A 144179-nucleotide genomic window follows, 5' to 3' on the forward strand; every position below is an offset into this window, starting at 1 on the left:
TTGTGGTAATGCCCTTTGGTTTGAAGAATGCACCTGCCACTTTCCAAAGGTTGGTGAATACAGTTCTCACAGGCCTGGAAGCCTTTAGTGCAGCATATCTAGATGATATTGCTGTCTTTAGCTCCACCTGGAAGGATCACCTGGTCCACCTAAGGAATGTTTTGGAGGCCCTGCAAAAAGCAGGCCTAACTATCAAGGCTACTAAGTGCCAGATAGGGCAGAGTCAGGTTGTGTACCTGGGTCACCTTGTAGGTGGGGGCCAGGTTCAACCATTGCAGAGCAAGATCCAGACCATAATAGAATGGACTGCTCCAACTACCCACACTCTGGTGAGAGCCTTCTTAGGCCTGACTGGGTACTATTGGAGATTTGTCCAAGGGTATGGATCAATAGTGACACCCTTGAATGACTTAACTTCTAAGAAAATGCCCAAAAAGGTTCAGTGGACAGCTAGCTGTCAAAAGGCATTTGATGACCTAAAGCAGGCCATGTGTACTGCTCCCATTCTGCAAAGCCCTGACTACTCCAAAAAGTTCATTGTTCAAACTGATGCATCTGAATTGGGGGTTGGGGCTGTACTGTCACAATTGAATGAAGAAGGTCAGGATCAGCCAGTAGCTTTCATAAGCAGAAGGCTGACCCCTAGAGAGAAACGTTGGTCAGCCATTGAGAGGGAGGCTTTTGCTGTGCTTTGGGCTCTGAAGCAGTTGAGGCCATTCTTGTTTGGTACTCCCTTCCTTGTTCAGACAGACCATAAGCCCCTCTTATGGCTAAAACAAATGAAGGGTGAAAACCCCAAACTGCTTAGGTGGTCCATTTCCCTACAGGGGGTGGACTTTACAGTGGAACATAGACCTGGGACTAACCATGCCAATGCAGATGGACTCTGTAGGTATTTCCACTTAGAAAATGAAGACTCAACTGGTCAAGGTTAGTTTAATGTCCCTGCGTTTGGGGGGGGGGGGGGGGGTTGTGTAGGAGAGTGGGATCTGCTTCACATGGGTACCCCCACTTTTTGCTGGTGTTTCACTGTTTTTCGACCTTAGTCTGGCTGTGGCCCTGCTAATCAGGACCACAGCCTAGCTGCTTCCTCTCTAAAATGGTTTCCATGTACATTAGGTACATATCTTATTCGAATTCTGGAGTGCCTTATAAGCCCCTAGTATATGGTATATTATGTACCTAGGGCATAGGTACCTTAGAGGCCTACCAGGGGCTGCAGCATGTATTATGCCACCCCTGGGAAGCACTCCAAAATGACACCACAGGTCTGCTACAGCAGCCTGGGTAAGGGTGTGCTTACACCCCTTACTGTGGTATAGGATACCTATATCACTACCTTATACAGACACATATAAACCTATAAGCCACTCCTATGGCAGGCCTTGACAATCCTGAAGGCAGAGTGCTTGGTTTTATGTGAGAGGGTGCCCAAGCATGAGCTGAGCCCCTCTACAGCATTCAGAAATACTTCCTTATGGCTGTTCTGTGATACAAAACCAGTGGACCCTGTTACAGCTCCATATACCGGCAGCACAGCCAATCCTTTGAATTAGTCCAATCAATTAAATCAGGTTATTTTCAATCTTTATGTACTCTGTCAGTTTTCTCTATTACTTTTTTCTGCCATTTGCTCTGCCGTTTACTTCAATTCATTTTACTCATTTTAATCCAAGTGAATCACCCACACACAGGAGGCATGATAGTTTCCAAATGTCACGTGTTTAATTGAATTTGCCCAATGCATTTCGGGACGAATCCCTTCGTCAGGGGCATCTAAAATACACAAATTAAATAGATGTCAACATAATCTTTGCAAATACTATAATGCACTATACATATTAAAAATAATAATTATATCGTGATGCATACTCAATGCTTAGACCCATGCCCTGAAACCATTCCCGTTAAAAAATGACACCATACTGTCTGTAACGATCCTGATTGAAAACCTCCCAACTCTAGGACTTCGCCTATCTTGTGAATAACCCACCTCCGTGCAACTAACACTTAAACCTTTGTTAAAAACACATGTTGTAGAATGCTTAACACAATGCTGTTTTCCTGCGCTTACCGTGACAGTATATAATGAACTTCTCCCAGAGTACCGAAGCTGCAGAGCCACACTTGCTCCCAATTTCTAATTCCTGCGCACATTTTGTATTACGGTAGCATTTTCAAAGTGCTCGCGCGCTCGTCTTTCTCTCTGTTAATGAAAAACCTTTTCGCTCCTCAACTGGTTTTTATACTAATCACTGCGCACCTATTGTTATCAGGTGCTGTCAACTCGTTATCTCAGAACAACCGGCTTCCGGTCAAGGTGAAAAAAAAATTGTCAACATGCTTTTTTTCTTTTGTTCAACCAGTGAGACACTACGTTACCCAGAATCCCATATAACGTGTCTTGATCCTCACCCACTCCCCCGTTACTGATGCCATATGTCCCCTAACTCCAGCAATAATTTATGCTCCAGCACATAATCTTAATCAATAGTACATTGAATAGTAACTGTTTGTAGCCAATTAAAAGTCGCAATGACATATTGACATTTTTCCACAAGTGCATCAATCGTGACAACGACGACTCCTGAGTGTGTGTGTACTCCATTTCAGTTCTTTTCTTTCAATCAGTTAATCTTGCATTTTTCCATAATCATCAAAGTCTATTCATGGGTGCAAACTCGCAGGTAGGACGGTAATCAGTACAATGCAAACATAAGTAGCGGGATGCACACCATAGTCCTCCGAAATTGATCATAAGCTTAACTTGTATTCCTGTGTAGGCGTGCATGCCAGGTAAGCGCTCCGTCCTAGTCTCCTTCGCGAACACTAGCCCGTTGGCTAGCAGGTCCCCACGAATGCAACTCCTTTTCTGATTGGGCGTTCCTGGTTGCTCCAGACGTGCCCTCACTTATCCTTGCTGGGTGAGTCCCTCAGACCTTGCTGGTCTGCACCGCAGTCCTTTCTCTGCATTCCTGTGACTTGCCGTTGCCAAGGCTTGTTGGGTCCATTCTGGTCTCCGACACCGCAGCACTCAACAAACTTCGTGGGACAGCTCGAATCCGGCTCGAGGACTTCGTCGATGCCTCCTGGACCTCGTGGCTGAAGAGTCAAGACACCCATCAACTCACCTGAAGCACCCGACATCTGTGGGCATTGGTTCATCCTGCCCTAGGTCACTGGCAAGTGACCCAGACTCTGTCCCCTCTGCTTTCAGGTTCCTTATATCGCAGATCCAGGCTTGGATCTCTCCGGACACTTCTCCTCTTCACGGCAGCAGCAGTTCTTTGCAGGCTTCCATTGAAATCGACGATGCGACCCGACACCAAAAGACACCTATGCACCTGGCTTCCCTGGGCGAGGTAACTCGAGTACTCTGGTACTCTCATGGGTGCTAGCCCTAGAAATTCTTAAGTCCAAAAGGGTTTGGTCCTGACTCGATTAGAAGTGTCCCTAATCTTTAAAATTCCAACCGCGACATTCCCCATAGCAGATAATAGGAACCCGCGGTTGTGTTTTCACACTGCATTCGGCTCCCGTGGGTCCCCTGTGTCACTACCTTGGGTGGTTCCTTGGGGTCCCAGCGATTCTAGAGGCAATAGGCCTAGTGCCTATTCCAGTCGTGGTTCTTATACCACTTTTTTAGTATATGGTTTTGTACGCCCCTAGGGCTCAAACGTGTATTTGTGCTTTTACTGATGCTTGATCACTTGTAACTTTAGTACTTCGAACTCCAGTCTCATAAAGAGACTAGAGAGGTGTGTTTAACCTTAAATACATATATTTGAATATATACCTGGTGTGGTTGTCTTTTCATTTTATCATTCAAGAGATTATAGACTGGTAAAACAAGCTGCTTTACGTTCCTTCAAGACTTAGCCTGAAGGCTGCTCTCCATAGCTACCACTTGGATAGCTTTCATATAAGGTTGTCTTTAACCATTCACCATAAGGGGTTGTTTGGACTGATACAAGGTGCCCACTAGAACTAGTGGAGAGCATATATCAGGCCACCTTCTCACATTGGTGTGCAGCGTGTGGGATTCCAGCTTGCTATTGTTTTACCAGATAATCTCAGTTGAATTGATCAACTGAAAACTACTAAAGGTACCTGAGGTACATATAATATCAAGTTTAGCTACAATAAGTTCTACTGAACTTAGAGTTGTGTGTTAAGGGATAGCACACCCTTTCTACAACTCAAGAGAGTTTAATAGGCCACACTAGTGTAGGTAGTGCAATAAACCTCACCACATTAGTAATGTCTAACCAGCCAGGAACCACTGAGTCCCTACTGGGAACCAGTGAGCTCCTTCCCTATCAGTATGAGGATCTCACCTTTGATCAGCTTAGGCCCCTATGTACACTTAGGAAGCTGAAGACAGGCAAAAGCCCATCCACCCAGCATCTCATAAAGATACTGAAACTGGATGATATCACAAGTCCTAGTTGGCCTGTAGATTGAGACAGTGTGGGTGGGGCAGCACCTGAGGGTGGGTCCAGGGGTGGAAACTCCCCTGACCCTAACTCTAATGCTGACCAGACTGGTGACAATGACCAGACTCTGGTGGACACAGACCATCAGGATGAGGATGAGGATGAGGATGAGGATGATTACAATAATGCCCCTTCCTTCATTCCTCCTGGTAGGCCTGAACACAGGGCTAGAAGGGATAGATCTCTGTCAAGGGGATCTATTCAGTCTAACTCCTCTGTTTCTTCTCACAGGAGAGGAGAGAGAGACTGCTGAAGTATGAGCAAGACAAGTTCAACCTCAGAAAGCAGCAGATGGCCTTAGATAAGGAAGCCTGGAGCACTAAAGAGCTAGTAAAAAGGAGGGACTAGAGTCCCTTGGTAGCAGCAATTTCCCTAGGGATAGGGAGAGGTCTTATGACCATAGAAACCTAAGTAACATTGTCCCTCCCTACCAGAGTGGGGATGACATCCACAAATGTATAACTGCCTTGAAGAAGGGCCTGTAAAGTACAGAAGGTCCCTCAATGTCAGTGGGCAGCAATCCTTTGGCTCTCCTTTGTAGACAAATGTAGAGACAAGCTCCTCACTGTAAGAGAAGAGGATGCTGATGACTACAAAGTCTTGAAAAGTGCTCTGATAGATGGGTTTGGCTAACCACTGAACAATACAGATTAAAGTTCAGAGATACCCAAAAGGCACAGAATCAGGACTGGGCTGACTTTGTTGACTGTGCTGCTAAGACTCTGGAAGGTTGGTTATTGGGCAGTAAAGTGTGTGACTTCATAGGATTGTACAATCTGATAATGAGGGAGCAGATTCTTAATAACTGTCAAAATCAGCTGTTGCACCAGTACCTGGTAGACTCTGATCTGACCTCTCCCCAAGAATTGGGAAAGAAGGCAGACAAATGGGTCAGAACCAGGGTGAGGCAGAAAGTACAGAACCAAGGTGGTGACGCTAAGAAGCAAGATTCTAAAAACTCTGATAAGGGTGGGGGCAAGGGTAAAGACCAGAAGTCTTCACAAGGGCCCCAAAAATCTTCTTCAGGGGGGGGATTCCCAGTCAGGAAAGGGAAAAGGCCAAAAGAAGCCCTGGTGCAACATCTGTAAGCAGAAAACTCACTGGACTAGTGACTGCACCAAGGCTAAAGAAAATACTCCAACCACCACCAATGCCCCTAAGGCACCTGTTCCCCCTAGTACAGTTACAATTGGTGGTGGAAATACACAGAATAAGGGTATAGGTGGGTTGACCCTGGTTTCTGAGATGGACTCTGGCCTAGTCAGAGTGCCAACTCAGGCTGTGCTTGTCAGTGATGGGGGCAGATTGTGAGCCCCAGTAACCTGGGCAAATACAGACATCAACCTTTAATTAATGGAGTAGAAGCTTGGGCATTCAGGGACACAGGAGCAAGTGTCACTATGGTGACAAAAGATCTTGTGGATCCTGGGCAGATTATACTTGATGAAATGTACCAAGTGACCAATGCTAGCAATGTCAGAACAGACCATTCTCTGGCAGTTGTTAACTTCTCCTGGGGAGGGGTAACTGGCCTTAAGAAGGTTGTGGTAAGTGCGGACCTACCAGTACAATGCTTGCTTGGCAATGATCTGGAAACTTCAGCTTGGGCTGAGGTGGAGCTCAGGACACATGCAGAAATGTTAGGGATCCCTGCATATGTCTTTGCTGTGACTAGGTCACAGGGAAAAATGTCAAAAGCTGGACAGGCCCTGGATTCTGGAATAATGGACCAGGTGCCTCACAAGAGGAGGAGCAGTAGGGTTAAGGCAGAGCCTTCCCACCTGTCTCAGGAAACTGATCAGTCTCCTGAGGGAGATGATCTTGAGCCTGAAGAAGGAACTGTCCCAGAGGAGCTTGAACCTGATCAGGTTGAGTTCTTGGGGCCCTTCCAGGTCTGATCTGAGTCAGGAGCAGAAAACCTGTCCCTCTCTTGAAATGAAATGAAATGTAAAGACCATTTATAGAGCGCGGTAGCTACCCTGAGGCGTCCTAGCGCTACGGACCAAGCATGTGGGTAGTGGGCTTAAGGGATTATACTGATCTGTTGAAAAGCAGGGTTTTTAGTTGCTTGCGGAACCGCAGAAGGTTGGGCTTAGAACGAAGAGAAAGGGGAATTGAGTTCCATAGGATGGCCGCGTTATAGGAGAAGGAGCGGCCTCCACACCTGGTTTTCTTAATCCTGGGTACCGTGGCGAGGAAGGAGGAGGCTGACCTGAGCTGTCTGGTGGGTTTGTAGGGGGTGATAAGTGAGTGGTTGATGGCAGCCCCGGTTTTCCAGAAGGCTCGATGAGCAATACATAGGGCCTTGAAATCGATCCTCTCCCTGACCGGGAGCCAGTGGAGGTTCCTTAGGTCGGGTTTGACGGAGAGTCTACGGGGTATCAGGAGCAGGGTTCGAGCGGCGCAGTTTTGAAGAGTTTGGAGCTTGCGCAGGGTGGCTTGGGGGGCCCCTAGATAGAGGGCGTTCCCGAAATCTAGCCGGGACAGAATGAGATCCTGAACCATTATCTGTCGTGGTTGGGGCAGCAATAGGGGGAGAATCTTCCGCAGGAGCCGGAGTAGACCAAAGCAGGTGGCTGACAGTTTAACTGCTTGGTGATTAAAATTGAGGGACTTGTCCAGCCAGATGCCAAGGCTCTTTATTTTGTCCTTAGGGGTGGGGGCAGGGCAGAGAGAGGTCGGCCATGATAGGGTGATAGGGAGCGGAGAGGGTTTGCCTAAGAGCATCAATTCGGTTTTGTCCCCGTTGAGTTTGAGGCATGATGAGGTCATCCATTTGGTCACCTCCTCGAGGCAGTTCCTCATGCTGTTACGTGGGGTGGAGGATTGATTGAGAACCACCACTAGCTGAGTATCGTCGGCGTAGGTGACGATTTTTATTCCAAAAGGGCGGACTATCTCAGCTAGGGGGCTCATGTATATGTTAAACAGGGTAGGGCTTAAGGAGGAGCCCTGTGGCACTCCGCAACCGAGGGGTTTATCCGGGGAGGTAAAATCTCCCTCGAAGACCTGGAAGTAGCGGTCGGAAAAAAAGGATTTGAGCCAGTTCAATGTAATCCCTGAGACTCCTAAGTTGGTGAGTCGATGTAAGAGGATATTATGGCTAACAGTGTCGAAGGCTGCGCTTAGGTCGAGAAGGATGATTGCCGCGCACCCTCCCTGGTCCAGGATGTTTTTGGCTTCCTCCGTTACTGTGACTAGGGCGGTTTCGGTCCCATGCATGGGCCGGAATCCAGTCTGGGATGGGTCGAGTAAGTGGTTGGTTTCAAGGAATTTTGCCTGAATGATGTTGGCATATTTTTCCAGAATTTTGCTCAGCCATGGCAGCAAAGATATTGGGCGATAATTAGTGGGGTTGTCTGGGTCTAGATTAGGTTTTTTCAGAAGGGCCTTGACCATAGCACGCTTCCAGGGAGGCGGGACGCTGCCAGTAGATAGGGACGCATTAAGTAGGTTGAGTATGGTGGGGAGGATGTTCCCAGTAGCAATCAGCAAGGTGCGTGGAGGTGCTAGGTCATTGGGGGAGCCAGATTTTACCTGGCGCAGAGAGGGTTCTAGCGTGGAGGGGTTAAGAGGGGGAAAGGAATCAAAGGTGGGCCGGGGCTGGGATCCTAGCTCGGAGGGTAAAGGAGGGGTTGGGTCGGTCAAGGTGGGGGGAAAAGAGGTATAGGTGGTTTGAATTTTTTGGTGGAAGAACTCAGCCAAGTCATTAAAACGGGTTTGTGTATTAATAGTGTTAAAAGGTTTGTCCGGGAGTTTGAGGAGGGTTTTTGCAATACAATAGATTTCTTTTGGTCGGGAAACAGCTGCGTTAATTTTGTCTTCAAAGAAAGTGGATTGGGTATTTTTTGTCTCATTTTTGTAGGTTCGGATCGCTTGTCTGTAGGCGGTTTTCCTGGATGAAGAGTAGTCCAGCCGCCACTGCCTTTCTAGTTTTTTGCATTGGCGTTTCAGGTCCCGCAGTTCGGTGGAGTACCAGGGAGCGGTTTTTGTAGAGCGCTTAATTTTGGTGCATTTCATGGGGAGCACAGAGTCAAGTGAGTCCGAAATCCACTGATTGTAGTCCTCGTTTGCTATGGTGGGTTGGGATTGTAGGGAGGTCTGGAGGTTTCGAGGGCTGCCTGCCATTTTTCTAAAGGAAGCTTAGACCAGTCGCGATCTCTACGAGTGTCGGTGTTGATGGGAGGATGGGAGACGGCGGTGGCCCATAATAGGGGAATCAAAAAGTGATCCGACCAAGGAAAAGGAGAGGGGATTCCCACAGAGAGGTCTTCACTGTTACTAAATACAGGGTCAAGTAAATGGCCCTTGATGTGGGTAGGCTTGGAGACTAGTTGTGTCATTTGTAGTTTAGATAGACTTGAGGATAGTTCTGACGCAGTGTGGTCCAGGATGTTATCGAAATGGATGTTGAGGTCGCCTAGAAACCCTCAGACAGCAAGCTGCTGATGAGGCTGCTGGGAATGCTAGTGGCACCCATAAAGTTTATTGGGATGATGGACTCCTTTACTCAGAGAGTAGAGACCCAAAGCCTGGTGCATCCAGTAGGTTGGTTATACCTCTGAAGTTTAGGGGTTTCCTATTAACACTAGGGTCCCGGATGGCTGCGTACATGAAAAAGGCAAACAAAAACCTTGAGGCTAGCCAGGAACTGCAAAAAGCCTGGCATGACCAAAAGGCTGCACTGACTGTTTTCCAGCCAGTACAGAAAGTGTGGGTGTTGGAGCCAGTGGCGCCAGCAGCTCTCCAGGACCAGTGGAGTGGACCCCACACTATTGTTGAACAGAAAGGGGAGGTTACCTACTTGGTAGACCTTGGACCCCCTAGGAGTCCCCATAGGGTTCTCCATGTCAAAAGGCTAAAGCCATATGTGGACAGGGCTGACATGGGCTTGCTCATGGCAACTGATGAGGGACAGGAGGAAGAGAGTGACCCACTCCCTGACCTCCTCTCACAGAACCCTGATGATGGGTCAGTTGATGGTGTAGCCTTGTCAGGCAGCCTCACTGCCCAGCAGCAAACTGATTGCAGACAGGTTCTCAATCAGTACAGACACATGTTCTCACTGACTCCAAGTCAGACTACCTGGTGCACTTATGAAGTGGACACTGGGGACAGTCTGCCTGTTAAAAAAAAGATGTATAGGCAACCTGACCATCTCAGGGACTGTATCAGGACAGAAGTCCAGAAAATGTTGGATGTGGGTGTGATTGAACCCTCAGATTGCCCTTGGGCTAGTCCAGTGGTCATTGTGCCAAAACCTCACACCAGTGGTGGGAAAAGAGAGATGAGGTTGTGTGTGGACTACAGGGGTCTCAATGCAGTCACTAGGACTGATGCCCATCCAATACCAAAGGCAGATGAGCTTATAGATACTTTGGCCTCAGCCAAGTACCTTAGCACATTTGACTTGACAGCTGGCTACTGGCAGATCAGCCTAGCTGATGATGCAAAGCAAAAAACAGCATTTTCTACCCCTAGTGGGCACTATCAATTTGTGGTAATGCCCTTTGGTTTGAAGAATGCACCTGCCACTTTCCAAAGGTTGGTGAATACAGTTCTCACGGGCCTGGAAGCCTTTAGTTCAGCATATCTAGATGATATTGCTGTCTTTAGCTCCACCTGGGAGGATCACCTGGTCCAACCAAAGGAATGTTTTGGAGGCCCTGCAAGAAGCAGGCCTAACTATCAAGGCAACTAAGTGCCAGATAGGGCAGAGTCAGGTTGTGTACCTGGGTCACCTTGTAGGTGGGGGGCAGGTTCAACCATTGCAGAGCAAGATCCAGACCATAATAGAATGGACTGCTCCAACTACCCAGACTCAGGTGAGAGCCTTCTTAGGCCTGACTGGGTACTATTGGAGATTTGTCAAATGGTATGGATCAACAGTGACACCCTTGAATGACTTAACTTCTAAGAAAATACCCAAAAAGGTTCAGTGGACAGCTAGCTGTCAAAAGGCATTTGATGACCTGAAGCAGGCCATGTGTACTGCTCCCATTCTGCAGAGTCCTGACTACTCAAAAAAGTTCATTGTTCAAACTGATGCATCTGAATTGGGGGTTGGGGCTGTACTGTCACAATTGAATGAAGAAGGTCAGGATCAGCCAGTAGCTTTCATAAGCAGAAAGCTGACCCCTAGAGAGAAACGTTGGTCAGTCATTGAGAGGGAGGCCTTTGCTGAGGTTTGGGCTCTGAAGAAGTGGAGGCCATACTTGTTTGGTACTCACTTCCTTGTTCAGACAGACCATAAGCCCCTCTTATGGCTAAAACAAATGAAGGGTAAAAACCCCAAACTGCTTAGGTGGTCCATTTCCCTACAGGGGATGGACTTTACAGTGGAACATAGACCTGGGAGTAACCATGCCAATGCAGATGGACTCTCCAGGTATTTCCACTTTGAACATAAAGACTCAACTGGTCAAGGTTAGTTTAATGTCCCTGCGTTGGGGGGGGGGGGGGGTTGTGTAGCAGAGTAGGATCTGCTTCACATGGGTACCCCCACTTTTTGCTGGTGTTTCACTGTTTTTCAACCTTAGTCTGGCTGTGGCCCTGCTAATCAGGACCACAGCCTAGCTGCTTCCTCTCTAAAATGGTTTCCATGTACATTAGGTACATATCTTATTCGAATTCTGGAGTGCCTTATAAGCCCCTAGTATATGGTATACTATGTACCTAGGGCATAGGTACCTCAGAGGCCTACCAGGGGCTGCAGCATGTATTATGCCACCCCTGGGAAGCACTCCAAAATGACACCACGGGTCTGCTACAGCAGCCTGGGTAAGGGTGTGCTTACACCCCTTACTGTGGTATAGGCTACCTATATCACTACCTTATACAGACACATATAAACCTATAAGCCACTCCTATGGCAGGCCTTGACAATCCTGAAGGCAGAGTGCTTGGTTTTATGTGAGAGGGTGCCCAAGCATGAGCTGAGCCCCTCTGCAGCATTCGGAAATACTTCCTCATGGCTGTTCTGTGATACAGCCATACCATATACTCTTAAGTGCATTATAACCTTGCGGTAAATGCTAACTTTGGGATGGCTGCATCAAAACATGTTGTGTTTGGTTTCAAACGCTTTGGAATACTACCCCCCCACCCCCGTGCCAGTTCTGGCGGCGGGGTAGCATTCCACCCTTCTAGAGGGAGAGACATGTTCACACTGGCTAAACCCGGTAGGACTTTCCTGAGCCCTGGCATCACAAAATGGATGCCTCTGCCACAGATATGGGTCTGGCCTCCTGCTGCTGAGGGAAACTCCGGCAGGGGAGGCCTGGACAATAGGTTTCCTGTCACAGATAGGTGTAACCACCTCCCCAGACAGGCAGATGTGTATTGAGGCAGGGTGGGTGCATTCAGTGAATGCTTTTGAGACACTGCCTGGGGCACACAAGGTGTCCCTGTGCATAGCCCTGTTCAAACCGGTTGCAGGGGCACTCAGCCCCTGCTCTGGCGCAAAACTGGAGAAAGGCGGAAGTGGTGTAACCACCCCCACCCCAGGTCCACCCATAGGTGGGGTCTTAGAGTTAGTCCACCCCCTAAACTTAGTATAAGTATAGGAATCCAGTCCCTAGGACTTTAGATTACCCTGGACGAACCTCTGCAACATTTATCCTGGACCTTTGACTTTCTATCAAGACTAGAAGACTGAAGAAATCTCCCTTTGGGTCAAGGAGTGACTCCCCTGCTTGGCAGGCACCAAAGAAGCAACCGACCAGTCTGCAATTCTGAAGCTCCCGCCGGACGCCAAATTCTCTGCATCCTCAGAGGTAGATTTTCAGACTTCGCCGAGGCTACCCTGAGTCCACAGCAAAGCTGAGGCCCATGGCTATCGTGGGTGACGTGGAACTGTGACCCCTTGGCACCGTGATCTTTTGCAGCAACACTATCTTCCTGGTCCTCCTCGAAGTTGTGCTTTGGGCTCCGAGTAGCCCCAGCCTTGAGCACCTCCTGCACCGAAGATTGTTGGCCTCCACTCCCCGAGTGACCCGTGGGCCAGCTCCAAGTGTGGCCACTTGAGGCTCCTTCGCGATCACTAGCCCGTTGGCTAGCAGGTCCCCACGAAGGCGACTCCTTTTCTGATTGGGCGTTCCTGGTTGCTCCAGACGTGCCCTGACTTACCCTCACTGGGTGAGTCCCTCAGACCTTGCTGGTCTGCACCACAGTCCTTTCTCTGCATTCCTGTGACTTGCCGTTGCCAAGGCTTGTTAGGTCCTTTCTGGTTGCCGACACCGCAGCACTCGACAGACTTTGAGGGACAGCTTGAATCCGGCTCATGAACTTCGTCGACACCTCCTGGACCTCGTGGCTGAAGAGTCAAGACACCCATCAACTCACCTGAAGCACCCAACATCTGTGGGCATTGGTCCATCCTGCCCTAGGTCATTGGCAAGTGACCCAGACTCTGTCCCCTCTGCTTTCAGGTTCCTTACATCCTAGATCCAGGTTTGGATCTGTCCGGACACTTCTCCTCTTCACGGCAGCAGCAGTTCTTTGCAGGCTTCCGTTGAAATCGACGAAGCGACCCGACACTAAAAGACACCTATGCACCCGGCTTCCCTGGGTGAGGTAACTCGAGTACTCTGGTACTCTCGTGGGTGCTACCCCTAAACTACCTAAGTCCAAAAGGGTTTGGTCCTGACTCGATTAGAAGTGTCCCTAATCTTTAAAATTCCAACCGCGACATTCCCCTTAGAAGATAATAGGAACCCGCGGTTGTGTTTTCACACTGCATACGGCTCCCATGGGTCCCCTGTGTCACTACCTTGGGTGGTTCCTTGGGGTCCCAGCGATTCTACAGGCAATAGGCCTAGTGCCTATTCCAGTCGTGGTTCTTATACCACTTTTTTAGTATATGGTTTGGTACGCCCCTTGGGCTGAAACGTGTGTTTGTGCTAGTACTGATGCTTGATCACTTGTAACTTTAGTAATTTGAACTCCAGTCTCATAAAGAGACTAGAGGTGTGTGTTTAACGTTAAATACATATATTTTGAATATATATCTGTGTGGTTGTCTTTTCATTTGATCATTCAAGAGATTATAGACTGGTAAAACAAGCTGCTTTACATTCCTTCAAGACTTAGCCTGAAGGCTGCTCTCCATAGCTACCACTAGGATAGCTTTCATATAAGGTTGTCTTTAACCATTCACCATAAGGGGTTGTTTGGACTGATACAAGGTGCCCACTAGAACTAGTGGACAGCATATATCAGGCCAACCTCTCACACCTATCAGCAGAATCCTCTTCTGCGTGTGAAATCCGCAGGCCCGGGGTCCCATGGCCGGAGAGCTTGGTTCCTCATCAGCGAGGGCCGGCCCTTGGACTCCCATTAGCATCTTGACAGTAATGTCCGACTAACAGGATCACGAGCCATGAGCGGGCCTATAAAGCCCTGCTCAGCCTCACAGATTATGACGATATTGTAAATTTACAGCGCCACACCATTATGTCAAAGCGCTTTGCGTCCTATACCAGTATCAACTCTGGATGCCTACCTTAAGTATGTCCGCACCCTGAGCAGTACAGCTTTGTAATCCCGTGCACGTGGGCAACTAGAGACAAATTTCGGGGGGGGGGAGGGGGCTGAAAAAGATTTGGGAGGGGGTAATTCTTTGAGCTATAGGAAGTGTGGCTCTAAGAAGGGGTGAAAACACAATAAAAGCGTCATTAACAAGTAAATTGTCTTTTAAAGACCTGTGAAGTACTCGGGTGCGGCTGCAATTAGAGGGTCGCCAACCGGGCTGACAACACACGAAGGGGGGGGGGGGGCGGGGGCTGAAGCCCCGTGAGCCCAATGGGTGTTGCGCGCCTGGGAATATGTGTATTTGGTTACAATATGGGAAACGTTCAGAATCAAGAATGAGTACAATTCATCCTTGTAGATAATAGCATAACTTTCAGTGTCCTTTCCATATTCGCAAATAATTTCACTGCACTGTTATGTAAGCACATTTGCACTGTTACCGAGCAAAGATTCCGATTTTGTTTTTTTCCTATTCTGCCTGACCCATTTTTTATTAGGAGGAGGAGTAAACACTCTACTGCATCATTCTAAAAACTCCTAATCTTGCCATAAAGGCAACAGTGGAGTGAGCCAAAAAGTGATTGCTCAAGAGCACCCAATATGATCAACCCCCCCGCTTCCTCACTGTTTGGGCAGCCCTTTATTTCATCAAATGGATCCCTGAAGACGGGAGTGCTTTGGAAGCGGGAGGCCAATGTTTCGCTCTAGAAGACAACGGGTCATTAAACTGGGCGATGACGTTCCCGCTTCACTTAGTAAAGACACAAAGAGGTGGATTAGGCTTCGAGCGGGGTTATTAGTCAACAGGAGGAAGGTCGGAAATAATCGGGCATGTTTGTACCTGCCGAGCAGTGTCCTCTGGGTCGGCGTGAGACAAGAGGGTGCTTGTAAACCCTCTGCGGGCTTGGATTACACATTGTAGCTGGTGGCAGGTGCGCTCCACAGCGGTCAAGGACCCGGGGACACTCAGCGCCAGAACCACTACTTGAGGCAGCGAGGGCGTCGGGACAAACGGTGCCTTATGCCGAGGAAGACTTACATGGATAGAGGAAGAAACACAGATTCGAATTAAGAAACCGGAACGGCACTGAACAAAATGGTAAACCAGTTTCCTAACAGGTACTTTCTGTCAGGAAGTCATTTTGGGGTGAAATGGGGCTGCGTCAGACAGCCCGAGGTTTAGGAGCCTAACAGGAAGATCTCCCGCCAGCCCGGGTATGACGAGGCCATCCACTTTCAGAGTGATGGTGAGGGATTCGGAATCCCGGCCTTGAAGAGTGAAATCCAGAGCTTTAAGTGGGCCGGGTCTCACCGGAGCTAAGCACCGGCAGTTTTTTTAAAGGGTCCTCGAAACGGGTCTCTATGGTCTTTGTTTTGTGCCCTGGCACAGGCGGTCCGTTTTTCCCCGGACAGCAGTGACAGCCGGCACATCGATGTGCACTGCTCACTTCTCACTAGTGGAGAAGTTACGGCATGACGTCATGCCAGGTGAGCATTGCAGGGGAAGGGAAATCCTTTATAGAGTCATTTTCTCTCTGGATTTCCATTCTCTTTTTGAAACTCATGAGCAGCAACATTGTTGTGGTGTCACCAGTAGGGGTGGGCGGAATTTGTGGAATTAACCTTCGCAAATTATCGCGAGAATGTTTAAAATTATCGCAAACAAGCAGAAATATCGCGAAGATGCGGAAGTTTTTTTCCGGCATGTTCGCGAGATTTTCTGCATGGTTGCGGGTCGCCAACTTACCCATGTGGTTGCTTGCGCGCGCGGCCATCTTGTTTTGAGTTGTTCTCGCGGTGCATGATCGCGAGAAGAAAGACGTGATCGCGCGACGCATGACGTCACTGCGGGCGCGAACTGTCGCGAGACAGCGCAAATGGCTAAAAACAATACAACATCTCATGGAGAACGCGACCGGATCAAGAAAACTTGTCGGCGAACGCAGGGATTCAGGTAAGGCGATCGCGCGCGCGCGAGAATGTATCATTTTACAGCGCGAGCAAGAAACAAATTATCGCCAAGCTGCGGAAACCGGAATTTTTGACATTTTCGCGCTCTCCGCGGAACGCAAAAATGTCAAATTATCGCAATTTCCGCGAACGGAACGAAATTTTTGCCCAGGCCTAGTCACCAGGGCTTTAAGTGGAAGCTTTTTCAATATTATATACAAGCCACTGTTGCTGCTTATTTATGTTATGCAACTAAGAACCATTGACAAAGCCAATAGTCCTGACTTGTTGTAAGAATGATGTTACTTGTTGTATCATATATCTGGATAGAATGACAGAAACAGCAACTATGCTTGGGACAGATTTTTAGCTTATATTCCTTTAAACTATGCCCTTAATGACATTGGCCACGCCCCTTGAGAGACCCCAGCGTTTTTTCATCCCACTTAAAGCCCCGAGTAAAGGTGTACACCAGCAGTCAGGTTCCTACCGCTTCTTCTGAAAGGCCGGTAGGATTGAGACTGAGTCAGTCATAGGTCATTCTGCATCTGCTGAACTGGCCTCTTTCTGAAGAGCACAGCTATTATAATTGTTGTTGTGGCAGGGAGTGGCTTACCATCTGTGCTTAGTGTGCGCTGGAATGTGATACTTAGGTTATATATTAACTTTTTCTGTATTTGCGGCTGCTGCTTTTATTTAAAGTACAAAGCCCGAAAGTGCGAGAACGCCCTAACACCAGACGTACAGTGTAACACAGAGCAGTCTACTTTTTGACATGCTGGGACAAGCGCTCTCCTATTAGATTTATCGGTTGAGCAGCAATGATAGCGCTCAATTAGACATTTCAACAGCGGTCGAAGTGCATTAAAAAAAGTAAGGGAACTGTGAAGTTGTGCACAAGGGGGGCAGGACGAGTAAGCATGGGGAAGAAGTCACATGTGTGGCTGAAAAAACACGAAATATTCTTAACTTTTTTCAGTCTTTCACCTTCAGGGATGTGCATATAAAAGAGCACACAACTTAAATGTAAAATGAATGCAAGTTAAGTTAGTCAGTTGGAAACGCACCATTGCACTTTATGAAACTTCTATTAGTTAATAAATGCACTGCAGAGGTCTATGTATGTAACCAGATCGCCACGGAACTGAAACCTGGTTGGAGCAGTGGAGAATAGTTAAAGGCGTAACACAGGTTGGTAACTCCTTTCCAATACCACTCAAAGTGTCAAGTGATTGCATTACTTAAAGCCAATACTGCATTCCGAGCTCCCTTTACATTTGCAGATTGACGCATTGTGCACATTTACATTTCTTTCAGGCAGCAGGAGCCCTGGCAAGAAGGCTTGTTTAGCTGTCTGCCTGCCCTGCCTTCGGTTTCACAGCACCGGGGACTCTATGCCCTACACTGCAGCCGAAGCATTTCAGCTCTTGGAATTACCCGTCCTGGGACAGTTATCTTTGCACAGAAAGTAGGGTAACTGTTTTCCTTAAATTAAAAAAGTATGGGTACGTTGTGCCCTTCCGATCCTGCCCACTTCGACCACTGCATTTCAGCTGTACCAGTGACAGATCTTTACAGTTAGACACACAGTAACAGGGAGCGCTCTGCTGTCTGACGCTCTCCTAGTGAACGTAGTCTCTGTGCAAGAAAGAGAAGGCTCGGTTTTTAGATCTGTTCGCTGTCCGCTCTGTTTTTAGACATGCAGACCGTGTAACAGTGAGAACTCGGTGATACCAGACATGGTCATAGTGAGGGTGCCCTTATATCAGATGTGCAGACAGTATAACAGTGAGAGCCAGGAGCGCAACGCCCATTGGGCTGAAAGGGCTTCAGCGCCCGCCCTCCCCTCTGTGTGCTGCGGCCTGGGCTGCAGTGATGTGGGTACCTGTCCCAGCGAAAGCCTGGGCTAACTACAGCTCAGGAGCTCCAGAAGAAACATTTTCTTGTCTCCACAGGTTCGACTTCTCACAGGAAGCTGTTGGTGTCACAGCAGGTGTTTCACAACATCCCAGGACAAAACCCCCATTATGGGTTACCAACTGTGCAATCCAGTGTATCATTCACTATTGTTAACCAATGTTTGCCGATTAGCACTGGTATGCGAGGGAGCATCTGTACTTGAAAGGTGCTGGGTGCTTCCAAACAAACAGGGCAGAAACCACAACTTGCCTGGATTTCAAAATGCATTTATTTAGTTCTCACTGTCCATGTGAGGGTTAATAAATGCTATGTAAATATAAAAGAGGGAACAAAGTGTCTTTTGTAAATGGTGATTCAGTGACCATCCACCAACCCAGACTTTTCTGTCAAAAGCATCTTGTGTGGTTCTAAAAATTACAAGTACTAACTAAACAAGCACTGCAAAGCAAATAGTACACACCTATGTGAACTAATGCTTTGTCAATGTTTTTAGTTCCGTTGTACAAAAGTACAGCTGCTGTGCAGCATGGCTGAAAAAGAAGTGATGGCCACATCATATCGCTTTTTTATAAAAAAAAAATGCTGGCGGGAGGGCAAGTGACTAGAATGTTCGATGCTCAAGCCAGGCTTTAGCTTGATGCCTGGCTCAGCTCAAGGTCCTGTCGGAACCTGGAGCCCATAGTGAGCTAAGCTTTCATTTGGCTTCTACCTGCCTGCCTCCCTCTCTCTACCCAGGATGTGGTGCTAGGGCCAGTGCTGCTGACTTTGAATCTGGGGCATCAGGTTCCAATCTGGGCAAATCACTTAATCTCCCCATGCCTACAAGCAATGAATGTGACCTTGTGTAATGTAACTGGTGCCTGCATAAAGCACTCTAATTTGGGAATGCATGACTGCAGCATGAAGGAGGGGGCGGAGCGTAGTGAGCAGAGCGGAGCCATGGAGCTACGGAACTAATGTGGGTTCAAACGGCTGAGCAACATGGTGTACTGGGCCTTGGGGATAGTCAGGGAGAAATCGCAGGGAGGATGATGGCTGGGTAAGACGGCTTGAGCCCACATTGAGCCGCACAAACAAAACCTGCTGCATGCCCGCTCCTCCCATCAACTGGACATCCTAATCCTGCCATCTCTCGCCTTCTAGCAGAACTACCATGCCACATTGTTGAACCGAGGAGCGGCTTCAATCTAAGCGGTAGGCGCAGCTGGCGTGGCATGCTTGGCAAACTTTCACCACCGGGCCCCAGGTGACACTGCTCTGCACCTGAGGGCCAGTCACAACCCCATAACTCCTGGCCAACTCATATGAGCTCCTGAGCCCTAGCAAGTGGGGGAGAGCGGGGAAGTGGGGGAGTCTCAGTGAGGTGGCAGTAGGCTAGGCAACATAGCACGCAGGCTTCCTCCTGAGGTGTGAGCCGGGAGAGACGCGGTAGGATACCCTGAACCTGCGACTTTGTTTAATTCTTTTTAAAATCATTCACTGAAATTGTTGTTTTCATACTCTTTTAAAGTGCACTTACTCACTTTTGCCGCCTATTGTCCCAGGATAGCGCATGTTTGTTGATCTAGTGGATGCGCTTCGCACATGCGCATTGTCTCCACTGATCGCCAATCAGTGAAGCGATCAGAGCACCAATCACGCTGCTACAGGGACATTATTTAAAAAGGCTGGCGCGAGCGCGCAGTGAGGCTTCCTCCTGAGGTGTGAGCCAGGAGAGACGTGGTAGGATACCCTGAACCTGCGACTTTGTTTAATTCTTTTTTAAATCATTCACTGAAATTGTTGTTTTCATACTCTTTTAAAGTGCACTTACTCGCTTTTGCCGCACTATTGTCCCAGGATAGCGCATGTTTGTTGGTCTAGTGGATGCGCTTCGCACATGCGCATTGTCTCCACTGATCGCCAATCAGCGAAGCGATCAGAGCACCAAACACGCTGCTACGGGGACATTATTTAATAAGGCTGGCGTGGGCACGCAGTGGGCGCGCCGCGTGCCTAAGGCAAGCCCGTCTGCGCCCGTCCGCGGCCGTCCGGGGATAGGGGCACTACACTCTGCCCAATTCATCTCCTATTCAGCCATGGGACTATGTAGTCATCGAGCGAACTGGCCTCTTGATCCCCGTACAAAATACAACTTAAGTTCTAATGGTATTTTCCTTCCCAATAACGAGTTTCCTGAGCCTCCCTCACTTTCGCTCAGCAAATGCCCATCGGCCAGCTCAGCCAAAATTTATTTTCCTTCCCCGTCTTCCATCAAGACGTGCTTGGAGTTTTTTTATCTTAACACCCGCTCGTTACCCAAACACCAACTAGAAATATTTCACTTTCTCGACTCTAATCGCCCTGATATACTTCTCCTTTCAGAGACCTGGCTTACGGACGACTCTTTACCTGATATCCTGGCCGCAATCCCTACGGGGTACTATATACTTCAGACCAACAGGCCCCCTGGGAAATCGGGCGGAGGTGTGGCTGCCATTATCCATCATCAACTTAGATTTACTGCCTTAACCCTTACTAGCATACCCTCTGTTGAGAGCCTCATCTTAAAATTCGAGTCTTCCCATTTGCCTTTTGTCTGCGCCCTTTTTTACAGACCCCCCCAAGCCATGCCCTCCTTTCCTCAGCTGATTGGTGAGCTCCTTTCCCAATTAGTCATTAATAATGCGAAAATCATTATTATTGGTGATTTTAACTATTGGCCCTCGGACCCCAAAGAAAACACGAGTTCATTGGAATTTACTGACCTCCTCACTGGGCTAAATTGCACCCAGCATGTCCATACTGCTACCCATGTCAGGGGTCACATATTGGATCAAATATGGACTGCCAACCTGACTATTTCTTCCCCTTCTATTTCCCTTTGTCCCTGGTCCGATCACCATATCATTTATTTCTCTCTGGATCACTCCCCCCCCCCCTAAACCCCTGACTATGGGCAAATCTTGGGCCAGAAACTGGAATCGGGCTAATAAGGACAAGTTTCATTCCATACTCTCTGCTTCTATCCCTGCTGAAATGGACTGCCTTGATAAACAGGCGGCCGCTATTAAATGCTGGCTTGATTCTGCCAGCAATATTGTTGCTCCTTTTAAATTATCCACACTTAGGCGCCCTTACGACGCCCAACGCTGGTTCTCCAATGAATTAAAATTAAAGAAACTAGCACTCAGACAGGCGGAGCGCAATTGGAGGCGTAATTACTCCCTGGAAAAGAGAGCCATATACTCCAGGCTTTTAAATGACTACAAAAAGTCCATAATTCAGGCCAAATCCACTTACTTTTCCTTGAAAATTACCAACTCTGCATCCAAAGCCAAAGATATATTTGCCATCGTGGACGAACTATCTTTGCCTGATAGAGTAACAGTCAAACCCCTTCCAACCCAACAGCTATGTGATGCTCTGAATGACTATTTCTTGCAGAAAATCATTACCATTAAAAGTAGCATCCCCCCGTCTGTCGCCCCTGTAACTCCGATGACCTCGCTTCAGAACCTGCAAGTACTCAATCAAATACCTTTGATCTCGAAGGAGGAATTTCTTACACTTGTAAAGAAGATTGGTTCTGGTTCCCCTACTGATCCTTGTCCCTCTCGTCTCCTTCAAGAGGCATTTTCTATATGCCCTGATCCCCCCTTAGCACTTCTCAACAATTCACTGAAACTGGGCTTAGTTCCAGATTCTTTAAAAGCTGCCGTAGTCGTCCCTATTCTGAAAAAACCCAATGCTGATCCCTCCAATCTTACCAACTATCGTCCCATCTCTCTTCTTCCGTATCTCAGCAAGATCTTAGAAGCCCATGTTACCAAATATCTTAGTTCTTTCATTGAACTTTCGTCCTTTCTTGACCCTCAACAGGCTGGCTTCAGACCAGCTCATTCTACCGAGCTGGTCTTACTTGCTGTCATGAATGAACTCAGAAAGGGGGCCGACAATAACCTTTCTCAGGCCCTTATCCTTCTGGATCTTTCAGCCGCATTCGACACGGTCGATCATAATCTTCTGATCGACAGTGTCAGGGATGCTGGTATTCATGGAACAGATTTAAAATGGATTTCCTCCTTTCTTGAAAACCGCTCTCAGGCTGTTCGTCTTGACACCTTTTCTGCCAAGAGGGTCAGCCTGACTTGTGGGGTTCCCCAAGGTTCCTCTCTCTCCCCTCTTCTTTTTAATTTGTATATGTTTCCTTTGATCCGCTCTCTTCATCACTTTGAAGTGGCCACTTTTAATTACGCGGACGATCTCCAACTAGTGTTTAAAATTAACTCTTCTACCACGTCTGCTTCTAGGTTCCCGGCTAGTTTACGTTTTATCAGTAACTGGATGAACGCCGGTCAACTTAAACTCAACCCTGATAAAACCGAGCTGGTTCTGACTGGCGGCACCTCCAATCCCTGGAACAACAATTTCTGGCCTCCTATGTTAGGCATCCCCCCCACCCCTCTGACTCTGTGAAAAGCCTCAGAGTTATAATCAGCAAAGACCTGACTATGAAAGCTCAGATCAATGCTGTGGTTTCATCCTGTTTTTTCCATCTTCGAAGAATCCGCAAGATCTCGAGATTTTTAACTACCGAAGCTCTCACTCTGGCTCTCATGGCTATAGTCATCTCTCGAATTGACTATGCCAATTCGCTGTACGCCGGCATTCCGGCTTATCAGCTTTTTTGTTTACAATTGGTTCAGAATCAAGCAGCCAGACTTATTTTCCAACAACCCAGACATCAACATGTCCGCCCCCTGCTGAAGAACTTTCACTGGCTTCCAGTAGCTAAGTGTTGTATTTTCAAAATCGGCTGCACCATTTTCAAGGCTCTAGCAGGCCTTGGCCCTGTCTTTATTTCATCCTTGGTTCTCCGCTACACACCCTCACGCGCTCTCCGTTCTTCTCACTCCAATTTTCTTGTCATCCCCCCCTTTAAACGGAAAAAACATGGTGGCCTCAGTTTCTCTTTCCTGGCTCCCCAGTTCTGGAACTCTTTAACCCTTCAGCTTCGACTTGAAACCTCTCTCTCTCAGTTTAGAACTTCCCTTAAAACTCTTATATTTACACAGGATTTTCTGTAATTATCTGGTTCATTCTCTCCTGCTGTATCTTTCCCTATAGCGCCATAAAACCGTTTGGTGTACGAGCGCTTTATAAAAACTTTTAACATAACATAACAGGCTGAACCCGCATAAGTGTCCCTACTAGGCTTGGGTGCGGCTTGCGGTCAGGTAGAGCTCCTGCACCTCGCCCACTACCTAGAGGAGTCCCTGCCCCTGATTTACATTCTACCTCCCGGAGGCCTAACATAGGGCAAAGAGACACCAAGGAGGCCCCAAGGAGGTACCAAAGGAGGAGGGGAGGCAGTCCTGAGTCCTGTACAGAGGCGGCAAGTTGGTGAGGGGGGAAGTTACAAGGACACTGCTGTTTGGGAGTCTTTATTCCAGAACTTTCTGCTTAACCCAGATAACAGGCAGGAGGGACCGCTAATTTTAAACCATGCCGCATGCTTAATATGCGCCTCCACCTCCTGCAGCTTGTGCCCGGGCAAAGACCATTATCGGATATTGGAGGCTGGGCCACCCTTTTTGACATTAGAACTTAAGTGACTCTCAGTTTTCTTTTTACCTGTCGCCTGGATTTTGCCTTAAGATATTTCTTCTATTTGGTTTTATGAGTTCAGATGAATTCAGCTAATGGAGGCTCTCGTTCTTAGCTACCGGCAGGGTTTTATAGCAAAAGGGCCCTGATCATTGTTGGCTCTCAGGTTGCATCCTGAGCTGTCTAATGTGAGACCTAAAAATAAGAACATGCACAATGATGGTGAAATAGGGGTGGGACTTGTGGACAACGTCATGACCAATTAGAGGGAACAGGGACTCATAAAAAGTGGTCCAAAAGGTAGCAGCCCCAATCCTGTGTGGAAATTGTTTTTGGCTGCCTATCCTTTGCCTGTCGGAAGGCCAGTTAAAGCCCAAGCAGTGATGTTTGGATCATCAGGATGGTGGCTCCTCAATGATGTCATGTCACGCAGTTATTCTAACAGTCCATACACATGCAGCTGTGCAGTGCTGCACCTCACTGTGCTCATGTGCCTGATGCAGGCTCTCAATTCGGGTTGGGCTGGAAATGCTCACCACAACCGGGACATACGTGTGGTGCAATTTTCTCCTCAGCATACCAAGGGTTGTTGGGTGCTGACCTCTTCCAGTCCACCTCAGAGTAGGCCCTTGTGTGCTTTACCCCCATGGTGTTTGTTGGACAGACATGTAATAGACTGAAGAGAGAGAGAAGAATGACAAAGTTGTTCACCAAACCACTGTCTTTGTGTGGTCAACCCCTTGATCATCCTTTCCATCTTTGTGAGTGTCAGTTGGTGGTTTGAATCCCTGAGTTGAAGGGAGATGGGTGACGGCTCCAGATCCAAGACAGATGTACATTTCAAAGCCTTAAGTCAAATGTATACTGGCTGTGCAGTAGCTCACCCATTACTCTCGAGCTGACCCGCATTTGTTGCAGCCCTCCTTGCCTTCTACTCCCAGTTGCCAATCAATAAGTGTGGTCCTCTGGTTAAACACACCTGCTTCTGAGATGTGGTGCAGGTGTCTCCCCTCATTTCAGTGTATGCCTGAAGAGTACATTTTAAAGGTCAAGCTTGAGGTGGAGACAAGAGTTTACATTTTATATGTTTTTTCTATGCCTCTGCTTTTCTACTCAGGCCCACTCTTTCCTTCCTTACAGTGTATGTTAAATTGCATTTCCCATAACCTGGACCTCAGCACTTTTCATCCTTCCCTCTATCCCTGTAGTCACTCTCTTCACATTCCACTACACCCTCTCCTGCTCCCTGCCATTATCCCTTTTCATTTTTGTCCATCTCTCGTGTCCCACCTCTTAAATTTCACCATTGTCTCCTTTTATATTTAATATTGTCTCCTTATCGCTGCCTGATCTTCTCTTCTCTTTCTAAATTCCCTTACTACAAATGTAGACCAAAATGACAGAAAAGCAATTAGTGTCAAAAAGACGTTCATAACAAAGCATTCTTGTGGAGGAAGAGGCTCTGCTGTTGAGAGAGGATAAGAAAACAAGGTAAAATGAGTCAAGCGGTGCAACTGAGGAGCAAAGCACCATGTGTCCAAACTATTGCAGCTCAAGGTACCTATCAAAGGGCGATGTACCTGTTTTATTAATGAGAGGAAGCCAAAACGGAAATGGGTTGTTCCTCTGGTTATAGAGTGAACACCTAGAAGACATAAACGACTTCTTGCACAGATGGAAATGAGTTCCTGCACACACAGAAACACAAATATAAGATTGATCTGAGGTCCAGCACAGGTGCAGCCAAATCCCTGCAACCATAGTGCTCAACCCTTGTACAGGTACAGCACAGGTTATTGCTTTCACTGAGCCGGAGCTGGGTTCCTACATACAAAGGGATGATGCCCTGTATGGCGAGGGCTGAGCCCTTGCAAGTAGTAAGCTGAGCTCCATTGCAAACAGAGCTGAGCCCGTGAGCAGACACAGATCGAGGGGAGCAAGTTTCTAGGCAGAATTCAACTCAATCAGCAGTCTCTCCTATAAAAGCTGACGTTCTGTGAGGACTGAGAAACTGAGACCAGCTAATATTCTGTGAGAGTGCCACACACCTCTCACCCACGTTAGTCTCGCTCACGACCTGTTTCTGAAAGTGAGCGAGGAGAAGAAGGTGGGAGGGAAAAAAGACAGTGAGAGAGAAGGGATTTAGAGAAGAGTTTGAGGAGAGTAGCAAAAGATAAGTAAGTGTGTGTAAGAGAATAGGGAGAAAAGGTGAGAGAGTGTGAGCTGAGATGGGAAAGAATAGAAAATAGGTGTGAAAGAGGAAATGTTGTTATGAGAGACGTGCAAACAAGTAGCACAACAGTTAAACTAAGGCTCCCTTTACAGCACATTTCACCCTTTTCTTTTGCTCCCTTCCTCACCGAAAGTCTTACAGGTACCTTGTCAGTGGGTGATGTCGGTGCTGGTAATGGATGTTGCAGGTGCCAACCTACAAAGAAATATTGTGTTCATCATCACATATCTATTTTTTATAACAAATTAAGCACTGGGTGGGAATGAGGTATTTCACACGAAAGTCATTTGCCATCTATGTTTTGGAATTGGGCAAGATGGTCTACTGACTAGTCCATTTTGTAATTGTGTTTCCCATGGAACAATCAAACGCAAACGCCTGACATATTGCAGGGGTGTGTTGCTTTATAGATTTACCTCCCTGGGTTTGTTTGGAGCAGGCATACCCCGATGTGAGTGATAGAGGAGTAAAGCCTAAAGTCTGTGAGAGCAAGTCAACTTCAAGGTTACTATAGGAAGGATTTCTTGCAGGAGCCTTAGTGCATGGCTTCGTGGCACCGTATATCATGGTGCCCACAGTAAACAAACACTCTGTGCACTTCCCTATACTGCTAGCTATACTTTCCATCTTCCTGTGAGAGAGCACAAGACATCTGTCCAGATGAAGGAACATCAGCTCCCCATGGTCGAGGGTGCAGGATTGAGTTTGTACATTGTGAGCAGGTATCGAGCTTATTATTCTCTGTGGATACCCCTTCCTGCTGGTGAGCCCCCTCTTTTGTGACAGCCAGATAAAAGCTCTCCATGATTGTTGTATCCTAGTTTATTCTTCCAACCTTAGCGAGGTTCATATAAGTCTATTTCTCAATGTCTTTGGGAGTACTTTCTAGTGCTCATTATGGGACTCCCTCCACACACCCCTGCTTGTTCCCCTGAGCATTTATTTGTTATGCACAAGTGGCGGTTGGTTACATTTGAAAGTGGTAGGGCATAACATTTGTGTGGGAGTGCACCACAGCGAGCGAGCCTGAACAACCTAAGGGGGCAAGAGTTGTAAGAGTTTGCAAGAGTAAGCAAACTGGGACATCTTAAGGATTTTGGGGACCCTGGGCCAAACATATTTAGGGGGTCCCCGGCCCCTGTTAGGAACATCTTTGAGTATATGGTCGGGACGTAATTAATCTAGCATCTTCCCTTGAACTGCTCTGCTCTCTCAAGCAAATTTGATGAAGAAAAACTCCAATCTCTGCCGGTAGGAAGCTGCTACCTTTTTCATGTATTGGCTTACGGCGCCATGGAAATGCATGCCTTTCCAGTAGGTGCTTAAAACCCCGATAAACGTATTTTATCCTTAAAAAAAGTGAAGCTTAAAGATGGGCATCATTGCCACATGAGTGTTGGCAGTGTTTTAAACCCCCCAAGATATGGGTTAGTCCAACAAGGCAAGCCAGACAAGGATTTAAAATAAAATTCTTAAATGCAAGTGTATTCATTTTCATTATAAGAAACTTCCTCTTTTTGCATGATCACCTAATGGATGTCATTGACCTGCTCGGAATAAAATGCCACTTTCTATCCTCCATTGAATGTCCTGGGTTTGTGAAGGGGTCCCTCGCTTCTAGGGTGCCTAGGTTTAGCAAGGATGAAATGCTGAGCTCTCCCAGTCTCACGGTGTCCACACAGAATACATGCGTAGGATGCTCCCGCCATGCTGATTTAAGGAGACATACACCCAGGCTAACAGAGCTACCCTGCTGTAAGCCAGTGCTTTCACAAAGTTACAATACACACACTTTATTTTAACATACGCAATACAACCACCTTGGCACGCTCAAGGGTGGAAAACTCAAGCTCATGCTGTGTTATGCCCTTTATAACGATGCAAATACAACAAAAGTCTGGCGAGTACAACAACTGTTGAATCTACCTTGCCACTCAGCCAGGGAGTACAACATATTCTACTTTACACACACACAAAAAACAGTGAAGTCTGGGCAATTTGACACGTACCCTCTGCCTTTTGTCACCAGAGGCATTTACTTCCCGTGGCCCCCAAGCAGATACGGACATTAATCAAAAACCCACAAAGGACACTTATCAAGCGCAGCCTTGAGAACATGCAGGCTTCCCTCACGAGGACAGCTCGGGCGCGCGCCACCGCGCAAAAGTTGTTCCTGTGCTGCGGACGATAATGACGAGACGAGAATGCATGGCAGGGATCTGAGGACAGGGAAGCAGGCAGGCTGGTGTGTCTCATCAACACAGAAAGGAGCAAAGGGGGAACACAAGTCAGGTCGCCCCCCCACTCAACACATGATCAACAGTCAAGACCTGACTTAATGGACAAATACCCTAAAATCCCAGACACTAGAGGGGTCTATAAAGTTTCCTAATGGCTCCTCCAACTGTGCGGTTTAATACCGCTTCTTCAAGTGTCTATCTGGCACATGCATCAACAATGCCATTTGCGATTCCTTATTAGCGAAAAATAAGGATTCGCTAATAAGGAATAGCAAAAGGCTATGCATGTAGAAATTGCTTACAAAATAGCGATTTCTAAACATTCCTTAATTGCGACTCGCAATTTGCGAGTCGCAATTAAGGAATACCTCCCCATTTATTCCTATGGGCCTAGAGGCCCATGGAATGAATGGGAAGACTTTCTCAATTTGCGATTCTCAATTAGTGAATCGCAAATTGCTCATGCAATTTCAAGGGTGCCAGGGTGTCAAAAGGACACCCTGTTGCACCCCTGAAATCTGCATATGAGTACATCTTGCACATACACATGCCCCAAGGGCATGTGTGTGTGTAAAATGGAACTTTGAAAAATGCACATTAGTGCATTTTTTAAAGTTTTTGCAAATTACCATGAAGTTCAACTTCATGGTAATTTGCTCCCCCTATTAGCGAAATCGCTAATATTTTTACTTTAATGCATTGCATTTAAGGAATCTCAATTTGAGATTCCTTAAATGCAATCGCAATTTAAGTAATCGCAATTTAGAGATTACTTAAATTGCGATTTTTGCATTTGGGATGATGCATCCCAAATGCAACAATACCGGTCGCAAAGGGGCAGAATCTGAGAATCTGCCCGTTTGCGACCGGTTTTTGCTTTGATGCATGTGGGCCTATATGTCCAAATTTTAAACATAATGTCAATATACTGCAGTTGTAGAATTCCCAACAAGATTTGATTAGAAACAATCAGAAAAAATGTGAGAATGGAGAGAAAGCACCACACTGTAGTAACACCAAGGGGGGCTTGCTAGTTGGTACTCGCTAGAACACCCACTTATCATCTTCGGTTGCTTTCTCAGCATGAAAAGGAAAAGTGTTCTAACGTGAATTTTCACAGAAGTGAAGGAAACAAACAGTGAAAGAAAATGGAGTAGGACCTCATTTTCAATGTTGGGAATTTAATTTCACTTCCTTTTTCACAGGGACCAGTTGGGCACTTGTGTGACATTAGCACTAAAAGTGCATACTCCATTTTATTTCACTGTTTAGGGTATTTGTCCATTAAGTCAGGTCTTGACTGTTGATCAGGCTGGCGTGTCTCCCAAAAGGCCAACTTGCCTCATAATTGCCGAGCAGTTGCAAGGGTCGCGGCCGGCATGACGGGCGGGTGGAAGGGGGGGTGTAAATAGGGTTGTCGCAGGGGGGATGGGAGGGGAGGCGGGAGGGGTTTAATTAAAGAAAAATATCAAATAAAACTTACCGTCCCGCTTTATGGATGGGTCCCGCTCCTGCCGTCCACTGTTTTCCAATTACGACCTGCATCCCTCGTCATCAAGGAAAGGCAGCCTCCCTCCCTTCCACCAATCACAATGCTGCAATGGCAGCGTTGTGATCGGTGAGGGGCAACAGATCGCGCCCCACCCGGGCCATTTTACATGGAGAATAAGGGAGAGTGGGTGGTCCTGCTCGAGGGCAGGGGGGGAGTGGCTTGCCCACTGTTGTGGGTATTGACTGTTTGGTCGGACCCACTCCCCCCCTGCCCGCGAGCAGGACAGCCCACCCCCAACCAGGCACTTCTGCTTTCTCACCGTGCGAGAAGGCAGAAACATAAAATGGTAGTTATTACCATTTATGTTTTTGCCTTCTCGCACTGCGAGAAAGCAGTGAGGCGATGCCCACACGCCCCAATGGGGAGCCGCCACTGTTATGCAGCTTACACTACTTTCAGTAAGAAAAGATGCACAATTCCAAATACAGTGAGATCGCTCAGATATTAGATGTGCAGACGGTATAGCAGTGAGAGCACTCTGATATAAGATGTGCAGAGGGAATAGCAGTAAGCGTGCTCTGATATTAGATGTGCAGACGGTATAAAACTGAAAGTGCTCTGATATAAGATATAAAGACTGTATAGCAGTGAGAGCACTTCAATATAAGATGTGCAGTTGGTATAGCAGTGAGAGCGCTCTGATAAAAGCTGTGCAGACGGTATAACAGTGAGAGCGCTCTGATATTAGATGTGCAGACGGTATAGCAGTGAGAGCGCTGTGATATTAGATGTACAGACGGTATAGCAGTGAGAGTGCACTGATATTAGATGTGCAGACTGTATAACAGTGAGAGTGCACTGATATTAGATGTGCAGACGGTATAGCCATGAGAGCGCTCTGATATTAGATGTGCAGATGGTATAACAGTGAGAGCGCTGTGATATTAGATGTGCAGATGGTATAACAGTGAGAGTGCTCTGATATTAGATGTACAGATGGTATAGCAGTGAGAGTGCACTGATATTAGATGTGCAGACGGTATAGCAGTGAGAGTGCACTGATATTAGATGTGCAGACGGTATAGCAGTGAGAGTGCACTGATATTAGATGTGCAGACGGTATAGCAGTGAGAGCACTCTGATATTAGATGTGCAGACGGTATAACAGTGAGAGTGCACTGATATTAGATGTACAGACGGTATAGCAGTGAGAGTGCACTGATATTAGATGTACAGACGGTATAGCAGTGAGAGTGCACTGATATTAGATGTGCAGGCGGTATAACAGTGAGAGCGCTGTGATATTAGATGTGCAGCCGGTATAGCCATGAGAGCGCTCTGATATAAGATGTGCAGACTGGATAGCAGTGAGAGTGCACTGATATTAGATGTGCAGACGGTATAACAGTGAGAGTGCACTGATGTTAGATGTGCAGACGGTATAACAGTGAGAGCGCTGTGATATTAGATGTGCAGACAGTATAACAGTGAGAGCACTGGTATTAGATGTGCAGACGGTATAACAGTGAGAGTGCACTGATGTTAGATGTGCAGACGGTATAACAGTGAGAGCACTGGTATTAGATGTGCAGACGGTATAACAGTGAGAGCGCTGTGATATTAGATGTGCAGACTGTATACTATTGAAAGTGCTCTGATATAAGATGTGCAGGCTTTTTAGCAGGGAGAGCGCATCGATATTAGATGTGCAGACGGTACAGCAGTGACCGCACTCTGATATTAGATGTGCAGACGGTATAGCAGTGAGAGTGCACAGATATTAGATTTGCAGGTGTGTATAGCAGTGAGAGCGCTCTGATATAAGATGTCCAGACGATATAGGAGTGAGCGCGCTCTGATATAAGATGTCCAGACGTTATAGGAGTGAGCGCGCTCTGATATTAGATGTGTAGACGTTATAGCAGTGAGAGCACTCTGATATTAGATGTGCAGACGGTATAGCAGTGAGAACGCTCTGATATTAGATGTGCAGACGTTATAGCAGTGAGCGCACCTGATATTATAAGTGTAAACGGTATAGCAGTGAGAGCACTCTGATATTATATGTTTAGGAGGTATAGCAGTGAGAGCGCTTCGATAGTAGATGTGCAGATGGTATAGCAGTTAGAGCTCCCTGTTATGAGATGTACAGACTGTATGGCAGTGAGAGCGCTCTTATATTAGATGTGCAGATGGTAAAACAGTGAGAGTGCACTGATATTAAATGTGCAGACGGTATAACAGTGAGAGCGCTGTGATATTAGATGTGAAAACGGTATAGCCATGAGAGCGCTCTGATATAAGATGTGCAGACGGTATAGCAGTGAGAGCTCTCTGATATAAGATGTGCAGACGGTATAGCAGTGAGAGCTCTCTGATATAAGATGTGCAGACGGTATAGCAGTGAGAGCTCTCTGATATAAGATGTGCTGACGGTATAGCAGTGAGAGTGCACTGATATTAGATTTGCAGGGGTGTATAGCAGTGAGAGCGCTCTGACATAAGATGTGCAGGCGGTATAGCAGTCCGATATTAATTGTGCAGGTGGTGTAGCCATGAGAGCACTCTGATATAGGATGTGTGAGGGTAGAGCAGTGAGAGCGCTTTGATATTAGATGTGCAGATCTATAACAGTGAGAGCGCTCTGATATTAGTGTTTCAGTATTAGACATGGATATCATGGAACAGTGAAAGTGCTTTTATTTTCGATAAAGAAACCGCGCAACAGTGATAGCACGCTCTGATAGGGAAACAGTCATTGCAAAGAGTTTTTCACCACACAGTACCTGTTGCCTCGAAGATTCCTCGGGAGCGGTTCGATGCCAAAAGGGGTCCCTCTCTCGACAGCCCCAACCCTGATTGCTGTTAAAGCACAGGAGAGCGGGATGGTCAAGCGGGGGAAGGAAAGGATGGGAACAGCTGGGAGGGAGATCTGAAAAGGAAAAGACACTACAACATTAGCCTCCTGGCCCTTAATGGAGGTAACTTCAGCCTGTGAGGGTATTGTATCTAACACACCTGTAAATCAAATAAACTCGTGTTCTCCAGGTGTAATCATCCTGGACTTCACACAATCATTAATAGGTTCTGTATGTCACTATGGTTTCTATGGAGAAAAGGAAACCTGGTAAGTACATGCACCCTTCACCATCCACCATGCACCAACTCCCAGCCGCGCCCGGAACTCATACACACCAGAGTCAATGCCTTGCTTCTCGTCACAGGGGAAGAGCAGACTGCCGCCTCTTAAACCCCCTGTTAAAGCACACAAGGAAAGGTGAGTTAAAATACGTCTTTCAACTCCGTAAGTATCGCTGGTCACAGGTTAATGCCTCAATAGGGGTACTGGTTTCCTAATCACCTAACCCCCTCAAGACTTGCTGTGGCATGACAATGTTACCGGTGCTCAGCTCACCAGAATACAAACAACGCCTGTAGCGTCTGATTTTGCGAAGAGCAACACGTTCTCCGCGTTAATGTCACGAGAGCCGGTCGGCTCACAAGGTTCACGGTGGTGCAGGTGCACCCTTACCCTACACGGGTGGTTCTGTAGATCGGGTAATCGTACTACTGCTTAGAAGTCCTCGGCTGCATCCAGGAATAACCAGCAGCGAAGGAAACGCCAAGCGGCGTTTTAAACAGGAGCCGCTTCCGGGTACGCCCACGGGAGCGGCGTCAGTAACGGCGAGCTGGGACATCTGGGAACTGTAGTCCCGCTGCCTGGCGTATGGTTTGTCCGTCTCTGTTATAGTTTTCGAGTTGCCCCCACCACTCGGTCAGCCATCCCCAAAGGGCCTTTGCTTTGATTTCTTGCCGTATGCCCCCGCCACCTCTCCGCAAGGTCGGAGGTATACATGGTACGCACGATGTTCGGGGGGGGAGGAGCATAACAGCACATCCTTCTTTCGGGGCCCCTTTCCGAGGACCAGGTTTATTCGGATGGTTTCTGTGGAAAAGAGCGACTAGGCGAGGAGCGTGTATATTCGCCGCTGGCTCCCATGAATTTTCTTCGGGTCCGTAGTTTTTCCATGCCAAAAGGTACCACAAGGTCTTGCGTCTCCATTTGGAATCAAGGATTTTTTTCACCTCGTACTCGGGTTCCCCGTCTACTAATACCGGGTTCTGTGGTGGTTGTTGTGGTCTGGTTGAAGGTTTCAGAAGGGAAACATGAAAAACCGGATGGATTTTCATGTGTGAGGGCAAGGCAAGTTTGAACGCCACCGGGTTGACTCTTTTCAGTATGCGGTATGGCCCAATGTACCGCGGATTAAATATACTGTATTTGCGAAATCGTAAATTTCTTGTAGAAAGCCACACAAAATCGCCTTTCTTATAGTCCGGGCCCGCCCTACGATGTTTATCAGCCTGTGCTTTGTATAGGTCCTTAGATTTTTGTAGGTTCTTCCTAGCGTTCTTCAAGTTCTCTTGTATGAGTGTAATTCGTTCGTGTACTTTAGGTATCCTTTCATTGCCGTGAGGTTTTGCCATGGGGAGGAAGCAGGGATGAAATCCATAAGTACAGTAGAATGGTGAGAGATTACTAGAACTGTGTCGGGCATCGTTATAAGCAACCTCTGCCAACCATAATAGATCCACCCATTCCTCTGTTGATTGGTCGACATAGCATCGTAAGTATTGTTTTAACGTTTGATTAAGACGCTCTGTCTGTCCGTCTGTTTGGGGGTGGAACGCCGTGGATGTATTGTTTGAAATGTGCAGGGTTGCGCACCAGGTTTTCCAAAACCTGCTGGTGAATTGAGGGCCCCTATCTGTGATGATAACCTTGGGTAGGCCGTGAAAACGAACGATGTTTGTAAGCAATATCGTTGCCAACTGAGATGACGAAGGGAGGCCTGTACATGCAATAAAGTGACCCAACTTTGTAAGGCTATCCACTACCACCAGGATGACTGTGTAACCGTGGTCCATAGGTAATCCTACAATGAAATCCATAGACACACTTTCCCAAGGTTTTTCAGGAGTGGGTAACGGCTGCAGCAATCCTGAGGGTTTCCTGTGGTCTGCCTTGGCCTGGCTGCACACTGTGCATTGTTGGATTCTTTCAGTAATGTCTTGCCTGAGTTTGGGCCACCAAAAGTTCCGTGATATTTTCTCCATGGTTTTCTCAATCCCTGCGTGTCCTGCACATGGATTCTCATGACACCAATTGAAGACAGTTTTCCTTAAAATAGCGGTTGGGATTAACAACTGATTTTTCCTCATAGGAAGGCCATCTTTTACTTGCCATTCGGTATTTTTTTCCATCCATTTCTTCCATGTTACCTTTTTCATGGCTTGTTTCACTTGGTCCAGGAATTTATCTGTTTGGATTACACCGATAACCTTATCGGAGGAAATGATGGCGTGTAGTTCAGGTTGTTCTACAGCAAGGGAATTGTCACGACGTGATAGGGCATCTGCCTTCCGGTTCTCAGCCCCTGGTCTATACGTCACTATGAAGTCGAACTCAGCGAAGAACAACATCCATCGTAGTTGACGCGGTGTAAGCAAGCGGGCTGACTTCATAAATTGCAGGTTTCTATGGTCCGTATAAACCGTGACCGTATGTTTGGCTCCCATTAGATGATGCCTCCACTCCAGAAAGGCGTCTTTGATGGCTAGGAGTTCTTTCTCCGCTATCGTGTAGTGGGTTTCTGCCGTGTTCAACTTACGGGACATATAAGCCACCGGATGTAGTTGCCCGTTATCCTTATTTCTTTGGGATAAAATGGCCCCCACCGCCACGTCCGATGCATCTGCCTCTACTATATAAGGCACTTCAGTGTCAGGGTGAGCCAAAACAGGGGCGGTGGTGAAGGCGGTTTTCAACCTGTCAAAAGCCTTCTGGGTATCTTCAGTCCATGTATAGGCAACGTTTTTCTTCAGCAGTCCTGTTAAGGGGGCTGATACCTGTGAGAATTGCTGAATAAAACGCCTATAAAAGTTAGCGAATCCCAGAAAACGTTGTAGCTCTTTCACATTCTTGGGAGGTGACCAATCTAGGACGGCTTGTATCTTCCGGACCGCCATCTCTTGTCCCTCAGCTGATAGAATTATTCCCAGGAATTCTACCTTTCTCACCTGAAACTCGCATTTGCTTATCTTGCAATATAGGCGATGTTTTCTAAGAGTAAGCAACACTGCCCGAACATGTTCTATGTGGTCTTCTTCTCTTTCTGAATATACCAAAATATCATCGATGTATACGATGACCGTGATATCAAGGAATTCCCGAAGTACATCTGTCAGAAAATATTGAAATGCGGCTGGGGCATTACATAGTCCATAGGGCATAACGCAATACTCAAATAACCCATATCTGGTACGAAAGGCAGTTTTCCATTCATCGCCTTTGCGCATCCGTACCAAGTGGTATGCGCCTTTTAGGTCCAAGCGGGTATATATTACCGCTTGACGCACTTGATCTAATAGCACGGGAATAAGCGGCAAGGGATATCGGTTCTTTATAGTAATGCTATTCAGCGCCCTGAAGTCCACACAGGCTCTAAGTTCTTTGTTTGCCTTTGGTATAAAAAAGAGTGGTGAAGCTGCGGGTGAATGGGATGGCCTTATGAATCCGTTGTGCAAGTAGGTGTCCAGATACTGGCGCAGATGCTTGTTTTCCGGCTCGGTGAGGGCGTACACTCTACCACATGGCACCACGGCCCCTGGTATCAAATCTATTTGGCAGTCGTAGCTGCGATGCGGTGGCAATACATTGGCTTGGTCCTCGTCGAATACGTCCTTAAGATCCTGATAGTGGGATGGTAAAAGGACTTCCTTTTCTTCAGCTGTGGCTATCACATGTGTTGTGAAAGGTTCTTTCCCTGGTTTGTGGCTATGGAAGCAATGTTCCTTACAATAGGGTGATGTGAAGTCAATTACTTCTTTCTCCCAATCAATGGTTGGATTGTGCTTTCTGAGCCATGGAAGGCCTAAGATGACCCCATACTGGGGTGCATGTATGACGTTGAAACTGAGTGTTTCCCAGTGATGGTCTTCCCAGGAAATTACCAGATCTTTGGTACAATGCCGAATGGGGCCAGAAAGCAGTTGCCGTCCATCCACGGTCATCACTATTTCCGGTTCGGATTTGGGTATCAATGGTATCTGCAACAAGGTAGCTAGTTCTTTATCCATAAATAGGCCTGTGGCTCCTGAATCCACCATGGCTGTAAAAGAACACTCCCGTTCCTCCAGGTGCACTTGCAGCCGCACATGGAAGTGGGATGTCGGTCCTTCAACGGTGTTTTGAACCGAAGGGATTGTTTTCATGCCCAAGGACCTCCCTTCTTGATTTCTTGAGCCCTGGGGTTTTCCGCCTTCGTGCCTTCGCCTCCCGTACGAGTTAACAGCTCTCTGTCCCTTCCTTTAGGTTTTGCTACACAATCCTTCACGTAATGGCCTTTCTTACCGCAGTATAAACACAATCCATTCCTGCGTCTTTGCTCTTTTTCCTCTGTGGTGAGGGGGGCCCGTACCGAACCTATTTCCATGGGTTCTGGTGCTGTAGTATAACTTCCTGGAACTGTTCTAGCTCTGTCATACCTGAGCGTGGGTTTATCTCCTCGTCTTCTATTTTCACGGCGGTCTACTAGGCGATGATCTAACCTCTGGGTTAAACTTATAAGAGCTTGACAGGAGGTGGGTTGCGGGTCGATCGTCGCTAGGGCGTCCTTGAGTTCATCTTTGAGGCCCTGATAAAACAGTGCGCTTTGTTTACTATCTGGCCACTCTGTTTCCGCAACCAACCGTTGGAAGGCGTTTACGTAGGCTACAAGGTCCCTGTTCCCTTGTCGTAATTCTAATAACTCACGGTCAGCTGTAAAGGTGGCTGCCCTGCGATCAAACACACGTTCAAATTCCTCACGGAACGCGTCCCAGTCGTACAACAGGGGATCATCTCGCCTTACTAAGGGAACGGCCCACTGAGCGGCATCGCCGTTTAAGTAAGAAATAGTAAAGGCCACCCGAGACTGGTTAGAAGGGAATGCCTTCGGCTTACAAGAAAAGTGCAGGAGAATTTGTGTAATGAACACCTGGACCTTATGGGCTTCTCCTGAGAACCGTTCTGGTGCAGCAAGCTGAATAGGCGTTGGGAATTCTACACTAAATGGGGTGGCTGAAGCTGAAAAGCTCCCTGAGGGAAACCTTCCTGTACCTGCATCGAAGGGATTTCGTTGCATCCCTTCGAATCTTTGTTTTAAGGCCGCTGTCTCTGCCCGAGAGGCGGCTAGCTCTTGCTGCACTAATGACAGGGCACCCAATACCTCTTCTAATGTTGTCATGTTTGCATTGACCCGCCCAGGAGGAATTCAATTTGTGGGCTGGTTATTCTGTTGCCTCGAAGATTCCTCGGGAGCGGTTCGATGCCAAAAGGGGTCCCTCTCTCGACAGCCCCAACCCTGATTGCTGTTAAAGCACAGGAGAGCGGGATGGTCAAGCGGGGGAAGGAAAGGATGGGAACAGCTGGGAGGGAGATCTGAAAAGGAAAAGACACTACAACATTAGCCTCCTGGCCCTTAATGGAGGTAACTTCAGCCTGTGAGGGTATTGTATCTAACACACCTGTAAATCAAATAAACTCGTGTTCTCCAGGTGTAATCATCCTGGACTTCACACAATCATTAATAGGTTCTGTATGTCACTATGGTTTCTATGGAGAAAAGGAAACCTGGTAAGTACATGCACCCTTCACCATCCACCATGCACCAACTCCCAGCCGCGCCCGGAACTCATACACACCAGAGTCAATGCCTTGCTTCTCGTCACAGGGGAAGAGCAGACTGCCGCCTCTTAAACCCCCTGTTAAAGCACACAAGGAAAGGTGAGTTAAAATACGTCTTTCAACTCCGTAAGTATCGCTGGTCACAGGTTAATGCCTCAATAGGGGTACTGGTTTCCTAATCACCTAACCCCCTCAAGACTTGCTGTGGCATGACAATGTTACCGGTGCTCAGCTCACCAGAATACAAACAACGCCTGTAGCGTCTGATTTTGCGAAGAGCAACACGTTCTCCGCGTTAATGTCACGAGAGCCGGTCGGCTCACAAGGTTCACGGTGGTGCAGGTGCACCCTTACCCTACACGGGTGGTTCTGTAGATCGGGTAATCGTACTACTGCTTAGAAGTCCTCGGCTGCATCCAGGAATAACCAGCAGCGAAGGAAACGCCAAGCGGCGTTTTAAACAGGAGCCGCTTCCGGGTACGCCCACGGGAGCGGCGTCAGTAACGGCGAGCTGGGCTTTGATTTCTTGCCGTATGCCCCCGCCACCTCTCCGCAAGGTCGGAGGTATACATGGTACGCACGATGTTCGGGGGGGGAGGAGCATAACAGTACCATTACCAAGCATTTTTTACCACTTATTTTTTAAAACGTTGATGCCTTTACCACACATGCCTTTACCACCTATAAAAGGTAAGCATCAATGTTTGTGTTTGGGTGTTTATGTGTGTGTGTAAAGGTATTGGGTGATAAGGATGTTTTTGGGTTTAGGGGTGTGCAAGGGTATTGGGTGGCAAGGGTATCTTTAAGGTTTAGGAGTAGGAATTGCTTTTGTGTAGTAAGGGTGTTTTTAGGGTTATGGGGTGGGTAGAGGGTATTGGGGTTGTAAGGGTAAATATATATATATATATATATATATATATATATATATATATATATATTCACTTAAAAAACCATAGGTTTCACACATGTTATAGTTAGCTGGACATTTCACTCGTGAAAAACCATTGAAATTCCCCCGTTATAGTTAGTGCAGGCAACTATAACTCACGCTACCGCAATCCTCTGCTGATGACGTCAGATATTACATCACTGATTACATATGTGTCTTTCTGAAAAATAAATATTTGTAATATATGTATAGCTAAAGATTAATGGAAGAAGACATGGGTAAATAGGTGTCTAAATACAGTGATGTAATATCTGACGTCATCAGCAGAGGATTGCAGTCGCGTGAGTTATAGTTGCCTGCACTAACTATAACGGGGGAATTTCATTGGTTTTTTACGAGGGAAATGTCCAGCTAAGTATAACATGTGTGAAACCTATGGTTTTTTAAGTGAATTTGCAAGGTTTTTTAAATGCTAATTCCTAACTATAACGTGTGTGAAACCTATGGTTTTTTAAGTGAATTTGCAAGGTTTTTTAAATGCTAATTCCTAACTATAACGTGTGTGAAACCTATGTTTTTTTAAGTGAATATATATATATATACACATATGTGTATATATATACTAAAATAGACTATCAATTTCGTGATAAAGGCATGTGTTGTAAAATAATATGTGTGGTACATAACAAATGCTGTGTAAAAAAGGCGTTGTAAAAGCATGCATTGTGTTTTACCACATTGTAATGTCATACAGCCCTCTGATATTACACAAACAGAACAGCTAACTGGGAAAGTGCTTTGATGCTACATATTTAGACTGTGTAACAATGAGCCCACTCTGTTATACCTGCACCGTGTAACAGTGAACGCGTTGTGATGGAAAACATACAGACCGTGTAACAGAGCGAGTGCTGTGATATTAAACATACAGACTGTGTAACAGAGAGAGTGCTGTGATATTAAACATGCAGACCGTGTACCAGAGAGAGTGCTGTGATATTCAACATACAGACCGTGTAACAGAGAGAGTGCTGTGATATTAAACATACAGACCGTGTAACGGAGAGAGTGCTGGGATATTAAACATACAGACCGTGTAACTGAGAGAGTGCTGTGATATTAAACATGCAGACTGTGTAACAGAGAGTGCTGTGATATTAAATATGCAGACCGTGTAACAGAGAGAGTGCTGTGATATTCAACATGCAGACCGTGTAATGGAGAGAGTACTGGGATATTAAACATGCAGACCGTGTAATAGAGAGAGTGCTGGGATATTAAACATGCAGACCGTGTAACAGAGAGAGTGCTGGGATATTAAACATACAGACTGTATAACAGAGAGAGTGCTGGGATATTAAACATACAGACCGTGTGACAGAGAGAGTGCAGGGATATTAAACATGCAGACCGTGTAACAGGGAGAGTGCTGTGATATTCAACATGCAGACCGTGTAACAGAGAGAGTGCTGGGATATTAAACATACAGACCGTGTAACAGAGAGAGTGCTGTGATATTAAACATGCAGACCGTGTAACAGAGAGAGTGCTGGGATATTAAACATACAGACTGTATAACAGAGAGAGTGCTGGGATATTAAACATACAGACCGTGTGACAGAGAGAGTGCAGGGATATTAAACATGCAGACCGTGTTACAGAGAGAGTGCTGGGATATTAAACATGCAGACCGTGTAACAGAGAGAGTGCTGTGATATTAAATATGCAGACCGTGTAACGGAGAGAGTGCTGTGATATTCAACATGCAGACCGTGTAATGGAGAGAGTACTGGGATATTAAACATGCAGACCGTGTAATAGAGAGAGTGCTGTGATATTAAACATGCAGACCGTGTAACAGAGAGAGTGCTGGGATATTAAACATACAGACTGTATAACAGAGAGAGTGCTGGGATATTAAACATACAGACCGTGTGACAGAGAGAGTGCAGGGATATTAAACATGCAGACCGTGTTACAGAGAGAGTGCTGGGATATTAAACATACAGACTGTGTAATAGAGAGAGTGCTGGGATATTAAACATACAGACCATGTGACAGAGAGAGTGCTGGGATATTAAGCATGCAGACCGTGTAACAGAGAGAGTGCTGTGATATTAAACATGCAGACCGTGTAACGGAGAGAGTGCTGGGATATTAAGCATGCAGACCGTGTAACGGAGAGAGTGCTGTGATATTCAACATGCAGACCGTGTAACGGAGAGAGTGCTGGGATATTAAACATGCAGACCGTGTAATAGAGAGAGTGCTGGGATATTAAACATGGAGACCGTGTAACAGAGAGAGTGCTGTGATATTAAACATGCAGACCGTGTAACAGAGAGAGTGCTGTGATATTTAACATGCAGACCGTGTAATAGAGAGAGTGCTGGGATATTAAACATACAGACCATGTAACAGAGAGAGTGCTGTGATATTAAACATGCAGACCGTGTAACAGAGAGAGTGCAGGGATATTTAACATGCAGACCGTGTTACAGAGAGAGTGCTGGGATATTAAACATACAGACTGTGTAATAGAGAGAGTGCTGGGATATTAAACATACAGACCATGTGACAGAGAGAGTGCTGGGATATTAAGCATGCAGACCGTGTAACAGAGAGAGTGCTGTGATATTAAACATGCAGACCGTGTAACGGAGAGAGTGCTGGGATATTAAGCATGCAGACCGTGTAACGGAGAGAGTGCTGTGATATTCAACATGCAGACCGTGTAACGGAGAGAGTGCTGGGATATTAAACATGCAGACCGTGTAATAGAGAGAGTGCTGGGATATTAAACATGGAGACCGTGTAACAGAGAGAGTGCTGTGATATTAAACATGCAGACCGTGTAACAGAGCGAGTGCTGTGATATTTAACATGCAGACCGTGTAATAGAGAGAGTGCTGGGATATTAAACATACAGACCGTGTGACAGAGAGAGTGCTGGGATATTAAACATACAGACCATGTAACAGAGAGGGTGCTGTGACATTAAACATGCAGACCGTGTAACAGAGAGAGTGCTGGGATATTAGACATACAGACAGAGTACTGAGAGAGTGCTGGGATATTAAACATAAAGACCGTGTAACAGAGAGAGTGCAGGGATATCCAACATACAGACCGTGTAAAAGAGAGAGTGCTGTGATATTTAACATGCAGACCGTGTAACAGAGAGAGTGCTGTGATATTAAACATACAGATCTGTAACAGAGAGGGTGCTGCGATATTAAACATGCAGACCGTGTAATAGAGAGAGTGCTGGGACATTCAACATGCAGACCGCGTAACAGAGAGAGTGCTGGGATATTCAACATGCAGACCGTGTAACTGAGAGAGTGCTGGGATATTAAACATGCAGACCGTGTAACAGAGAGAGTGCTGTGATATTAAACATGCAGACCGTGTAACAGAGAGAGTGCTGTGATATTAAACATGTAGACCGTGTAACAGAGAGAGTGCTGGGATATTAAACATGCAGACCGTGTAACTTAGAGAGTGCTGGGATATTAAGCATGCAGACTGTGTGACAGAGAGAGTGCTGTGATATTCAACATACAGACCATGTGACAGAGAGTGTGCTGGGATATTAAACATACAGACCGTGTGACAGAGAGAGTGCTGGGATATTAAACATGCAGACCGTGTAATAGAGAGAGTGTTGTGATATTAAACATACAGATCTTGTAACAGAGAGAGTGTTGGGATATTAGACATACAGACCGAGTACAGAGAGACTGCTGGGATATTAAACATGCAGACCGTGTAACAGAGAGAGTGCTGTGATATTCAACATACAGACCGTGTAACAGAGAGAGTGCTGGGATATTAAACATACAGACCGTGTAACAGAGAGAGTGTTGTGATATTCAACATACAGACCATATAACAGAGAGAGTGCTGTGATATTAAACATACAGACCGTGTAACGGAGTGAGTGCTGGGATATTAAACATACAGACCTTGTAACAGAGTGCTGTGATATTAAACATACAGACCGTGTAACAGAGAGAGTGCTGTGATATTAAACATACAGACCGTGCAACAGAGAGAGTGCTGGGATATTCAACATACAGACTCTGCAACAGTGAGAGCACCGGAGTATTAGACATAAAGATTGTGTAAAAGAGAGACTGCTATGATAATAGACATCTCTGATATTAGACGTACAGACTGTGTAACAGAGAGAGTGCTGTGACATTAAACATACAAAATATGTAACAGTTGCAGCGCCCTGGTATTAGACATATAGACCATGTAAGAGGGCACCTGCATGATATTAGTTATCTCTGATATTAGTCATACAGACCGTGTACCAGTGAGAGCGCTCTAATTTTAGATATACAGACCGTTCAACTCTGAATGCACTCTGCTATTAGACATGAGAGAGAGAGAGAGAGTGCTGTGACATTAGGCATACACACAGTGTAACAGTGAGAGCCATCTTATATATTAGAATGAAGAGCTTGTACTGATATTAGACATCTCTGATATTAGACATATAGACTTTGCAACAGTGAGAGGACAGTGGTATTAGACATACTTGCACATTAGCAATGGGCCTGTTCTGATAGTAGACATGCAGACCGCGTAACAATGAGAGTGCTGTTATATTAGACTGGCAGACCATGCATCAGTGAGCCCACTCTGATATTAGAGAACTCTGATATTTGACACCAGGAAGTAATGGGATGTTGCCCTGGCAACAGGATAAAAGATATACCACCACTAAGAGACTAAATATAGCACCCAACCTGCAAACATCCATCAACAAGGTGGCCCTAACCTCGAGTCACTCGTAAGAGAGAAGCGAGAGACCACAATAGGAAGCCCACTGACAAAAGAGGGTGAGCAGGTAGGGAAGCACTTAGACAACAGAGATTGTGTGGATGAGGATAGGGAAGCACATGGACAACAGGGGGTGAGCGGATGACGATGGCGAAGCACATGGGAAGCACACGGACAATGGAGGGGAGGTGTGGTGTGGATGGGGAAACGCAAGGACAAAGGAGGGTGGGTGGGTGGTGATGGGAAAGCGAACAGGCAGTGGAGTGTGGAGGTTGGATGGGGGAAGGGAAAACAAATTGACAATGCAGTAGGATGGGAAATCTCACGGGCAATGGAGTGGGTGGGGAAGTAAGAACGGCACCTGAAGTTGGGCAGGGGAAGGAAGCAAGAATAGCAACTGAGGGAGGGCGGGCTGGGGAGAAACATACGGGCAAGAAAGAGGAATATGAAGTACATGTGGGAATGAAGATGAGAGTGATGGTGCAGCAAACCAATAAAAATCTGTGGGCGGGCTGTAAATCCACAGTGTGTAAATAACATGCCTTGAAGAGACAGCACATGTGCTGTCTAGCCGAAACCTAAAAAGGGGGGAGGGCGCATTGCCCCACTCTCGGAGCCTTATGAGGCTGCGGTGACCCCATCCTCAAGGCCAAATTAAATTAAAGAAAGAGTTGGGCACGGGGCCCCCTCCCTGAGCCTCATTAGGCACCGGGGACCCCATCTCCCGATGCCAAATATAATAGAAAGGAGAGGGGGCTACAGACCCCCCAAGCCTTATTAAGCCATGGAGCCCCGTCCCCAAGGATTGCATGTTCTTATAAAGGGGAGGGGGAGCCACACGCCCCCATACTGAAAATATTTTAGTCCCGGAGACCCCATCGCGGGGCCATTTCTGCTTTATAGGTGGGTGCTTGGTGTCTACCTGGAGCACCCACCAAGTACAATGTTGAGGGCCGCGGGAGGAGCCCCTGCAGCCACAGAAGGCTCCCCGCATAGTGTGGAAGCCAGCATTGCTCCAGCTTGGAGAGAGCAACTATCGTTGCATGTTCCCTCCAGCCAGGAGCTGCAGGCAGGGGGACAGATTACAAGCCTGCTCCAAGCCGGGAGCAGTCTTGGATGTTTGCTTCCATTTGGCAGAAGGTTTAAAAATGCTCCAGACAGACAGAAGCAAACACGTTTCTCTGCCTGACGTAGTGAGGACTGGGAAGCTACTGTGTCCTGCGACAAAGTACTGAGTCAACCCGAGGGTTGGGGTCCCTGGGCTCTTTAAAGGCCCTGGGAGAGGAGCCACATTGTTAGAACCGAGGTCCCAGGGACCACTGACTGACACGGTAGCTTGGCGCAATGGAGGTAGGCACGCCTGAGGTTATGTGTGAAGTCGTTGTGCAGCACACTCCCACACTGACGCAGTAAAGCACACCCAATAAGGAGACACCACTCCGGTTTCATTTATAAGAACAAATATCTTTTATCTACGTCTTGTCAGGGTTAGAATTGCAAAGTTCGCCCAGTATGCAGGGTAAACGGTTTCTGTAACACCAGGTCAAGGCAGGCACAATTCCCTAGGTAGATATTGTAGGAGAGTAGGGTCTGCAATCCTATGATCACCCAGATTTTTGCTTTTGCTTCATTGGTTTACGACTTTCCCTGGCTGTGGGCCTGCCAATCAGACCCACAGCCTAGCTGTTCTCTCTCGAAATTAACACACATGTACGTTAGGTGCATCCACTAATTGGAACTGGGCCGCCTTGTCAGTCCCTGTCTCAGCATACCACAGGTATCCAGGGCATCGGTGTACCCAGGGCCTACCAAGGGCTGCAGCATGTATTATGCCACCCTTGGATGGCCGTCCAAATCTGACACAACTGGCTGCACGACAGCTGGGGCAAAGTGGTGTAATCACCCGTTGCTGTAGGTGTAGTATTCCTACACCTAACCCTAAAATGGGCACATGGATTCCTATCAGTCACTCCTATGGCAGGCCTTATCGATCCTGAAGGCAGAGTGCTGGGAGTCATGTGGGACGGTGCTCTGGCGCGAGCTGAGCCCGTCGACGGCTTGCGGAACCAAGTCCTAATAGCCGTTCCATGGTGACGCGGGCCAACTACTTTAACATGCATTATAATCCTTGCGGTTATTTGCTAACTTTGGCATCGCATCACCCACACATGTCGAGTAAGGTGTCATACGAATTGGGATACGAACCCCTCGCCAATTCTGGCGACGAGGTTAGCCTTCCCCCCTTTTAGAGGGGCACGACATGGACGTAACCTTGAACCCCGGTTAGAAGTTGACTCAAGCCTCAGCATCACAAAATGGATGCTGCCACCAGACACAAGTCTGACCTCCTGCTGCTGGGAGACCTTCCAGCGGAGGGAGCTTGGACAAAGGGTTTCCTGTCGAGGGCGGTGTTAGCACCATCCCAGACAGGGTTTGTGTATCCCAGGTAGGCAGGGCTGAAAGGAAGGTAATTGCAAGTGCCACCCCGGTGCTCACTGTGCATAGCCCGGCTCAAACCAGTTTCGGGGGCAACCCTGCCCCTGAGCTGGGGCGAAGCCGGACAAAGGATAGGGGTGTAACCACCCCCCTCCTGGCCCCACCCATAGGTAGGACCTAGTCACGGGCCAGCCCCTTTTCTTAGAATAAAGGTAGGAGCTAGTCCCCTTCCCAAATTGGATAATTCTGAATCTTGAACTACTTTCCACGAAAGGAACTCTTGACTATTTCTGAAGACTCTCCCTTGTGGCTAAGGAGTAGCCACCCTGCACCAGCAGGCACCACCTAAGCGCTTGCGGTTTGCTGTACGTCTCTCCTACGGATCAAGACTGCCCAGCTCGACGGGACCCGAGTCCCTGCCATCTCTGACCTCTACCTACATCATCAGCCCAGCTGAGATTCGTAGGTGTGACGAGACCTGCGGGACCGGCCATCTTCAGAACCTGCACGACGCTTATCTAGCACGCCCACCGAGGGACCCTCGAGTGAGTGCACCTAGGGTTTGAGAAGCCCTAACCCTGAGCAGCTCCAGCACCGAAGTCTGTCTCCCCAGCATCCACAGGATCTGCGTGGGGGCCCTTCTGCTCCTTACTGCTCACCGCGTTGTCCGACCACCCGCCGACCGGCTTGTGGCCCTCTTCACGACGCACCACGACAGACTTTCATCACTGGTCTGGTTGCTCCAGACTGGCTCTTGCTCCCCTTCAACAGAGGAGTACCCCGGACCCTCCTGGTCCACTCCAGACGTCATCTTGACTCCCCCACGTGGGCTTGCCACTGCCAAGACCTGCTGCCCCATTCCTGGGCCCAGCATCATCGACAGCAGACACCTTCGTGGGACAGCTCGCCCTCCCTCCTGGTCGCCGCCGCGCCTCCTGGTCCAAGGAACAGCCGAGTCCGACGTCATCCACCCACCTGGTCGAGGTGACTTCAGCCGGTACCTTCCTGGTACCCACACGATCGCTGGCTAGCGGTTGAGAACTGAGTCCCCTCTGCTTTCAGGTTTTCCTTCATCCCCGATCCAGGCTTGGATCTCGCTGAACATCGACACTGGTCGCCTGCCAGCAACTTCTTCTTTCAGGCTCCTGAGACTACAACGAGGACTCCCGACATCTTGCCGCACTTCACGCAGCCGCAGCCTCTGGGCTAGGTAACTCGAGCATTTCGGTGCTCCATCGCAGGTTCGCTCAACAAGTGTCCAGTTCCTTTTTCGTTTAGTCCCACTGATCGGATTCCTCCGGAATCAGTAACTTTAAACTATCCAACCTTTCCCATTCCACTTGCAGTGTAAATGGTTTCGTGCCCTTCGGGCCCTTGTGTAAATTGTGCAACCAGAAGTATTTTCATAAGAGTTTTGTAGTGTGCTTAGCTCCCCGACTCATAAAGAGCCAGGGTAGTCTTGTTATAAATAAATATCCTTTATTTTCATAACAACTTGTGTGGTGTCCTTTCACTTGGTATTCAAGGGGTATATGTGATGGTAAACAGCTGGCTTAACACGCCCTCTAGAGTTTAGCCTAAAGACTGCTCGTATCCACGCTACTAGGATAGCTGGTCTATAAGGTTGACTTACAACCAATCATCAATAAGGGTCGTTTGGAATGATACACAGTGATCACTAGAATAGTGAGCACTACATATCAGGCCAACTTCTCACATTGGTGGCAGCGGTGGGATTTGAGCTTGCTGTTGTTTTACCACACACGTATCCTAAGAATATCGAAGTGAAAGATCACATAAGTACCCAGGTACATATAACTTAACTTAGAATACGCTGAGTTCTACTGAACCAGCTGTTGTAGTGTAAGAGGGCTTAGCACACCCTGACTACAACTCTTAGCAAGGGATCAGTAGGTAAACAACTAGTGTAGGTAGGTGCATCACTTACACCTCACTAGAAGCATGTCGGTCCACGGAGAGTCTGCGGAGACTCCCTTAGTGGTCAGTGACCCTCCACAGGTCGTGTCACGATATGCAGCTCTTAGCTTCAAGGAGATGAGACAACTGTGTGCCTCCAGGAAGCTAAACCAGGGTTCTAACCCTACCATCGCATTTCTGATAGGTCTCTTAGAGACGTACGATGCTAGGAGGTCCTCTAACACAGGTCCCCCCAATGCTGATGGGAACATGCCTCCCTTAGAGGGAACCCTTGGTGACCCAGACCTCGACCTCCATACAGAGGAGGAAGACGAGGAGGAGTTATCAGGAGACGAGGCAAACAAAGGTCCAGTGGTAGTCGGCAGGCTTACGAGGACCAACTTAAGCAGGCATGAGAATGGAACCGGGGGAGCCCCGGCCCCACGCTCAAGCAGGCCTAACATTGGGAACGGACGAGCTAGGTCTCTCTCCAGAGGCTCTAACAGATCTGTTCGTACACATGTCTCTCAGGCATCTTCTCAGAGAGGAATGACGTCCCCTCAGAGAAGGGAGCATGAAGCAAAGATGAGGGAAGTCAATCTAAGGATCGAGCGGGAAGAACTTGCCCTCGCCAAAGAAAGACTTGCCTTAGCCCGAGAGCAGAAATTAAGTGGGTTAGATCCCACTGGTGGCAGCATTCTCATTAGAGAGAAAGACAGGGGTATAGATACTAGACACCTGAGTAAAATAGTGCCCCCCTTTAAACAAGGGGACGACATCCACAAGTGGATAACTGCCTTGGAGAGGGCCTGCACTGTCCAGTGCGTCCCCCCAAGTCAGTGGGCAGCTATACTGTGGCTCTCCTTTGAAGGTAAAGGGCGAGACAAGCTCCTCACTACTAAAGCTGAGGATGCGAACAACTACCAAGTCCTGAAGAACACACTGATTGATGGGTTCGGCTTAACCACAGAACAGTACAGGTTGCTGTTCCGGGACACCCAGAAAATTCAGTCTCAGGATTGGACTGACTTTGTCGATTGTGCCACTAAGGCTTTGGAAGGCTGGTTGCTGGGTAGCAAGGTTACTGATTACACAGGATTGTACAATCTTATCATGAGAGGACAGATTTTAAACAACTGTCAGAACCAATTGTTGCATCAGCACCTTGTCGACTCGGATCTGACCTCTCCCCAAGAATTGGGAAAGAAGGCAGACAGATGGGTCAGAACAAGGGTCAAGCAGAACCAGAATCAGAACCAGGGTGGTCAGAAGAAAGCAGACCAAAAGGGTAGTAACAAGAACGAACAAAATGACCAGAAGTCTTCGACAGGTCCCCAACAAACCAAAGAGGGTGGGGGTCAGGCTTCACAGAAGAAGAAGACTCAAGAAGGCCAGTCAAAAAGGTGGTGCCAATACTGTAAAAGTAAGACTCACTGGTTTAGTGAGTGCACCAAGAAAGGAGGGCAAACTCCTGCCACTGCAGCCCCTAAGGCACCTGCACCCCCTAGTACAGTCAGCAGTGGTAGTGCGCCTCCCAAGGCATTAGTTGGGTTAACCTTGGGAACCGAGGGGAGTGACGACTTAGTCAGCACGCACACTCAGGCCGTCCTTGTCTGTACAGGGGATATGGATATGTCCCCTGATGCCAGTCCCAATACTTTGGGCAAATACAGACAGACACCTTTGATCAATGGAAAAGTGGCTCAGGCCTACAGGGACTCTTGTGCCAGTGTCACCATGGTGACGCCTAACTTTGTGGACCCTGGACAGATCATGCTAGGTACCGATTACCTAGTGACCAATGCCAGCAACGTCACTACCAATCACAGTATGGCAGTTGTTGATTTCTCCTGGGGAGGGGTAAGTGGCCCGAAAAAGGTTGTGGTTAGTTCAGACCTCCCCGTAGAATGTCTGTTGGGCAATGATTTGGAAACGTCACAATGGTCAGAAGTGGAGCAGAGGACTCACATGGAAATGTTAGGCTTGCCAGCACATGTCCTTGCTGTGACTAGGTCACAGGCCAAAAGATGCCCCACTGAACAGGTGCTGGATCCTGGAAGAACGGACCAGACACCTTCCAAGAAAAGGAGCAGTAAGGGTAAGGCTTCGCCTTCCCCCTTGCCCCAGGTCGTGGATCAAGTCTCTGAGGAGGCTGACCTTAATGAACTGAGGGAAACTGAGCCGAAAGAGCTTGAACCTGGTCAGGTTGAGTTTCTGGGCTCAGGGGGACCCTCCAGGGAAGACCTGGGGAAGGCACAGTTAGACTGCCCCTCACTTGAACCCCTCAGACAACAGGCTGCTGCTGAGGCTGCAGGGAACGCCACAGGTACCCACAAAGTGTACTGGGACGATGGACTCCTGTACTCCGAGGCAAGAGACCCCAAACCTGGCGCGACCAGGAGGCTGGTCATCCCCTTGTCTCTGAGAGGTTTCCTTCTTACCTTGGCCCACGAGATTCCCCTTGCAGGTCACTTCGGCCAGAATAAGACTTGGGACAGAATTGTTCCACACTTTCACTGGCCCCACATGTCCGAAGATACGAAGGAGTTTTGCCGCTCCTGTGTCACTTGCCAAGCCAGTGGTAAGTCAGGTGGCACGACAAAGGCCCCCCTCATACCACTACCGGTGGTGGGCGTACCCTTTGAACGAGTGGGGATCGACATTGTCGGACCAATGGAAACCCAGACAGCATCAGGGCACAAGTTTATACTGGTGGTGGTGGACCACGCCACCAGGTATCCTGAAGCTATTCCCCTTAGGACCACTACAGCACCTGTGGTGGCTCGGGCCCTAGTTGGAGTGTTCTCCAGAGTGGGCTTCCCTAAGGAGGTCGTCTCAGACAGAGGTGCAAACTTTATGTCGGGATATCTGACTGCAATGTGGAAGGAGTGTGGTGTCAACTACAAGTTCACCACACCCTATCACCCACAATGCAATGGGCTTGTTGAGAGATTCAACAGGACCCTAAAAGGGATGATTCACGGACTACCTGAAAAGCTCCGGCGGAGATGGGATGTCCTGATACCCTGCCTCTTGTTCGCCTACAGAGAAGTCCCGCAGAAAGGGGTTGGCTACAGCCCTTTTGAGCTTCTGTTCGGACATCCTGTAAGGGGACCCCTTTGTTTGGTAAAGGAAGGATGGGAGAGACCTCTCAGAAAGCCGGTATCAAACATTGTGGACTATGTGCTCGGTCTCCGCTCGCGGATGGCGGAGTACATGGAAAAGGCATCTAAAAACCTTGAGGCGAGCCAAGAATTACAAAAAACTTGGCACGACCAAAAGGCTGTCCTGACTGTGTACCAGCCTGGACAGAAGGTGTGGGTGCTGGAGCCAGTGGCCCCAGCAGCACTCAAAGACAAATGGTCTGGGCCCCACACGATCATTGAGCAAAAGGGAGAGGTCACCTACCTGGTAGACCTGGGAACTCCCCGGAGCCCCCACCGGGTGCTCCATGTAAACAGGCTCAAGGCATATGTCGACAGGGAGGGCATGGGCTTGCTCATGGCCACAGATGAGGGACAGGAGGAGGAGAGTGACCCTCTCCCAGACCTGCTCTCTCAGAACCCTGACGATGGGTCAGTAGATGGTGTTGTCTTTTGTGGCAGCCTCTCTGGACATCAACAAAAGGATTGTAAACAGGTTCTTCAATCCTTTCGACATATGTTCTCTCTGACACCCAGTCAGACCAATTGGTGTACCCATGAGGTCGACACTGGGGACAGTCTGCCCGTAAAGAGTAAAATCTATCGACAGCCTGATCATGTCAGAGACTGCATCAAGACAGAGGTGCAGAAAATGTTGGAGCTGGGAGTCATTGAACCCTCGGACAGCCCCTGGGCTAGTCCCGTAGTTCTCGTGCCGAAACCTCACACCCAGGGCGGTAAGAAAGAGATGAGGTTTTGCGTGGACTAGAGAGGTCTCAATGCAGTCACTAAGACTGACGCCCACCCGATACCAAGAGCAGACGAACTTATCGACCGGTTGGCTTCGGCCAACTACTTAAGTACGTTTGACCTGACAGCTGGGTATTGGCAAATCAGGTTAGCTGAGGAGGCCAAGCCCAAAACAGCATTTTCTACCCCGGGTGGGCATTATCAGTTCGTGGTAATGCCCTTTGGTTTGAAAAATGCACCTGCCACCTTCCAAAGGCTGGTGAATCGAGTTCTCACTGGGTTGGACGACTTCTGTGCGGCGTATCTGGACGATATCGCTGTCTTTAGCGCCACCTGGGAGGATCACCTGGTCCACCTGAGGAAAGTGTTAGAGGCCCTGCAAAAGGCAGGCCTCACTATCAAGGCCACTAAGTGCCAGATAGGGCAGACACAGGTTGTATACCTGGGCCACCTTGTAGGTGGAGGCCAGGTTCAGCCATTGGAGAGCAAAATACAGGCCATCCAGGACTGGGCTCCTCCAACCACCCAGACTCAGGTTCGAGCTTTCTTGAGCCTGACTGGTTATTACCGGAAATTTGTCAGAAATTATGGATCCATTGTGACCCCGCTAAACGACCTGACAAGTAAAAAGATACCAAAAAAAGTTCAGCGGACAGCAAGCTGTCAGAAGGCATTCGATGACCTAAAGCAGGCCATGTGCACAGCACCTATCCTAAAGAGTCCAGACTACTCCAAACCATTCATTGTCCAAACAGACGCTTCGGAGTTGGGTGTGGGAGCTGTTCTATCTCAACTGAATTTTGATGGTCATGACCAGCCCATAGCTTTTATTAGCAGGAGGCTGACCCCCAGAGAGAAGAATTGGCCAGCTATTGAGAGGGAGGCCTTTGCTGTGGTTTGGGCCCTGAAGAAGTTGAGGCCATACTTGTTTGGCACTCACTTCAAGATTCAGACCGACCATAAGCCCCTCTTGTGGCTAAATCAAATGAAGGGTGAAAACCCCAAACTACTTAGGTGGTCCATTTCCCTACAGGGGATGGACTTCACAGTGGAGCATAGACCTGGCACTGATCATGGCAATGCAGATGGGCTCTCCAGGTATTTCCACTTAGAGCAAGAAGACTCACCTGGTCAAGGTTAGCTTATTGTCCCAAAGTTTGGGGGGGGTCATGTAGGAGAGTAGGGTCTGCAATCCTATGATCACCCAGATTTTTGCTTTTGCTTCATTGGTTTACGACTTTCCCTGGCTGTGGGCCTGCCAATCAGACCCACAGCCTAGCTGTTCTCTCTCAAAATTAACACACATGTACGTTAGGTGCATCCACTAATTGGAACTGGGCCGCCTTGTCAGTCCCTGTCTCAGCATACCACAGGTATCCAGGGCATCGGTGTACCCAGGGCCTACCAAGGGCTGCAGCATGTATTATGCCACCCTTGGATGGCCGTCCAAATCTGACACAACTGGCTGCACGACAGCTGGGGCAAAGTGGTGTAATCACCCGTTGCTGTAGGTGTAGTATTCCTACACCTAACCCTAAAATGGGCACATGGATTCCTATCAGTCACTCCTATGGCAGGCCTTATCGATCCTGAAGGCAGAGTGCTGGGAGTCATGTGGGACGGTGCTCTGGCGCGAGCTGAGCCCGTCGACGGCTTGCGGAACCAAGTCCTAATAGCCGTTCCATGGTGACGCGGGCCAACTACTTTAACATGCATTATAATCCTTGCGGTTATTTGCTAACTTTGGCATCGCATCACCCACACATGTCGAGTAAGGTGTCATACGAATTGGGATACGAACCCCTCGCCAATTCTGGCGACGAGGTTAGCCTTCCCCCCTTTTAGAGGGGCACGACATGGACGTAACCTTGAACCCCGGTTAGAAGTTGACTCAAGCCTCAGCATCACAAAATGGATGCTGCCACCAGACACAAGTCTGACCTCCTGCTGCTGGGAGACCTTCCAGCGGAGGGAGCTTGGACAAAGGGTTTCCTGTCGAGGGCGGTGTTAGCACCATCCCAGACAGGGTTTGTGTATCCCAGGTAGGCAGGGCTGAAAGGAAGGTGATTGCAAGTGGCACCCCGGTGCTCACTGTGCATAGCCCGGCTCAAACCAGTTTCGGGGGCAACCCTGCCCCTGAGCTGGGGCGAAGCCGTACAAAGGATAGGGGTGTAACCACCCCCCTCCTGGCCCCACCCATAGGTAGGACCTAGTCACGGGCCAGCCCCTTTTCTTAGAATAAAGGTAGGAGCGAGTCCCCTTCCCAAATTGGATAATTCTGAATCTTGAACTACTTTCCACGAAAGGAACTCTTGACTATTTCTGAAGACTCTCCCTTGTGGCTAAGGAGTAGCCACCCTGCACCAGCAGGCACCACCTAAGCGCTTGCGGTTTGCTGTACGTCTCTCCTACGGATCAAGACTGCCCAGCTCGACGAGACCCGAGTCCCTGCCATCTCTGACCTCTACCTACATCATCAGCCCAGCTGAGATTCGTAGGTGTGACGAGACCTGCGGGACCGGCCATCTTCAGAACCTGCACGACGCTTATCTAGCACGCCCACCGAGGGACCCTCGAGTGAGTGCACCTAGGGTTTGAGAAGCCCTAACCCTGAGCAGCTCCAGCACCGAAGTCTGTCTCCCCAGCATCCACAGGATCTGCGTGGGGGCCCTTCTGCTCCTTACTGCTCACCGCGTTGTCCGACCACCCGCCGACCGGCTTGTGGCCCTCTTCACGACGCACCACGACAGACTTTCATCACTGGTCTGGTTGCTCCAGACTGGCTCTTGCTCCCCTTCAACAGAGGAGTACCCCGGACCCTCCTGGTCCACTCCAGACGTCATCTTGACTCCCCCACGTGGGCTTGCCACTGCCAAGACCTGCTGCCCCATTCCTGGGCCCAGCATCATCGACAGCAGACACCTTCGTGGGACAGCTCGCCCTCCCTCCGGGTCGCCGCCGCGCCTCCTGGTCCAAGGAACAGCCGAGTCCGACGTCATCCACCCACCTGGTCGAGGTGACTTCAGCCGGTACCTTCCTGGTACCCACACGATCGCTGGCTAGCGGTTGAGAACTGAGTCCCCTCTGCTTTCAGGTTTTCCTTCATCCCCGATCCAGGCTTGGATCTCGCTGAACATCGACACTGGTTGCCTGCCAGCAACTTCTTCTTTCAGGCTCCTGAGACTACAACGAGGACTCCCGACATCTTGCCGAACTTCACGCAGCCGCAGCCTCTGGGCTAGGTAACTCGAGCATTTCGGTGCTCCATCGTAGGTTCGCTCAACAAGTGTCTAGTTCCTTTTTCGTTTAGTCCCACTGATCGGATTCCTCCGGAATCAGTAACTTTAAACTATCCAACCTTTCCCATTCCACTTGCAGTGTAAATGGTTTCGTGCCCTTCGGACCCTTGTGTAAATTGTGCAACCAGAAGTATTTTCATAAGAGTTTTGTAGTGTGCTTAGCTCCCCGACTCATAAAGAGCCAGGGTAGTCTTGCTATAAATAAATATCCTTTATTTTCATAACAACTTGTGTGGTGTCCTTTCACTTGGTATTCAAGGGGTATATGTGATGGTAAACAGCTGGCTTAACACGCCCTCTAGAGTTTAGCCTAAAGACTGCTCGTATCCACGCTACTAGGATAGCTGGTCTATAAGGTTGACTTACAACCAATCATCAATAAGGGTCGTTTGGAATGATACACAGTGATCACTAGAATAGTGAGCACTACATATCAGGCCAACTGGGAGAGGAGCCACATTGTTAGAACCGAGGTCCCAGGGACCACTGACTGACACGGTAGCTTGGCGCAATGGAGGTAGGCACGCCTGAGGTTATGTGTGAAGTCGTTGTGCAGCACACTCCCACACTGACGCAGTAAAGCACACACAATAAGGAGACACCACTCCGGTTTCATTTATAAGAACAAATATCTTTTATCTACGTCTTGTCAGGGTTAGAATTGCAAAGTTCGCCCAGTATGCAGGGTAAACGGTTTCTGTAACACCAGGTCAAGGCAGGCACAATTCCCTAGGTAGATATAACTTCAATTCCGGCGACATTTCCTATGCAAATATTTAATTTATGCAACATTTCTTAAGTGGGTATTCAATGCAGGTAATCATTCCTATGCATATATTCCATGCAGGGAAGCTTTCTCAAACACCTATGTAATGCAGGTAAAACAGGTAACAATGCTCATGTAGATATGTCTTCAATATGGGTGACATGCCCTACACAGAGATATTCACTATAGGCAACATGTTTCATGCCGACATATATTCAAGGCAATTAACCCTTTCCAGGCAGAGATTCGCTACCGATTCGAAGAGGACCCGTCAGCAGGGGCAGTTCCCAGACAGTTCTTACACGCGTCTGAGAGTCTGTTGTCAAGTGTTCAGGCCCCAGGATCTCCTTGACTCACCAGACAGTCCTCATGGGGGTAGTCCGTTATCGAGTCAGCGCGTGCTCTGGTATGCTCAGGCCGCCTCCTCCCCAGTCAGCCCATTCCTTCCTACGCTCAGGGCTTGGACCGGGGAGGCGGAATGTCTCCTTGCTCTCGCCGGCCTCTCCGCTTCTGGGAAGTCTGGGGAGGTCAGGGGCTCCCGTCCCCCTCTCCAATGCCTGGGCGGGCTAAGGGCTTCCTGCTTGCCTCCGGGCCCGGGAACAATCAGAACACGGCTTCCCGGGGAAGCGGCTGGCGACCCGGTTGTCAGGCACCGCTCTCCTTTGCGCGCACAGGCCCAGCGCGGCCTTGGTAGTAACCGTGGCGGCCCTCCCCTCAGCTCAGGGGCCGCGGCGGTACATGGGGACACCGCAACGCTTCTTCTAGAGGCGCCTGGGCCACGGCAGTGATCGGGGCAACAGCGTCTTCCTTCCTAGTGGCGCCTGGGCTGTGTCGGTGATTTTGGGCCACGGCGTCTTCCCTCTTAGCGACACCTGGGTTGCCGCGGTGATCTTGGCCCCAGCGCTCCTCCTTAGCGGCGCCTGGGCCGCAGCTGTGAGTCCAGCACAATGGTGACTCTCCTACGTCTCAGCGCTTGCCCCAGCGCGCTAGTACAGCACTTAGAATTATTTGCAGAGTTCAGGCTTCCCAGCGCTACACTGACACAGCGCTTAACCTTAGCTGCGAGTTCTGGCATTCATCGCTTCGCCGAATCAGAGCTGGGTGTCACTGGCAGGTTTTGGGGCCCACAGCGCTTGGGGACAACGGCAAGCTCTGATAGTGTAGCGCTTAGCTGGCACAGCACTTCACAGTACCTCCAGGGGGGGGCCCCAGCAGCAGCACAGCGCTTCCCAGTCTCAGCGCTAGTAGTGGATTGCAGGTTTTAGTTGCAGGGGACGAGATTAGGGTAGTACTGGGCAGGCACACTGGAGCTGATGACCCTGGTTCCCCTCACACAGGGCAAGGTCAGCAGGCAGGCAGGGTAACTCATCTGAGTTGGGGCAGCAGGTCCGAGGATCAGTCAGCCTCAGTAGTGTAGCAATCCCACTAGCTCAGCAGCCTTTACTCCAGCGGAGGGTCCCCAGGTCCAGTGGTGCAACTAACTTGTCAGGTTTCCCTCCTTCACTTTTATACCCCTAGGTCAGGTGACCCTTCAAAAAGGCGGCAAGTTCTGGCGCCAACCTGGGGGGGTTGGAAGGTTCTAGAAGGCTCTGGGGACTCAGTGGTGTCTGTCTATGGTGACAAGAGGCGGGACGGTCAAGGTTACAGTAGCATTAAGTCCCAGCCTTGTCCCAACTACTCGTACGCAGATAGGACAGTGGCCGCACCGCAGTAGCAGGAGCTTGTGGCATCCATGTTGTTAGGAGAGAGCACCTGCACCTCAGCACTGCTCAGCCGCGGTAAGATGCCCAGAGTCCTATGTCCAACAAAAATGGCAGTCAGTAACGAGGCAAAAAGGGAGAAAAAAAATGTAGAGGAAGACCACCCTAGGGCTGACAGGTCTAACACACATGTACCCCCCTTTTAAATTACATGAGTAGCAGGGTTACACGATTAGAACAGGTGTTGTCTAAAGGGGGGGAACAACAATTCAGACTGATTCCCTCGAGGCACACCCTGTGTTAGCTAACCCCCACTAGATACTGCTACTCATGTCACAGGCAGGACAATAGGCGCAAGCCTTATTGCTAACAAGACAGTGTCCGCCTAGTGCTAGTTTGTAAATAAGGACCGGTCATTCCTACTGTTTATGAGCGTTTAATGCATGTTTATTCTCGTTTTGATCTTTTTACACTATGTCTAATCACAAATGGGCTGGTTTAATGTGTTCATGTGTATTATTTATGTAAATGTTTCACACTCACAATGTGCATCCAAATGATGTGTTGCTCATCTCATGACATGAAATGAACGGTACAATTTTGTTCCTGAAAAAGTTACAAGCTTAAGTTAAATAAAGCACGTAGACTTTAGAACTGTGTGTCTAAGGTTCTACTCAACTTGCTAGTAATAGCCTACCTGGTCATTCTGTTAGTTTGATAATAGTTTGAGGTTCAGCCTCAGACAAGGGTCCTTAGGTTTGGAGCGAAGGCCCTCACCCGTGGGTGGCTAGAGGGCCAGAGCAGAAACCCTGCCAAGGCCGAGGAAAAAGAGAGCACCTGAGAGTAGTAAGTAAGCAGACAATGCTCCCAGGAATTGACACCCCGCCTCCTCTGACTAGAGGAGAGGCAGGGGGTGCAAGAGGCTCCAAACTGGAGAGAAAGGACGCGAAACACCAGCAGCCAATAGGAGGCCGGGCGCACATTTTAAATTTATCCCCGAGGAGGGTTTTAAGGTTTAAAAGGGGCTGCAGCGGCCGGGACCCCTACATTCAGTGGGGCGGCCAGGCAATGAGGAGAAAGAAAACTCAACTTTAAGCGAAACGGATAAGAGCGGCAGAGCAGACAGCAAACACCACGGCAGCCCGGGAAGTCATGTGGAGCCAGAGCACATCGTAATTTTTCTTTGTGCCAATCAGAATCGTGTTTTCGTCTGACATGCATTTAAATTAAAATGAGTTTCTGTGATTTCCTAAGTTTACCTGCCTCGTAGGGAGCATCAATACTTTTCTAATGAAAGTATATGTTATCGTTTAATTTATTCACAATTTTTATTGGAAGCACATGACTGCCACGTTTAGGTGGCACAAAATCTCCCCAATAATATCTTAACAGATACGAAAAGGAGTTGGGCAGTCTCCACTGTATATACCAATTTGAAATGGGTTATTGCACATTGATAACTAGCAAAATCTAACGTGGAAGGATGTTTGGGTTCCGATATCAATATTTTGGAGTATTGTTTGTTTTGAACCCCTAATAAAACTATCCTTCTTTGAGTGAAATACAATGAATGAGAAATACACCTGTTTTTTATGGTTTGAGGTCAATAATACAGACAAGTGCGAACTGAATTGATTTCTTGATGTCATGATTGAAATATATTTCTAAATACATCCCTTGTAGGCACCGTTACCTGACAATTATTCCCCCAAGCCCACAAGGGTATACTATAGAAATAGTTTGAGGCTCAGCGTCAGACAGGGGTCCCTGTGGGACTAAAGTGCTATCTTTCTGATCATACATGCATGAGTTGATGAGACCCAGCATGAACAGAGCTGCTGGCTATAGGGCAGGGCCGGCTGGAGGTGGCCTGGGTGACCCTGGCCAGTGGACAGCTTTGGCACAGGTCACAGGTCTGCTCTCTTGTTTATGAAAGTGGACACCCGTCTGACCCCTTTTACTGTACACTGAGATCAACTGATGAACGAGTGTAAGGAGACGCTGACCTGTGGATGCCCCTGGAGACAGGGCCCCTCTCCCGGGGCGTGGCCTTGCCTGGTCTGCCCTTCGCCTGCTCAGACGTAGCCGGCGGCGCCCGGACACCCTTGGCAACCCTTCACAACACCTGCCGGGGACAGTGCCGAGCCGCCCCCCCCTGCCGTAGCACAGCAACCGCACAGCCTCCAGGCAGGAATACGGTGTCCGAGGCCGGATCATCTTTGAGGCTAGATGCACTGCTTCATAACATAAAGCGCTTCATCCTGTGGTAAGGGCTATATCCGTATCTAGGGTATTAACTGCCCTTCCTTGCGGGCGAAGAGAATTGTAGGTAGAGATGCCTTTTAGTGAAGAGCCTTCCTCATCAGGACTTTGTAAGGTAGCTAGATGCCTCAAAGTCATTAAAGAACACGAGCGCCAGCCCTGGAGCTCCGTTTAGTAACGTGATGTATTGTGGGAGCTGTAGTCCTGGTTCACTTCAGTCCAACAATGATTTGTACAAATAAATTCCGGGACAGGACTTTTGCGTCATTGGTGACATGGCTTCAGACGATTATCTTGTAGTTTAACTCCCCGTATTCAAGCAATGGTAAATATTAAAATGTCAAAGTGTTTTCCTTTGCCACAAAACGTGAATAAACTTTTACGTTCACTTTCGAAGACTACGGGTGTTTACAGAGTTACCAGAGAGGAATACACACATTGGTGTTGCAGAACTGAACTCACCAAGGGGCATATTAACAAGCCAGGCGATAAAATTATCGCCGCTTTAGCGGCAGAAAACTGCCGCTAAAACGGCGATAATGGGCTTGATAATATGCTCTATGGAACTCCAATTGAAACCCATTTTAAATGTGAAGGACGTCTAACATGGGCTTCAATTGGAATTCCATAGAGCATATTATCAAGCCCATTATCGCCGCTTTAGCGGCAGTTTTCTGCCGCTAAAGCGGCGATAATTTTATCGCCTGGCTTGTTAATATGCCTCTAAGTCTGTAACCGTTTTACAGTTACACAATACCGCACTCTAGACAGCGGTAGCTAATAATATTCATTTATATGACATAAAGCAATCCAGAAGACTGATATATACAAAATATAGCATTTACCATTTAATAATAAAAAAAAGGTTAAATTACAGCCATTAGATAATATGTAGTGCTTCGAACCGTTTTAATATTTACATTTTCAGTAGAATGACAGCCTATAAATATGAGAATACATTGTCTATGGCTGCAGCTTGCATGTGTTACGCAGACGCCGTCTTCTGCTTCTTTAAAGCTGACAATATTAAAGACGAGAGCCAAGCCCAATTTTTCGGTCTGATGTTAGCAAAACCTTCTGATTTTACTGAAAATATACATATAACATATTTTTAGGTATGGTATTAGCCAAAACCTTTTGATTTTTGTAAAATTCTATAAATAAAATACTTAGGAAACATTCAGGCAGCCTTCTTCATCCATTCGCTTTTTGTTGCGTCACTCACATTCTTCTTCCTCCCACTGCAGCATTCATCATGGGCTAATGGGCCACCCCATTTCAGTTATTGGCTAACTTCCCTGCGAGTGATGTAATTCTTCCCTTTCACAAGGACCACATACACACACAAAGTAGTTCCCTTCAGTGCACGGAACTACTTTGTCAGGGTGTGAGTTTTTGAGACCATAAAATGTTTTGATTTAACCATTTTTTAAATACATTGGCTGATGACTGACAGCTCATTCAACAATAACAGCCTGTCTTTGGCTGCCTGTCTTTTGGCTTTGTCATGGGTTTTGCAAAGCTTTGTTATTGGGCAAACTGCTGGGGTCATCAATGTAAAAACGAGCTAAAAACAAAAATGTGCTTTAGTCTCAAAAAGCATACATTGTCATAGTAGTCCCTGCCCCTCAAGGGAACGTCTTTGTGTGCAGGGCCGGACTGGCCGTAGCGGGCACTGGGCGTTTCCCCAGTGGGCAGGAGAGGTGGGGCCAGTTTTGCAGCCGTGGAGGCCGGTTTTGTCACCGGGGACCAGTTTTGCAGCAGTGCTGCTATATCGGCCCCCTGTAACAAAACAAAAGCAGCAGCGGTGTTTGCATCTAGAGCTTCTCAGTGCCTCAACACACCCCCCACCTCCCAGGGCCGGTCGAGTGGAATTGCCATGGCTGGTTTCTCTTCCCAGTCGAGCCATGTTTGTGTGAGGTTGTGCTCTATGTGAACGGGAAGAATGCTGTCACTCACAGTGAAGGAAGCTGCCCCACTGCTGTATGTTGCAGTGGGTAGAAACAAATGTGAATGACTCAGCTGAAGACCAATGGATAAAGAGAGCTGGCCGAAAACCCCTATAAGTAAGGTTATTATCCATATATTTTAGCAAACTCAAAATATCTTGGCTAATACCAGACCTTAAAAGCATTTAAAAGGCTAAAAGGCTGGCAGCCACCACCAGACCTATCTACATTGCCCGTGCTTGTTAATCAAGAGATTCCCAATATTTGATACATTTTTATGCTATAGATCCCATTCAACGGTTATTTTATGGGATACAGCAAGGACATCCTCTGCTATCAATTGAATGTCACCTTGGTATTTCAGAACCTGCTGAGCCCTATATGTGTTACTGGAATATTTCACGTTAACATGAGAAGCAGCTGCAAACCGTGCAATTACTGATCTATTTCTGCACGCACACGTGGCATTCCTGAATTTTTGAAAGATAATTGCTAGAAATTGATGCCCTTTCTAAATATTAATGCGAGTGCAATAGACAATGTAGTGTCGTTTTCAATTGGCTTGTCATTCTTCTGAAGGTTGAAATGTGTAATAAGCACTGCATAACATATGATTAGTGTAATTTGAAGAGTGAGATAATTAAATTGTATAAACTATATTACTAACAAAAAACGAACATTTAATTTGCGGCTTATAATAAGTTCTCATTTCATACCCACTGCCTTGAGGATCTTGTGGTATAGGGCAATTATACTTTATGGTGCTGGCTGAGGATTGTGCGTCCAAGTGATTTAAACTCCAGACTGTGAGGATATTTTCAACCTTGCCCACCGTTCCTGGGATGAAAGACTGCTCAGCAAGTAACGCAATTACTGCTATCTGCAACCTGAAAATGAATGCGGCAGGTGCAGAAGGCCTGGGGCCCAAAGACCTGAAGTGCCCACTGGACCATGATTATTGCTGCATTTTATCATTCAAAGAGCAGTCAGGGTGGCCATTTCCTTCCTTGCACTATGGCCCATGAAACACTGGCTGTGCTACAGACCTTAACTTGGCGCCCCTCCTAGGACCCAACTCTAGGGCTGTCTCCAAGTGCAAAGCCACCAATGGCAGGGAATCTTGGCAGTCTTAGAGGTGGGCACTGGAAGGCAGAAGTCTCCTTCTGGAACGAAGTAAATATTAACAAGCAGGCCAGAGAATGCCAAGTTATTTTCTTTTCCCAGATGGCACAAGAGCCCATACATGGGCAGTGCCACAATCAGAATGTATTCACATCGTGGTTAAGTATACACATTTTGGCCATCTCACTGCCCCTGTATAATTACGGACGTCAGCAGTTCAAAGCATCAGAAATTGAGCTGGTAAACCACTATTTACACTGGTTTTAAGCTAGTTTTCCCTGCTACCATGGAATATCAGCTGCTCACTGGGAGACTGTGTAATGGGAGCCGATATCGACTATCACACGGTGGCCCCACCCCTAAAGAAAACAATAACAGACAACTGATTTCAGGCTCATATTATGGATGGCATGTGAAAATACCCAGTGGGTCAGTGGAGGCTGGTATTTAATGCTATGCTAGTGGAGGGGTGGGTTGCGGGTGAGAAGGGGGTAGGGAATAAAAATAAATTAAACACTTACCTGTGCATCGCCGCCTCTGCCGCCTGCTCAGTCCTCTTTGCCTGCTTCCAGGACTCCAGGGTAGGAAGCAGGAAACTCCCGGCTCCCTGTAGCCAATCACAATGCTGCAATGCAGCATTGTGATTTGGTCTGAGTGCTGTGGTTCGCCGCTCAGCCAGGGAATGGGAGCCTGGGCATGTTTTCCACCCAAGCTGTAATGCAGCCTGTGTGGAGAACATGCAAAGTGAGCATGACGGTTTCGCCAGTCCGAGATGACCGGCCAAAGCATCATGCACACTTGGAGAGGACAAACCACTCCTCCCCTACCCTGCTCTGTGAGCAGAGCAGCCCTGCCCCTAGCCCCCTGAGCAAGGACAGAAAAGTAAAATGGTAATAACAATGAGTTAGCATTTTATTTTGTCCTTTTTGACCTGCTCAGTGGGGCGCTGCTCCTCCGCCTTAGCGGTGGAGCCGCCCCTGCAATAGGTGGCCACCTTGTTTCCAGCTGTGCAGTTATAAGAGATAAGCTACTGCAGTCTGGGTGTTTTAGTCATGTTTTGCTTTCATTGATCTAATTGGACCAACATTCCTGAAATCAATAATTTGTAGGTGACAAGTTAGGGACTGAAGACAGTGCCCTTAATGACCTCCTTTGCAGTGCTAACCGTAAAAGTGGAGTCAAAAGCAAGTTTAGGCCATAGTCTTCTGCAGCTCACCATACACAGACCATGGCTAGAGTTGCGCAGACGGGAATTTTCCAGGGGACTGGGTGGCTACACTGTAAAGGGGTGCTTTCTTGCCAGCTCTGCAGAGCTCAACAGCAATACATGCATACGTGGTACAAACTTCACTCCTGGAAGGTTGCAGGTGGTATGCCGAAGGAGCTGCTCGCCATGGACAGGAAAAGAGAAGGGGCAGGTGATCTACTGGATATGTTATATGGCTTTCCGTTTTCACCAGCCACAGTAGACGCTCAGCTGTATCATCAAGCACCCCCAAAAGACCAGCACAACGACCAAACCATTAAATTGCATCATTTATCAAGGGGTGTTTTGTGTATGCAATTGTACTGCTCAGATAGAGGTGAGAAGGGTCAGAGATGGAACAACTTAAACCCAACACACCGCTTCCCTGATATACTCCACCTCAATTCAGATACGGACCGAGAGAGGAACACAGATGTAAACACAATATACTTACTCAAGCTCATTTAAAAGATTAGGCATTTTAAATACAAATGAAGAAATAGATTAATCACAATAGTAAGAGATGGCAGCAATTGCTGAAACAAGTGTGGCATCTGGTCTTCAGCAAAGAAAAACAAGGTTATGGATGAAATGCTTGAATTTATTCTCAGCCAATGACTATCAATCGCGGCCACATTCCACTCCATTGTCTTTCACCGACCATGCCATTGTGGCCCTAAATCCAACTGGTATCCTTAGACATGGGGCTGTTGCTGACTGTGCCACACAACATAAGATGCGCCCTACAAACAATGCCCTTATAGGCCGAAACCTGTCTGTGTTTGCTTATGTTTCCTGCTGGAGTGGGCCTTGCTTGGCCTGTGGGTGCATTGTTCAGATGATGAGCAGGGTCTCCACTGGTTTGCATAAGGCAGGCCTCTGTCTAGATAGGCATGGTGCACAAAAACGATGGACTTGAAAGCAGCCAGGGGGTTGGCAGTGGCTGAGATTAATTCAAGCTTTCCATCCATCACCTTGTTGTTGGTTGCAGTAGACACCCTAAGTGTGATGGGTATGCCCATACATGTATCTTGTGATCACTGTGACAGGAATCAAGCTGCACCCTACTGACAGGCCCCAAAATAGGTTGAAACCAGCCTCGGGTTGCTTATGGTTCCTTCAGGAGGGGGTCTTTTCCAGGCCCTTCGGGATGGACTGTTCCCATAAGGAGCAGAGTTAGTGCTGGTTTGCATAATGTAGGCCTCTGTCCAAAGTGGCATGGTGACTGAAAAATGATGGTGTGGCATGTGGCCCCTAGCAATCATCACCCATCACCATATTGTTTGTTGCAGCTGACGTCCTTAGTGCGACGGATATGCCAAAGGTATGACCTGTTGACGACATCCAACTAGGTTGAATCTGTGCTGAGATTGCTTGTGTTTCCTTCCAGAGGGATTGCTCACCTGGCAGTTCGAAATAGTCTCATACCCGGAGGAGCAGAACCAGTACTGATTTGCAGAGGGCAGAAATCTGTCAAGAGAGACAGGGTGGGTGTAAAACGAAGGACTTGAATGCGGTCACGAGCAATCACCAGTAGCTGAGATTATTAATTGAAGCATTGCATCCATCAACTTGTTTGTTGAAACTGATATTTAGGTCATACAGAAAGAACAAAAGGTGTGAGTAAGGCTTTTATCCAATTATCCGTAAGACGATGTCAATGCTTTTATCAATATTGATCATTTATTTAGCCCACCGCCCACAGGTATTTTTCGATCTAAAGGTTCAATTAGGCCTGGGCGAAATGTAAAATACACCAGCGTAATTTGTGTAATGTCAGAAATATCGTGTTACACTTGATATGTGAAATTCTCAAAATTACCCCAATATGCCACATTGCATAATTGTGCACAATATGCGGTAAAAGAATTACAGCGAATCGCACAGTTCATGGTAAAAATTAACTCCGCAGGCATTGAAACAACACAATGCGAGAAGCTGTTTGTGGTGCTTTTGGTTCAGGGGTCTCCAACCTTTTCTGTATAGAGAGCTACATTTGCTCAAGGAAAGTCCAGTGAGCAACTAGACAATGTTATCATCTTAAAATAGTGACAACATATGTTAACATTACACTATGATCACCCTAAGCAGAATTATTAGTAGTGACCACCCAAGCTTTCCAGACAAGGTTACCAAAAGAAATACGAGGAAAATGTTTCTTAGTATCAAATGCTTCCACCTTAATAATGAAGTAACATTCAAATTGTCACATGCTATGCGGCACAAAAGACATAACCACAGCAGTAAGTCCCCCAACTCAGCTTGAATTATCATTCAGCTATTAACATTAAATGTGTTCTGGAATTGCAATATTGTGTCTTTGACAACATATTACTTTTTGAAAATACAAATTTTTCTAAAATACCTCTTTCCATTTTGGGCAAACAAACTAAATTTTCCAGAAGTAAAACCTGTTCTGAAAACACAATGTTTACCATTAAAATATCCGTTTTCATTGTTAGAAAAAAAGTCTATCAGCTTGTCATTTTCATCGAGTATTACCATGTAAAAAGGCCTCACATGAACAGATTCTGCTTTGAATAGAAGGTATTACAAACATAGGTCATGGATGCTCACCATAACACCAAAGATGCCCATGTTATGCCAATAATGGCCGCCATTAAAACAGGGCCACCATTCTACCAAGGCTGAATGCCATAACATCCAGGATGCTCACCGTATAGCAGTCATCTTTCTGTCAGGGGTGGCAAAAAGTAGGCCAGTCATGCTATTAATATGTCAATGATGGCAGCCTGTAGAACACAACTAGACCAACAAAATGGGCATTATAGTCAAGGATTACTATTGTGCCATTGCCACTATTATTCCATGAACGGAAACTATTGTGCCAGAGATGAAAGAAAACCTTATGATGTGGGCCATCATACAAATTTGATGGACTTTGACACTAGGAGTCGCTTCCAGAAATTAACACTGTTTCTTAGGGAGAGACACTATGTCAGACAGAAACACACATAAATAAACGCTGATGAGGCTCTTAATTTTTCCCTCCTCTGGGTCCATACCCCGCGCTTCTCATCTCTTGGGCTGATCATGCTACCAACTAGCACATTTTCACTCTGGCTCCTGCAGTCCCACATTTTGGTGGGTCAGCACTGATTACTGCTACTATTTTTCTTTGATGGTGCATTGTTCACATCTGTGGTGCGGCTGATAGCGTGGGGCATAGCATGGGCAATCACCTTGTGACTTATATTAAGAACGGATACAGAGGGTCAGGGAGCAGACCCCATAAGCCAACACAGTTTGTGTTTGAGTGCAATTATAAGGCAATGCCATTGGTTTGGCAAGCTTTCACTCTGAGGGTTTTGAAATGAATGGTGCTGCCTTCTTTAATATGTCTTGACTCTCGGAGATTGGCTTGGCTTGTCTTTACCTCTGAGAGCTACTTTGAGGGTGCTGGCGAGCTACCAGTTGCTCCCGAGCTACTCGTTGGAGACCCTTGTTCCAGATAATGCAGCTGGTGCAGTCAGAATGCAGGGCCTCATTTTGCAAATCAAGTTTCCAGCTTGGCAATCCTCCTTCTTCTCTCAGTTTCAAGCAGCAGAGCTGAGAAGCACTGCCCTCTCAGATACGTATTCAGTGTTCTCTGGGTCGCACAGGCGGGCTCTCCTGTCCAATGAGGTGCAGGGCAACACACCAGAGCATGAGCATTTCCTCTACGTCCCTCGTCCTCGACCCAGTCATCACTAATGAGGTATTCCACAAGACAGGAAACAAAACAGGAAACGCTTTTTAGGCTCCACCCACCCTCCCTTCAGGGGCTATAAGAACCTAGCCAACCAAAAGCACATCCTGTTTTGTTTCCTGTCGGTGGACCTGACGGGGACGCTGGGGTAGGTGCCGGGCACTTACCTGCTTCAAGTTGCTGTTGTCCTGTGGTGTCCTCCTCTGCTGGGTTTTGGGGGCGCTGCTGGACCTCCGTGGGACTTCATTGAGTCGGCCTTCTGGGCTTCCTGGACTCTTCGGGTTCCTGGTTGCTGGTCCTGCTGGGCTGTGCTGGCTTCCTGTGGTTCCTGCTCCTGCTGCTCCTTCACGACTCTCCTTGGAAGGTTTGGTTGTTTTTCCAGCTTTTCCTGCGAGGTTGGAGCGCCCGTATTGGGGTCCGGGCGCTCCCTGTTGTCTTTTTGGTTCAGGCGGTATTTTCGCTGGAGGAGCGCCCGGTTTGGGGTCCGGGCGCTCCATGGGCTCCATTCCCGGTTCTCGTGTCTGCTGCCCCGGGCAGGACCTTTCTTGCTGAGCGCCCGGCGGTCCGGGCGCTCGGGTGTTTCATTATCCCGCCTTCCGTTGGAGCGCCCGGGTTGGGGTCCGGGCGCTCTGTAAATTGCTTGGCCCGCCTTCCGTTGGAGCGCCCGGGATGGGGTCCGGGCGCTCTGTGAATTTCTTGGCCCACCTTCCATTGGAGCGCCCGGGATGGGGTCCGGGCGCTCGATGATTTACTTGGCCCGCCTTCCGTTGGAGCGTCCGGGATGGGGTCCGGGCGCTCGGTTGTTTAGTTGGCCCGCCTTCCGTTGGAGCGCCCGGGTTGGGGTCCGGGCGCTCCGTGTTCTAATTTCTTTGGGTCACTCGGGTTGGGGGCCGAGTGCCCCTTCTTTCTGACGACGGTGGTCACGGCGCCCGGGTGGGCTCCGGTTGCGCTGCAGGGTGCTGTTCTGCCTTCGGCGGCCGCGCGTTGCCTTATTTTCAGTTATCCAGTCCGGCCACGTCCCCTTTTGCCTCACTTTCGAGTTCTGCTGGGTGCTGGGGGGGGGGGGGGCGTGGTTTGTCTTGGTTCTTTTTCTTCATAAGGAGGAGGTTGGTCATTACTCTGCTTCTCTGCTGCCGTGTTGGTCTTGCTGATTACTTGCTGTTCCTTTGCTCGCTGCTGCTTCTTTATGGGGAAACATCATAGGAAGCGGAAGCATGTGTCTCCTGTGTCCTCTTCCTCTTCTCCTCCAGACAGTGGGGATCCTGCCCCTGCGGGGAAGCGTCCCAGGTTGGATGAGGACCGGTTGAAGCGTCTGATTTTGGAGACTTTATCTGACCTGAAGTCCTCCAAGAAATCTGCTGGCAGTCGTTCTGGTGGGGGTGCGGCCCTTTATTCTGACATTTCCTCTTCTGAGTCCTCTGATGACGCTTCTTTGAGTGCGGTGGATCTGAAGGGGAAGTATATCTCCAGGGAACTGTTGCCGGACTTACTTTCTCATGTGCTTGAGAACATGGGGTTTCCGGATGACGCTGTGGCCAGTACTTCGTCGGATGCTGTTCTGCAGCAGTTTCGGAAGCCTGTTGCAACTTCACTTCCTATTCATCCGTTTGTGATGGATGTGCTCTTGAATGAGTGGAAGGACCCAGATCATATTATGTTGCCGCGCTTCATGCCGAAGCTTTACCCTTTGCAGGACATGGAGGAGTCTTTTCCTGAGTCTGCATGTGGACTCCATTGTCGCTAGTTTGGTTGGTCGTCCTTCCATGGCTGATGATAACATTCTTCGCGATGGAGTGGATAAGAAGATTGACTCTGCTTTACGCAAATCCTATGCTGGTTCTCACCTGGCCATCCGTTCTGGTGTCTATGGTGCTTATGTCGCTCAATCACTCTTGACTGACTTTAAGACTTTGTTTTCAACTATGCAGGAGGGTGGCTGCTGTCCGGATTTGCTGGAATCGATGGAGCGTCAGGCTGAATTCCTTTCGGATACTGCTTTCGATTCTGTGCGTGCTTCTGCGCTGTCTTGTGGTTCCTCTATCGCTGCTCGTAGGAATCTGTTGTTGAAGGGTTGGAATACTGATGCTGCCCAGCGGTCCATGGCTTTGCGTTTGCCCTTTACCGGCCCTCGTCTCTTTGGGGACGCTCTTGAAGATAGGCTGCATAAGGTGTTCAAGGAGCGCAAACATTCTTTTTCCTTCCGGAGGCAGCCTTCCCGTAAGGATTTTTCCTTTTCACAGGCCAAGACCTTTCGCTAGCCTTCCAGGTTTCAGCAGTCCTCCTTTAAAGGTCCTCGAGGTGCTGGTCGTGGTTTCCCTCGGAAGTTCCAGAAGAAGCCTCCTCATGATGCTGGTCCTGGGCCGCAGCGTTCCTGACTATGCCTCTCCGGTCGTGGGTCCCGCTGGAGTGGCGCCCGCGGTTGTTGGGAGATTGAGGTTGTTCCTTACAGCTTGGCGTCTGTCGACCTCCGATCAGTGGGTGCTGGATGTCCTGGACCGGGGGTATCGGATCGAGTTCCTGTCCCCTCCTCCTCCCTTGGGTGTGGTGCGGACTCTGACTCCCTTGTGCCGCTCCCGTCGCCACTCCTTGAGGAACGGTGTTCAGGCTCTGTTTTTGAAGGACGCGATTGTTCCCGTTCCCCGGTTGGAGTGGGGTCTAGGAACCTATTCGGTTGTTTTCCTGGTTCCGAAAGTCACAGGAGGGTTTCGGATTGTCATCAATCTCCGGAGTCTGAACCTGTTTGTGAGGAAGATCCCGTTCAAGATGGAGACTTTGCAGCGAGTGGTTCCCCGGATGGGTGTTTGCTACTCTGGATCTCCAGGACGCCTACCTTCATGTGCCGGTGGCTCGGGAGGATCAGATTTTCCTGCGTTTCTGCCTGGAGGGTTGTCATTGGCAGTTCTGTGTCCTTCCATTTGGTCTCCGGTCCGCTCCCCGTGTGTTCACCAAGGTGGTTGCTCCTTTGGTGGCCCTTCTTCACCTCCGGGGGGTGTCGGTGTTCCCCTACCTGGACGATTGGCTGCTCCAGGCTCCTTTCCCGGCGGTCATGTCTCAGCACCTGTCCTTGACCATACTTACGCTAGAAAGTCATGGGTTTCTGGTGAACTTTCCGAAGTGCCAGCTCCTTCCTGCTACTCGACGAACGTTCATAGGGGCCGTCTTCGACTCGATCCTGGGCAAGGTGTTCCTGCCGGATTCACGGATTCGTGTCTTCAGTGCCTGTTGCGGAACTTGTTGTCCCAGGCTGCGGCCCCCCTTCTTCAGAGGCTCGAGGTTCAGGGTCATATGGCCGCTACTGTCTTCACGGTGCCCTGGGCCAGGGTTCATCTTCGGCCTCTGCTGTGGCATATTCAGCGTTAGGTGCCATTTCCGGTTCGGCACTATGCTCAGTCTGTGCCAGTGTATTTGGGGGTGGTGTCGGCTCTCCAGTGGTGGCTGAATTCCGCAAATCTCTCGAAGGGGATGTGGATTCACCTGCCGCCTCCTTTGGTGTTGACAACGGATGCAAGTGCGTCCGGTTGGGGGGCCACGCTGGGGCCGTGGTCTGTTCAGGCTCGTTGGCTACGGGTGGAGTCCCGCCGCTTGTCCAATTGGAGGGAACTGTCTGCTGTGGCCAGGGCTCTTCGTTTCTTCCACTCCCGTCTGCTGGGGTGCAATGTCCTGGTGAGGTCGGACAACTCCGTGACTGTGGCTTACATCAACCACCAGGGCAGTACTCGCAGCCCTTCCTTGAATTTGGTGGCCTGTGCAATTGCGGGTTGGGCGGAGTGTCATCTTCTGGCTCTCTCTGCTCAGCATATCCGGGGGGTGGACAATGTGGTGGCGGACGCCTTGAGTCGCAGGTTTCCATCTTCCCTCTCCCTGTGTCTCTCCCCCAGGGTGTTCCGGTTGATCTGTCGGAGGTTCGGGACTCCCCAGCTGGACTTGTTTGCCTCCCGGGCGGATGCCCAACTCCCCCTGTTTTGTTCTCGGACCCTGGAGTTGGGTGCTTGGGGGGTGGAGGCGTTGTCTCTTCGTTGGCCCCCTTGGTTGCTGTACGCCTTCCCCCCCCTTCCCCCTGATTCCTGCCTTCTTGCTGAAGGTCCAGAGGGTGGGTGCCCGGGTGGTGGCGGTCTTGCCTCACTGGCCACGGAGGTCCTGGTTCCTGTTATTGTTGAGCCTGGCGGTGGGCCCTCCTTGGATTCTTTCACGTCATCCGTCTCCCCTGAGGTCCCCCTCCCCTTCCCTCCTGGTCCCTCTCACCTTGGCGGTCTGGAGGTTGAACGGTTGTCGCTTGGGGTCCGGGGTTTGCCTGATCACCTCATCACTGTGATGCAGGGGTCCCGTAGGGGTTCCACTTTGTCTTCCTACTCTAAGCATTGGGCTTCTTTCTCCTCCTGGTGTTCGGGGCTTGGTCTCTCTCCTGTCTCTTGTCCTATCGCTGCCATTCTGCAGTTTTTCTTGGATGGCTTTCAGAAGAAGTACGCTTTATCTACTCTGAGGGGGCAGTGGGCTGCTCTTCGGGCTTTCCGGGATCCTGATTCTCTTCCTTCTTCGGATGGTTCGTTGGTTTCCCGTTTGTTCCGGAGTTCCTCTCTGTCCTCTCCTTCTTTGCACTCTCCGGTTCCTCCTTGGGATCTCTCTTTGGTCTTGGGTGCTCTGCAGTCTGCTCCTTTTGAGCCCTTGGAGTCGGTGGACCTTAAGTTCCTCTCTTTTAAGGTGGCGTTTTTGGTTGCTGTGACTTCTGCCCGGCAGTTGGGTGAACTCACTGCCTTGCGTTGTTCTCCTCCCTTTTTGCGTTTCTTGGATGACGTGGTGGTCCTTTCTTTAGATCCTGGTTTTGTTCCCAAGATTCGTTCTCGTTTTCATTGCTCTCAGGAGTTGATTCTTCCTTCTTTCTGTCCTTCTCCTTCTTCGCCTACTGAGGTGTTGCTTCACTCTTTGGATGTGCGGTGTGCTTTGTCCCTTTATGTTGCCCGGTCTGCGGGGTTTCGTTCTTCGGACTCCTTTTTTGTGACTTTTGGTTTGGCTGGTCGGGGTAAGGCTGCGTCTCGGCTTACTCTGGGTCGCTGGATCAAGTCTGTTATTTCTTTGGCTTATCAGGGCTCTGGTTTGCCTTGCCCCTCTGGTGTTCAGGCCCGTTCCACTAGGGGTGTTTCTGCTTCCTGGGCTGCTTTTCATGGGGTTTCCCTTGATGAAATCTGTCGGGCTGGGACGTGGGCCTCTGATTCTACTTTTGTGAAGCACTATAGCCTGAATTGTGCTCTGACTGACTGGACAAATTTTGGTAGTGGTGTGTTGCGTGCTGTGGAGGTTGTTCCTCCTTCCTGATTCTTTGTTTTTCATTAAACTTTTCTTTTGCTGCACGCCTCTTTGAGTTCGGTCTCTGTTTTCTGTGTGGTTTGCCAAAGGCCTGTTGCTGGGGGTGCTTTGGTATGCCTCATTAGTGATGACAGGGTCGAGGACGAGGGACGTAGAGGTAATGCTATCATTACTTACCAGTAATCCCCATTACTCTTAGTCCTACTCGTCCTCGACCCAGTCATACTTCCCGCCCGCCCTCCCTTTGCAGGCCTTTGTTGCTTGGTATGTCAGGATGTGCTTTTGGTTGGCTAGGTTCTTATAGCCCTGGCGGGTGGGTGGGTGGAGCCTAAAAAGCGTTTCCTGTCTTGTGGAATACCTCATTAGTGATGACTGGGTCGAGGACGAGTAGGACTAAGAGTAATGGGGATTACCGGTAAGTAATCATAGTATTACCTCCAAAAGTGTGGCACAATGGTCTCCCAGAAAGCATTATTTCTCCAAAATTCAATTTGGCTGAAGTCTCAGCAGAGAGGCAAAGGCTGGCTAAACCACCCTCCAGGACGGCTCATCTCCATATTCTCCTTCCCCTGGCATCTGCACATTCCTTCCTTAATCCTGCCATGTGGCTGTGTTCAGAGGGTAGGGGTGTAAACGAAACTTGAGTCCCTCACCTCTGGTAAGGGATGCGGCTGACTTTGGCAGCCTTCCTGAATGAGCAGCACAAGTCCAGCTAAACAAAAGTGATTTCTGTCACAGGTGAAGAGTAGATGAGCAAACAAACAGGCACCTCAGATTTGCGTGACCAATGACGACAGTAGGCCCACAGCCTCCGGCCTCTATATGGTTAGGGACCTCCTCGGCAACTTGCAATATCCTTATAATGTAAAGAAGGGAATGAATACTTTATCCAGTATATAATAAAAACAAGTATGCCTCAGCATCCACCATGCACCTTCCCATTTGTGATGCTCCGGTATCTTAGTGGGTGAAGAACCACCATGCCCATCTTGCCTCTTTTGCAGCCTAAATATAACTTGTCCATAGGGCTGTATCATGAGGCAAGGGCGCACTCTGTATTCCAATAAAACTCACACAAGACACTACAGCCAAATGGCCCCTTTAAGAAATGGGCAGAATTGCAGTGGCCTCTGGGATAAGATATATCCAAACATGGCAGGGGCTCAGAAAGGCTGGTTAGGTTTGGGGAAGACATGCCCAGCTTTGCCTGCCATTTGTCCTAGACTCTCAGACACAACAAACGGTTGGGAAATGACCTTACTTCACGGTATGAAAGTCCCTTGGAGAAAAAGTGGGTGCTTATGAAATGCAGAAAAGAACTTTTATAATCATAAATTCTTTACGTCGTTTTATCTCTATGTTTCATATCCCATGTCAATAATAGATTTATTTTCAGTACTTGGTCATTCCTGAAGGCTGGCGCACTTGGATGGACTGAGACTGATGGTATTATAATGCTTGAGTCTGTCTGCTTTGACCGAGTTCTTTCTGCCCTTATTCAACAGGTGACAGGTGTGGGACGTGAAGATGAGCTCATGAGAAGGTGGATGGCGCTCATAGATGAGTCACCAAAGCTCCTCAAAGAAGAACCCAAAGCTAGTACCTCCAAGTTGTCCATCGACTCTCCAGGATCCTGGGGCCATATTCACAAGGCCGCCTTGGCTGGACAAGTCCATGTGCTGAAACAGCTGCTGCAACAGGGTGTGGTCGTAGACAACAGGTAAAACAGCTGCTTTCATAAACTTCATGGAACATCTGCAGAAATGAAGATGTACAATTAGCATGTAATCTAAAAACAAAATGGTGGTCATTTGATGTTTGTTGAGTGGCCTGCGAGTCCACCATGTTGGCGGAAGCCATCTCCTTCATTGCTCCGAAGGGGGACTGCCTGCCAAATCTAGAGATCCGTGACTTCCTGGTAGGGATCTGTTTGTTAAAAGTTGTTGGGACGGAACAGCTCATCTCTATAACTCATTTTGCATGCACTGCTACCCAGACCTCAACCATTCCATGATCAAGCAATTTGTTGGTTTTTAGGTTTTAGTGCAAATGGCTATCAGGCGAGTTGGGTGAGAGCCTCATGTAAAAAGGATTGTAACCCAGAGCTGGGCCCTGTGATACGGAGTGGCACACCACATGCACCCTGCCTTTACAAGTGTGACTACAGTGAGCTTACTGGGCTACGAAGGAGTGACAGCGGAGGGAGCAGAAAGCTTATAATGGAAAGTTCTTCCTTTCCCTTGTCAAGGCTTCAAGAAGTCTGGGGTGATAAAGGACTAGTGTCAGGTTTCTTTGCAGGTGCCAGAGGCAAAGCCCTTTGAAATGTAAGTGGGGCTGAGTACAACTATCTAACCATCCTGACAGGATAGCCCATGTTGTCCACCACTTATCCCCCTTTGTGTCACTGTTATGTGATCCAATACTGGCAGAAGGCCCAAATGCTTACTTTCTAATAGCGGCATTTTCAGAATTGTGACTTAAATCCGACTATACCATTATAGAGGATTTTAAATTAAAATTTCTTTTCGTGTAAACACCATATTTCTATCTGCTTCCAATCAAAATTATCCCTTATTAAATGTAATAAGGTAACCCCATGTTAGTCAATGGTAGTGATAGACCACACACTAGGGTAGCAGTTGTGGTAGTAGTTTATTGATATTGCTTGGTCAGCTAAAACCTTTGCAACATTTAAAACATTATAAAACATATTAAAAGTTCAGTTCAATAGCAATGACACCATAAAATGATTTTGACAAATGTGATTAAAGGAGAAGGAAAATTGTGTTTAAAATGCCTACAAGAATTTAATGTGCATTTCAAATCCATTTACAGCTTAAAATTTAACAAATGATTGTGGAAGATACAATCAGTGACAGTAGCACTGTGAGCCTATTACGTAGTTTCCGACTTCAGTATTAAAAGTGGAGTGAGTGTATGAATGAGGTGCATATCAAGTCTTAAAGTGCATGCTAAGTGGTCCACCGTACTGGTCTGTCATAAAAAGTACCGTCCAAGAGTTCAGATGCTTATAAAGTCTTATGGTGCAGTTTAGGCTGTCTGCTGATCTTAACTTACAATTTGTGGCAACTTCGGTATGGTTGTGTTATGCCTCTTTATTAAGAAACCAAGGCCTGCTTTGTCAGATTTGAAGACAGCCACCCCGATGTTCTGACAGACCCACCAAGGCTTTAAAGGTGGTAGTTTTCGAGAGGGTACCATGAAGATCTTCATGATAGTCTCAGGTAAGAAAGGATGATTAATAGAATAAAAGTTTCCAGCTTTTTTGCCCCAAGCTTTAAGAATTTTATAAACAGCAGTTCAGAATGTGGTCCATTGCTTTAAAACATGATATCATGGCCTACCTGCAGGAGTCGATGCCTCATTGATTACAAAGTGCTCTTTGCAGTGCCCTCCTTTTTCTCAGTGGAGCAGGGCACAGGCATGTTATGGGAATAATGTTTTCTGCCCTGGATTTACACAATCTGCAGCAAGCCTTTGTGATGCCCCGGTTCCAGGGCACACTGTGGACCTGGCCTCGGAGAAGGCCAAAGCGGTATCTCATAAAATAGACACCTAAGTGCCTGGACCACCCGGCCTCCAGATAGGCTGGGGTTTAAGAATTTTATACTCATTTAAGATCATCCAGGTGTGAGATCTGCAAGGTGTGAGATCTGGAGGATAAGGACTCTTTGGCTTTGAGCGCCGAGATTTTTTTGTCACACCATTAGTCATTTTTTTAAAAGAAATTTGGCGGTAGGGATCTTTCCCATAATGGCTGGAAACCCAGATCGTCAGTGGCCATGTCTAGGTACCGACGAGAAGAGGGATCTTCACTTGATTGCACTTCTTGCCAGAGTGCTTGGCACAGTTTTTTTGTACTTTTTTTTTAGTTTTCTATTGCGCGAACTAGACCAGAAATATCGGGTATTCGAGTGCTTTACATGAGCACCAGTTTTGATACAAATGGACGCATTCATTTTTGTTAGGCACGGGGAGATTAAGTGATTTGCCCAGAATCACAGGATGTTGAGCGTTGTTGCCGAGACTGGAACCTGGTACCCCAGGTTCAAGATTGACCGCTCTAGTCTTAAGGCTACATGCTCACCCGCACAGTTGCTTTGCTGGGAAGTACTTTGGGGCATATTAGCAAGGGCAATATCGCCGCTTTAGCGGCACTTTTTGCCGCTAAAGCGGCGATATTTCTATCGCCCTATTATCAAGCTGTCGCTAACAGCAGTTAGCGACAGCTTCTAGGCGATAGCGACCGGTTGGGGGCCCGCTTTGCATGTCAGCGATATTTATCGCTAATGACATGCAAACTGGGCATACCCAAACTGTTAGCTGTGTTAGCGATTGCTTTCAGTCGCTATCTCCTATTAGCAAGGCAGGTGTAGCGATAAAAGAAATCGCGCTAAGCGCGATTATCGCTATAACCTAACGCCTGCTAAAAACATGACTTACCTGTTTATCCAATGGGAGGTGGATCTTCAGGTTAAGTCCCCATTGGCGTTAATATCGCTGGATTTCCAGCGATATTCACGCATTTCGCCGCTATCGCTGGATATTTTCGCACAATGGAGAAAAACGTTGATAATTGCATGTTTTCACCGCTAAAATATCCAGCGATAGGCAGCGATAACAATGAACGCGCTAAGCGCGTTTTGCGATAAATATCGCAACTTCTTGCTAATAGGCCCCTTTGTTTCCATACTTTAATGTAAGCGCCTTTTCGTGCTAGTAGTTGATGTGTTAAACCAGGGGCGTAACACAGGCCCCCGCAGCCCCCGCAGTGCGGGGGCCCCCAGGAACCTTTACTCTGGTGGGGGCCCCCATCCACTTCCGATGCCTTCTCGCAAAGGCTTAAGGGAAAAACACAGCAGCTGCTGCCTGGCTAAAGCCTGCTGTACGGGATGGGATATCCCAGGACTGTGAAACACATAACAAACGTGCAAAATGAATCAATGTTGGCAGATGGGGCCCCCAGGTAAACGCGCCACCATGTCTCTGTATGTCAGTGAGAGAGCGGAAAGACAACACAGGGAAGGAGAATGGCAAACGAGTAAAAGCAAGCACTTAAAAGGCACAGGAGAGTGTAGTGCAAAAAATAGTGTGAGGTAATAAAGAACAGGTTACAGAGAGAGGTGGAAAGGTGGGAGAGGTGAGAAAAAGGCAGATGAGAGAAGAGACAGGTGTGAGACAGAAATAGACGCGAGACAGCTGCCAGAGAATTAGAGTGGAGGGGTGATAAAGAAGCAGGCAGGTGTGAAAGAAATAGGGTAGAGAGAAAGAGAAGAGACAGGTGTGTGAGCGATGGGCAAGTGAAACACCATAACGAGCGATAGAGGGGAGGCCAGTTAAAAGAGTACAAAAGAGACTGCACGAAGAAAAGTAATAACTGAGAAAGAGAGACAGAGTGAGTGGGATGGGAGTTGGTAAAGAGACAGCCATGTTATAAAGGACAACTGAGGATAAATGTGTGGAGGAGGCAGATGTGAGAGAGATAGCAGACAAGCGAGAGACAGTTATTGAGAGAAGTGATAGAGCTAGAACAGTAAGAAAGAAAGACAGTTGAGAAAGAGACAGTCAGTTGTTGGGAGGGAGATAAGTTAAACACAGATAAGAGGTATGGAAGGAGAGATTTGTGTGAGAAGTGATACAGACAGAGGCATATGAGAAAGAGACAGCTTAAAGGACACACAGACGGGGGCATGGGAGAGGGAGAAGGGCTGGGAGGGGAAGACAGTTGAGCGAGATAGAGTGAGTGATTAAGAGACAGAAGTGAAAAAAGGACTGAAGAGTATAAGAGACAGACAGAGATAGGGAGGAGACAGGCATTGGATCGAGATGAAGTGAGGTGAAAGTCAACTGAGAGAGGTAAAAAGGGTGGCAGATGAGAGAGGCTATAAAGAGACAGCCAAAGAAGCAATAGTCTCCAGAGAGCATTAGTAGTCACAAAAGAGAGGGATGAGAAGGAGACGTACAGGTTAGAGAGAGAGAGAGGTGAGAAAAGGACAAGCTAAAAGAGGAAATTAAGCGACAGGTGAGAATGGGGCAGCAGAGCGATAAGGAGGGGCAAAGTGATGGTGGGCATGATCAAGAGACAGGTCACAAAGAGACAGTGGGGAGAGAGATTAGGGTAAATTAAGAGACAGATACAGATGAGAAAGAACTGAGCGAGGGTGGGGAGATAAGAGAGAGCATGGTGATACAGAGACAGCTTAGAAAGAGAGCAGAGGGGGAAGAGATAGCAAGTTGATAAAGGGACAGGCATGATATCAAGAGACAGGTATAGAGAAGAGGTAGAAAAGAAGTAATTCAATGATAATTATGTGAGTGAGAGATAGCTGAGCAACAGTGAAAGAGGTTATAGAAAGACATATATGTATATATATAATCAAGAAATAACTGATAGGAAAAGGTAGCGAGCGGTGATGATAAAAATACATGAGAATCAGTTCATGCTTGGTGGTCATGGGTTATCTTTACAAGAAGAGGTGCTCAGTTATCTTTGTCTGGGGTTAATCATAATTCTATTTCCTATCACTCTTTTTGGATTCCTGTTGATATTTATTATGCATCTTAAAGGTATATTTATGTCTTGTACCCCTTTTTACGGTTCTTATATTAATCGATATGTCATAGTAGCTCTATTTATAGCTTAAACAATAATTTGTTATTAGATGTTTTCCTCCCCCCTCTTTTTAGTTTTATAAGAATATTACTATTTTCTTTTCTATTGAAATGAATATGAAAATATGATATTGTACGTATTGTATTAGATATTTTAGCTTATTAATATTCTTTTTTGTATGTCTATGTTTTTTTTGTTCATTATAAAATTTCAATAAAATATTTTGAACTTAAAAAGACATGAGAAAGAGAGGGAGAGGTGAGAGAGGAAAACAGGTGACACAGAGATGAGTAATATGGAAGGGAGAAAAGACAAACAACCCAGTGGAGGAGAGATGACAAAAAAAGCATGGAAGAGAGGGCAGAGGAGAGGGATGAGATAAAAGACAGAGAAAGGGATTGGAGAACCATTGGACAGGAAAGATGTGAAGGAGAGAGTTAAAAGAGAAGGCCACATGAGGTAGAATATTAGTAGGAGAAGATACAGATGGGTAGAATAGCTACAGGAAGGGGAAAAGTGCAGAGGAGTACAACACAAAGGAGAAAAGTGAGCATGTCCTATTACAAATATAGATTAACATTCTGGTGTTCTATTATGGAGAATGTGTATGTATGTAGAGTGTTGGCCACTGTACAAAGAACAGCATTACCCGGTGGAGCAGTAACTCATCCTTAGATATACATTTTCTAGAAATGGCTGGTTTTAAACAGTTTCTCAGTTGCCTAGTTTTCCGAAGGCAATATGTAACATAGGGAAACCACAAAGATGGAAAAGAAGGCTCCACTGGAATGACTTTCACAGCATCGCAGCGAGATAGGTCTCATTGGAGCTGAATATCGCAAATGTCTTCTGGGGCAGCATCTTCTAATTACTTTTTAAGGCACAAATCGCCTTTGCAATAAGTACCTCTATGGGCTAGACATAGTACTTTTTAATTCTATGGAGCACAACATAATGTGGTTTCTTCACGCCGTAAATCTATTACATAGCTTGGTCTTGAGCCATCTGGAACATGTTAAATCTGTCCAGCAGTTATCTTGTCATGAAGGACATTATCATAGGCCATACAAAATAAAATGTTAACCCTCATAAATGCAGCCCTTTTCCTTGAACCCAAGAACGGAACAAGATTTCGGGCCAGTGTGGACTAAACTTTTCACTTCTGCTCAAATTTTGGGAACTAAAGAGAGTTGATTGTCGGTATAGACTTTTAGGATCTTAACGGTAGAGATGCTTCATGATGCTGCCATAAGGAACTCTGGCCAAGAAAACAGAGATTAAGATAAAATAGCCACTCCATTTTGTGATATTTCCTTTTTTCCGCCACTAAAAGTTGTTTTACTTACTCTCATCCCCACAAGAAGCTGTTACTTGCTCTCTCTCTATTGTCAGACATGAGTGGATGGAATACAACAAACCTCACTCTAAAATGGTGCATGCCTCCTTGTTTACAAGAGGCAGCACTAAGCCTCACGATGATGGCAGTCTAATTTCTGCCTTTCATGATTGGTCTTCGAACTTGCCTCTACAAATGGTTCTTGAGTGAAATGGTAATCAGCAGTAGAGTTGACCAGCTGTAGACTAGGCAGTGATAGCAAAGAAACCAGAAGCCTGGAGTGACGCACTGCTAGTTGAAATTCTGAAAATTCCTGGTAATAAAGGTATCTGTCTGACGCGAGCTAAATATAGTAGGCAAGTAGAAAAATAGCATAATGGCACTGAAAAGGCAGAGGACCATTTAGAACTAAAAGACTAGGAAATCTAGAAGAGTGGAAGAGTACACGCTAAGGGATAGGCAAGCAGAAAAATGTGGAGCAGTGGTGAGCAGAAGGACAATTGAGGATGCTTATTAGAGCTAGAGAGGTTCTGTACTGCAACGAAACGCTGCGGAACACTGACAGTTGGAGCTAAACTCCTTTTTAAGTGTACTGATACTCAAGCATGCTCAAGTGATCAGAGTTTTCTGAAAGGCATTTGCTGTATTCCGTTTACTGACAAGAAGGCATGTGCAAGATAACAGCTAATTGTGTGCTTGGTGTGGTTGCTGATGAAGGCTCTTGGATGAAGGAAATGATTCCATGATTAAATGTTGCCACCGAGAGACCACAATCTCTGTGAGCCCGTAAGAATGTGGGAACAGAGCCTGGCAAATACCTTCCTCCAGATGAGCCCTTTTTTGGGTGTCATCTATTTAGTGTTGAAAGTCCAGTTGAAAATCAGCCATATACCCTTTAAAAAGCAATTGATAAACTGCAGAATCGTGTGGCAGTGCAAAAACAAGGCTCCCTCACCATGGGATAATTATCTTAATCACTAAACCAAGTCTAAAGCTGATTACAGCCAAGCTTTGTACCTTAAATCCGTAGGGAAAAGTTCTCCCTTTCCAGAGGAACAGAGTGATCTATTGTATCATAGGACAAGGACACGTTCAACCAAAAAAATGACTGTCTCTGTACCATGCACCAGTTGAAATACTAATTAACATTCACTGTATAAGTAAAACTTACAAACATGCTTCTGGATCATTTCATGTACCACTCCCTCCGACACTTGGTCGATACCGGCAAATATTTGGTCAAAAATTGGCTGTCATCCATGGGAAGACCTTCTTTTTTTAATGTGGGGAGTCACAACAGCTGTTTTAATCTATTTTCAGACCACACCTTGCCATATCAGGGACAGATACCACAACATGCTGCACAACAGTGCCTCACCCAGTGAAATAAGGAGAAAATATTTGAGTTCCTGACTAGAGATTATTCATATTTTGTTCTAGATTATAATGATCTTGTGTTGAAAGGCAAGAGTCCCTGTTGGTTACCAAAATTCTGCGAAGGCAATGCCATCAGGAAGAAGCCTGATGGATGAGTAAGCTAACTGAACCCCCTAGCAGCACAATGTTATGGCTTCCATTATAGTAGTAGTATAATACAGCTTTTGCCTTTTCCTGTTCCTAATGGAGCTGCAGATTTTTCCTAGAGCAAGCCCTGTTTTCCTCAAATTCTCTCTCCCTCCATCTTCTTTCTGCTGTTCTACACACCTGTCTTTGGTGATAAATGGACAAACTAAACTAGGGTTTAGACTTATGCCTATTAGATAAACTGGCTGCCTCAGACAGAGGCACCAACATCTTCCAACACATGATTATGGTTTAATAAAAAGCCTTAAGGTTTCTGGCTACCATGTCCCCAAATCCTGAAACAAAGTATTGAGCTTGTCAGTGGTACTCAGTGCTTAGTGCTTTTTGTGTGTGCACTACATAAGCTTCCTGATTAAATGATTTTCATTCTTGTATAAAGTTGTTTGCTTTCCGGCTCTGCCCTTTCCTCACATAAATAAAAGATCTTTTTAGATATTCTGATTTCCTTTCTGCCAGCATTGCATACACTAAGAACAATAGTAATTTGTCTAAGATGCCTCTCTGTCTTGTATCAGTAACATATCTACTCCCCAGTTTACCACCCATCTGATAGATGCCATTTAGTGTGTGCAACCTATAGGCCTTTTTTAAGTCTCGCCTGAGCCGTCTCATTCGCTGGTCTGGCGAGACATTTGGTGAGTGGGCTTTAGAAATCCAACCACAAGCTTTTGCTTGTGGCCTAAAGCTTGCGGTTACATGTGCGGGTACTTGCAGAGCCGCCATCTGGCTTTCCTTGCGGCACCCTTACAGCGCGCGATCAAGCGCCATCTGGCTTTCCTGCTCTCCCAAGCGCCTCGCTCTGCCCCCACTCCACCACAGAGCCCGTCTGGCGGCCGCGCGTATTGTTTCCTTCCCTTTCCTGCACATGCATGCCTGTTTTCCCCGTTTAAATTGCTCCATCGTGGTTTAGTTATTACGAATGTGGCATGAGTTCCCCTTGATGTAATCATGTTAGACATCTGGCCCTGTAACAGCCATTAGTAATGTAGCGCTCACTTTTACTTTTTCTTTCACGGCCGCGTCACGCACACGTCTTCCAGGCTTGTTTCACCATGTTTTCAGTGGCTACGTGTGTGTTTGCTGTCGGCTTCACATTACTTTTGTAGGTAGGCAATCCGTGGAAATTCGCATTTATTGTTTCAACAGGATGCATCGGGGGAAATCCGCATTTATTGTTTCAACGGGATGCATACTTTTTTATTTGCATATATTTTGCTGCTGTTAGTGACTGTGCCAACAAAAACTGGAGGTGTACGAATGTGGCATGAGTTCCATTTGATGTAATCATGTAAGACATCTGGCCCTGTAGCAGCCATTAGTAATGTAGCGCTGCAAAATACTCAGTGACACTAGCATATTTTGTGGTGGGGAAGATGGTCCAAAATATTACACTCCCATTTCCTTCGTCGTCACAAGATTGCTTACTCTTCCCAATGACGAACTTCACGTATATCCGATATAGAATTTTAAAGCAAATGTCTTTTCCAAGACTGTCATTCACACCTGAGGTTCTTCTCTCCTGAGCAAACACTGCATGAGGGCATTTCCCTTCTTATGCAAAGATGCCCTTGCCCCGTTTTGGACTCCCCTTACTCAAAATCTATCCAATTGTCCTTTCCCAACATTAAAAAACACACTTACACAAACATACAATCCTGAATCCTCTCACCTCAGCCCTCCTTCTCCCTCCTATATTATTGTTGCCGTCCTGTGGGGGAATTGGCCAGACGGACACTTCCGAATCGCTTTCACTTCCTGTAACGCCACAAGGCAACCTCAGGACGGAAGCGGTCTAACCTATCGCCATTTTACAGGTGGCAAGCATAGAAAGAGAAGACAAACCACTGCCGATCTTGCCTAATAAACAAGCGATTAGAAAGGGTGCACTCTACAAAGGTAAGTGTATCTCTCTGCTAGAAACACATCAATAAATTGCACAGAGAAAATCGAGCTCAAAGTTTTTTTAACTGAAACCTTTTGAAATTATAAAACAATGTGCATGTAGGTTCGAGCCTGAAAGCATTCTTTTTTTTCTTTTCTTTTTTTTACTGAATATCCCTATAAGTAAATACTAATTGTATTTATATAGAGTAGGTGAAACGTTCTTTTCCCCAATAATTTCTAATATTTTTCTTGATATTTAAAGGGTGATTCTGCTTAAACTCTGACTTTATATGTGTCTATATATGCAACGCATGAAATCCGTGTCAGTTTTGAGGTGGAAACAGTCGCACTGACTTGGAGTTGTCAAATGGCCTAATGTCATTTGTAAGTGGGTGAAAGTTCAGCCAGTCCAGGTTTTTCAGGCCAAAGGAAGCCCTCGGCATTGTTTTGAGTCTCTATTTGCAAAGGTTAGAACAAGCATTGGCATAGCCAATAGGTCCCGCCTTTGGGGTCTTTTTTTTTTTTTTTTTTTTTTTTTTGAAAAAGTTTTATTAAGCAATAATTCGGTTACAAGTGCGGGCCTACAACCACCCGGGCCGGCCGCTAGGTACAGAAGGAAATCTACACATATCAAGGCTACAATCAGTTCCCAGGGCACTGCCCTGCAGTGGCTCCAGATAGTTCTCGAGGAACAGGAAGCGTAAGTCCAACAATCACAAAAACAAAAAAACAAACAATACACAACATAAGGCGAGTTATGAGGGAAACCAGTGCGGGTCAGGCTCCCCCCGGGAAACTCCGGTCAGGACAATTGAGCAAACCGCTAAAGAGAGGAGTACCGGGAGGCCGGGGACGGAGGGGGGGGGGGGAGGGGGTCAAGGAAGATGAACGTCCATATGTAGTTGTTCCAAAAGGCGCCAGGAGCCATCAAGGGTCAGGGGGACATGGCGATATCAGTATCTACCAGGGGGGGCGTACAGATGCCTCCGCGATACGCGTTCCATTGCCCCCAAATTCTACCCCATGCCCCCGGCTTGCCACGGGCCACATACACAGTCTTCTCCCTAAACATACACCAGTCCATATTCTCCTTCCATACTGACACGGTGGGCGGCCGTTGAGCGCCCCAAAGTTGCGCTATGTCCCTCTTGGCAATCATGTTCCCTAGGGCCGCCCACCGAGTCTGAGCCGCGCTGTAGTCATTGGGCTCCCACACATTCAGGACACAGCGACGCACCTCCGGCAGCAGCACGACCCCGGTGACCTGTCCCATAACCGTGTGGACCCGGCGCCAGTAGTCCGCCACCTCGCGGCACTCCCAAAGGATATGAAGAAAGGTGGCGCTGAGCCCACAGCCTCGCTTACAGAGCCCGTCGCCGGAGAATCCCATCGAGACCAAGCGCGGACCCGTCACATACACCCGGTGGAGAATCTTGAGCTGTACCAACCGAAGACGAGCCGGAATGGCAACCTCCTTGGGGGACGACAGTGCAGACTGCCAATCTTCGTCGTCCAATTCCACCCCGTCCCCAGTCCAAGCCTCCCGAAGGCGAACAAGAAGGTCCGCCCGGTGATTAATTAATTTTTTATAAATTAAAGAAATAGTACTATCAGGGACATGTCCATCAAGTATGCGGTCCTCGAGGGGCGAGGAAACAGGGATCTTGGTCCCCTCCCCGAAGACCGAGAGCAGGGCGTGTCGAACCTGGGCGTAGCGGAAGAACTCCCTGTCGGTCAGCTCGTATTCGGCCTGGAGCACCGCGAAAGTCTTTACCGCGCCCTTGTGCCACAGGTCTCCCACTTTGCTGATACCAATCGTGTCCCACTGGTCAAACCCCTTCGTGGTCCACAAGCTACCCAGGCGGTCGGAAGCAAACAAGGGAGTAGCACATGTTAATCGCTCATTCCAGCCCATGGCCGCAGTGGCAGCCCTCCAGGTCCGCACCGCAATCTTAGTAGGACCCGTAAGGGTCCGGCCAGCCAGGCGGGAATAAAGTGCCCTGTTGTAGTTCCCGCCGGGAAGCAGGAACTTGTCCATCTCATACGCCGGATTCAAGCCGGGCGCATACGTGGCGTGGTTAATGGCAGATAGCTGCGAGGCCCAATAGTACCTGCGAATGTCAAGAAGCGCGATGCCCCCGTCATACCAGGGGAGAGTGAGCTTGGCGAGAGCAATACGCGCCCGCCCGTCCCACACCAGTCTCCTCTGCAGGCTCTCCACCTCCCGAAAGTAGGCCACTGGGATAACATCGAAGGAGTTCTGGAGTGCATAGAGGAACCTGGGAAGGGACATCATTTTAAACAGCGCGGCCCGACCCAGCGGGGACAGGGGGAGCCTGCACCACCGGGCCGTGTCCTCCCGCAGCCGCCGAAGTGGACGCAGGAGATTCTGCTCATAGCGAGCCACCGGGTCCAGCGAAACGTATATCCCCAGGTACTTAAAGCCGCTCAGAGATATCTGAATCGGGAGCCGAGGCGGCAGGAGAGGAGGACCACCAGAGATGGGATAAACGCAGGATTTAGACCAATTGATCGTGAGACCCGAATTGTTCCCAAAGGAGGTCAGAACGTCAAAGAGGACGTTGAGTGACTGCCGCGGTGAGGTGAGATACAGGAGAATGTCGTCCGCATACAGCGAGACCCGATCTTCGAAGCCCGGGCCCCACCGGATCCCTCTAAGCGAGGGCTCCCAACGGAGCCAGGCAGCGAGTGGCTCCAGGGCGAGAGCAAAAAGCAACGGGGACAACGGGCACCCCTGCCTCGTGCCCCTGCCGAGGGCAAAGGGCCGAGAGACCCGCCCATTCACCACCACTTGAGCCATGGGTCCCGTGTAAAGGAGCCTCACCCAGCCAATAAATCCCTCTCCAAAGCCGAATTTATCCAAGACGGCCCAGAGGAATGGCCACTCAATAGTGTCAAAGGCCATCGTGGCATCCAAAGAAACCAGCACGGCCGGTTCGGAGAGGAACTCCGCCCTGGCAAGGGCACCGTGAAGACGCCGCAAGTTAAGAGCGGTGTTGCGGTGCGGGATAAAGCCGCATTGGTCCGGATGAATAAGGTCGCACACGACACTCAACAATCGATTGGCCAGGACTTTCGCCAGGATTTTGGGCTCCGCATTGAGCAGTGAAATGGGCCGGTAGGAAGTACAGCGGTCTCGCGGCTTGCCCTCCTTGGGGATAACGACTATAGTGGCCAAGCGCTGGTCGGCCGGAAGGGAACCCGCCGCGAGAGAGTCGCGGAACATGCGGCTGAGGAAGGGCGCAAGCCTATCAGGACGCAATTTGTATAGTTCAATGGGCAGACCGTTAGGACCCATAGCCTTGCCCGAGCGAAGGGAACGGATCGCGGTCGCTATTTCATCCAACGACAAGGGAGCGTCCAGCCGCTCCCGGTCCTCAACGGACAGGCCGGGCAGAGCAATATCTCTCAGTAGGAGGCGAGAGTCATCCCCATCCCTGTCAGTCACCGGGGAGTACACCGCCCGGAGGTGGTCAGCGAAACATTCCACAATCTCATCCGGCTCAGTCACACACACACCGTCAGCAGCACGCAACTCGGGGACCACACGATTCACTCTCTCCTTTTTGTCCAGCCACGCGATCAACTTTCCCGCCTTGTCCCCCGCGTCATACAATCGGCCCTGCTGCTCCCTATACATAGTTTTGGCCGCGTCAGTGACCAGGGACCTATATTCGAACTGTTTCAGGCTAAGGGCATGTAGCCCGTCCGGAGTAACATTCGCCTCCAGGGCCGACTCCAACCCCGAGATGTCAGTCTCCAGCTTCACCACCGCCTCACTCCTAACCTTCTTGGCCACCACTATCTGGGCGAGGGCGTGTCCGCGTATCACAGTTTTAAAGGCTTCCCAAAGGGACAACGCAGACGACACCGACCCCTCGTTTGCACTGAAGTATTGGTCCATGGCCCTAACCAGGCTGTCACGAGTCGCAGGGTCCCGCAGGTACCAAGGGTTAATAGGAGCTATCCGCCCTGCAGACCGCGACCCGGTGTCAAAGAGAAGCCACAGCGGAGAATGGTCGGAGATACCACGCGCCAAGTGTCTGACCTCTCGAATCCGACCAGTCTGCGCCGCGGGCATAAGGAAGTAGTCCAGCCTAGAGAGACTCCCATGCGCCCCCGAATGAAAGGTGAACTGACACTGGGTCGGATGCATTAGTCTCCAACTATCCACCAAGCCGAAGGTCTCCAACATCCCACCCAGCCATGACTGGGCAGCAGGGAGGGTCCTCGGTGGGTGACGATCCAGTTCACCCGAAACCACAGAGTTAAAGTCCCCGCCCATGAGCAGGAGGCCGTCCGGAAGGTCAAGCAGCATTCGACCCAAGTCAGTAAAGGTGGAGTTCTGGAGACCCGGGGGGACGTAGACTGAAACCAGGGTTAGGGGCTGCCCCTCCCACCTCCCAAGCAGACACACATAGCGCCCTCTGTCATCCGAGACTATCCTCGTGATCTCCATCGGAAGGGAGGTTCGCAGGAGAATGCCCACCCCCCTGGAGCCCGTTGTGAAACCAGAATGGGCTACGAGGCGGTATCCCCCCCTGTTCATCGCATGGCAGACATTGCCGACCAAGTGCGTCTCCTGGAGAAACACCACATCAGGAGTCACACGACGCAAATATTGCAGTACAACACCCCGCTTAATACGATCCCCCAACCCATTGACGTTCCATGACATAAGCCTCAACCCGTCTCCCCCCATCCCCTCCAATAGATCAAAAGGCCCCCAGCCCGCAGCACGGTTTCCAAATATGGACAAAAATCAATACCTCGCCCTGTAAACAAAAAACACACAACAAAACATCCCCCCTTCCCCCCCAACCCCACCCCAAGTCCAACTCCCCCCACCCTGCACCCCTGCGGGCCAATGACCCCCCCCAACTTGCAGTGTGCCTGTCGCCCCCCTAACCCCATTCTACAAAAAGACCCCGGAGGAGGAAAGGGACCCGAACCCGCCCGCGCCCCTCACGGGTCCTGGTAAAACACAGTATGCAAAAGAAGTAAGACCCAACTGTACAGTGCAAAACCGCAAAAGCAAGGACCAAATGTCAGTCTAAGGGGACCCGTCACCTGCGGTGCCCCCAGAGGGCCCGGGCCGGCCACCCCCGTCCGGCAGCGAGTCCAGCCAGTCACTTGCGGCCACAGGAGAGTCAAAAAAGGCTGTCCGCTCTCCATGCTCCACACGGAGTTTCGCCGGGTAGATCATCGAATACTTCAGGCCCAGCTCGCGGAGACGGCGCATCACCCCTTGGAATCCCATCCGCTGTTTCTGGACCAGTTGCGTGAAGTCCGGATAAAAATTGATAGTCGAGTTCTCGTAGCGGACCGGGCCACGGGTCCGTGAAGCCTGCAGAATAGCGTCGCGGTCCCTGTAGTGGAACAGTTTAGCCACAATAGGCCTCGGGGGGGCCCCCGGCCGCGGCCGGCCGCCCGGAACTCGATGGGCCCGCTCCACGGCGAAGAATTTACTTAGGCCAGCCGGGGACAGCTGTTGCAGGATAAGTTCCTCGACCACGAGGTCCACCGGGCGGCCGTCTGAGGACTCCGGTACACCAATGATGCGGATGTTGTTGCGTCGGGCCCGTCCCTCGAAGTCCTCAAGCCGCCGGGCCATATGGTCGTTGACCACTCTAATGTCCCCAAGCGCGGCCCGCAGATCCGACACCTCCGCACCCAGGGTGGAGGTCCGTGTATCAAGGGCCTGGACCTTCTCGTTGGTTTTGGAGAGGTCGGCCCGAATCAGGGTGACATCGATTGCGACAGTGTCGATCTTACGGGCCAGGGCCTCATATTGCGTCGCGATGGTTTCCCTGATGCCCTCGATGGCGCCCATAATGTCCTGCAGGGAAAGTTCCGCAGAGACGGTCGTGCCTCCCCCCGCAGCATCCGGGGAGAGGCCAGTAGCGCCAGGGGGCCCCCTGCCCTGGGTGTAGCGGTCCATGTTGTTGCTCTGGACCGCTCCCCCGCGCAGAGAAGCCTTGGTCTTGCGCCCCTCCGGACCCCCTTTGCCCGCCATGCGAGCGCAGTCTCTCAATGGGACCTCCGATCAAAAGGTGTGCGGGCGCCAGCAAAAGGACCACAAACTGCCGATGTGGGGGTCGGAGGCGTCAGGCCCACCAGTAGCAGATGGAAGCAAGCCTCGGGCAGAGGCCCAGGAGGCACCTCGCCACCTTGAGCACGCACGCCAGCCGATCTCCTGAAGGCCAAAATCGAAACCGAAAGCGCTGACTCGGCAACTGGCACCGCGCTGAGGCCGCTGTTGTTCAATTGCAGCCCGGCCCCACGGGTCACCTTCACCCCGGCCACCTCCGCCGGGTGGGTCCCAAAAGTTCCGACGACGACAACTCAGGATTCCCAGGTCCAATTAGAGTTTTAAAAAGAGATATATGATCAGCTGGTCTTCATCTCCCAGATTCCATAAACCAAATCAGGATAATCTCAGGATATATTCCGAGGAGCAGAAAGGGTCCGGGGAGCCCTGTGCTCACGCGACCATCTTAGATGCGCGCTAGGCTCCTCCCTCCCGCCTTTGGGGTCTTATAAATGTTTAGCCATGCAACAGTTAATGTTGTTGCACCAAGGATATTGTGCTGCATAACTAAATACTTATAAGGTCCCAAAAGCGAGACCTATTGGCTATGCCAATGCTTGTTTCACTTGAGGTACATCACAGTCTCAATCCACAGCCTGAAGATTTGTGTAATCTCGGAATAGTTCTGCTGAAAGTGTCTATAGGTTGTGAGGTTCTGAAAGTCCTTGCAAAGGTGATAGGTGAGGGACATAGATTGCATGTAGTTGAGCAGGGCCCCTTCATCGCACCTTGCAGGGGGGCCCCCTAAGCTTTTGTTACGCCACTGTGTTAAACCCACCTCAAGCCTTTTCCGATCCGGTGAAGTGGTAGGAGGGAGACAAAAAAGCGATCAGAATATTTTCATGGAGATCGAATTTAGGTTTGACGCATCTCTATCTCGGCGGACTTCGCTTTTATAAGAGATGCTCAGTGTAAGTTTTTCTGCTATTATATTCAGCAGTGATATATGATTTTAATATTTTCCGTTGGGACCAACTGTGTTCTCTACCAATTATCTCTTCAGCAGTGGCAGGTAGGTTGAGCCGTCCAGTGTTCTCTGTAAGGTTTCGAAGGCAAGAAGCAAAGTGTTACCTTTCCTCAGAAAGTTCGGCCTCTGCTGGTAGAAGGAGCCCCAGTCATCAAATACAACTCCTAAGTATCTGTACGTTATCACTGGAGCCAGTTGTTGGCCTTGCAAATGCCATTTCTGTCTTTTCTGAATCGTATAACTCACTTCCATGACCTTGGTTTTCTTCTGGTTATTGACATGCCTTTGACTATAGGGTATTGATATAGTTTATAGTTGCAAACCAATATTTGTCTGACTGAGGAGAATCACATCATCAATGTGAAGATTTAAGGCAACCATTCATAGTATAATAATAAACAATAATATATAAACAATGAGAAATGGAATGAACCAAGGCAACTGAAACACAGTGGCACAAAGACTCTGCGCTACAATCCTTTTTATAAATCTTATTCAATTCTTTCCTATATAAAATACACCTTGCTATAAAGTGCCTCAGTAATCACTTTGAGTATTTCTTTCTTTCATTTCAATGCAAATGGAATTGGTTGATCGTTTAAATTATGATGTTTGTGTATTTTGGAACGCACCCCCTAAACCAAGGCAATTATTATTTTCTATTTAAAGCATTCTCATATGTTCCAACTGTGGCCTCTCTCCTGACGAAGGCACCCGTGTGTGCCGAAACGCACGTAGAATACCGCCAGTCATTTATTTTTGGGCCACTGTGTTTCAATTAAATTCACTTTTATTACATTGTACCCATTTTGTGGAAAATGTTACTATCCCGATTATGTTTTTAAAGTGATTTGAGTATGCAAGGAAGTATGATTGATGGACATGAAAGTGAGTGTATGTATATTATAGACTGTCCAACTGTTAAAAATGAAAATAAATGACGTTTGTACTTTTGATAAACAGCTATAGTTGCCGTGGTTCATTCCGTTTCTCATTGTTTATTATTATACTATGAATGGTTTCCTTAAATCTTCACATTGATTTGTTTTTCCCTACTTTAAGGAACCGCACCTAACAAGTAGGGGGCCTCTTCTTTTACGCTTGAGAATCACATCATCTGCATACAGAAGTTTCGAAATGTGCATGTCCCCTATTTTAGGTGTGTGAGCATTTACAGCATCCAAGACAGGGGTCAGACTCTCCGTTTTACAATGATCATCATTTTTTTTTAAAACACTCCCCTGTAGACATGAAGTTCACCTATGAAAAAAGCAAAGGAAAAACTCTGTCAGTGAGGTATACCCAGATCACATGTATATTTAATCAATAACACAGTGAAGACAGTAAAGTTTTTTTTACATTGCGACCAGAGGTGTATCACATTAGATAATTAACCAATTAGTACAGCCTTGTTTGCCATATTATGGTCTTTGTCATGGACTAAATGCCTCCCATGCCTGACAGGACAGCACTAGAGGAAATAAAATGATGTAGGAGTAAAGGTGTGGGTCTTGAATATTGAATAGGGAACATTGTTACGCTTCAACGTCATGGTCATAATATCAAGAGCAAAACGATTCACAAGTATGTATAGATTTTCTATACCTCACTCCACATCTACATATGTGACAATATATTTATTGTCAAGGTCCGTGGTTGTGGAGCTAGGATTGGTAACTCTATACTTCCCTATATGCACTCACCTTTCAATATTTTTGTACTTGATATTTTGGATATGATATTGAGGCATATTGATATTCCGTACGCGATATTCCAGATTATAACCCGAGTATGGAGGATCCTTAGAGAAATAACAGGGGAAATGTGGAGCTATGACAGACATTGAGGTGAGAGAGAGTTAGGGGATGGTTAGTGTAAGTATGGGGGGAAGGAAAAGGTGAGGAAACCTAGGTGGTCACTTGGGGGGGAAATAAATCAAAATATTGTGATTGGTAAACTGGTGCTGGAGAGAGACGTAGGATGTTCAGAGGGTCTCTCTGTGCTTCAAGATCCAAATACGAGCAGAGATATGAATGCTTCATGAACCAAACCCCCTGGTCTAGATGAACCCGCCCATTGAGGAAAACCCTGGTTTATCTAGCATGTTCAGAATCACTAATACATTTTTACTTTTGATGCTATATTACTTTACTGATATTTGTAAATTATTTATATTCAGCACTTAATTTGTGGGGAAAAATGAAATAATGTAAGGGGCCAGAGTTTTCTTAGGAACCCGGTGGCATTGCCATATGCCAGGGTTGCATAATACCAAGGCTGCCTAGTCTTGATTCCACCTCTTGCCTCTTTGTTCCATCACCAGACACTGCCTGCCTGTTTATCTCTCTCTTACGTTTTTTTTTAGCCATGCTTTTTTCTTCTCACTTTCTTTCTACCATTCTCTTCCTTCTTTCCTTTTCTGCCTCGCTCACTTGCTCTGAGACATAGTCTAATGATAAAAAATAAGTCTCAGTCTCCAAAAATGCGTGCCAATGTCCATTACCTGCAATTAACGGAACAGTTAGGAACTGCTTCTATTGCATACCTATAGACTGAATTCCCTCAAGGCGAAGCGCAATAAGCATGGAGGGGCAGGAATCCAACATGGAAGGCATAAAAGGAAGAACCTGTGGCACTTTCTTTTTTCAACAAAAGATAGGCAGGCCTGCTATATAGAAGGAAAGATACCTAGACGACAGGAAGTAATATTTACCTTCCTTTTATGGTACAAAATGAGTGCTTAATTTGAGCTGGGGTTTTCCGGTGCACCGGCACTTAATCATCAACACCCACGCTTTTCATGAGCACCAGTTAAGAACACATTCATTTATTTTAGCCACTGGGAGTTTAAGTGATTTGCCCAGAATCACTGGCTGTTGAGCCTACTGTTGTATAATGAAGAGCGCTCCAAGCCAGGTGGATTTTCCATTTAGGTTTATTGAGTAACAGGATACATGGTAGAATGAGTAATCCTTAAATCAGATAGTAATCAAGAAGGTAAGTAAAATCCCAAGTAAGAGGGAGAGCATGAGCCCCACCAGGAGCAGCTTCTCTGCTGCTCAGCCCATCCACCAACTGATTCACGCATGCAAACATTCCAAACACCATCATTCTATCAAGCAGTCATTCTGGCTGAACAGCAGGATACCACATATCTCCCTCCTTTACAACAGAAAGGAAGGAAGTTTCAAAAGGCAGCAAGAAAATGAAAGGATAGAAAACTGTAAGATGGCATGGAAATTAAAGATGGAAAAAGCAAGCAGAAGAAGTAAAATGGACAGGAAGAGACAGGAAAGACAAGTACAAACTCATGAACCATCTCCCTTTCCACCAGAAACACAACACACACACACCCATAATGCAGACAAAAAGAAACCAAGTACTAGGATATAGTAAGCTGGCTAGGCAAACACGAGGAAAGTACAGGGTGCTAGCAAGAAGTTGAAGAAGTGAAACAACCAAAGAAGTCAAGAGAAAAGAGAAAAGGTGGAAGACAGCCGTAGACGGAACGAGGAAAGAATGGCTGCGCTACACAGAAGTAGGAGCATGGGAAAAAGTCCCCAGAAACACAGCAAATAACGAAGTGCAGAGGTCACAGAAATAGGAAAGGAACAGGGGAGGCAAGCTACACCAGGAAACTTCCCCCAAGACAGGTTGGGGTAGAAAGTGTGGGAGAATACCACACGGTACAATGCAATACTAATACAGTAACTGCAGAACTACCCCAAACAAGAGCTGGGGTGGAAGGTGTAGGAGGGGCCTACACGGCACAACGTACACATGTAAAATGCAGGAAAAGTTGGATTACCCCAAAAACAGGTTCGAGTGAAATGTGTTGAGGAAGACCACACGGCAAACATAAACTCAAGAAATGCAGTACTTCCCCCAGCACTAGCTGGGGTGGAACGTGTGAAATAAAGCACAAGGCACAATGTAAAACACAGAAATTTCGGCACTTCCCCAGGACTAGCTGGGTGGAACGTGTGGAGCAAAGCACACGGCACAAAGCAAGGGGTAGAAAAGGAAAATTAATTTGGCAAGAAGGTCAAGGAATTGCCCAAAAAGGTACTCTGCTAAGGTGCAGGAAAAAGGAGGAGTAATCGTGAGTGCTAGAGCAATAAAATGGAATGTGCAGAAATACAAATCATGTAAACAAAGGTTCCCAAGTAAAGGAACAACAGGACATAAGAGAAACAGCACATATGATGAAAACAGAAATAAGGCATCACAGCATAAAAACACAGCATAAATAATGAAACGATAGGGTGTCATTTAAGTGACCTCTCACATAAAGTATGACAGTGTTCCAAAAATAATAAAATAAAATAAAGAAAGTAGTCACCGTGGTCTGCAGTGAAGGAAAAGCGTGCTGAAGCGTGAAGAACATGTAGAAAAAGAAAACAGTACCTTGGTTGAAGATTCACCCTCTCAAAACTGAAAATGTCCAGCGTCTCACCAAAGTTTTAGCAGGCAGTGGATAAATAACTATAAGCTCCATAAATTATCCATTAAAGCGTGGGTAGATAAGAAAGGGCGAAGTTGTTGCTGACGAAGAAGTCTTGAAATAACTTTAAAAACAAGCGCAAAACGTGGTTAGCAGAAAACACTCCAAAAACGAATGAAGTGTAAGGAGCCACAGCGACGTTAATCTTCGTGATGAAATCTTCAGCGAACTTCACTTAAAAATGTGGTTGGTAGAATATGCATAAGGCATGCTGGAAACTGCAAATGACGTAGAGAGTACAATCCCAAGATGGCGGGACGCACCGGTGACGCCGCGCTGGATGGCTCCCGGCATCACCGTGCACCAAGGCGTGCATGTCAACAGGAAACCAGGAGCAAGGTTGCCAGATTGGGCTATTTCCCGCACAATTGGGCGACTTTTTCCCCAGTTGTGCGGGAAAAACCCATGCCTGGCGGGGGGCTACTTTTTGGGCTGGATTTATGTAGTTGTGTGGGAATTACTGGCCTGGGGCGGGCGCCCACCATTAAATTGGCAATTGCACAATTCATTCAGAGCGCAGGCGCAAGCAGGCTCAGCCTGGCTCAGTCAGCAGCACGCGTGACGCGTCCTAACTAAGTTGGGGGCCTGCCTCTGCCTAAACTGCGCGCCGCGGTGGCGGACTGGCGGTCAATCAAAGTTGTTAAATCCTCCCCCTGCCTCCCGGCCCCAGCGGCCCAGCAATCATCCCGCCCAGCCCCCCACCCACCCCCTACCCAGAGAGAGCAGCCAGCAGCACGTCTTCAGGCCAGCAGCCAGCAGCAGGTATCAACGAACCAAGCCACCAGGCAACGGCAACGCAAGTCATTGGTCAATGATCTTATTCTTGACTTGCAGTTGCAGTTGCCATTAGCTTAAGCAAAAGTAATCTAAGTTGACTTGTTACATTGTTGCTGCCTGCACCGGGCCCGGCTGCGGCACCTGCCTGCCACCAAGTCTGCACAGCAGCACAGTGCACACACACTCTAATGTGAGTCACGTCACGTGACGTCACACCGACAAGAAGAGCCAGACACCACCTAACTTTACCGTTTACCTCGTTTACTGAAGGCAAATAATTAGCCAATGTGGGGGGTCTCCCAGGGCCGTCATGTTGTAGCGCGCGAAAACGCTACCAATGACGGCCCTGGGAATTATTTTTAGGTCAGCCCCCGCGGTTCCCATATAATGCGGGGGCTGACGTGAGCAGCACGGTCTTTTCGGCGCGGCGGCGATTTGTGATCTGATCAGTGATCACTGATGGTGCTGCCAGTGCTGCTGTCTGCTGACTGTCTGCTGATGACGAGTGCAGTCAGTGCAGTGCCAGTGCAGCAGGCAGTGTTGAACTGTTACTGAAGAGAAGACGTCTGTGCTGTGATGGAGTGAGGAGACGACGACGACGAGTTCTCCGACTCCGACGACTACTAGTGTGTGCACTCATCATCACCAGGCCCAGCCGCCCAGGCCCAGCCCCAGCCGCCCAGGCCCAACCCCAGCCGCCCAGGCCCAGGCCCACTTTGCTCCAGCCCCAGGCCCAGTCACTCCAGCGCTGCCGCCCAGGCCCGCCAGCGCCCAGCCCCAGGCCCGCCAGCGCCCAGGCCCGCCAGCACCTAGTCCCAGCCACTGCCAGTGCCACCGTGCCTGCTGCCAGGCAGCTTTAGTTTTCCAGTCCACTGCCAGCCACCCACCACCGGTGACCGCGTGACTCACCACCGACCACCGACCAGGACCAGGTAAGTGAGACATCATGACACAATCAGGCCCGGCTCCAGAGTGCATTTGGGTGGGCCACTGCGGGCCCAATTTCTCACTTCTTGTGGTAGCCTACAAGCCCTAGATTACATTATATTTTCCTGCAGTCACCATGATCCAAAGGATCAATTCTGTGTGTATGTCGAGAGTTATTTGAAAGTAAAAGGGATGTCTAATACATTGAATATAGCAATAAATATAATTAGCACGAACTTTAAAATATGTTGCACAGTTGCCCTAATGACCTGACTGCTAGTTAAATGAAAACAGAAAGGCAATGACAGGGCCGTGTTTAGCGCTAGCGCGAAAGTCTTTTTTGGCGCCGCACCAATGACCTCTTTCTCCACAGATACCATTGCTACCAACCTCCAACAGTGCCCTTCATGTCTCTGTAGCCCCCTATCATATGCATTTCATTTGTTGTATAGCGCTATTCATATGACAGTGTAGGGTCGTGTCACAGTACTTATGCAGCTCAGGAAAGGAGACTGACGTAGTGTGCGAGAGACGGATCACACGCTCCTCAACTGTGCAAATCTGAGGTGTGCATGATTTTATCCACATCAATTTGGCAACGATTGCTTGTGCCTCATCACAGTGAGTGAGTGAGGTGGAAACTAATCATTTATCTACGTTTGAAGACTTCAAATGAACCAACACATACACATATAGTTCCTTCAATTACTGCTACGTCCCGGTGTACGTTTCGCTACATTATATTGAGAAGCTGTGGCATAAAGGTACTGTTTTGTTTTATTTTCACTTACTCGTAATCACAATATACAGAGACAATGAATCATACAAGTATGTCATTCAGTCTATAGGGAATGTCACATAAGTCAATGAGGATTACAAGGTGTAGGAATTAAATGTCATCCATACTGTTGGGCAGTATATTTTAAGAGGGTTTGAGCTGGGAAAGCACAAACTCAGGATTTAAAGCATACCCAGTGGTTGGGGGTTGGCTTTACTAATAAAAATGTATATCGGCCCAAACTCATTTGAGCAACATTAAAATAATGAAAGACTGGGGAATTTCTAACTATATAGTAACACAAAAAAAAGTGAAGTTCTAACTATACCATCCATGTTTGTATGCAGCTCTTTGATGACAGTTCATAGGTCACTGTCCTTTGTTAGGATTGTAATTTCTGAACTGCAAGTAACACAAGAATCTCTGTGACAAAGGCAGTAACCCACTGAGCTATCCAAAAAAAATACAGCGTATCTGCATTTCAAAACTACAAACAGGCAAAGGACTGCTCTCCAGCAGGATCATTAATCACCAGTTCGCTGGACATTTTTTTATTGTTGCCTTGCATCCATGGCCATGTTAATGATAAAAACAATTTAAATGAAGCATATGCAAAGTATGTGCCTTGCTGCTAACACCCTCCCACCATCTGTATATTGAATAGAATGTATATTTGTCGTTAAAATTGGTTCTGATGTCGATTTGCGCTTAATTGGACACTTGCTAATTTAGGCTGATTTTTGGGCTGGAACTGGTCTGATTGGGCTTATTTTGGGCTTATATTTGAGCTGCATTGGGTTTGGGACGGGTCTAAAAATCTGGCAACACTGACCAGGAGGAGACGTCACAAAAGATCCAAATAAACATCGCTGAAAACAGGTAAATTTGCGCACGCTGGATATGTGCGCGCTGGAAGCAGCTCGTGCCATATTTTGAAAGTGGCGAAGCAGTTAAACTGCCAACATGGATACAGACAAACTCGACAGCATTTGGCATCAAAAACAGCAGTAAAACCAAGCAGTCACAGTCAATGATTGGCAGTATATGCGAGATGCAAGCTAGCAGAGTGGACAGCAGACCTTCACAGACACAATTGACAGGCATAAGCAGACTGCACACTTCCAGACAAGTCTCGGGGAGCATCAGTGGTAAAAACATTACTCTTGCCACGAAGCTTGCAGCATGACAGTAAGCAGCACGAAATACCACAGCACTGTGCGATGGATAATTATTCATGACCCAAAAACGGCTTCTGAAGACTGGCACAAAAGGAACAGGGACTCTGTATCATTTGAAACAGGCACGGCGAGGAATAGAAACACGGGTTGGGTCACAGCAAGTAGAATCCAACAGTGAGGGATGTAGAAACAGTAGCAGAAACTGACAGGTTAAAGTTGGGGCGACCGGTGGAGGGTCACTGGTGGGGCTCGGGGTGCCAGTGTAATTTTAAAAGTGTAGTTTTAGTTTAAAGGAAATTCCTTTACCTTGAGCGTGGGGCACCAGCTTCTTCGGGTTGATGAAGTTCAGCACTCCTGGTACCAAAATGTAGTATAATGAAGAGCGCTCCAAGCCAGGTGGATTTTCCATGTAGGTTTATTGAGTGACAGGATACATGGTAGAATGAGTAATCCTTAAGTCAGATAGTAATCAAGAAGGTAAGTAATATCCCAAGTAAGAGGGAAAGCGTGAGCCCCACCAGGAGCAGCCCCTCTGCTGCTCAGCCCATCCACCAACTGATTCACGCACGCAAACATTCCAAACACCAACATCCTATCAAGCAGTCATTCTGGCTGAGCAGCAGGATACCACACCTACGCAGAGACTCTAGCCTGGCTCCCCAGCTTCGAAGTCAGCAGCTCTGGTCATTACGCCACATCCTCTCCCCACGTTCATGGCTAGTATCTGGTTCTGTTTTAGGTGGTGCTAACAGGAGAAATGGGCTGGTGCAAGCTGCCTCCTGAGGAGAGCCCCAGCGCTTATGTTTTTTAACAAATTTGCCACTGTACAAAATTGACAAAGTTTGCAATGTTTTCCTCCTTAAGGATCAACTATAGATAATTGTGACAGTGTTGTAATCAGATAAAAGTAAATACCAGTGAGTCATGTGTGTTCCATTCTATGCTAATATGAATCATGTTTGCTCACTTGTCAATTGTAATCTAAAGCTCATAACTCTCATTTCACGAAAATTCAGTCTCATTGTCTCCTCCTTATCTCTATGTCTCCAGGGATGAACATGAGCGGACCCCTCTACATTATGCTGCGTTTGGTGGTCGCATTGCTTCAGTTAAGCTGTTAGTTCAGAGAGGAGCACTAGTCAACGCAGTGGATGCATCTGGTCGCACCTCTCTTCATCAGGCGGCCTGGGGTGGCCACACCCAGGTGATCCACTTCCTCCTGAAGCGTGGAGCCTCAGCCACAGCAGTCACTAATGGAGGCCTCAGCCCTCTCCACTGTGCGGCTGCCAACGGGCACACCCTCATCGTGCAGAACCTGCTTGAGCAAGGCCTCGACCCAACTCAAGGTGACCATCACAGATGGTCTCCTCTGCACTGGGCCACTGTGAGCAACCACATACACATCATTGACCAGCTTGTTGGACATGGGGTTTCCCTGGAGCTCCGATGTGGTGGAGAGATGACCCCAGTACACCTGGCAGTAGAAGCAGAGAGCATGGAGGCAATGCGGTTCCTGCTGGCCAAAGGGGCAGAAGTCAATGGGAAAGATCAACTCGGCAGGACAGCTCTTGCAATAGCCGCGCGTAATGGAAATGAAAAGGTATGGATGGTTCTGGGCCTTCTGGGCTCATGATACACCGTGCTTCACTCATGAGCAGGATGAGGGTACCCCTCTTCAATAGGGCTATCCAATGCAGGTCCACGGGCTCAGATTCCCCTGGGAGATGCACAGTACCATGTTTCTCTAGCAGTTTGTCAACAACTCGATTTAGAGCTGGATTGACCTGCAGAGGAAATTGTGAGATTTCCTGTCAACCAGGTGCCAGAGTTGTTTGCTTGTTGGACATGCAGCTGTATCTGATTTAGCCGTATCCATTCTTCAGAGGTGCCATGATGCCAGGAACTCTCACTATTGCCATGCAGACCAGTCCCAGTGCTGTTCTGGCCAGATGGACAAGAATACCTCTGGTTGGTTGTAGAGACGTGGGCTGCTTCCAGGGCATGATGGGCTAAAGAGTCCTCAGCCCGTGAGAAGTGGCTCTTTATCAGGCCATCCAGTCACAGTCTTTTGGCCTGGGTACTGTGCTAGACTCTAAGTACTGTCATATTTTTCTAGGAATTAATTCACTAATTCAGGATTTCATATTCTAAAGTGTCGCTAAAAACCTGCGTATAAACCCAGTTGAACTAACGTGAGCTAACTTTTTTAGAGAATTAGAAAAAACTTTTTGGGGTGAATTTTCTTTTGCTATATTCAAACGATGCATTACAGGGCTGGGTTTTAAACTTCATGCACTGCTATTAACCAACAATCCAGCCTTGACCAGTGTGCCTCTACCTTACTGTTAAACAGAGCTGTCCATTTATAATATTACAGAAAGTCTAAAATGGAGAGATTAAAACGGGGAGAGAGATGGTGCCCCAAAGCTCCCAAATCGAGTATCTAAATAAATGTTTCAATTTAAGACAACACAGGTTAGCCATGTTGTCTTAGAAGCATATGACGTTCAGTTCAGTGCCTGCTTAGCTCAGGCTGACCGGCTGTTTGAAGTGGCTAGTCTGCATTTCACTGTGAAGACTGTAAACCAACTTGCATTTGATAGGGGCAGAGATCCCCCTGGAGGTGGGGGCAGTGATTGACTGCACCCGCCTGTGGCGGGATGCCCGAGTGGCACTGGGACTCACTTACCACCCTTCTGAGGGCATCCATTGGGAGGCACATTGCCTGTACAACACCTGTTTGTGTTGCACAGTCAAAATGCCTCCCTACAGCTCCTTTGTACCCACATCTGTAATACGGCATGGACGCAAAGACAAAGAATTTCCACATTAGCATGGACTACTTCCCATGCAAATGAGGAAACACCTTCTTGAGCTGGCACGAAATGCATGTCAGTGTGATACGTACGATAAGTGAGGTCTCACAACCTTCGACGGCCCCTTCTACAATACCAGAGTGCTCCTGGGGTGCATGAAGCAGGTGCACACACATGTTGTGCCCCTGAGGCACCTACTGTATTCCGAGCCCAAGATGGAATGGCCATAGTGCCATTTCTGCACTTTGGGACCTATGTTTTTAAACCTAACCGAACTATGATGGACTTTTCAAGGACCCTGTACCCTTTATTATGGATACAGCATGGGCAAGTGGGAGGGCAGAGTTTTGAGTTGTTATGCTTGCAATCTGTCCCTGCTCAGGTTGAACTGCTCTTCGGTCACATTTTTCTTAATGTAATATTCATGCCTAGGAAATGTCAGTAGCGTAAATGTGGATCTGAAGTTGTTCGATTCACTAATATCCGAAAGAAACATTCAAATAATGTGATAGGAGGCTCGACTTGAACAGGAACTGCTTACAAGAGTAATTTAAGTCTGTAATAACGGTGGGTGAGCTAATCCTGTTTTTGAGTGCTGTAAAGTTAGAGACATCTGATGCACATGGAAAAGAACATTGCACTGCAGGCCAAGTTCTTACTGACAGAATCTGAGAATGAATGCATTTAATATCTTTTGAAAACCCTACCACATTTCCACAGATGTTAGTGTCTAATGTGAATGATTAGTCTGTCTAACTCCTGAAAAACCTTAGAGGTTCCCCCCCTAAAATCCTCCACATTTGTTTTCACTAATGTTACTCAAAGGGCTCCGAAAAGCGCCACTGGCTACAAAATTCTTCCCAAAATCCTTTCAGGAGAGCGCTCCTCCTTATAAAAACGATCTTTAAACTAGACATGTCAGAAGATTTTGAGGGGTCCAGGCAAAAACTTCGATAGGCCCACATAGCAAAAGCAACTGTTTCTATTTTTTTTAAAGTTCTCCCAGGAAACAGAAACCATGGTAACTCGAACATCTGGCATCGTCCAATGGTATTAGATGTGTTACCTGTGTCCTGGACTCCATCCAATCATTGCTCTGTAAACTGTGCCAAGTACACCTTATCCACATTGGCTCTTGGGTAGAGACCTCAAACAGTTACAGGCCTCTCGGGGAGGTAGTTGGGGCAAGTACTCAGAACTTAACAGCCTCGTCATTAACAAACAGGGCAGGCTTGCTTCTAAATCTATAAATGCATTTTGGAGCAAGAATATGGGGCCATGAACAAGTGCTTGGGGAATAATGCTGCCTGTGCCCCATTCTTTGGGGGGCTCTGCTTTAATTCGACAAAGTTTAACCAAATGCTCCTAGAGTAATGTGCTTGCATATTCACCATTTCCTATTAACGGTGGCTCCTGTCCCTTCCTGCTCACACCTGTCGAGTGTCCGGCCCACTCCTGCTCCAAACATCACCAGGAATACTTACATCCTGGCCCCCCTGCCCGTGTCGCTGAGTATACCCAACCTTGGTTTCATTTTTGGGGGCTGGAGTCTTTACCCATGGTCAAAGTGCCCCTCGTTGAGCTTGGGTTCTTTTCTGTCTTGCAGATTGTGAGTCTGCTGCTACAGGCAAAAGCCAGCATCGAGACTGAGGACAACAGTGGCTGCACGGCACTCCACATGGCGGCGGCAGGTGGCCACATGGCCATCGTGGAGGCACTGGTCAGGGAAGGAGCCAACGTAAACAGCAAGGACGGGGCACAGCTCACACCGCTGCACCGGGCGTCCGAGAATGGGCACAGAGAGGTTGCCTCTTACCTGCTAGACCAAGGGGCCAGCACGGAGACAGCCAGCTGGCTGAATAAAACCGCTCTGCATCTGGCCGCCGAGAAGGGCCAAGCTGCTGTGGTGGAACTGCTGCTGGAGAGGGGCGCAGACCACCTCGCGCGCACCCTGTGGAACGAAACAGCAAAGGACCTGGCACCTGAGAGCATGATCAAAGAAGCAGTACATTTAATGGGTGGAAATAAAAATGGCAAAGTACCCAATCCAATCACATTAGAGGCAATAGCGCTCAGTGTGTCAGCAACAGCGTGACTGGGCCGTGTCCACAAGGCACTGTCGGAAATATGGCCAATCAAGAGACATCCTTACACACTATCCAGTATTTCCAAGAGGCTGCAGCGAACACTATTTTGATTGGTTGAATCAAAAGTAGTTTTTTCTACATTTTAGATTTAATTCATTTAGATGATGGATAACTTACTTCGTAGAAATCGAGGCAGCTGTGCCAGTACCATTAACTGCGGGGCAGCACATTTAGGATGGGTAGAAAATGGGGTGGCTGAGGTAATGAGCATCGACTGTGATTGGGTAATTAATTATTGTACAAAATGGCAATGAAACACAACTGTTTTATCGAAACATTAACCTCACCAGGCGGGTGTATTTTAGGGGTTATGATGACTTAGCCAGAGAACAAAATACAAATAGTTTCCTTTAATAAGCATTGAGATCTTATAGGCTCCCTAATAAACAGGTGCAATGCAGTAGATTATGAAAATGTATGTGAAAACAGAGAGCTGACACTCTTTCCAGAAAACCAAATGCACAAGAAAACATAATTACATAGCAGAAAATCGAAATTCAAAGTTGATGCGCAGGGTCCAAACTTTCCTCTGCCTCTGGAATCCGTGAATAACACCAAGCCCAGGGCACCGAGCTGTAGGAGCAGGACACCGGCAAATCTACATTTGATAAAAACAACCATAACATTACTCAACACGTCTTTTCATTCCTTATCTTTCTGATGCAAAAGTGTTTTCACTTTTTTTATTTTGTAAAGAATAGTTGCCTGTTTATTAAAAAATATTATATTATGTTCCACATTTGCTCACATCTATGGAGTACTGGCTAACTTTTTTGAGGCTGCCGTTAGATATGTGAAGTGTTTAGAAAACCTGAATATGACTCTGAAAATTGTGCCTTGGTTTACGGATAGTTCAAGTAAAAAATGTGAGATTATCCATTCTCGCATTTTTCCTCTCCTCTCGAGACACCCAAACCATGCATGATCTTACATCTTGTTACCTCCCTTAGAGGTAGCTGAGTGCCTCGGGGTGAAGAGAGCTCTTTCTAACCTGCCCACCACGGGACCTAACCCGGATTATCCTTCCAGTTCCAATACAGAAGAGTGCCTTTCAGTTGGGTTGGTCTACCATCTCATGTTGAAGCCTTTGGATAGTCCAACGTGTCTTTATTTCGGTGTGTTATGGGGTTAACTGTGTCTCCTGATGGCCAGTTAAAAGCCAATCAGACAAGAGGATGGTGAGCCCTTTCAAGAGATGCAGATAATGACATCACCGTAGGATGGGCCTACATGGAATCAGTTGACGTGACTGGTCTACGTAAAGGATGAGAATAGGGCGGCAACTTCGTCGCCCAACCCACTGGTGACAGTAGAGACCCTTGTGAGTGGAGGAAAGAAGTTATGGTAGGTAAAATGCGAACGAAACAAAGACGTGTGAGATCATAAAGAGTCCACCTTGCTCTTTGAGTTTGACCTCTGTCCAAAGTGCGCCTGCGTTGCCAGACTTTGATTGAATGGTTTCAGGCATCTTCTAAAGAGTATATGATGCATTGGTATTTATAAGGCTGAAATCAGTGCTTAATTTGAGCCGGTGTTTGCCGATGGTGTCTATCGACACTCATTTTTGGGCACCTCCTCTTATTTTTCCCCGTCAGATACTTACGAGGGAAAAACACACACAACGGAGAGATGGAGGAAAAGAAGGCCGGAGAAACCGTCACCAAGGGAGTGGGCAGGAACCCACAAGAGTGAAAACTGGCAGAGAGTGTCTGGTAGTGAATTAAAGAGACGCAAGGTGGATTTAAGACTCCCAGGCTTGATATCTGTCACGCCAACGTTCAATTACACCGGTCGGGGACTTCTGAGCAGAGCCCTGGCCCCCAGCACTCATTACAAGTTAAGCACTGGCTGAAATCATAGCCAGACAGTAACAGAGTCCTACTAATGATTGTTTACAAAGTACCATATTCAGGGGTTACTGGCTCCTATCATGTAGGGGTGGTGTTCTTTGAAGGGGAGTGTCTTCATGTTCTTTCTGAATTGCAGGTTGCCAGGGGCAGTTCTGACCATGGTGTCTGTTCCAGTGCTGGTCACACTTGAAGGGCAGCTGGGGATATTTAACCCAATTCCAGCACCTCCCAGTGCCTGGTTTCCAAAGTTCCTCTCAAAGTAAAAAGAGGAGCCATGACAGGTCCAGCATCTTCATTGAATTTGAGGATTTAGTCCACACAAACCATGAGCGGCTCTGCACACTGTTGCCTCTATGCAGGACAGGTAGGCACGTCTATAGATTGTTACGAGTGCCGCTCAGCACACCGGAACCCTCAACCAGGGCTGTAAGCGGGCCAGCTCCTGACGGTGTAGTTCTAAAACGCAGGCGCTGAGACGGGTCGCTATCGGGCTCTCAATTTTTGCCTTCTCTATCAGGATGGAAACAAAATATTACCTCTGCAGCAGTGCCACCCTTCACTGCCCCTGATGTAACTTCAAAGAGACTCGTTATACTTCTTTCACAGTCTCAGCATTTCAGAATGGAAACATTTTCAATACTCTATACAACAAAGCCATAGTTATTGCTTATTTATCTTATGTAACTAACAACCAATGGCAAAGCCCATAGTTCTGGCTTGCTGTAGGTGTAATGTTACTTGTTGTATTATATATCTGGATGCAATGACAGAAGCAGCAAAATACCAGTCGGGAGGCACACTATGCTAAGCCCAGATTTTGTGCTTAGGTGTTTTAAGCCACACCCTTTATTACATTGACCACGCCTCTTTGAGAGACCCTGTAGTTTTTCACTCCCACTTAAAGTCTGCCCTCAACTAACCAGGTCTTGATGAACTATGCGGAGTTCCTTGTTGGAGAATAACAGGACACTGACTATCAGTCATAAATCACTGCCACCCGCTCGCAGGCGGGCCAAAACCTATATTTAGTATTTCATTTTCGTCAAAACGTACATTAACGAATGGTGCGTTGTCATCAAAATCCTTGATGGCAAACTAGCCTTGGAGTGAACCTTAGCAGAATCGAGGCTTACCATACCTTGATAGCCATCTGTCTGTCCTTACTGGCCGGCTCCACAATGCAAATGCAGATGCAGAGGTTGCTCTTCGGAGACCCCCTCCTTCATTTGTTTCACTCCAGTGGCCGGTATATATGGCATCCCAAAGCTTACTGGGTCAAAGACCACTAGGGTGACCAACTGGCATGGGTGCAAATTCAGGACTGTGAGTGTAAAAATTCAGGACAAAGGGTCAAAATTCAGGACAAAAATTCAGGACAGGAGGTCAAAATTCAGGACAAAACTTCGGGACTAAAGGTACGTTTTACAGACACATCAAAGGAGGTCACGTAATAGTATATAAGTAATTCCATTTATATCCAAACATATTCTTCCATTTGAAAACTAATGTATCTTTCCATCCATCATTTCACTCATCCATCCCTCCAGCCACACTTTCACTCATCCATCCATCCACCCTTTCACCCTATCCATCCGTACACTCATCCATTCACTCTTCCACCCAACCATCTACTCATCCATCCAGCCATTTATCCACTCACCCATCCAGCCATCCTTTCACTTACTCATCCACCCACCCAGTCACTTATCCTTCCACCCATTCCCCTTTTCAGTCATCCATCTATCCTCCCTTTCTCTTTTCATTGACTCTTTCACTTAGCCATCCTTCCTTCCATCCATCCACCCATCCTTCAACTCATCCACTCATGAATCCATCCATTGACCCTATCACTCATCCATCCTTTCACTCATCCATCCACTTATTCACTCACCGATCAGCCACCTTTCACTCATCCATCCATCCTTTCGCTCATTATCCATCTATTCACCCTTTCATTCATCTATTCACCCTTTCACTAATCCACCCAGCCATCCACCCATCCCTTCACTTACTCACTCGCCCACCTTTTCATCTTAATTATGAGGTGAGCCTTTGACTGCAGAGTTGCAGACAGAAGAGGCCCATCAAGAATTTCGCCCTTGCTGTAGTTCCTAAAGCAAGGGGTGGGATGGGTGAGGGTTCACTATGCACCTGCACATAGGCAATCTGAAAAAGTGGAAGTCATGAGTCATGCATGATGCATAGTGCCAGGCCATGAGGTGATTGTGACATGGTGTTGTTTCAAGGGCTTTAAACGGGATGAAAAAACTGGGGGTCTCCAAGGGGCGTGTCTGATGTAATTAAGGGTGTTGCTTAAAACAACTAAGCTAAAAATCTGTGCTTAGCATTGTGTGTCGCCGGACTGGTATTTTGCCACTTGTGTCACTGCATCCAGATATATATCACAACAAGTAACGTTACACCTACAACTGCTGCAGATTGGGGTGTACAAAATCTCCCTACTTCCACGGATAGAGTAATTTCACAGTTACACGCACATACACTCACCATACACTAGGGCCCATTTCACTAACATACACTCAAATACTCCACCAGCATTGAACCTGTGGAAAGAAAACTCCTAAACCCCACATCTACACCGAGGTCAATAAGACCTAGCTATTGCAATTGTCATAATCTAAACAATCTATACATCAATAATCGAATAGAGTACTCAATAGTTGACAAGAAATAATCACCAACACCGTATTTAAAATTATGATTCTTTATCTAAAATTAGTCAAAAGAAATTAATCAGAATAAATCATTTTCTCATAATTACCTATTCTAGCTAAATGACAGAATGGGTCATCAGGACAAGTCTCTCAGTAGAAATCTCCCAAGTCACCGTCCTCTCAGCATCGATTCTCACCAACGCAGGTTTGGGCCTCAAAATCCCGAATGCAATGACACGGACCCTCTCTAGTCTAGTATATTTATAATGAAACTTGCAATATTAAAGAAACATTAAATGTTTTACACGTCCGCCGAACCGCTGAGCAGAGCGAGCAGGAAAGGATGTAGCATCGCTACATTTGGAAAATCTCCGCTCAGGAAATCACAAAAATAAAAAGACAGAACAGGAACCAAAAATAAAAAAGTATCTTTTAGCGACCACATTTCCTCAGCGATGACACAATGCTCAGAGTTCTTTCTTAACAGCTCCTTTGTCCTCCAAGGCTGTCCAATACATCTGGAAACCTGCCCAGAACTGCTGCTGTCCTCACGGAAAGTTTTAACCAGGCAAGGACTGTGATCAAATGTCTCGTGATCATATTCAGCAAGGCCCTCTCATCACAATTTCTCACTCAAGGCCAGGCTGCAAACGGCGGACATTTTTGGTTAGGCCAAAATGGACCATCTTAATTAAAAGAGACAAAACAACGTTACCACAGCATAGTGATTAAACAGTGTTAACCCCACTAATACCCTTATGTGTATGTAATTATCTAGCTTTAGCAACACAGAAAAGCATTAATTCAAAAGCGTTTCGTGCTTAAAATAAACAGCACTCAGCAACGTTTATTTAATAAGACATGCACATTGTCAATAGGCAACACATACGCGTTCCCACGTGTAGTTCTCTCTTGTTAATACATACATGTTGATAAGTAAAAACACTTACACAAAACAAATAATTAGTAATTAATAATTAATAATGTTAACTTATGACAAATAGACAAACCAGAGCTTAAAAACCCTATAGATTTTTTATTAGAAAATCCTGCTCCAGCAATCCCCCCTTTGGTGATTTTATCACCAAATAACCCAAAAAAAAAAAAATTTAGTGAAATTTAGTCCCATTTTAGGAGAAATTGGAAATGTCTTTTTCCTCCTTACACAACACTACACACCAGACACTCTTTCATCATCCCTCTTTGTTTCTAAGTAGACACTCTCCCTTAATTCTTCTAATTCAATTTCTTGTGGTTCTCTTTTCAACCTTTTATTTCTCTTTTCATTATTTCTTTTAATTAATTTCTTTTTCCCTCCCCTGTTTTTACAACACAAACACACCAATCTCAATATCGATAAAGCAACAATTATACAAGTTAAAGGAAACAATATCTTACCTATAATAGTACTACCTATTTTTGCAATAAAACTCTTAACAGCTATCACCTTATTAGCTAATCTAGTCCAGATACTTTCAGCTTCAAGTGGTACTAATTCTTCATGCAAATCAGTAATATTTTTGATATAGACCTTCAGGTCTTTGCTTTCATCTGGAATGTAAGTGCAACAATGTTGAACTTTCAGCATTCCACAAACTCCACCCTCCTTAGCCAATAGAATATCAAGAGCAAGTCTATTTTGCATAGACATAGCACGTACGGCAATTAGTTCCGTATTCACCAAAAGAAACCCTCCAGCGGTATTTGTCGATAAGCGATCCACCACTGTTGACAGTTTCCGAATCCCATAAGCATTTAAAGAAATTCCCACTGCTGGAATTAAAGCTCCAAAAATGTCACCCACAATTTCAGACCAAGTTTCCCTCTTGAAGCGCATTAGTAAATTAATATGTTCTACATCTTCTATTTTATCTATATGAAAAATCTTTGGAAAAACCAGGCCCACATAACACGTGCCATACCAATGGTCAGGCAACTTGTAATAAGCCTTGTTCCCACAAACATAATACACTCCTGGAAAAATTGTATCTTCTCCACCTCTGAAACCCCATCCTGTTGCAATGAAGTATGTATCATGACATTCACTAGTCCCAACAAAATATGTATCATATTGGGATTTCCCTCTTGTAATGCACAGCTTACCCTTCTGTGGTGCATCTAAAGCTAAAGTTGGACTAGCTCCATTTCTCAATTCTTTTCCCATCTCAATGTCCCAAATTGTCTCACTCACTTTATATTTCCCTGCCTTTTCATGCATACTCAATCTCCTTTCCTCCACCATGTTCAGGAAAGCTTTCTCCTCTTCTTCCAAACTACAAGTTAAATTATTCTTAAAAATGTAATCTAATGTTAATTCTTCTTTCTCAATAAAAATCTCACCAAAAATGTTAGCTTCTTTAGCTGGATTCAACTCTTTGTTCATTGGCAAGTGCCCAAAAATACTATCTTTGTTAGACATCTTATAATCTATTTTCCCTAACAGATAAAAAACACTACTTAATACACTACAAGAAATTCCATACGTAGCTGGTAAATGGTGATAAGTAACACCCTCTGAAACGGATGCAGGTAATTGCATACAAACGTAGCAATCCCTTACTTCCATTGTTTTCACATATTCGTATAACAACTTTGAAAAAACATTACTAGAAAAATCATTAATTGACCTATCTTTATGCATGTAAGTATTACTAATTCTAGTTGGAACTACTTTTTGCAAATTCCTTTCTACATTTGTCTCATTTTCAGTATGTATCTCAAATGTACCTATTGAAACTCTAAATGTAACTAATAAAGCTAAAATACCCCATAGTAGCATTAATAATCCAGTACAGCAGCAGCACATTCTACACCATCTTCTTAGGAAGGCACATCTACTTTGATTATTCTCTATGTTAGCCATTTTATTACTTTGACCTTGTCTTTTGACTTAGCCTCTACTACTCCACTACTGTAATTTCTCAAACTTTGGATTACTTCAGACAGCTGAATTTCAGACTTTCTCCTTTTCACTTTCTCCAAGTGATTTCTTCAGTTCACTCAATTTGGATATTCATCACTTTTCACTCCTCCTTCTTCAGCAACATCAAATTGTATCAGATCATCAACAACATCCTGTGCATCTGACTTCTCCAATGTCAGTCAGGATAACTTTTAAGATTCCAACAGATTCTTCCTTTTCCTCAACCACTTTTCTCAAGATCCCCTCCGGATTATCTCGAGTCACTGTTTCTTCTTCTCCTTCTTCAGACAGTGCCACATAAGACCATTCCGGTGATCTGTACTTTTGGTTGGGTCTTCTAATTCTTTTTATTTCCTCAGGTTCTCTTGACTCCTTTTGCTCCTTTCTTTTTACTTCGTTTTGACTCGACACTTCATTCACTTGTTCAGCTTTCGATGTATTTCCTCTTATCAATCTGTATCTCAGCCTCTTTACTCTGTTGTTAGGCCAAAAATCTCCTCTTACGACCTTTTTCGGTCTTGTTTCTGTATTATTTCTTTCTCCAATCCAAGTTCTCTTTCTCAGAACTCGACCCTCTGATTTTCCATTCTCACTTTCATCCGATTCTGTTTCAAATGCCTCTTGTTCTTCAGCAGTTTTCTTTCGTTCTTGTTCTTCAGCAGTTTTCTTTCGCTCCACAGTCTTTTTCACCACTATTTGAGACTTCCCTACTTCTTTCCCTCCTCGGGTCTCCGACACGCAATCTTCTTGCTGTCTACTTGTCCCTTCACCTAGCTTATTAGAAGTGTTCCCTACACCTCCTCGGGGGTCTTCCGCAATCTGTCCCTCTCTATCTTCTTCTGACCCTACTTCTTCAGATATAATCTCAAGTGGTTCTTCAATCTCCTCCTCTTCTGATTCAGGAGTAATTTCTGTGGAACTGCTCTTTTCTTTTCTTTTTCCTCCACTGCTTTTTGGAACTTCAGGCTCTCTTTCAGAATCTGATCTCCTTTCTGAGATTCTCAATGGTTCTCTTGAACTTGAAGCCTTTTCTGCTTCTTTTCCTGAACTTTGATTTTTTCTCACTGGTTCTGGGTCTTCATCATCACTGGAATCTGACTCTTCAAAATACTCTCTACCAGTCCCATCCTTTGGGTTTGGAACTCTCAGAGTATGACTCGCATGCACCCAGTTTTTCACACCAGCACACTTCACTGCAGTCGTCGTAGTTAGAATGACCTGTCTTGGTCTTCCCCACCTCGGAACCAAGCAATTTCTTCTTCTGTGAACTTTAATCCTCACCCAGTCTCCTGGACTCAGATCATGAGCTTGCTTCTTTTCAAGTGTAGTAGCTTCTTCTCCAATCTGGTGAAACACAGAATGAACTGCGTCAGCCAGGCCTTTACAGTAATCCAAAATCATGTCATCAGTTATTGTCATCAACTTATTGACAGGTACATATGCATGTCGCATTGCACGTCCCATTATGATTTCGTGCTGACTTAAACCAGTAGTTCTATCTGGAGTAGATCTAATAGTCATTAGCACTAGAGGCAAGACATCCGGCCATTTCATGCCAGTGGCTAAACACATCTTACCAATCCTGTTCTTGATTGTGCCGTTTATCTGCTCAACAACACCAGAAGCCTCTGGTCTGTATGCACAGTGTAGCTTCTGCTGTATGCTTAATGCTTCACAAATCAAACTCATGAGTTCATTATAGAAGTGTCCACCTCTATCAGACTCAATCGTTACCGGAAATCCGTACCTAGGAATCAACTCTCTTAAAAGTAACTTCGCCACTGTTACTCCATCATTTCTCCTAGTCGGATAGGCCTCAACCCATCTTGAAAACAAACAGACTACCACTAGTACATATCTCAGTCTGTTCACTTGGGGCATTTCAATGAAATCAATCTGCATTCTTGTAAAAGGACCTCCTTCTCTGCCTATTGTTCCCAGACTCACCACTGTCTTTTTCCCAGTGTTAAATTGCTGGCAAATCAAACATCTTTGACAGATACTTTCTGCAATTGTCCTGAACTTTGCATTGTACCAGGTTTGCTTAAAAGACCTAATCATTGAATCCCTTCCCAAATGTCCCTGGCCATGATACATCCTTGCCATTGCTGACAACATGGAATTCGGCATTACTGGTCTGCCATCTCTATAGACCCAAACATGGTCTGTCTCTCTTGGGGCACAACCTGCCTTAATCCAATCTTTCTTTTCTTCCTCCTCTGCCTCATCCTGCAACTGTTTCACTTCATCCCATGTCTCTAAGACATTAGTAAACATCACAGAACAAAAAGACATTTCTCCTTCTCGTTCCCGATTAATAGACTGGTTATTCTTGGTGCAATATTGAGCAATGTCATTTGCATAACGGTTGCCCACTGTCACAAAATCATCTCCTTGTCCATGAGCAGCACATGTTACAACTGCTAATTCTTTAGGCAGCTGTATCGCCTCAAGTAATTTCCCAATCACTTCAGCATTCTTTATTGGAGTCCCACTCGACGTCAAGAAACCTCTTTGTAGCCAAAGTTGGCCAAAGTCATGCACAACTCCAAATCCATACTGACTATCAGTCATCACAGTCGTTCTCAAATCTTTCCCAATTTCACAAGCTTTTGTCAATGCCACTAATTCAGCAACTTGCGCAGATTTCACTCCTTTCAATGATGATGCTTCCATTACTTCTGAAACCTTACACACTGCATATGCTGCACATAGCACACCCTCATCATTCCTCAGGCATGATCCATCCACAAACAACACATGATCACTCTCATGCAAGGGAAGATCCCTTATGTCTGGTCTCGGTTTTGTACAGTAATCAAGCACATCCAAACAATTGTGATCATCTTCTGTTTTCACACCCACATTTTCAATATCCGGCAACAATGTCGCTGGATTCACATTCACACATCTCTCAAGAGTCACATTTGATGCTCCCAGAATGACTTTCTCATATTTAGTCAACCGACTATGTGACATGTACTGAGTTCTGCTTCTCGTCAAAAGAATTGCCACATTATGAGGTACGAATACCCTTACAGGATATCCCATTATGATTCCCTCACTCTGTTCTAGGCTTCTGCATGTTGCAGCCACAGATTTCAGACAACCTGGTAAACCCACAGCTACAGGGTCAAGTGTCGATGAGAAGTACGCAATAGGCCTTCTCAGTAATCCATGCTTCTGAATTAACACTGAAAGTGCACATCCATTTCTCTCACTACAGTACAATTCAAATTCTTTTTCATAATCTGGCATACCCAAAGCAGGGGCTTCACACATTCTACTTTTTAACTCTTCAAATGCTGCCATTTGTTCTCCATCTAGTTCCAATGGGTCTGTCATCTCACTTTTTGTCAGCTTAATCAGTGGCTTTGCTATCAGCGAAAAATTAATTATCCACTGACGACAATAACCCACCATTCCCAGGAACATTCTCACTTCCCTCTGGGTCTTTGGGGCCTTCATTTCCCTGATAATTTTGATCCTGTCATCAGTCACTTTTCTCAGACCTTTCTCAATATTGTGTCCAAGATAATGCACCTCTTTCTTACAGAATTGTAATTTGGCTGGAGATACTTTCAACCCTCCATCTGCCAGATGATTCAGTAAAGCTATAGTATCTACTTCACAAGCTTCACGTGTCTTTGATGCCACAAGTAGGTCATCAATATACTGCACTAATACTGAGTTTTCAGGCATGATCAAACTCTCCAATGACTTTTTCAACAACTGATTGAATATTGAAGGACTCTCCGTATACCCCTGTGGGATACTGTTAAATGGTAGCGGCAGTTTCAGTCGGTATCCTTTCAAGTATTTGCCCGGCGGTAATCGCCTCTCATACCACTCGATAATTTACCAATAAAAGAGGCAGGCGCTGGAGACTGGAAGGCAGGAAACAAGGTTTTATTCCGTCGGAGCAGAACACATCAGATCAGACAGCAAGGTATCGTCACGAGGTGCTCTAACTGCATCTCTGAGACCTGGTCTCTTATACACTGGTTTATTGCTTTATTATACATAGTACATTCTTGAGATTCCCTTGATGTGCGGGGAAATATCCCCTGAAGCCCCGGCTCAGATCCGATCCCACACATGGTTACAGTAGAGGTTCCCACCCTACCCGCAGTGGGAGATGGCTATCGCGCAGCAGGGAATTCTGCTAATTCCCGGGGGTGTGTGCAACCGGCCGGGTCTCAGGGGGTAGGGGCTTTGATTCTACTGTAATCCCTTTGATGTGGGGTGTTTCCCTTACAGTAGGGGCAATAAACTGCATCCGCAGGGCTAGGTGATGGCCTGGGACCAGTTCAGACAATGGGGCGCAGGGGAAGGGGGGTTATCAAAGGAGAGGCATGACCATGTATGGGTTGTCGGTCGGAAGTGGTTCTGTAGCAGGGTCGCGCAGAAGGAGAGGGTTTATGGCCTGTATGAGAGAGCGGGGGTGGCCGGCGCGCGGGGGATGCTCGCAGCGCCGGGGGGAAGCGCTGGCGATCGAGAGTGAGCGGGGAGAGAGAGTGGGGTGCCTAAAATGGCGGCCGTGCATTTGCTATGCGTGGCGCTGGGGAGAGGCAAGATGGCGCAGATAATGTTCAGTTTGCACGCTAAATTTCCACAGTCCTCCCTTTTAACATGTCTCGCCAGCTTGCCTAGTTTGGATCTATCCCCATAATACCCCGTACCTCCACCTCATTCAGAGCCTTCATCCGCTCAGTTTCAAAGTCCAAAGTCTTAGGGCAGATGCAGTTCATAAAAAACGAACATAAAGGTGGCAGACACTGAATCCCCAAGCAACATCCACATAGTATCATGATTGGTATGAGGATAAATGAAAACAGCCTCCATCCCCAACCTTTAATAGCGTCCCAAAACCAACTCCCCAGCGACCATTCTTCTTGTTCTTGATGGACCTCTGTGGACAGTCTGTGGAGGTGTTCAATTGCTTTGTAGACTGAGGGTGAGTTATCCGGTATGTAGGTACAACAGCTGGACCCAATGATGCGGCATGCTCCTCCGCGGTCAGCCAGAACCACATCTAGAACAAGGCGGTTCTGGAGAGCCACCAGGCGGACGGCCTGAAGCTCAGCGGTGTTGTTGGCGAGGGCGCCAGCTGTAATGTTCATTGCTGTTTCGACCGCCTGGGTTAAGTGGCGGATGGCACGGCTGTTTGCCATCGGACCCCAGAGCGGAACAAGACCCTTTACTGCGTCCATGAACTGTGCTCTGGTGGAGTCGGTTTGTACAATGTCTTTGGCACGTTTCTGTCGGTGATGGTTTGCTGGAGCCACATACGTCGGAGGAAGGACAAAGGCGATGTAGCAGGTGCCTCCCCAACCTTTCGGGAGCCAGGTGTAGGCCTTAGTACCACACACGAAGTACATATTCGGGGAGGCAACAAAGGAAGGTGGGTCAACTGAGTCCAATGTTCGGGTGATGAGGCAGGAGTTGTGGCCCACCAGCTGTGCCCCCAGGCCTTCGAGGCATACAGATCCAGTGATGTTGATGACGGACAGGGCCACTGTTAGGGTGGCGGCTGTCCGTTTTCGGAGGTAAGAGAAGGTGGGTCTGGCTGGATTGTTGAACACTTGCATTTCAATTCGTTCTTTGGCGGGGATGTCCATGTGAAAGGAAGTGTTCGATCTCAGAGGGCAGAAGAGGGCGGAGGTTCTACCAGTTTTGTTCAGCCAGAACCCATGGTAGAAGTGTGACATGGTTCTGCCGGAAGTGGCATTGTCCTTGTAGCTCTCCTGCAGGAGGATCAGCCAGGCGAGGCAGGAACCATGGACGGAAAAAGGTGAAGGGATGAAGGGGATTGAGTGCCCAGTGGCATGGGGCAGCAATCCACAGATCCAGCAGTTAGTGGCGTTGGTGGCAAGATTGTGTTGGTGGAGTAACTGCACAAAAGAGTTATTCCAGAACTCCTTACGCCTTTCTCGGAGTTGGGGTGAAAGTGAGATCAGATGGTGTTCTTTCGTGGTGGTAGTTTGAACGGTAGTCAGCAATGTCTTATGAGCGGGTGTGCTCTCCTCCATGATCCAGAAGGTGACCACGAGGAGAAGGCAAAAGAGAAGGGAAATGAAAAGTGCTATTGTCTTAAAGCTGTGCATTCGGTCAGTCTTTGAGTTTTTGAAGTGGATCTTCGGACGTCCGGTTGCTTCCATCATCTTCATGTCGGGCGCTTCCATCACCTTCAAGAGACTCGGTAGCGGGCAGAACCACAGACTTTGTTTTAGTTTCTCTCCTGGTGGCCTTTGAGGTGCCTAGGCTACCGTTCTGAGATTTCCACTTAGCCTGTGGTCTGCTTAGCCGAAGTTCTCTCCTTTCGTCGCAAGTTATACCCTTCTTTGGATGGCACAGTGGGATCGGGATATTCAATCAACTCAAGTGTCTCTGTATCCGGGCAGCGGCTCAGGGATGGTCGGTCTTTGTCCAGAAGTTCCTCTTGGGCGGTGATGTTGTCCGTGGTTGTCAGGGTCGGTGATACCTTCTTGCAGTGGTGTGCGTGCAGCCAATTGCGTTTCCCCTCCACTCGAAGAGCTGTTCGGGTGGTGATCAGGACTTGCAGGGGGCCCGTCCACCGGGGCTCCAAACTCTTGGTGCGCTGGAAGTTACGCACTAAGACGAAGTCACCGGGTTGGATGTCGTGTCCCGGGCCCCTGGAAACATCGGGAATGGCGTGCAGCACCTGCTGATGGATAACAGACAACGTTTTAGTTAGATTGTACAGATAATCAGACATGAGGACGTCCGGGACGTCGTGGATGGATGTCGGTTTTGGTGCAGTCCAAAGGTTCATGGGCCGCCCGAAGACGACCTCGTAGGGGGTTAAGTGGTGTTTGGTGGGGGTGGAACGCATTGATAGCAATGCTAGTGGGAGAGCGTCTGGCCATCTTAGTCCTGTGGTGGCGACTATTTTTGCTATCTTAAGCTTCAATGTGGCATTGTGTCGCTCAACCAGGCCTGCAGATTGGGGATGGAAGACCGCATGGAACTTCTGTTTTACACCCAACCCTTTTAAGATGAGTTGGATAACTTCGGCTACGAAGTGGGGGCCATTGTCGCTCCACAAAATTCGACAAAGGCCGTATCGGGGGAAGAATTCCTTCAGCAGTACTTTTGCAGTAGTCATAGCGGTGTTGTCATGGGTCGGGTAGGCTTCCACCCACTTGCTGAAGGCACACACAACGACAAGCACATACTTTAAACCTTGGCACCTTTCTAGCTGGACATAGTCCATTTGTAGGACTTCAAAGGGGTGATTGGGGACCCCAAACCCTCCCCGGGGTACAGCGGTTCCTTTCCCAGGGTTGTGTTGGAGGCATACTAGGCATTGTTGGACCAGACGTTTGGCTGAGTCTGATATTCTGTCGTTGTGCCAGACTTTGGAGATGAGTTCGATCATGGGGGCAGACCCTATGTGTGCGGGGGAGTGTGCCATGGTCAGCATGGGGATCAAGTATGAGTCGGGTAGTAACCATTTGTTCGAGTCTTTAGTTCGCCAACAACCGTCATCGTCCTTCAATCCCACCCGGGCCCATTCAGTTAATTCGTGTGGTGTGCTGGCTAGTTGGATATCCCTAATCGTTTCCCTAGCATCCTTCCATTTCTCAGTTTGTGACCTGGTCACGTACATGTGGGTCGTGGACCTATTCTCGGCTGTGGTTCGGGCAGTAATGTCAGCTAGTGCATTTCCCTGACCTATAATGTCTGTCACCTTCTTGTGTGCCTGGCATTTGATCACAGCTATCCGTGTGGGGAGGAGGACTGCTTCGGTCAGGGCAGAGACTAGATCTCCATGCAGGATGGGTGTGCCATGAGAAGTCAAGAATCCCCTCTCTTTCCATAAGAGCCCGAAGTGGTGAACTACCCCAAAGGCATACTGACTGTCTGTGTAAATGTTTGCGGTTGTCCCTGCTGCCAGGATGCAGGCTCGTGTGAGGGCAATTAGTTCAGCCGCCTGTGCGGATCGCTGTGTGATGCGGGCTGTCTCAACAACTGTTCGAGCTGTGGTGACTGCATAGGCAGCTGAGGTGGTGCCATCAGGGAGCTTGATGCATGAGCCATCCACCCACAGTTCTCCGTCAGGGTCCGGGAAGGCAGTATCCCGGAGGTCAACCCTACTCTTAGTTTGTTCGTCGGTGAGGGTCACGCAATCATGTATAGGGGATGCATTGGGGTCAGCGTCAGGGAGAGGTAGTAGAGTAGCTGGATTCAGAGTGGTGCATCGTTTCAATGTGATATGGGGCGCAAGCAGAGTCAGTTCATACCCAGTCAGTCGTGCGCTAGTCAGGTGTTGAGTCTTGGTTTGGTTCAGGAGGGTATCAACAGCATGGGGTACCAATACTGTGAGGGGGTTCGAGAGCACGATCCCCTCACTTTGCCGGATAGAGACAGCAGCGGCGGCTACTGCTCGAAGGCAGGCGGGCAAAGCTCTGGCTACGGGGTCAAGAGTGGCAGAGAAGTAGGCACAAGGGCGTTGCTTAGGGCCTATGGACTGGGTTAGGACAGACAATGCACATCCCTCCCTTTCGTGGGTGTAGAGGGAGAAAGGTTTAGTGTAGTCTGGGGTTCCTAGGACTGGGGCCGAGCAGAGGGCGTCTCGTAATTCTTTGAAGGAGGATTGACATTCAGGTGTCCAGGGGAGGGGGAAGGGGACATCCTTAGCCAGCAGGGAAAGCAGAGGCTTTATGGTAAGACTGAAGTTTGGCAACCACTGTCGACAAAAGGAGGTGAGGCCCACTAGGGATCGTACTTGCTTCTGAGTTTTGGGAACAGGGGTTTCTAGGATGGTTTGAATTCGGTCAGGGGTAAGTTTCCTCCCGTCTTTGGATAGTAGGTGGCCTAGATAAGTTACCTGGGGCTGGCAGAATTGCAATTTCTTTCTGGAGACCTTGTGACCGTTCTCCGCAAGGAAGCGGAGGAGGTGAATGGTGGCTGTGACGGCGAGAGGAGTGGTGTCGGCCGCCAAAAGAATGTCATCAACGTACTGTATCAACACCACTCCATCGGGTAGTTGGACTGCATCCAGTTGCCTCTTGAGGGCTTGGCTGTAAATACTGGGACTCTCAGTGTAGCCTTGGGGTGCCCTGCAGAATCTGTACGAACGGGCTTTTAAAGTGAAGCCGAACAGGTAGCGGCTGTCTGGGTGGATGGGGATGGAAAAGAATGCGTTCTTGAGGTCAATAACAGTAAAGATGGTGGCAGTGGATGGAATCAGGGTGAGGATGGTGGTGATGTCTGAGACTACGGGGTACTGGGGTATGACTACTTTGTTAACCTCTCGCAAGTCAACAATGAAACGGTAGGCTTTCTCATCCCCCTCGCCTTGCTTCTTTACAATGGGTAGGATAGGGCTGTTGCAAACATTACTGACTACTTCTTCTACCACTCCTGCCTCGACCAGGGACTCGATGATTTCCACCAATGCCTTCTCGCCTTCGGGTGATATCCGATACTGTGGAAGCTTTGGGAGCACTGCGTCCGGTCGGACGGTTATGTGTACCGGGTCGATCACCATGCGCCCTACATCTGAGTCGGTTTTAGCCCATAGATGTGAAGGTAATGTGTCGAGTAGGGACATATCAGCATCGGTTATAGAGAGCATACGCCGTGTGTGACAGGGTCTGGACAGATCTGGGTTATCGTGTAGGATGACTCGAACTCCGTCTGGGGAGCATCTGATGGTGGCTCGAAAATGCTTTAGCAAATCAAGTCCCATAATAGCATCGGGGGTGTTGGAGGAGAGCAGAAAGGTCGTGTCAGTGGTGTTGTCTTCTAAGTCAAAGGAGATTGGTGTTGATAAGGGGTTAGTGGAGGGCGTTCCGTCAAAGCCTATTGAGGTTACGTGTGAGCCAGACAAGGGTGCCCTAGGAATCAGTCGTTTAGATAACGCACTACGTGTCGCCCCAGTATCTACCAGGAATGGAGATTTTGTGCCCAAGACCTTAGCGGTGACGTAAGGAACTTGCTGGTCAACACGGAGTTCGACTGGATCCCTCCCTTGCCCCTGGCGGTCCTATGCGAAGTCATGAGTGCTCTCATAGTCGGACTGCTGACACTGGTTTTGGCGGGGGCGATCAAAGGTGTTTGGTCTGCCTGGCCTGTCGTTGATGGTGTTGTTCGTGTGCCCTCGTCCCTGTCCTCTATTTCTGGGGTCATATGCTGTGTCTCTGGGGTCCCTATTCTTGTTCATTTCCAGAAGGACCGGGCACTGGGATTTCCAGTGTCCGAACCCTCTACAGAACGCACATTGATTTCCATCTAAGTCTCTCCGTCCGTTGTAGGGTGCAGGTGTATGGTCTCTAGGGGGTAGCTTTCTAGGGGCGGTTGGTTGGTAATTCTCTTTTGGGGGTTCCCTTCCTATGGTCACCCCTTGCAACTGTGCTATCATTATTCTCTCCTTCAGTTCCTTTTTCTTCTTCTCTGATGCCCTATCGTTCTCGTTTTTCTGATTTTCGTAGTATTGGGCCATCTGGAGAATCGCTGCGGGTTTGGAGGCTGCCCAACTACTCTCGCTGGTCTGTAGCTTCTGGGAAACTTCCTGTGACAGACCCTTTACATAATTCTGGACAAAGAGGTGGTGTCCGGTTGCGGTGGTCATGTCTTGGCCACTGTAATCGGAAAACACAGTCTCGAATCGGGAGAAGTATTCAGACACATCTTCCTGGGGTTTCTGGCGGCAAGCCGTCACTATCGACCAGTCTACCTTTCTTTCCGGGATTAGAGTCTTCAGCTTTTGTACAATCTTGTCTGGGAGCTCTAAGATGGCTTTCGGGGGTTTCTGTCCTGGTTCTCGCTGTTTATCTATGGTATCGAGTTGTATCCAGGTATATCCGAACGGCTCAGCGTGGTCAACTTTCCGGATTTGTTTCCACACATCAGCCGGCAGGCATAGCCCAAAGAACAAGTCGATATCTGCTAACGTCATTATCGTTGAGCCTAAGGCTGTACCCAATTCAGTGTAGAAGGCAGTCGGGTTCTTTCTCAAGTCGGGTAGAGTCTTTCTAAAGGTCAAAATATCTTGCCGGTCCCACGGCTGGTAGACCCAGTTATATACAACCCTTCCCTTCGCATCTTGGTGGTTGATGTCGTCGTGTGTTCCCTGACCCCGTGGGGGGACCCAGTAGGGGGCAGCTTCTTTAATGGGCATCATGGCATCGGCCCTTCCTCCCTGGGGCTTAGTTGCTATGGGGGTTTCTGTTGTGGTGGTCTGTCCATGTTCTTTAAGGTGTCGGTAGACCTCGAGTGTACGAGTGAAGAGGTTCGTTACATCGCCCTCTCTTTCTTCCCCAATGTCTACCTTCCTATATAGGGCCGCTAAGCCTTCGGGACCTTTATCGTGGTACCTATCCTCATATGCATTCAGGGCGTGATAACAGAGCCGTACGACGAAGTGTCGTTTGCGGCTGTCGGCATACGAGTTATACACGTCTGTTATATACTCCTCACTTTCTTTTCGTTCCACCAGCGTCCCTACTATCTTGTCGATTCCTGCTCGTTCATCCTTAGTTAGTCGATTCATTCTGGTGGACTCTCTCTTTCCTATCTCATGGTCGACTGGCGTTGTGGTTGACGTTGGGTTCGGCACAAGAGGCTCAGCCGGCGCGGAGGCCGTGAGGGCCGAGGCCCTTGTACTGCTTTCGCTCGTGTTCGGGGGTTGTGGGTGTTGTACTATTGATTGGGAGGGTGCATACGGAGGGGGCATGTAAATGATCGGAGGACCTAACAGTAACTCGTCATTCGTTCGCTGCTTGGAGGACAACTCAGGGTAGAGCAAAGAAGGGGTTCTAACAGCGTACTGGCCTGAGGTTTCGGGTTCCTGTCTTAGTTTAGTTTCCCTTCTCTCTTTTATGTCTTCTTCTAACTTTCTAGCGGCAAGGTGAGCTGCCTTTCGTAATTCCTTTTCTGCTTTTACTTCTTCCCTCTTTTTCCGTTGCGTTGCTTCTTTGCGCCACATGCCGATACTGTCAAGCATAGTAGGCGTCGTCTTATTGCTACGCAGAGCTATTTCTAGCGCTTCTATCTTATGGTCGTCGAAGGATCCCATCAGTGGCCACTGACTTTCGGGGTCCTTCTTGGTATATTTATGCCACAGCTTGCTATAGGCTACGGCGACTAGTCCATATTTAGTGAACATGTCCTTATTAGGGGTGCCTTCCAGTGGAGCCGGATGGTTCACCTCTAATAAGCGGTCCGGGCAGAACCAACTACCAATCAGTGGGGAGAAGATAGGCATGACGGGTTTCAACGGGGACAAAAGTCAGCACTACCTATCTTTTCACTGCTTGCAAAGACTAGACAGAATATCTCTATTCTTCGTTATTTGTAAGCAGAGAATACCTCCAAAGAACCAATATCGAACAACTAGTGTTCGGACAATCAATCAATCAATCAATGGGGAGATAAAGATAGGCACGATGGGTTTCAACGGGGACAAAAGTCTGCGTTACCTACCCTTCACTATTTGCAAAGACTAGACAGAATATTCCTATTCTACGTTATTTGCAAACAGAGAATATCTCAAAAAGCACTATTCTTCAAAACAATCAATGTTCGGACAATCAATCAATGGGGAGATAAAGATAGGCACGACGGGTTTCAACGGGGACAAAAGTCTGCGTTACCTACCCTTCACTATCTGCAAAGGGAGAGAGAGAGAGTATTTCTACTCCTCCCCGTTTGTAGACAGCGAATATCTCAAAGAGAACCATCAATGAGCACAATCAATGAGCAATACTAGTATTTCCAGAGCATTAAACAATCAATCAATTATTTCTCAATTTGTCGTGTATCACGACCTTACCCGGACCGCGTGGACAGTTTCTCGTCTTCCGCCTCCAGCGCCCGATCGTCCTCTACTCTCCGTATTTGCCGCGGCACTCCTGATGGTTCCCAGTCAGGACCGTAGATCACTCGAGAGAGGTCTGCTTGGAACCAGTGAAGTTCGGATGATCGGCTGCCAGACGAGGGTCTATTGGGCAGGAGCTCTCCCGATCGTTGCAGTCGTTCACTCTGTCGTCGGGACCTCTCCCACTGGATCCACGTGTCGCTGATGGGCCCCACGTTTGGGACGCCAATTGTTAAATGGTAGTGGCAGTTTCAGTCGGTATCCTTTCAAGTATTTGCCCGGCGGTAATCGCCTCTCATACCACTCGATAATTTACCAATAAAAGAGGCAGGCGCTGGAGACTGGAAGGCAGGAAACAAGGTTTTATTCCGTCGGAGCAGAACACATCAGATCAGACAGCAAGGTATCGTCACGAGGTGCTCTAACTGCATATCTGAGACCTGGTCTCTTATACACTGGTTTATTGCTTTATTATACATAGTACATTCTTGAGATTCCCTTGATGTGCGGGGAAATATCCCCTGAAGCCCCGGCTCAGATCCGATCCCACACATGGTTACAGTAGAGGTTCCCACCCTACCCGCAGTGGGAGATGGCTATCGCGCAGCAGGGAATTCCGCTAATTCCCGGGGGTGTGTGCAACCGGCCGGGTCTCATGGGGTAGGGGCTTTGATTCTACTGTAATCCCTTTGATGTGGGGTGTTTCCCTTACAGTAGGGGCAATAAACTGCATCCGCAGGGCTAGGTGATGGCCTGGGACCAGTTCAGACAATGGGGCGCAGGGGAAGGGGGGTTATCAAAGGAGAGGCATGACCATGTATGGGTTGTCGGTCGGAAGTGGTTCTGTAGCAGGGTCGCGCAGAAGGAGAGGGTTTATGGCCTGTATGAGAGAGCGGGGGTGGCCGGCGCGCGGGGGATGCTCGCAGCGCCGGGGGGAAGCGCTGGCGATCGAGAGTGAGCGGGGAGAGAGAGTGGGGTGCCTAAAATGGCGGCCGTGCATTTGCTATGCGTGGCGCTGGGGAGAGGCAAGATGGCGCAGATAATGTTCAGTTTGCACGCTAAATTTCCACAGATACGACACCATGCTAAAATACGCTGGCCAAATCTAAATGCAAAAATCGGCTGGCTGTCATGATGCAATGGAATTGAAAAGAAAGCATGACACAAATCAATCACTGTATACCACTCAGCATCATGTGGAATCTGATACAAAATCACTGATGGATTTGGCACAATGGGACAACATGCCACCACAATTTGATTAACTTTTCTCAAATCCTGTACAATCCTGAATTTCCCATTAGGCTTCTTTAGCCCCATTATCGGTGAATTACACGGACTACTCAGTAGTTCTCTCAGAACTCCCTGCTGAATCATTTTCTCAATTATAGGAGTTATTCCCTCAATTATTTCTGGTGTCATTTTGTACTGAGGAATGTTAGGATAAGTAATTCCCTCTTTCACTGAAATTTTCACAGGATCTACATTATTCATCAATCCCACATCCTCTCCAGTAAAATCCCAAACTGTCCTTTTCACTGTGTCTCTCAACTCTTGAGGCAAATCCTCTGGATCAAACACAGCATATGCACCAATTAACTCACTCTCTCTATTTTCTAGAGTCATTCGGTACAAAACATCCTCATCTGGTGTTTCAAAAGCTATTCCATCTGGTGTACAAAAAATTGTACAATTCATTTTACAGCGTAGATCCCTACCTAACAGGTTCACTGGACTTGTGTCACAGACGATAAATCTGTGCATGTCTGAAAATTTCCCTATTTGTACTCTTACTGGTTCAGTAAGACGTGTTCTGATTTGTGTATTGGCTACACCAACTACTTGGATTGCTTCATCCGAGAGAGGAAGATTTCTAATATCTGTTGACCTGACAGTTGATCTTGTCGCACCTGTGTCTACTAAAAAAGTATTTTTCCATCCACAAATGGTCCTGCCTGGTCTATTTCTAGAGTTGCACCAAGTATGCACTCTTCCTCCTCTCTTCGGCACCGTCAATAATCACCCTCAGATTCACTCCCTTCATTCTTTAACAAGTACTGTTGTACCTGGTTAGAACGCCTTGGTTTGTTTACCTGCTCATCATTGTAGAATCCCGAATCCGGATTATACTTTTGTGCTCCTCTATTCTGCGGCAAGGGCGGTTTTGGCTCTTGACTCTGCTGTCTCACAACTTTCTGCTGTTGCTGCTGTTGATTATTCCCCTCGTTCTGCACCTGTTGATTTAAGGATTTTCCCTCATTATTCACTAATGGTGGATTGGTACACTCAGATCTCCAATGTCCCAGTTGGCCACAGTTGTGACATGGGAACTTTTTTTTAGCTTCCTCAAGATTCCCCTTTCCTTTCCCTGCATACCTAGGTCTATTCCCTGCATTATTTCCTGCATTATTCGCCTGTTCCACCAACTGTGCTTCCTGTCTTTCCGCAACTTTCACTTGTGCCCACATTGCTTTCTCTTTCAGCTTTCTCTGTTTTGCTTCAATCTCATCACTGAAGTATTTTGCATGTCTCAGAATTTCATCTATTTTCTTACTCTGCCAATCCACAGTATGCTCACGAATTCTTTCACTAATCTCAGGTCTCAGGCCATATACAAATCTGTATACAAAATGACTCAAATCCTTGTCACCCAGGTGTTCATCTCCACTGAATTGTTTAAATGCCAGTATCAGCCTCTCGTAAAAAGCATGAACTGATTCTTTTGCTTCCTGATGTGTTCGATCTATTTTAACCCAGTCTGTTTCTTTTGGAGGTACTTTATTTTTCAGGTATACAATCACCTGCTCATATTTTCTCATTACTTCTGGATCTGGTGCTCCTGTTCTCTGATCTCTTGGATATTCCTCAGTAGGCCAACTCACAACTATTTTACACTCAGCCCACAAGTCTGCTGGAACAATTATATCAAACAGACTATTCAGGTCAATCCACAGCACTTTTGACAATTTCACAAACCTGTCTACCTGCCTATACCACTCGACGGGCTTTTCTCTCAATCGAGGGAAATCATTCGTAAATGATAAAATATCCTGTCTGGTCCATGGAACATGTACATATCCTCCTCCAGGTATTTCTCTCATAGGATAAGTATCCACTGGTTTTTCCTTTTCTCTCACAGGAAATGCTGAATAAGTCCTATCCCCTGATTCTTCTCTCTTTTTGTACCATCTATCCTTCCACTTCTCAACATCACCCCATTTTCGCAATAAAGCGATCATCTCTTTAATCTGTCCTGTTCTACCAGTACCATTCAAATTCTCAATATCTTTGTCTGTGAAATCCATCCTGTAAGACTTCTGCAAAACTTTCACTTTATCAATGTCAACTCCATAGTCATTTGCTATTGCTCTTAATCTGTCATGTGTATTTCTCGCTCTCCAGGTGATGTTCTTACACATAAACAATAATTCACCATCATGATGATTTTTTAGAATTTCTGTTGGAACTGTCCCTGCAACAAGCTCTTCTAATTCTACACGTAACCTAGCAACATCAATTGCTTGTGAATCTTTATCCCTCTTTTGAAGAACTTTCATCCATTCATTCAAATCTTCAGCTGTTATTTCAGTAGATTTTCTCACTGGAACCACTTTCTTCTGCGGTTCTAAAATTGGCATCCCTGAACAACTAGCTTCACCAGCATCCAGTCCTGAATTAAACTCCTCTAATCCTTCACTACATGTGTCATGTCTGAATTTTCCTGCCCTTTTTCCTGAATCTCCTGAAGGACCAGCCAAACTTGTCAATCTATTCCCAACATATGGAATAACCAAACCATTCTCACCCGTCCTCTGCTTATCAAAAACAGGCATAACCGGACCTATGGTTACGGGTACCGTAACAGCGTCTAGATTCTTTGTCAGCTCTTTGATCTTTTCAGTCAACTCCGATGTAGTTCTGGCTAATTCTCTCGTATTTTCGCCACTGCTTCTATTCTCTCTTTCCCTGAAAGGATTACCACTTCTTAACTCAGGTGTCACATTTTCTGTCTCAATGATACGCACTGTATCTCTTATCGGAGAAACAACTGGTGTACTCTCTTCTGGTTCCGGTCTATATGGAGGTGGTCTTTTGTAAATCATGTCATTCAAAACCTCATCCTCATATTCATTAACTCCATATCTTCTCACTTCTGCCTCAGGAACCCTTTCTGCTCCCTCTTCAACTGTTCTCACAGGATGTAGTCCCTCTGACATACTAGCATCTCGCCATCTCGTCATTCAATCATGATGAGTTTCACGACCATGTCTCCTCCCGAACATATACCTATAGTTGCCTCCAGATCTCTGTTTCTCGCTCATGTACTTACTCTTCCCATTCCACTAAAGCCTCGAACTGTGTCGGCCTTGGTCTTGGGTCAAGACATAACATCTTTTCCCGTAAATTTTTCAACACGGCCAGATTAAATGAACCATGTTCTGGAAATGCCAAAACTCCATCTTCCTTGGTATACCTAACCCAATTTTCCAACCATATACAGGTATGATACCCATATCTCGCAGCCATGAAGGATGCAGGGGTTTTCGATGGAGGTAACAATTCACCCTCTCTCGTTTTAACATCTTTATCCTTGTCGAACCAATTTTTAATCTTTCTGAACAAAGATTTTTTCTTTTTCTCTTCTTGGTAATACATTTTAACGCTTACCAAAACTTTCTAATCCCTTCCGTAATACAACTGCACAATATGATTTTTTAACCAATAACAGCGCGACTCACACTAACGCACCAATCCTGGAACGTTACGTCACTAGAATAGCTCCACCAATCCTTGCGCGGCTCACACCAACGCACCAATCTCAGCGCGAGCACTATTCTGATCTAATATCCAATCAGAGCGCGGTCTGTTTGACGTCAGCAGTCGCTGCAGTCGCTTCTGTCTCCTGTCTCTTGTCACTCGTCTACCCCTCCTTTACAAAATTTCTCAGTAGACTCCGTGTCAAATTTCTACAAAATCTATTAGTTACAACATATAAACATCTCCATTGTCTGCTTCGCTAACCACAGAATAGTAAAGAAAATCTATTTCACAAGAATCAACGGGATTCTTTCATACATTCCTTAATTGTCTCCTCTAGGACTTGTCCAAAGAGTCTTACAATCAACTAAATATACGAACATTCACGCACATTCATACAAGAAAATATAGTACATACACACAGAATCCTGCTTTTCCCGAGAACAGCGAACAATCTGTTCCACTACAGAATTATAACACACATTAACCAAGCAGCTTACTTCTACCCAGTTTCTCAAACAAGCTCAGAGAATACCTATTACTTCTCCCGCGATAAGCTTTAACGGCGAACCTTACGGATCCCTGGGACTTAAAACCAGAGTTTCACAGATAACCTTCACTACCATACGCACTCCTTATATACCAGAAATATTTCTAATAGTAACATACAACAATGTCACTGATTCCGAATCCAGACAATGTGAAGCGCAACTTCGATTGTCACACGTTTTCTTTTTCCTGCATACATACAGGACCAACAATCCCGTCTTTCCCGAGAGCAGCATATACTTCCCTCTGCCCTACTACGGAACTGCTACTAGCTCCCAAGTTCCAGAAGCACTACATATAACTCAACATGATGACTCCAACATATAGTATTAGTACATATACCAAAATCAATCAATAATCAATAATCAATAAGCTAATGTACAAGCAATCTAATCAGATCAAGACAATCATCAATAACCATCATCACTCTGCTACCAGGAACTTGCTGCAGATTGGGGTGTACAAAATCTCCCTACTTCCACGGATAGAGTAATTTCACAGTTACACGCACATACACTCACCATACACTAGGGCCCATTTCACTAACATACACTCAAATACTCCACCAGCATTGAACCTGTGGAAAGAAAACTCCTAAACCCCACATCTACACCGAGGTCAATAAGACCTAGCTATTGCAATTGTCATAATCTAAACAATCTATACATCAATAATCAAATAGAGTACTCAATAATTGACAAGAAATAATCACCAACACCGTATTTAAAATTATGATTCTTTATCTAAAATTAGTCAAAAGAAATTAATCAGAATAAATCATTTTCTCATAATTACCTATTCTAGCTAAATGACAGAATGGGTCATCAGGACAAGTCTCTCAGTAGAAATCTCCCAAGTCACCGTCCTCTCAGCATCGATTCTCACCAACGCAGGTTTGGGCCTCAAAATCCCGAATGCAATGACACGGACCCTCTCTAGTCTAGTATATTTATAATGAAACTTGCAATATTAAAGAAACATTAAATGTTTTACACGTCCGCCGAACCGCTGAGCAGAGCGAGCAGGAAAGGATGTAGCATCGCTACATTTGGAAAATCTCCGCTCAGGAAATCACAAAAATAAAAAGACAGAACAGGAACCAAAAATAAAAAGTATCTTTTAGCGACCACATTTCCTCAGCGATGACACAATGCTCAGAGTTCTTTCTTAACAGCTCCTTTGTCCTCCAAGGCTGTCCAATACATCTGGAAACCTGCCCAGAACTGCTGCTGTCCTCACGGAAAGTTTTAACCAGGCAAGGACTGTGATCAAATGTCTTGTGATCATATTCAGCAAGGCCCTCTCATCACAATTTCTCACTCGAGGCCAGGCTGCAAACGGCGGACATTTTTGGTTAGGCCAAAATGGACCATCTTAATTAAAAGAGACAAAACAACGTTACCACAGCATAGTGATTAAACAGTGTTAACCCCACTAATACCCTTATGTGTATGTAATTATCTAGCTTTAGCAACACAGAAAAGCATTAATTCAAAAGCGTTTCGTGCTTAAAATAAACAGCACTCAGCAACGTTTATTTAATAAGACATGCATATTGTCAATAGGCAACACATACGTGTTCCCACGTGTAGTTCTCTCTTGTTAATACATACATGTTGATAAGTAAAAACACTTACACAAAACAAATAATTAGTAATTAATAATTAATAATGTTAACTTATGACAAATAGACAAACCAGAGCTTAAAAACCCTATAGATTTTTTATTAGAAAATCCTGCTCCAGCACAACAAGCCAGAACTATTTGCTTTGTCAATGGTTGTTAGTTGCATAAAATAAAAACGCAGCAACCATGGCTTACTTGAATATAATATTGAAAATGCACTTTTCTAAAATGATGAGACTGAAAGAACTCTAGCCTCTTCTTTTCAACTTGTTTCACCAGCTTCTTTGAATTAACTGGACTCTGTAGCAGCATTGTCGTGTTTGCACATTCCTTCCATCTGCCCTAGCCTGTGGCAGGAGGAGGCCACCACATGCAGTAACACTCCAAACTGGCCCATTGTCATTCTGTAAGTGACAATCAGCCCCATACAGAATGACAATGGGCGGGTGTGGCTGCTCTTGTGCTCCTAGGAGGAGAGCGAGGCGGCCCCATCAGGGGGCTGAGGCTTCATGCACGGAACAGTGCTGTTCCCTGCAATACCCAAAATTCCGGACAAAAGGCGTCCGTAAAAAGGATCCTCACGAAAAACGGACATGAGGTCCAAATTACGGACGGTCCGTGAAATTTACGGACGGTTGGTCACCCTAAAGACCACCCCCACTCTATCCGCCTCTCTTGCGCTCATTGGGCCAGATGCATCAAAACATTTTTTGCGATTCCCTAATTGCAAATCTTTGCACTTCGCAATTAGGGAATCGCAAAACAGCATGCATGAAAGTGTGCAGTACACTTTCTGCTATTCCTAAGGGGTCGCAAATGACCTACCTCATGAATAATAATTAGGTAGGTCGCAATTCGCGACCCCCTAGGAATCGCAAGAATCACAGGGATGGTGGCCTGCTGAGATCAGCAGACCACCCTGTCTGCAATTGCTTTTAAATAAAGCAATCATTTTTTTTGTAAAGCAGTCCGTTTTCCTTAAAGGAAAACGAGATGCTTTACAAAAAGAAAAATGAAAAGTTTTCTTTTTTCTTTTTTAAGAGCAGGCAGTGGTCCTGCTCTTAAAAATGCTTTTACAAACATTCGCAAAGGGGAAGAGGTCCCTTGGGGACCCCTTCCAATTTGCAAATGTCTTACCACCTACTTGAAGTAGGTGGTAATATGCAAATTTTGCGACCGCATTCACGGTCACAAAACATTCATGCATACTGTTAGGATTTGCTTTTTGGCAAGGACGCCCTAAACATGCCCCTTCGAAATAGCGAATCACAAACCTATTTTGCGATTTGGTAACAGGTTTCCAAATCGCAAAATTGGGTTTGATGCATCGCAAAAGCCTTTTTGGCGATCACAAACGGGCCGATTCTGCGAATCAGCCTGTTTGTAAAGTTACCAGAAAGTTAACCCTTCTGCCTCCACCACACCTCTAAGGTGTTGCTGCCCCTTCACAGCTCGCACTTGGCCATCGTCCCCGATTGTAGGTTTATTCACTAGAATTTAGTCTGCCCAGGAGTAGCGCCTGCCAGTACCCATTCTTAGCACCATGATCTCCTCCAAAACCTCACTCTGACTCCTAGCAACCCTTCTGTGACCCTAACCATCTGCACCAATACTTCTCAGTAAATAACATGATTAAATGGGATTTTTTCCATTGGGGCCAGGGCAGGTAGGGATTACTGGGTTCAGATTCTGATAACTAGTGCCTTTATTATCATTTGTGTTGTGTCCTAGGGCTTACCTGTACTGTTGAGACCAAAACGGAGTACCAAGTACACCCCTTTAGTTCTTAACCCACAGGGTCACCCTGATATTCCCTGATTATACTCGCCAAGTCCAGACGCAGCGCAAATCCTACAACCAAGTGAGGCAGAATTTGTGTAACATGAACCTCTCTTATATGCTGCTTTACCTCACTTGGCTTCCAGTGTTTCATGACTTCAAGTCCTTCTTCTTTAATACCCCGGAGTAGGCCTGGACCTGGCTTACTGAACAATGACCCCTGATCACACAACAGCCCCCAGGCCTCGCTTCTGAAAACTGGGGGGCGAGGGCTAGGGGGGACAATGGAGACACGGCGGTGGATGCCTACGCCCCAATGGAGTCGGAGGGGGAATTTCGAGCCGGGATGAGGGTGAGGGGCTCCCGGGCCAAAAGGGAGCCCAGAGGGAGGCCGCAGAGGAGCAGGGGCCATTGCCCGAGCTGAGGTCCTAGGGAGGGTTAGAGGCTCACTGCTGTTCTTCTGTGAAACTCCTTGTTTGCACCTCAGCACCACTGTAGCCTAATACATTGTTCATTGAAATCGTTCCTCGGATGGAGCTGTGGGTGGGCTAGCCATCTATACCATCTGAGTACATCAATCCCAGGTAGTTCTGTGTTAATGTTGGGTTCGGGCGGCTGATGCTTCTTCAGGGTGGGAAGTATAGGGAGGGGGTAGTCAGGGGGACAGGGAGACTGTTCTTGCTTTGTTTTTCTGGTTCTATGGTTTGTTTCTGTTGCTTTTCCTCTTTGGGTACGGCGCTCACCTCACACACCTCTGCGACGGTCCAGTGCTTAATTTGAGCCGGTGCTTTCTGGTGCTGAGCACCGGCACTTAATTGGTTTCCGGTGCTCAGACACCAGCACCTAATTGTCAACACCACACTTAGGGCAGTCTGCCACAAGGTGACGCTGCTCATGTAATTTAAAGATGAGCAGTGTAACAGTTGTTTAGGAAAACAATATACATGAAAAAATTGCTAATACCTGTTTTCCCAGCCATGCCTTTAGCTTCAGGGACCTTGAATAATCTGAACTGTCGCATTTACATGTGAGAGAGATGGTTAGTAGTTGTTTGGGGAGCGATGACAAGGGCGATGGGTGGTGCAAGCTGCAGTGGCCTCCTGGTCAGAGCCCTGGCACTTAATATTTTACAAATTAAGCACTGCTGCAACCCGCTGCACGGGCCTCCCATTCAAGCTTTTATTACTGTCTCCACACTAGGGGGCACCCTACACTAAGGAACGACAGTCCATGTCTTTACCAGTACCATGGGGGCCTCTTTGGTAATGACATGGAATGTTAACAGGCTTGTAGCCTTGACTAAGAGAGGGGCAGTAATGCAATTTGAACACTAGCACAACCCGGCAATCCAGATGTTCCAGAGAGCTAATTTACAAGGAATTAGCTGCTCGTATTTGGCCCGTAGGTGATATGATAGAGTGTTTCATGGGGATGAACCCGGGGATCGAGGGGGCCGACCATACTACTGGACAAAACCCTGCTGCTGTTGGTCTTTAAGGTAACAAGGGATGTCTCTGGAAGATATGTGATCCTCAAGGCATCCATGGAGGTTACACCTACAATGTGGTCAGTATGTACGTTTCCCCGCCATGCATTCTCGTCTTTTCCTATACAATGACCCCATCAGGACCCGCTTTTACTTGTTTACTGTATTACCCTCCTTGGTACTTCCACTGTACCTTCTTTTGTTACTACTCCTCTATTCCTTTTACATTGACCCCATCTGGGCTCGCTTTTATTTGCCTAATGTGCAACTGTCCCTGAATCAGTGATCATTCCAGTTTGTTTTTCATGACTACTTGTTAGCGATTTTGCATGTATGTCATCCTCCCATACTAATGTAAAGCGCGCTGATATCCCTTGGGATCTTGTTGGCCCTATATAAAACTTTATAAATAAATAAATACATCAATCTACTCTGATGACTCTCAGGGACTCTGGAAGAGGCAGGCTGGAGGGATGCCTGCATGGCCCCCAAAAGTTGACAATCTCAGCAAGGCTCATACAGTTAGCCTCCATTAGGCCTACCTCACACCCTTTTGTCTTTGGAAGGCCCAGGTCCGCACCTCCTCCACTTGCCAGGATCCTACAGGGGACTGCTATCACATGGCATGGTTCTGTCCCTTTATTCAGACCTATTGGACATCTATTACCTCTACCCTAGCCCGGATGGTGGGACCTCACATCGAGGCAAACCCTAGGCTTACATTACTGGGTATCCTGAATGACATGGGGGTCCTGAGGAGATAGGACACTGGTAGGGCTGGGTACGATGATGGCTAAAAGAGAGAAGCAAAGCAGTGGAACTCCTCTGATGCTTCCTCCATCACGTCCTAGACGAATGCCATGGACTGGCGTGCCAAGATGGAAGAAACAATATACAGTGCAAGGGGATATCCACATAAATTTGAGAAGGTTTGGAACAAATGGTCGTCCCATCATGGCCTAGATGGATGAGGCTGATGAGTTTACTCATTGTATTTTACATATTATTAGTGGGGGAGGGTGGAGGGGTATAAACGGTAATGTCTATATGTTGTTTATTCTGGAACAGCATCTGGTTCTAATATTTTTTAAAATTAGAAATTTTAAAAAGATTTTAAAAAAGAATGGGTACTAGCATAGATCACAGGCTGTGCCCTAAATTAAGGCTATGAAGTTGAAATCCTTTTCAGATATGTGAACTCATCCTTTCGTGTTAATTGTTTTAAGTAAATATTCATTCTGCTTCCTTCTTCCCTGAGCCTAAATATCGAATCCATTTGTGCCATGTTTTCCGATGGGTTGGGCGCAGCCTCAATCTTCGTATATGGTAAGCTCATGCTGGCGAGAGACCACAAACTCCACCTCCCATTGAGCAATACTGGGGGCACAGCATCCCTCCAATTCCATGCTTGAAAATCAACTACTACCTTTAACAAATATTCCTAAAGTCATTTGAGGACTAGCCTAAGCCCACCAACACCCTGTTGTCTTTACAATCTTATCCTATTTTGACCTATAATTATTGGCCCAGCGTGCTTTTAGAATTCTCATTTGTCAAACATTTTTTAAAATAAACCATGGCATCAGCAGTACCCCACACCCACCCAGTAAACCAGCCAGTCGGTAAATCCATTATATTTGTACATGGTACGGTACCTGTGTGCGCAGAAAGACACTATTCCAAAATTACAATGAGGGATACACCCTGTTGCTTAATTTTAGCTGGTGGTTTCAGGTACTCAGTGTCAGCACTTAATTGGTTTCCGGTGCTCGGCACCGGCACTTAATTGTCAACATGGTGGCGCTGCTCATCTAATTTAGAGATTAGCAGAACAGCGGTTATTTATAAATAAAATGGGGCAGATTTACAACAAAGTAACGCAGCACGGTGCAGCAAATCATTTTGCTGCACCGTGCTGCGTTAGTTTGGAAAGCACAGAGATGCGACATATTTACAAGAATATATCGCATCTCTGTGCTTCCCCTGCGCTGGCGCACAAACTGCAGCAATGCGCCGGCGCAGACACCCTTGCACCATGGTGCAAGGATGCCTGCATCGTGGGGAGATTGTTTTTGTGCAGGAAAACAATCACTAGAGGCTTTTTCCTCTTTCAATGCGTGCTGTAGAATGCAGCACGCATTGAAAGAGGAGAAAACGAGGAGAAATGAAAACATTTCTCCTCGTTGCGCCTCGCTACGCCACCTCTAGGGTGGCGTAGCATTCACACGCATCTCCAGATTTTCGATTTCTCGTAAATGTGGAGATGTGTCTTGTTCCATGGGTGTTGCTTGGGAACATCCATGCTGCAGCGTGGAACATCAAATTTCCCTTCGTCTCAGACCAACTACTTCAACATCAAATTCACTCATATACATTCAGTGGGGGGCCCATAACACCAATACTTACACTCAGTTGATCTGTTTTCCTAGGGAAATAAGCTTCCAAACGCTGACATGAAAGGAATACCTTTACCTTACCCTAAACACATTGACTTCAAACCTAATATATCCCTCTCATAAGGAGATGGATCATTTAGTTGTTTGTAGGTTTAGTTTCACAATCATTTATCTAGTCTTTAAATCCCACTAAATTCTCTTCTTAAATAATCGACACAACACATTTGTCAATTAATCAAATATTCTTTATCTAAGAAATATTGAAAGAAACTTTAGAAATCATCATCAGCATTTCAGAGCATGGGCCCGCCGCCCCCCCCCCCCAGGGATCCCCGGGGCACACCACATACACCTACCACCAGTCCATACATAATCTACCACGGGAATTTCTCGTCTGCCGACCCCGCACTCTCTCCCCCCCCATACTTCCCACACTACCTCCTTCCCTCCCCTACTCTACCCAGTTTCGAGGCCCCTCCCCTACTCTAGGGCCCTCCCCAAGCCGCCCCGTAGGCAGCAAGAGCCCCAGTTAGCGGTTTACACACCGTTGTTTTAGTTACATGACATGATAGGGAATCCGGGTAGGAAAGACCGCAGTTCAGACCACGGTGGGGAGGTGCAGCTGACCCCCGACCGAGACGGAAAGTGTAGGCACGACCAGGACGATATACATGGGGGCCAGATAGAGCCGACCACTGGGAAGACAAGTCTCACAGGACACCACAGGAGATCTCAGCCACTAACGGACTACAGCACACGCACACGCTAACTTTCTTAAAGGTCCACGATGTTATGATATGTTATGGTACAATAATTTACGCTCATAATGATGATTGTTACTTGTACTGCAATACATGAAAAACCCTAATAAAAACATGTCAATTAAAAAAAATCAGCATTTCAGAGCATCATATTTACCTATTCTGGCTAAAGTCGTCCGCTAAGTCAGTCAGTCAAGGAAGAATTTTATTCAGCAAAGTTAGGCCGCAATTCAGTCTCTCAAAGATTCAGGATAACAGCTGTCCAGCAGTGTCAACGTCCTCTCCATCAGCATAACGGGGTCAGGTCCAGGCCACTGCTGCTGGTGGTGACGCCTGCGCACTTCACCCAGAACCTCGTGTTGTCAGGGCAGTCACGTTTAACGTCTCGTTCAGCCATCTTGTTTAGGCCGAAATGGCCAACTTAAGCAAAAGAAACACAAAAACGTAATTAAAACATAGAAATGACGAATAAAATGTTATCCCCTTGCTAATACCCATATGTGTGTGTATTTATCTAGCAGAAGCAACACTCAGAGCGGTTTATACTTACGAAATAAAGCACAAATCACAAATACATCACCAAAGCAACATATAACATGCAATATTCAAATTTTCTACTATTAATATGCATACTCAAGTTAGTTTACAATTAATATAGCCATGCAAGGTGCAATTCCCACGTGTAATTCTTTTGTTAATATGATTGGTAAATGTTCACTGCAAACCAATTAATATGATTACTATTAGTTAATTATTCAAATTATTATAAACATGCAAAATGGGGGGGTATACAAAATGTTGTACTACCCGCTCCAGCAATCCCCCCTTTGGTGATTATATCACCACACTAATCAAAAATTTTGTATCCCTTTTACGGAAATTTAAATTGATTTCTTGTCTCGTTCATATTTCAGTTTCCCCTATTTCTTCTCTTTTTGCTGTTTTATACATGCTATCCTTTAACTCTTCTAGTTCTATTTCTTCAAATTCTCTTTCTTGTTTCTTATCCCTTCTCCTTAAGTTTTCTCTTTTTATTCTTTTCTGATTTTTATTCTTTCTACAACAAATACAACCTAGTCTAATTATTAATATCAAGGAAATCACACATGTTAATGGAAATAATATTTTACCTATAAATGTACTACCTAATTTTACTACAAAATCTTTAATAGCTGATATTTTCTTAACAATCTTCTCCCAGACACCTTCAACCTCCAGTGGTACAATTTCGTCATGCAATTCTGTAATATTCTTAATATAAATTTTCAAATCTCTACTTTCGTCAGGAATGTAAGTACAACAATGTTGAACTTTCAGCATTCCACAGACTCCACCCTCTTTTGTCAATAAAAAATCAAGGGCAAGTCGATTTTGCATTACCATAGCACGCATGGCAACCATTTCTGTATTCACCAATAAGAATCCTCCAGCGGTGCTTGTTGACAAGCGATCCACTACTGTTGAAAGTTTTCTAATTTTTTTGCATTCAGAGATATTCCCACTGCGGGTATCAGTGCTCCAAAAATGTCACTAACAATTTCAGTCCAAGATTCTCTCTTGCTACGTGCTAAATAACTACCTAGATTATGTACACCATCTTCTCCTCTATCCATGTCGAAAATCTTTGGAAAAACCAGGCCAACATAGCATGTGCCATACCAATGGTCTGGCAAACGATAATATGCCCTGTTCCCACAAATGAAATACATTCCTGGAAAGACTGGATCTCTTCCACCTTTAAATCCCCATCCTCCCATGATCCGGTATGTATCATGGCACTCACTATTCCCTAGAAAATAATTGTCATACGCTGTCTGATTCCTTCTTATACACAATTTCCCTTTCTGAGGCCAATCTAAAGCCATAGTTGGACTTCTTAAGTGTTTCTCCGTTTCCACATCCCAAACTGTTTTCTCCACTTTCCCTTCTGAAGAGAGACATTAGAAACACCTTGAATCTCAACTAAATGGAAGCCTCACAAACAGCAGAGGAGAGCCAGCAGGCAGGAAGCGGAAAATAAAGTTTTCTGAAAAAGAAATTGACACCCTCATTGAAGGAGTAGTCCACAGCCATGATAAGCGGTTTGGAAAATTATCCTTAAAAGTGGCAGAGCAGGAGAAAAGAAAAATCTGGCTCCGGATCCAAAACAGGGTCAATGCCGTTGGGGTGACACACCGCACCATCGAAGAACTGAAAAAACGATGGTACGACTTGCGCAGTTGGGCTAAGGTGCGCATTGCGCATTGCTGATCGGCTCAAGGAGGCAAAGAAGACAGGAGGGGGATCACCAACAGACACTGGGAACACTCCCATGGCGGACTTGGTTGAATCCAACATCCAGCCAGAAGCTGTTGTTGGTGTGACCCAGCTTGACACGTCAGGAGCAGCAAACACATCTGAAGGTAAGATGAATGCATGTTACCATTGTCCTAAAATTTAAAGGTGGAACATGACCTCAGTACAGCCCAAGTGCACACTTTGAACATCCACTACACAAGGTATTCATAAAGGGAGGTGCATTATGGGAGATGTAGTCAGTTGAAGCAGTTACGATGACAAACACACAAATCTGAGATAAACAACTCTAAATAGTGTAATATATTATCAATTTAATGACAAAGCAAAAAATATATTACTGTGACATGACATCACAGACATTAATTCATGCAATTTTGCACTGTTTCACCTCACAGATGCACAACGTGTGGAAGCTGAGGATAGTGATTCCCAGGACATGCAGGACACCAGCGCAGGACACACCCGTGTTGCCAAAAAATCCGTCACGTGCCCCAAACTCACGCAGGGCAACTGTCCCATCACTGGTCACCATGGATTCTGATGATGAGGCTGATACAACACCAGGTGCCAGCCATGGCCAGGCCACTTCCATCCCAAAACCACAAACACAGGTCCACAGAAGCAATGTCAGAGTCCGGCGTAGAAGAGGAAGAGCACTGAGAACACAGCAGGAGGAGCAACCAAATGATGTCTGGGGTGGTCTTGAGGGACAGATGCTGCGTATGCAGCGCCTGCAGACAAAAAACACACGTGCAGTGCAATTACAAATTGGCAAGATGGCAAGCAACATTGCAATACTGTCCGATAGTGTGCAGCAACTGACCAAGGTCATGCAGGAGGGACATGTATCCCAGAAAAGACACCATCACGAACTAATGCAGCACCTCAAAATGTTTGCAAAATCTAACAATAGGCTGGCCACGACAACTGCACTGCTGGCACGTAGGTCTGTGACCATGCAAACAGAAATGTGCCATTGGAGCGGGGATGTGGCGAAAGCACTGGACCAGGTGACCAATGCAGTAGATTTGCTTAATGCTTCCACAATTGCGGCCAACATTTCCACGCCGGAACAGGGTAGTGAGGGTGCCTCAAGCCTAAGTAGTTTGGCAATGCCAGTCGCCACTGCAGGAAGACGCAACACACGCAGCAGTACCCCCTCCGCTTCCAACATTAGGGATGACCATGCTGGCTCTGACATGCGTCTGGGTGTTCGTGGAAGAAAGCGCTAGACTACCATGTAGCATTACATTCTACTATGGTGACGTAACCATTGTTGTGTTCTGACCTTTTACTGACTTACAAGTAAATGTTCTTTTGCAAACCAATTATGTCCATTACACTGGTCACATTAAAAGTGTGCTTCAACACTCATGTCATTCTTATTTAATTAAAGATTACTTTGATTGCAATATAAAGTTTCTGTGTCATCATTACTCACCTCAGAAATAATTTTGTGTGATGTCCAATCTTCTCCTGCGCCCTTCTGCTGCGCTTGCCCTTTGTTCTGCACGGTGGTGTGGCACTTGCTGGTTCCCATCCTCCGATTCGCTGTCGGACACTTCCATTTCCATTCCTCCCTTTGTCGCAATATTGTGCAGCATGGTACATGCTGCTACTATCTTGCAGCATTGTTCAGGGTTGTACTGAAGTGCTCCACCGGTCTTATGGAGACATCTGAATCGGCTCTTCAGCAGCCCAAATGTGCGCTCTATGATGTTCCTTGTTGAAATATGTGCTGCATTGTACCTCTGTTGATTGGCAGATGTGGGATTGAGGTAAGGCGTCATGAGGTAATTACGCAAGGCGTATGCGCTGTCACCTACATGTAAGGAAGCAAAGGGTCAGTGGCAGTTTGACATTAACATACGTACAATGACTGTGAGAAACAATTACACATATTTACCAAGCAGATGTCCCTCTCCAAATTCTCCCCTGACAAGACGGGTGTGTATGCCACTTTGCCATGCCTGAATATATAAGAATCATGTGCACTCCCGGGAAATTGCGCAACTATGTCAGTTATTATGTTTTTGGCATTGCAAACAACCTGAATATTGAGGGAATGGTAACATTTCCTATTTCTATATAAATATTCCTGTGCTGCAGGGGGACATATTGCCACGTGGGTGCAATCAATACGATCCAAAACATGTGGGAAGCGAGCTATCTGGTAGAACTCCTGTTTAGTTTTCACAACGTCAAGCGCGGTGGTAGGGAAATTGATGTGTGACCCGATCACAGCCATCATGGCATCAAGGAATGCTTTGAATATTCTTGAAAGTGCGCTTTGTGACACACCACCCGCTACAGCAATGACCTCCTGAAAACTACCTGACGCCAGAAGGTGTAGGCAACATAGGACCTGCACATGTGTTGGGATAGCATTGGTCCTATGTGTCTGTCGTTGCAGAATGGGATCCAATTCATTGATTAGATCATGGATCATTGCTGCATTGAGCCTATACTTATCGTATAGATCTCATCCTCATGCTGTCCTAGCAAAGTTATGCGGACTCTGAAAATGCGCTCATTTATTCGCCTCCGTCCGTGTGCAGCAGCCTGCAGCCTCATCCTCCTCGCCATCAGGTAAATCCCTGCCATTGTGATATGTGATAGCTCCTTCTGGGTGTGTTTAAATAGGTTTTAGTTGATTTTCAGCTGTATCTGATTTGCACTCATGATTACCACCTGGTTGTGATCCTTCTTATTTTGCTCTCGCAGAATTGCGATTTTCTGGTATATCGCAATTTGCGATTTTTCATGCATATATTTTGCGATTCTTTATTTGCGATTCACTATTTGGGAGACGCAAATACCGAATCGCAATATGAATCGCAGAATGTTTAGCGATTCTTTATATTTGCGAAAACGTGTGTTTTCGCAAATATACAGTTGATGCATTGCTGCACCGTCTTTTGCAATCGCAAACGGACAATTTTTGCAATTCGCACCGTTTGCGATCGCAAAAAGGTTTGATGCATGTGCCTGTAAGTCCTTCTAATGTATCTACAGTAACTTTAAATGAAATTAGTAGAGCAAGAATACTCCAAAGAAGCATTAATAATCCTGTACAACAACAACACATTGAACCGTGTCTTTTGACTTAGCCTCTTCTACTACAC

General features: G+C 47.1%; 1 protein-coding gene across 3 annotated transcripts; it reads left to right on the plus strand.

Annotated features, from left to right (window-relative positions):
* Nucleotides 1-14912: 14912 nt before the first annotated feature.
* On the plus strand, nucleotides 14913-105723 carry ANKRD65 (ankyrin repeat domain 65). Of its 3 annotated transcripts, none has more exons than XM_085609553.1 (4): nucleotides 14913-15146; nucleotides 74968-75182; nucleotides 101194-101743; nucleotides 104566-105723. In XM_085609553.1, exons 2-4 carry the CDS (start codon nucleotides 74998-75000, stop codon nucleotides 105052-105054), a joined length of 1224 nt encoding a protein of 407 aa, XP_085465679.1. In that variant the 5' UTR covers nucleotides 14913-15146; nucleotides 74968-74997; the 3' UTR covers nucleotides 105055-105723. The 3 variants fall into 3 exon arrangements, with proteins under 3 accessions (XP_085465679.1, XP_085465677.1, XP_085465678.1); XM_085609551.1 differs by having other exon boundaries at nucleotides 14913-15126; XM_085609552.1 differs by lacking the exon at nucleotides 14913-15146 and adding an exon at nucleotides 59989-60139.
* Nucleotides 105724-144179: the final 38456 nt, after the last annotated feature.

This window comes from Triturus cristatus, chromosome 1_2, assembly GCF_964204655.1.
Source record: "Triturus cristatus chromosome 1_2, aTriCri1.1, whole genome shotgun sequence".
NCBI classification, from domain to species: domain Eukaryota; kingdom Metazoa; phylum Chordata; class Amphibia; order Caudata; family Salamandridae; genus Triturus; species Triturus cristatus.

What these genes read in the sequence shown, in the direction of transcription:
- ANKRD65 (XM_085609551.1), top strand. An exon ending in GGTGTGGTCGTAGACAACAG is followed by an intron (nt 75,183 to 101,193) that starts GTAAAACAGCTG and finishes CTATGTCTCCAG; the next exon opens with GGATGAACATGAGCGGACCC. An exon ending in CGCGTAATGGAAATGAAAAG is followed by an intron (nt 101,744 to 104,565) that starts GTATGGATGGTT and finishes TCTGTCTTGCAG; the next exon opens with ATTGTGAGTCTGCTGCTACA.